Source organism: Rhinopithecus roxellana, chromosome 9, assembly GCF_007565055.1.
Source record: "Rhinopithecus roxellana isolate Shanxi Qingling chromosome 9, ASM756505v1, whole genome shotgun sequence".
Taxonomy (NCBI): domain Eukaryota; kingdom Metazoa; phylum Chordata; class Mammalia; order Primates; family Cercopithecidae; genus Rhinopithecus; species Rhinopithecus roxellana.
This window is the reverse complement of record NC_044557.1, coordinates 19,425,746-19,543,472: the sequence shown is the minus strand read 5'-3', so window position 1 is coordinate 19,543,472 and position 117,727 is coordinate 19,425,746. Positions and strand designations below refer to the sequence as shown.

Below are 117,727 nucleotides of genomic sequence, written 5' to 3'. Positions count from 1 at the left end.
TTTCTCGCTTTGCTTTATTACAATCAACTTATTTGTTTATTAATGTTTACTCACTCTTGATTTCTATCTCTTTTCACTTCATATCAGTAGTTTATAACTAAGTGTGTAGATTATTCCACTTGGGGAGATTTTCCAAATACTCATTACATAGCACCAATTCTAAAGATTCTTATTCAGTAGGACATTTCTCTGATACCATCAGTTATTCTTTGGGCACAAATATTTGTATTGCTAATGATTCAAATATACATATATAAAGCTCAATATTTTAACTGAATTCTTATGCCTAGTGAACTTGAGAGTAGGTTCATGATGAACTGAACATCAGATGACCAATTCTCCATGAGTATTTTATGCAACTTTACATATTTTTTTCCTTTTAGATTCATCATGCAGATGTGCAGGTTCGTTACAGGCATACATTGTGTAATGGTGAGGTTTGGGCTTCTAGTGAACCCACCACCTAAATAGTGAACATTGTACCCAACAAATAATTTTTCAACCCTCATTCACCTCCAGTCTCCTTGCTTTTGGAGTCCCCAGTGTTTATTATTTCTGTTTTTGTGTTCATGTGTATCCATGGTGTAGGTCTCACTTATAGGTAAGAACATGCAGTATTTCATTATCTATTTCTGAGTTATTTCACTTAGGATAATGGCCTCAGGCTCCATCCATGTTGCTGCAAAGGACATGATTTCATTTTTTGACTGTAAAGAATTCCATGGTGTGTGTGTATGCATTCAATCAACCATTGATGGACACTTAGGTGATTCCATGAGCAAATTCACTTTTTGAATTCCAGGGCCAAGGAAGAAGCCTACTTAAACAGATATAGCACAGATCATGCAGGACACCTCTGTGAACCACCAAGAAAACCTGTAAAACTTGCCTTCTTTACCAGAATTATAGTTAAGAACAAAGACAAGTTTCGGGGGATGCTCTTACCCATGATGCTTGAGATGATCCATCCTAACATTTTAGAATTTCTAACAATTTAAAATCCATCTGATGTTGGTTATCATATATCATCTTAAGCAGGTCCAACAATTTTCCTGGGCAGCAGAGTCTGTCCTCTATGTGATAACTAGATATCCACGCTTCTTCAGTCTTGTGGCTCCATATTCTCACCACATGGTCCCACAGTTGCCAACAAAATTGAAGGAAGTGTGAAAAACTCATACCTGCTCACTAAGTGCCTCTAACCAGCAGTGATACAACAAGTAATTTATTCTCAGAGTCCATTGACCCAATCTAGTCACACAGTCCTAGCTGCAAAGGTGGCTGGGAAACATCAAGATAACCTATAGACTATTTGGTGAGTGCTACTTCCCTCTCACACTGTGAAATAGAAACTATGAAGGTTGTACCACCTGTGACTAGTTACGGGCATGCCATAGTTCCCATATTGGAACATCTTCTAAATCACTCTGTGACAGGACTGTGATCATTTATCTGGCAAATGCATTCCAGCTCCCTTCCTCCCTTTTTGGAGTACTCTTGTTATCTAGGATGGGTGAGACAAGTTCCTGTATAATCAGTTTGCTGGTTTTCAGGTTGGATGTCAAATAAATCTCTGAGTTACATCAATGTTGGAACAGCGTTGTCACTGTGCTGACAAAGCCTAGAGCCATTTTTAAAGCCTGGAAATTCTGGAAGCAGGTATGCATATCAATTGAGCAGAAAAACATTCACAAACACGAAACAAACTGGGAATGAAAGAAAAATGCCTTAATATAATACAAGCCATAGATGAAAAACCCATAGTTAACATAATCGTCACTGGCGAAAGTTTGAAAGGTTTTTCTCTAAGATCAGAAGGAAGATAAAGATGCCTGCTTTTGCATAATCTGAGTGGTATGGGTGGCACATGGGAGTGCCACTTGCAGATCTCCCACTACCAGGAGCATAAACAATAAACAGTCTGAGCAGCTGCAGGCTGAAATGCATCAGTGCATTTTTATGAAGTCCTCACTTCCCATGGTGTGCTCCCAACCAGTGACTGAAAATGATGGAGATCCTAAGGAAGGCATTCTTAGGAGACCTGAGATTCCCCTGACAGCGGCTCTGGCTTGAGGACTTCCCAACAGCTTTGTGAAAACTTCCTGGTAGTGCATGGGCCTTCTTTAAGCTGCATAAAGCCTGGATGGCTTCCATCCAACTTTCTCTCCTTCTCTTTTTTACTTCAGTGTCTGGCAGCTTTCTCAGCCTTTTCATCTTTCTTTTCTTTATTTTTATTTTTTGCACAGGGCTGTTTCTCCTGTCTTGGTGTCTATTTCTCAGAAAAATCCAAACTAAAAGAAGTGATAATGAGACTATTATAAGTACACAAGGGGTAAGATATAAATTTGTCTTGGCTTAACTAACCTTGCAACTGACAGAGTATATGATCCTGGTTGGGAGGTGGGGGAGAGATAGTCCCTGCCACGAGATGACAGTAAAATTCTAAAAAATTTTTGGTAACTGAGAAAAATGTTCCAATAGAGACAAATTTGACAGATGCAATAAAGCAGACATTTAAAGTCAGTGGAGTTTGGCCAGGTGCAGTGGCTCACTCCTGTAATCGAAGCACTTTGGGAGGCTGAGGTGGTATCACCTGAGGCCAGGAGTTCGAGAACAGCCTGTCCAACATAGTGAAACCCTGTCACTACTAAAAATACAAAAATGAGCTGGGTGTGATTGCGCGTGCCTGTATTCCCAGCTACTTAGGAGGCTGAGGCATGAGAATTGCTTGAACCCAGGAAGTGAAGGTTGCAGTGAGCCGAGATTATACCACTGCACTCCAGCCTGGATGACAGAGGGAGACTCTGTTTCATAAATAAATAAATAAGTCAGTGGCGTTAGCTGATTGCTGCTAAGTTTTATTGATTATTGATGCCATGCAGAAGGATAATGAGATATTGAGGGCTGTTAACAAGCGATTACTGGCTATGATTGAGACCCAGAGAATCTCAGTGGTAACTTACAAAGAGGCCTTTATCAGTCATAGCAGATAGGAGAATGGCAGGTGGGAGTTCTGTTTGTTGCAGCAGCAAGCTCTAGAGAATCTAAACACTCAGCCAAAAGAGCTTTGTTGTGCTAAGGTTTCGACATTGTAGAGAAAATTTGGGATCCTGAGAATTAGAAAGAGGACTTCTGGAGAGTCTCTGAAGATATTGACTTCACAAAACCCACTTCTACTGGGTTCATTGGGTTTGCAGAGTAACCCAGTTTTGCATTTCCACATTTATTGTAGATGCTGCTGAGCATGTTAGAATCCTGTGTCCAGAGATCAAATAGCAAACAAATGAACAAACAAACAAAACAAAGAACAATCACTGTACTGTTAAGGAAAATTGATTTTAATCAGCAGGAGGAGGTAAGGGTGTTTTACCCAATGGAGGCAGCAGAGAATAGAGGTGGAACCCAAATGATCTGTTTGGGATTATTCCACTGTAACTATGAAAGGACATGTGCAACCCTGGCATGAGAAAAGTTTGACAATTCATGGTGCAAGCACTTCACGATAAAGATTTGATTACATACCCATTAAGGCATGGAGTCAGGCCATGTGAGACCTGAGCAGGAGGGTTGTTCAGAATGTGCTGTAGGTATTAGGGGCTAATTTGTAACAAATAGTTAGATACAATTTTCCCTTAAAGTTTAGATACATCTTTTTTTAAAAATCCTTTATATTACCTAAAATCAGAAATGTAGTAAAATGTAGATTTGTTGTATAAATTAATTTTTCAATATAAGATTCATTAGATCTAGAGTTCTAGATCCATGAAATCCTTGCATTTTAGTTTTCTAATTTGTTATTTTGAAGCTAACAAATAAGCTACACCCTTATAAATTTTGAGTTGAGCATAAGCAATTGAATCCAAGGACTTCAAGTTCTGTATTAAGTACATTTGATGTGAAATCTAACTTGGCTACAAAACAAGGGGTTGGTGGTGGAAAATGCAACTTCTGGTATATGTTTTTATGGGTGTAATAATTCTATGGGGTTTTAAATAACTTTATTGAGATATGTTTTATATATCCTAAAATTTGCCTACTTCAACTGTACAATTCAATATTTTTAATAACTTGTGCTGTGGCTATAATCATAAATCACTTTAGGCCGTTTTCATCCATCACCCCATAAAATCCCTCTTGTCAATTTACAGATAATCCCTGTTTCCAACCATAGCCCCAGGCAACAATTAATCTACGTTCTGTCTCTATAAACTTGCATTTTCACTACATTTCATACAAGTGGAATCAGAATCCCTTATTTCTGCCTGAGTTTTTAGAGTTGAACAAGGCTGGAGAAAATTAATCTCACACGGTTCATTAATGTCTCCACTTAATTCCGGCTCACTACACTTGCATTGGCCTTAATGCCTCTATAATTCCATTAGAAATTCTCTTTGTTAAATTTTTGGCAACTTTCATGTTTCTAAATGCAATGGTTATTTCTTTTTATCTATTATTTTAGGTTCAAGGGGACACATGTGCCGGTTTGGTTATGTTGTTAAAATAATGTGCCACTGATGTTTGGTGTATAAATGATCCCATCATACAGGGAATGAATATAGTACCTGATAGTTTTTCAATCTTCTCCCACTTCCTGACATCCCTCCTCTAATAGTCCCCACTTTGTGTTGTGCACATCCTTATGTCTTCGTGTACCCAAAGTTTAGTTCCTACTTATAAATGAGAACATGTGATATTTGGTTTTCTGTTCCTGCATTAATTCACTAAGGTAATGGCCTCCAGCTGCATCCATGCATTCATTTTTCTTTTATGGCTGCGTAGCATTCCGTGGTGTATATGTACACATTTTCTTTATTCAATCCACCATTGATGGGCATCTAGGTTGATTCCATTTCTTTGCTATTGTGATTACATGTCATTGCTATGTTGCAATTAACATACAAGTACATGTGTCTTTTTGGTAGAATGCTTTATTTCTCTTTGGGTATATATCTAGCAATGGGATTGCTGGGTCGAATGGTAGCTCTCAGTTCTTTGAGAGATTTTTAAATTGCTTTCCACAGTGGCTGAACTAATTTAAATTACCAAAACAGAGTATGAGTGTTCCCTATTCTCTGTAACCTTACCAACATTTGTTATCTTTTGACGTTTGAATAATAACCATTCTGACTGATGGGGAATAGTATTTCAATGTGGTTTTGAGTAGCATTTCTGTAATGATTAGTGATGTTAAGCATTTTTTATATATTAATCGGTCACATGTATGTCTTATTTTGAGAAGTGTCTGTTCATATCCTTTGCCCCTTTTAAATAGGGTTATTTTATGCTTGTGGATTGTTTAGGTTCCTTACAGATTTTGTATATTACACCATTGTCAGATCATAATTTGTGAATACTTTCTCCCATTATGTAGGTTGTTTACTCTTTAGTTTCTTTAGCTATGCAGAAGCTCTTTAGTTTAATTAGGTCCCACTTGTCAATTTTTGGTTTTTGTTGCAATTGCTTTTGAGGACTTAGTCATAAATTATTTACCAAAGCTGATGCCTACAATAGTATTTCCTAGGTTTTCTTCTCATATTTTTGTGGTTTTAGGTCCTAAATTTAATATTTTAACCCATCTTGAATTAATTTTTGTATATGGTAAATGGAAGGGGACTAGTTTCAATATTGTGCATATGTCTAATCAGTTATCTCAGCACTGTTTATTGAATAGGGAGTCCTTTCACCATTGTCTGTTATTGTTGACTTTGTCAAATATCAGACAGTTATAGGTTTGTGGCTTTATTTCTGGATCCTGTAATCTTTTCCATTGGTCTATGTGTCTGTTTTTGTACCAGTACCGTGATGTTTTGATTACTGTAGCCTAGCAGTGTAGTTTGAAGTTGGGTACTGTGATACTTCTGGCTTTGTTCCTTTTGCTTAGGATTGCTTTAGCTATTCAGGCTTTTTTTTTCTTTGGTTCCACATTAATTTTAGAATAGTTTCTTTCTAATTCTGTGAAACATAACACTGGTAGTTTGACGGGAATACCACTGAATGTGCAAATCGTTTTGGGCAGTATGACCATTTTAACAATATTGATTATTCCTATCCATGGTCATGGAAAGTTTTTCCATTTGTTTGTTCCATCTCTGATTTCTTTTTGTAATGTTTTGTAGTTCTTATTGTAGAGAACTTTGTCCATTCTAGTTAGCTGTAGTCCTAGAGATATTTTTTCTCTTTGTGAGTATTGTAAATGAGATTGCATTCTTGATTTGGCTCTCAGCTTGAATACTATTGGCATATCAAAATACTACTGATTTTTGTACACTAATTTTGTATCTTAAAATTTTACTTAAGTTGTTTATCTGTTCTAGGAGGCCTTGGTGGAGTCTTTAGGGTTTTGTAGATATAGAATCATGTTGCCAGCAAAGAGAGAGAGTTGAACTTTCTCTATTCCTATTTGTATGCCTTTAATTTCTTTCTCTTACCTGATTGCTCTGACTAGGATTTCTAGTACTGTGTTGAATAAGAGTGGTGGGAGTGGGTATCCCTGACTTGTTCCAGTAATTAAAAGGAATGCTTTCAGCTTTTGCCACTTCAGTGTGATGTTGGCTGTGGGTTTGTCATAGATGGCTCTTACTATTTTGAGGTATTTTCCTTTAATGCATAATTTGTTGAAAGTTTTTGACATAGAGGAATGGTTGAATTTTACTGAAATCCTTTTCTGTGTCTATTAAGATGGTAACATGATTTTTGTTTTTAATTATGTTTATGTGGTGAATCACTTTTATTGATTTGCATATGTTGAACCAACCTTGCATCCCTGGAATAAAGCCTACTCAATTGTGGTGAATTAACTTTTTGTTTTGTTGGTGGATTTCCCTGCCTAATATTTTATTGAGGAGTCTCACATCTACGTTCCTCAGAGATATTGGCCTGAAATTTTCTTTTTTGTTGTGTCTCTGCCAGGTTTTGGTATCAGAATAATGCTGGCTTCATAGAATAACTTAGAGAGGTGCTCCTCCTCCTCAGTTGTCTCTAATAATTTCAGTAGGATTTGTACTGCCTCATCTTCATATGTCTGGTAGAATTCAGCTGTGAATCTGTTTGGTCCAGGTCTTTTACTGGTAGGTAGGTTTTTTATTAGTGATTCAATTTCAAAGCTCGTTATTGGGGAGTAGGGGTTGGTGCCAAGATGGCTGACTAGAAGCAGTGGAAATCAGAGGCTCTCATTGAAAAGATCCAAAAGGGCATGTAAATCCTGCACTGGTGACTGAGGTATCCAAGTCCTGTTATTAGGACGGACTAGGTGACTGGTGTGACCCATGGAGGAAAAGGAAGAACAGTGTGGTGCAGCAGCCCACCAGAGAGCCACATGGGGCAGGGGAGCTCCCACCCCCAGCCAAGGGAGGCAGCGAGTGAGCATGATACCCAGTCTGGGAAACCATGCTCTTTCCAGGGAAATGTGCAACCCATGAATTGGAAAATCCCACTTGGGAGCCCATGCCACTGGAGCTTTGGGTCCCAACCATGGAGCCATGCAGATTCTCAACACCTTCTAGGCTAGGATCAGCCTAAGCCTGAGTTCCCATGGGCAGGGGTGGCCATCATCACTGCTGTGACTGCCTGCAGTCTAAGCCATCTGAGCTCCTTGGGGGAGGGGTGGGAGCCAAAACTATGGCTGCAGGGCCTCTCTGCAGGAACTCCAACTCCAGTCAGGGGCTCAGGGACAGAACTATGATTTCCCTGGGCCTGAGCTCCCTAGGGAGAAAGGTGGCTGTATGCTCCATGGACCAGCAGAGTTAGCCTTTTCTCCTGCTAGATTTGAGGAATCTGTGCAGCCCAGATGACTGGGTTTCCCCCCAATGCAGCATGCTCTTTCCACCAAGGGATAGCCAAAGTGCCTCATTAAATGGGCCCTGCTTCCCATGTCACTGAACTGGGTGAGACTCCCCCAACAGGGATTGTCAGGCAACCTATACAGGGGTGCTGCTACTGGCATTAGGTCAGTGCCCCTCGAGGTCAGGGATCCCAGAGAAAGGAGCAGGTAACCCTTTTTGCTGTTCTCCAGCCTCCTTGAGTGACATCTCCAGGTATGGGAGCAAACTAGATGAATAGGGCCTGAAGTGAAACCCCAGCAAATTGCAGCAGCCTTAGAGAAGAGAGACGTGACTGTTGAAAGAAACAACAAAAACAAAAACAACACAAAGCAATAACAGCAGCATCAACAAAAAACGTCTCTGCAAAAATTTCATCCAAGGGTCATCTGAAGGCAGTCTCAAAGATTGAAACTAGACAAATTCATGAAGATGAGAAAGAATCATTAAAAGAACATTGAAAACCAAAAGGTCAGAGTGGCTCATCTCCTCCAGATGATAGCAGCACCTCTCCAGCAAGTCTCCAGAACTGGACAGAGGATGAGATGGACTAATTGACAGAAGTAGGTTTCAGAAGGTGGGTAATAACAAACTTCACTGAGGTTATGGAGCATTCTCCAACCCAATTCAAAGAAACTAAGAACCTTGATAAAAGTTAGAAAAGCTGTTAACTAGAATAACTAGTTTAGAGAGAAACATAAATGGGCTAATGGAGCTGAAAAACACAGCATGAGCACTTCATGAAGCATACACAAGTATCAATAGCCAAATCAAGCAAGTGGAAGAAAGAATATCAGAGATGGAAGACTATCTTGCTGAAATAAGGCAGGTAGAAAAGCTTAGAGAAAAATGAAAAGGAATGAAGAAAACCTTCAAGAAAGGTGGGACTATGTAAAAAGACCAAACCTATGACTGATTGGAGTACCTGAAAGAGACAGGTATAATGGAACCAAGCTGGAAAGCACACTTTAAGATATTAACCAGAAGCACTTCCAGCCTAGCAAGAAAGGCCAACATTCAAATTCAGGAAAAACAGAGAACCCCATTAAGACACTCTACAAAAAAAATCAAGCCCATGACATATAATTATCAGGTTTTCCAATGTCAAAATGAAGGAAAAAATATTAAGGGCAGCCCGAGAGAAAGGCTGGGTCACATACCAAGGGAAGCCCATCAGACTAACAGTGGATCTCTCAGCAGAAACCTTACAAACCAGAAGAAAGAAAGTGGGGACTAATATTCAACGTTTTTAAAGGAAAGAATTTTCAACCCAGAATTTCATATCCAGCCAGACTAAGCTTCAAAAGTGAAAGAGAAATGAAATCCTTTTCAGACAAGCAAATACTGAGGGAATTCATCACCACAAGCTCTTCCTTGCAAGAACTTCTGAAGGAGGAACTAAATATGGAAAGGAAAATCTCATTATCAGCCATTGCAAAACACATGAAGACACAAAAACCAGTGATACTATGAAAAAATGACATCAACTAGTGTGCAAAATAACCAGCTAGCTTCATGATGACAGGATCAAATTCACACATAGCAATATTAACCTTAAATGTAAATGAGCTAAATGCCCCAATTAAAAGACAGACTCGAAAACTGGATAAAGAGTCAAGACCCATTGGTGTGCTGTATTCAAGAGACCCATCTCCTGTGCAAAGACACACACAGGGTCAAAATAAAGAGATGAAGGAATATTTACCAAGCAAATGGAAAGCAGAAAAAAGCAGGGGTTGCAATCTTACTCTATGACAAATCAACAAAGTTAGAGACAAAGAAGGGCGTTACATAATGGCAAATGTATGCACCCAATGCAGGAGCATCCAGATTCATAAAACAAGTTCTTAGAGACCTACAAAAAGACTTAGACTCCCATGCAAGAATACTGGGAGACTTTAACACCCCACTCTCAATATTAGACAGATCAATAAGACAGAAGGTAAACAAGGATATGCAGGAGTTGAACTCAGCTCTGAATCAAGTGGACCAAATAGATATTTACAGAACTCTCCACCCCAAAACAACAGAATATACATTCTTCTTGGTGTCACATGGCACTTATTCTAAAATCTACTACAGAATTGAAAGATTCTGCAAATGCAAATAACTGAACTTATAACAGTTTCTCAGATGACAGTGCAATCAAATTAGAACTCAAGAGTAAGACACTCACAACCACACAACTACATGTAAATTGAACAAGCTGTTACTTAATGACTCCAGGTAAAATAATGAAATGAAGGCAGAAATCAAGAAGTTATTTGAAACCAATGAGAACCAAGAGACAATATACCAGAAGATCTCAAACTGACACCACAATTAAAGAGTTAGAGAAGCAGGAGCAAACAAATCAAAAGGCTAGCAGAAGACAAGAAATAAATAAGATCAGAGCCGAACTGAAGGAGAGAGGGAGAGAGATGAAAAAAACCCTTCAAAAAATCAATTGATCCAGAAACTGTTTTTTTTTTTTTGAAAAAATTAATAAAATAGATAGACTGGTAGGTAGGTTAATAAAGAAGAAAAGAGAGAAGAATCTAATAGGCACAATAAAAAATGATAAAGTGAATATCACTGCTGACCCAATAGAAATACAAACTATCATCAGAGAATACTATACACTACTCTATTCAAATAAATTAGAAAATCTAGAGGAAATGAATACATTCCTGGACACATACACCCTTCCAAGACTAAACCAGGAAGAAGTCCAGTCCCTGAATAGACCAATAACAAGTTCTGAAATTGAAGCAGTAATAAATAGCCTACCAACCAACCAAAAAAAAAAAAAAAAAAAACCTGGGACCAGACAGATTCAAACCCAAATTGTACCAGAGGTACAAAGAGGAGCTGGTACCATTCCTTCAGAAATGATTCCAAATAATTGAAAAGGTGGGACTCCTCCCTAACTCATTTTATGAGGCCAGCATCATCTTGATACCAAAACTTGACAGAGATACAACAACAAAAAAAGAAAACTTCAGGCCAATGTCCTTGATGAATATTGATGCAAACATCCTTGATAAAATACTGGCAAACTGAATCCAGCAACATATCAAAAAGCTTATCCACCATGATCAAGTTGGCTTCCTCCCTGGGATGCAAGGTTGGTTCCACATATGAAAATCAATCAACATAATTTATTACATAAACAAAACCAATGACAAATTCCCATGACTATCTCAACAGGTGCAGGAAAGACCTTTAATAAAATTCAACATCTCTTCATGTTAAAAACTCTCAATAAACTAGGTATTGATGGAACAAACCTAAAAATAATGAGTCATATATGACAAACCCACAGTCAATATCATACTTAATGGGCAAAAGCTGGAAGACTTCCCTTTGAAATCCCGCATCCTATTCAACATAGTATTGGAAGTTCTGGCCAAGGCCATCAGGCAAGAGAAAGAAATAAAGGTATTCAATAGGAAGATAGGAAGTAAAATTGTCTCTGTTTGCAGACAACATGATCCTATATTTAGAAAACCCCATCATCTCAGTCCCAAAACTCCTTAAGCTGATAAGCAACTTCAGCAAAATCTCAGGATACAAAATCAGTGTGCAAAAATCACAAGCATTCCTATACACAAACAATTGAAAAGCAGAGAGTCAAATTATGAATGAACTCCCATTCACAACTGCTACAAAGAGAATAAAGTACCTAAGAATACAGCTAGCAGGGGATGTGAAGGACCTCTTCAAGGAGAACTACTAACCACTGCTCAAGGAAATAAGAGAGAACACAAACAAATGGAAAAATATTCCATCCTCATGGATAGGAAGGATCAATATTGTGAAAATGGCCATACAGCCCAAAGTAATTTATAGATTCAATGGTATTTCCATCAAACTACCATTGACATTCTTCACAGAATTAGAAAAAACTACTTTAAAATTCATATGGAACCAAAAGAGAGCCCACATAGCCAAGGCAATCCTAAGCAAAAAGAATAAAGCTGGAGGTATCATGCTACCTGACTTCAAACTTTACTACAAAGCTATGGTACCAAAACAGTATGGTACTGGTACCAAAACAAACATATAGACGAATGGAACACAATAGAGACCTCAGAAATAAAACCACACATCTACAACCATCTGATTTTCAACAAACCTGGCAAAAAGCAAAACAAAACAAAACAAAAAACCAGGAATGGGGAAAGGATTCCCTATTTATTACATGGTGCTGGGAAAACTGGCTAGCCATATGCAGAAAACTGAAACTGGACCCCTTCCTTACACCTTATACAAAAATATACTCAAGATGGATTAAAGACTTAAATGTAAAACCCAAAACCATAAGAACCCCTGAGGAAAACCTAGATAATACCTGTCAGGACATAGGCATAGCCAAAGATTTTATGCTGAAATTGCCAAGAGGAATTGCAACAAAAGCTAAAATTGATAAATAGTATCTAATTAAACTAAAGAACTACTGCATAACAGAAGAAACTATCATCAGAGCAAAAAGGCAATCCATAGAATGGGAGAAAATTTTTGCAGTCCACCCATCTGACAAAGGTCTAATATTCAGAATTTATAAGGAATTTAAACAAATTTACAAGAAAGAAATAATCCCATGAAAAACTGGTTAAAGGATATGAATAGACCCTTCTCAAGAGAAGACATTTATGTGGCCAACAAACATATGAAAAAAAGCTCAACATCACTGATCATTAGAGAAATGCAAATCAAAACCACAATGAGATACTATCTCATGACAGTCAAATGGTGATTATTAAAAAGTCAAGAAACAACAGATGCTGCTGTGGCTGTGGAGAAATAGGAATGCTTTTACATTGTTGGTGGGAATGTGAATTAGTTCAATCATTGTGGAAGACTGTGTGGGAATTCCTCAAGGATCTAGAACCAGAAACACCATCTGACCCAGCAATTCCACTACTGGGTATATACCCAAAGGAATATAATTCATTGTATTATAAAAATACATGCACACACATGTTTACTGCAGCATTATTCACAATAGCAAAGACATGGAACCAGCCCAAATGCCCTAGTGATAGACTGGATAAAGAAAATATGGTACATATATAACATGGAATACTATGCAGCCACAAAAAGAATGAGATTATGTTTTTTGCAGGGACATGGATGAAGCTGAAAGCCATCATCCACAGCAAACTAACACAGGAATAGAAAATCAGTCACCACCTGTTCTCATTCATAAGTGAGAGTTGAATAATGAGAACACATGGACGCAGGAAGGGGAACAACACACACAGGAGCCTTTGATGGGAGGTAAAGGAAGGGAGAGCATCAGGACAAATAGCTAATGTGTGCAAGGCTTAAAACCTAGATGATGGGTTGATAGGTGCAGCATACCACCATGTCACACATATACCTATGTAGCAAACCTGCACCTTCTACACTTGTATTCTGGAACTTAAAATAAAAACAAAACAAAAACAGTGAAAAAGAAAGAAAAAAGTTCATTATTGTTTTGTTGAGGGTTTCAATTTCTTCCTTTTTCAATCTTGGGAAGTTGTGCATTTCCAGTAATTTATCCATTTCTTATATATTTTCTGTTTTCCATAGAGGTGTTGATAATGGTCTCTCAGGATATTTTGTGTTTCCGTAGCGTTGATTGTAAAACTACCTTTGTCATTTCTGATTGCATTATTTTGACCTTCTCTTTTTTTTAATTCTCTTTGTTAGACTAGGTAGCAATGTCTCAATCATATTTATTCTTTAAAAAAACAACTCTGGGTTTCAATGATTTTGTTTTCCCTTCCCTTCCCTTCCCTTCCCTTCCCTTCCCTTCCCTTCCCTTCCCTTCCCTTCCCTTCCCTTCCCTTCCCTGCCCTGCCCTTTTCCTCAGAGTATTGCCCTGTAATTCAGGCTGGATGGAGTGTAGTGGCATGATCTTGGTTCACTGCAACCTCTGCCTCCCTCCTTCAAGCAATTCTCATGCCTCAGCTTCCTGAGTAGCTGGGATTACAGGCACACATCACCACACCGGGCTCATTTTTGTAGAGACAAAGTTTCTCCAGGTTTAGCAGGATGGTCTCAAATTTCTGGCCTCAAGTAATCTGCCTGTCTTGGCCTCCCAAAGTGCTGGGGCTACAGGCCTGAGCAACAGAATCTGGACTTTCATTGATTTTTTTTTTTTTTTTTTTTTTTGATGTAAGTTCTCATTTTCAATTTTGGTCAGTTTTGCTCTGATTTTTGATACTTCTTTTCTTTTCTGCTAGCTTTGGGGGCAGATTGCTCTTGTTTTTCTAGTTCCTTCAATGGTGATGTTAGGTTGTTAATTTGAGATCTTTCTAACTTCTTGATGCTAGGTGTTTAACACTATAAACTCTTTGCTTAACATTACTTAAGCTGTGTCCCAAAGATACCAAGTATATTGTGTCTCTGTCTTCATTTATTTCAAATATTTAAAAAAATTTCTGCACTAATTTTATTGTTTGCCCAAAAGTCATTCAGGAGTACATTGTTTAATTTCTATGTAATTGTTTGATTTTGAGAGATCTTCTTGGTATTGATTTATATTTTTATTGCTTAGTATGATTTCAATGTTTGTGAATGATTTGAGACTTACTTCATGATCAGGCATGTGATTGATCTTAGAGTAAGTTCTGTGTGCAGATGAGAAGAGTGTATATTCTGTTGCTGTTGGGTGGTGTATTCTGTTGATGTCTTTTAGTTCCAATGGATCCAGTGCTGAGTTTAATGAAGTTCAGAACTTCTTTGTTAGTTTTCTGCCTTAATATTCTGTGAAATGCTCTCAGGGGGATGTTGAAGTCCCTCACTATTCTTGTATGGCTTTCTAAACCTTTTTGTAGATCTAGAAAAACTCTTTTTTATGCATCTAGGTGCTCCAATGTCAGGTATGTATAAATTTAGGGCAGTTACATCTTCTTGCTGAAGAGAAGCAATGGTTATTTCTTAGTCTTTATTTTTTTCTGATTAATCAGCAACATTTGGCATAGCTGATCAGTCTCTCCTGTATAAAATACTTCCTCATTTGGCTGCAGGATACCACAGGCTCTTTCTTTAACTCTTGCTAATGTAGTTACTGCTTCTCAGTTTTTTTTTTCAATACCTCCTGATTTGTCTGTAGAAGTTAGTACTCCATGATGCTGTCCTTGAATTTTGTTTTTCTAGATACATTATTGCCTATCTCATCTAGTCTTATGGTTTATTATTATATCTTTAAAAATAGCTAAGAGATTATTTTAAATGTTCTTGTGTAAAGAAATAAATATTTGAGTTGATGGATATGTTAATTAACCTAGATTTGATCATTCCACAATGTATGCATGTATCGAAACATTACATTGTACCCTATATATAGATACAGTTGTATTTGTTAAAAGTAAAAATAGTAACATAACAGTCATATATGTGTTAATTACTCCCAGTATCTATCTCTGCTTTATATTTCTTCAGTGAACTCCAGATTCAATTATTTCACTACCTACTTGATAGTTCCACATGAAGATACTTATTAGAATTCTCATATTTAACATGACCCTAATGGACTTCTGATCACATTCCCAATACCATTTGCATTCTAGTTTTTCAGAACAAAACCTTGGAGTCATTTTGCCATTTTTTTTATTACTTTGTTTTCCCCTCAAATTCAGTGAATTATTAAATCTCATGTTTTTCTCTTTAAAGTACATCCAGAATTGTGCCTCAACCCCTGCTACTATTCTATTTAAAACCATCATCATGTTGTGTGGATGGCTGCAATAGTCTTCTGACTGGTCTTTTTACTTCTGCTTATTTGCCTTGCAGATTATTATATGAAAATATTGGTCTGATTCTGTCACGTATTTGTTCAAACTCTCTGATGATGTCTCATTTCTATGACACCATCTGTAACTACATTCATGCTCACTCCAGGCACATTGCCCCCCAGCTGTTCTTTGTATAAACAAAGGATACATTGGCCTCAGGGTCTCTGCATTTTTTCCTAACTCTATCTGGAATAACATTTATGTGAAAATACATGTTACTTCTACTTTATATCTTTACCTATTCAATAAAATTTTCCATGTCATCCAATTTACATTTTGTTACCACCAGTCTTTCCCACTAGGCTTAATTTATTGTTATCTAAAACACAAGAAAACTAAGAATGTTGTCTTTTCTTTACTGCTGTATCCCAGTGCCTAGAAGAGGGTCTGTCAGATAGTAGACACTAAGTATTTGTTGAATGAATACATACACAGCCATACATGCTAATATCTGATCCAAAGGAGTCACAGAGTCTGTTGCAGTGTTAAGAAAGTCTGAACTCTCTGATACACCATTTCTATGAATTTCAACCAATTACTTAATTGCTAAGACATAGTGAAATTACCATCATCAAAAAATGCTGTTATATGAATCCTATACATTCATATTTTTATTGTTTATAAACATATATATTAAATTCATAACTCAAACATTATTTCTATTTATCTTTGATAATTCTTATTCCAGAAGTATTTGTTTTATGCATATAATAAGAAATCAGCTGTTTGTATTCTGATTCTTCACATTTTAAACTAAGACTGAGTTGTCTTTGACATTTATTTTCACATGCTTCTCTCTTGAGCTAGACATGTTACTCAAGATTGATTTTTTTTCCATGTTGAGTATTTAGTTCAAATATTTTATTGCATTTATTTGACCACTGCTTCAATTTGACTTCATAGATAGAAGGTGCATGTGACAGTGATAAAACCCAGGCACAAGAGAATACTTGTTGGGTCATAGGTGGTCAAGAGTATAGAGAGTTTTCACAACTTTTGTCTTCCTGTAAATGTGTATTAATAATTCTGTATGATTGACATTATTGTTATTAACAAATCTTTGAGAGAGTTGAGAGAGAGAGAAAAAGAGAGAGAATAACTGCAATGGCAAGAGTTAAATCATGAGACTGGAATACTCTGTAAGCTAAATGAAGAAAATAATTCATGGAGTAGACACTTATCAGCTATGCCAAATGCTGCAAACAGGATCAAGAAAAGTGAAGATTAAAAAAAGCCATTGTCAGGGGCAGAGCAAGATGGCCGAATAGGAACAGCTCCAGTCTCCAGCTCCCAGCGCGAGCGACACAGAAGACAGGTGATTTCTGCATTTTCAATGGAGGTACTGGGTTCATCTCACTAGGGAGTGCTGGACAATATCAGTGCTGGTCAGCTGCTGCAGCCCGACCAGTGAGAGCTGAAGCAGGGCAAGGCATCGCCTCACCTGGGAAGTGCAAGGGGGAAGGGAATCCCTTTTCCTAGCCAGGGGAACAGAGACACACAACTCCTGGAAAATCGGGTAACTCCCACCCCAATACTGCGCTGTACCAAGGGTCTTAGCAAACGGGCACACCAGGAGATTATGTCCCACACCTGGCCGGGAGGGTCCCACGCCCACCCAGGGAGCCTCCCTCATTGCTAGCACAACAGTCTGCGATCTAACTGCAAGGCAGCAGCAAGACTAGGGGAGGGGTGCCTGCCATTGCTGAGGCTTAAGTAGGTAAACAAAGCTGCTGGGACGCTCGAACTGGGTGGAGCTCATAGCAGCTCAAAGAGGCCTGCCTGTCGCTGTAGACTCCACCTCTGGGGATAGGGCACAGCTAAACAACAACAACAACAACAACAACAACAACAACAACAACAACAACAGCAGCAGCAGCAGCAGAAACCTCTGCAGATGCAAAGGACTCTGTCTGACAGCTTTGAAGAGAGCAGTGGATCTCCCAACATGGAGGCTGAGATCTGAGAACGGACAGACTGCCTGCTCAACTGGGTCCCTGACCCCTGAGTAGCCTAACTCGGAGACATCCCCCACTAGGGGCAGTCTGACACCCACACCTCACACGGTGGAGTACACCCCTGAGAGAAGCTTCCAAAGCAAGAATCAGACAGGTACAATCGCTGTTCAGCAATATTCTATCTTCGGCAGCCTCGGCTGCTGATACCCAGGCAAACAGGGTCTGGAGTGGACCTCAAGCAATCTCCAACAGACCTACAGCTGAGGGTCCTGACTGTTAGAAGGAAAACTAACAAATAGGAAGGACACCCACACCAAAACCCCATCAGTATGTCACCATCATCAAAGACCAGAGGCAGATAAAACCACAAAAATGGGGAAAAAGCAGGGCAGAAAAGCTGGAAATTCAAAAAATAAGAGCACATCCCCCCCTGCAAAGGAACGCAGCTCATTGCCAGCAATGGATCAAAGCTGGACGGAGAATGATTTTGATGAGATGAGAGAAGAAGGCTTCAGTCCATCAAACTTCTCAGAGCTAAAGGAGGAATTATGTACCCAGCACAAAGAAACTAAAAATCTTGAAAAAAGAGTGGAAGAATTGAAAGCTAGAATAATTAATGCAGAGAAGGCCATAAACGAACTGACAGAAATGAAAACCATAACATGAGAAATACGTGACAAATGCACAAGCTTCAGTAAATGACTCGATCAACTGGAAGAAGGAGTATCAGCGATTGAAGATCAAATGAATGAAATGAAGTGAGAAGAGAAATCTAAAGAAAAAAGAAGAAAAAGAAATGAACAAAGCCTGCAAGAAGTATGGGATTATGTAAAAAGACCAAATCTACGTCTGATTGGGGTGCCTGAAACTGAGGGGGAAAATGGAACCAACTTGGAAAACACTCTTCAGGATATCATCCAGGAGAACTTCCCCAACCTACTAGGGCAGGCCAACATTCACATTCAGGAAATACAAACAACGCCACAAAGATAATCCTCCAGAAGAGCAACTCCAAGACACATAATTGCCAGATTCACCAAAGTTGAAATGAAAGAAAAAATCTTAAGGGCAGCCAGAGAGAAAGGTCGGGTTACCCACAAAGGGAAGCCCATCAGACTAACAGCAGATCTCTTGGCAGAAACTCTCCAAGCCAGAAGAGAGTGGGGTCAATATTCAACATTCTTAAAGAAAAGAATTTTAAACCCAGAATTTCATATCCAGCCAAACTAAGTTTCATAAGTGAAGGAGAAATAAAATCCTTTACAGATAAGGAAATGCTTAGAGATTTTGTCACCACCAGGCCTGCCTTACAAGAGACCCTGAAGGAAGCACTAAACATGGAAAGGAACGACTGGTACCAGCCATTGCAAAAACAGGCCAAAATGTAAAGACCATCGAGGCTAGGAAGAAACTGCATCAACTAACGAGCAAAATAGCCAGTCAATATCATAATGGCAGGATCAAGTTCACACATAACAATATTAACCTTAAATGTAAATGGACTAAATGGTCCAATTAAAAGACAAAGACTGGCAAACTGGATAAAGAGTCAGAACCCATCAGTTTGCTGTATTCAGGAGACCCATCTCACATGCAGAGACATACATAGGCTCAAAATAAATGGATGGAGGAAGATCTACAAGCAAATGGAGAACAAAAAAAAGCAGGGGTTGCAATCCTAGTCTCTGATAAAACAGACTTTAAACCATCAAAGATCAAAAGAGACAAAGAAGGCCATTACATAATGGTAAAGGGATCAATTCAACAGGAAGAGCTAACTATCCTAAATATATATGCACCCAATACAGGAGCACCCAGATTCATAAAGCAAGTCCTTAGAGACTTACAAAGAGACTTAGACTCCCATACAATAATAATGGGAGACTTCAACACCCCACTGTCAACATTAGACAGATCAACGAGAGAGAAAGTTAACAAGGATATCCAGGAATTGAACTCTTCTCTACAGCAAGCAGACGTAATAGACATCTACAGAACTCTCCACCCCAAATCAACAGAATATACATTCTTCTCAGCACCACATCACACTTATTCCAAAATTGATCACATAATTGGAAGTAAAGGACTCCTCAGTAAATGTACAAGAACAGAAATTATAACAAACTGTCTTTCAGACCACAGTGCAATCAAACTAGAACTCAGGACTAAGAAACTCAATCAAAACCGCTCAACTACATGGAAACTGAATAACCTGCTCCTGAATGACTACTGGGTACATAACGAAATGAAGGCAGAAATAAAGATGTTCTTTGAAACCAATGAGAGCAAAGACACAACATACCAGAATCTCTGGGACACATTTAAAGCAGTGTGTAGAGGGAAATTTATACCACTAAATTCTCACAAGAGAAAGCTGGAAAGATCTAAAATGGACACTGTAATATCACAATTAAAAGAACTAGAGAAGCAAGAGCAAACACATTCAAAAGCTAGCGGAAGGCAAGAAATAACTAAGATCAGAGCAGAACTGAAGGAGATAGAGACACAAAAAACCCTCCAAAAAAATCAATGAATCCAGGAGTTGGTTTTTTGAAAAGATCAACAAAATTGATAGACCGCTAGCAAGACTAATAAAGAAAAAAAGAGAGAAGAATCAAAGAGATGCAATAAAAAATGATAAAGGGGATATCACCACCGACCCCAAAGAAATACAAACTACTATCAGAGAATACTATAAACACCTCTACGCAAATAAGAAATGGATAATTTCCTGGACACTTACACTCTCCCAAGACTAAACCAGGAAGAAGCTGAATCCCTGAATAGACCAATAACAGGCTCTGAAATTCAGGCAATAATTAATAGCCTACCAACCAAAAAAAGTCCAGGACCAGATGGATTCACAGCTGAATTCTACCAGAGGTACAAGGAGGAGCTTGTACCATTTCTTCTGAAACTATTCCAATCAATAGAAAAAGAGGGAATCTTCCCTAACTCATTTTATGAGGCCAACATCATCTTGATACCAAAGCCTGGCAGAGACACAACAAAAAAAGAGAATTTTAGACCAATATCCCTGATGAACATTGATGCAAAAATCCTCAATAAAATACTGGCAAACCGAATCCAGCAGCACATCAAAAAGCTTATCCACCATGATCAAGTGGGCTTCATGCCTGAGATGCAAGGCTGGTTCAACATACGCAAATCAATAAACATAATGCAGCATATAAACAGAACCAAAGACAAAAACCACATGATTATCTCAATAGATGCAGAAAAGGCCTTTGACAAAATTCAACAGCCCTTCATGCAAAAAATGCTCAATAAATTCGATATTGATGGAACATATCTCAAAATAATAAGAGCTATTTATGACAAGCCCACAGCCAATATCATACTGAATGGGCAAAAACTGGAAAAATTCTCTTTGAAAACTGGCACAAGACAGGGATGACCTCTCTCACCACTCCTATTCAACATAGTGTTGGAAGTTCTGGCTAGGGCAATCAGGCAAGAGAAAGAAATCAAGGGTATTCAGTTAGGAAAAGAAGAATTCAAATTGTCCCTGTTTGCAGATGACATGATTGTATATTTCGAAAACCCCATCGTCTCAGCCCAAAATCTCCTTAAGCTGAGAAGAAACTTCAGCAAAGTCTCAGGATACAAAATTAATGTGCAAAAATCACAAGCATTCTTATACACCAGGAACAGACAAACAGAGAGCCAAATCAGGAATGAACTTCCATTCACAATAGCTTCAAAGAGAATAAAATACCTAGGAATCCAACATACAAGGGATGTAAAGGACCTCTTCAAGGAGAACTACAAAACACTGCTCAGTGAAATCAAAGAGGACACAAACAAATGGAAGAACATACCATGCTCATGGTTAGGAAGAATCAATATCGTGAAAATGGCCATACTGCCCAAGGTTATTTATAGATTCAATGCCATCCCCATCAAGCTACCAATGAGTTTCTTCACAGAATTGGAAAAAACGGCTTTAAAGTTCATATGGAACCAAAAAAGAGCCCGCATTGCCAAGACAATCCTAAGTCAAAAGGACAAAGCTGGAGGCGTCATGCTACCTGACTTCAAACTATACTACAAGGCTACAGTAACCAAAACAGCATGGTACTGGTACCAAAACAGAAATATAGACCAATGGAATAGAACAGAGTCCTCAGAAATAATACAACACATCTACAGCCATCTGATCTTTGACAAACCTGAGAGAAACAAGAAATGGGGAAAAAATTACCTATTTAATAAATGGTGTGGGGAAAATTGGCTAGCCACTAGTAGAAAGCTGAAACTGGATCCTTTCCTTACTCCTTATATGAAAATTAATTCAAGATGGATTAGAGACTTAAATGATAGACCTAATACCATAAAAACCCTAGAAGAAAATCTAGGTAGTACCATTCAGGACATAGGCATGGGCAAGGACTTCATGTCTAAAACATTAAAAGCAATGACAACAAAAGCCAAAATTGACAAATGGGATCTAATTAAACTAAAGAGCTTCTGCACAGCAAAAGAAACTACCATCAGAGTGAACAGGCAACCTACAGAATGGGAGAAAATTTTTGCAGTCTACTCATCTGACAAAGGGCTAATACCCAGAATCTACAAAGAACTCAAACAAATAAACAAGAAAAAAACAAACAACCCCATCAAAAAGTGGGCAAAGGATATGAACAGACATTTCTCAAAAGAAGACATTCATACAGCCAACAGACACATGAAAAAATGCTCATCATCACTCGCCATCAGAGAAATGCAAATCAAAACCACAATGAGATACCATCTCACACTAGTTAAATTGGGAATCATTAAAAAGTCAGGACACAACAGGTGCTGGAGAGGATGTGGAGAAATAGGAACACTTTTACACTGTTGGTGTGATTGTAAACTAGTTCAACCATTATGGAAAACAGTATGGCGATTCCTCAAGGGTCTAGAACTAGAAGTACCATATGACCCAGCCATCCCGTTACTGGGTATATACCCAAAGGATTATAAATCATGCTGCTATAAAGACACATGCACACGTATGTTTATTGCGGCACTATTCACAATAGCAAGGACTTGGAATCAACCCAAATGTCCATCAGTGACAGACTGGATTAAGAAAATGTGGCACATATACACCATGGAATACTATGCAGCCATAAAAAAGGATGAGTTTCAGTCCTTTGTAGGGACATAGATGCAGCTGGAAACCATCATTCTCAGCAAACTATCGCAAGAACAGAAAACCAAACACTGCATGTTCTCACTCATAGGTGGGAACTGAACAATGAGATCACCTGGCCTTGGGAAGGGGAACACCACACACCGGGGCCTATCATGGAGAGGGGGAGGAGGGAAGGGGAAGGGATTGCACTGGGAGTTATACCTGATGTAAATGACGAGTTGATGGGTGCAGCACACCAACATGGCATAAGTATACATATGTAACAAACCTGCACGTTATGTACATGTACCCTAGAACTTAAAGTATAATAATAATCATAATAATAGTAAAAGAAAAGCCATTGTCATTAAAAAATATAGGGACCATTGATGATCTCTTAAAAATAAACATTTTCATTGCAGTTGTAGAGTCATGAAAGGCCAACATGACGTTTGTAAGCCTTCATTAATTAGGGTGGTGGTCATGAATTAAGTGAGAATAATTTTCTCCAGCCTTGTTCAAGTACATGGTTGCAGGCAGACAAGGGGTAGTTGTTATAAATATGTATTTTAAAAGATGCAGGCAGAGAAGAGCCTGTTTGATTTCATTTGTATGAAATTTTGAAAAAAAAAAAGCAAACCGGGAAAGAGAAAGCAGAGATTTATTGTTGCCTGGAGCTGTGGGTGAGAACAGAGATTAACTGAAATGACATGAAAGCTCTCATTTGGAAAATAAAATGTTCTAAAACTGATACGTGGTTGATGGCTGCAAAACTGCATAAAGTTATTTAAAAAATTGAATTTTTACATGTCAGTGAATTTTATGATATATAAAATACACTAAATAAAGTCTTTTAAAAAATAAACACATACATGATTTATACATTATAAATAAGTATGCAACTAGATTAATTTCCCACCAATAACCACTTGTATAACTATATTCAATTTCACATTAGACATAATATACAACTTGTTGTTCTTTATTTTAATGGCTTATACTCAGTTGGAGATTTATAAATATGTAGCTTATTTCTTTAAAATGCAAAATTCTCACAGATCTAATATACAAGACCTGATGAATCCTAAGTGAAAAATAGATCAATAAATCTGTACATTTTACTGCATTTGTGAATTTATATATGGTACAAAAACTTTAAAAAGGAAAATCTAAGCTTGAAGAAAAAATAATATCTTATTGTTAAAGGGTACAAACATACAATAAGTAGATGGAATAAATTAAATGCTTGATAGCAGAGTAGGATGACTACATTTAATGAAATGTTATGCAATCAGGTGACGGGCACCCTAAATACCCTTGCTTGATAACCGTGTATTATACACATGTCCTGAAATTTCAAAAAAAAAAATCATGCACCCTATATATTTGTACAAATATAAATATAAATAAAATAAAAATGAAAATAAACACAAGAAGTAAAAATGCTTCAAAATTATAACTTGTAAAATCAATATTATTGGTCATTTACCTTCTCTGAAATTTCATCCTCATTTTGCCCTATCTTCTGTGGAACTGGGGTATGCAAGAATATTCCTTCAGAATCTGCAGTTGAAAAATGTTTTTTGATTTTATGTTGTTTGTATCAACAATCACCTCAGTCAAGCAATGCTTATTAATCCTGAGTCAATGGTGGGGTCAAAATGTAGGAAAAGTTATTTATGAGTGTCCACTCTCCAGTGTGATATACACTTTCACGATGTTATCAATGGCACATTGAAAATGATTGAGATACAAAATATCAAACAAAAAAAAATCAGTCTCTGCAGTTCCACAGGATAGTCCAGTTCCTCTTCTGAATCACACTGGAGCCCATTTCTCCTCAGATTGAAGGCAGTGCATCCCCATCTCTATTCTCCATCACAGAATGGGGAGACCCTGAAAGTCATGCTGCGTGTGGGTAGCTAAAACCCTGGGCCCTGATGCAGAGCTCAGATATCTCCTCTGCTAATGTCCTTGGCTCACCTGGCCTGATCTGAGAAGGTGTGATACATGAGAGGCACCAGCATGGGATCCGGGAAAGGGGCTGTAGAGGGTCTCAGAGATACGGGAAATTGTTCTCCAGGAATAGTCCAACCTTTTTCTGAGCAAAAGGAAAATAAATTTTAGGCTACTATGGACTTAGGTGGGCTTGAAGCCTTCCATGCTCAGCAAGGAAGGTAAAGAGTAAGAACATGGCTTGGCCAGAGTGCAGGAAGCACAGCCAAGGACAAAGGCCCCCTGAGGCTCATGGAAGCTCTTGGTCACTGGGCCAAAGGGCCACTTCAGAGTATAGTGTGCTGTCCCAGAGCCCTTGAGGTGACAACTGAGGTTGCTTTCTGCCTGAGTTGGCTCAGCATTATGGAATCCAAGAGCCTGGGAAGCTTCAGCAGGGCAAGGAGAGGAAACACCAGACACAAGCACACACAATGGAGCACAACTGCTTTGTTGTGGGGAAGCTTAAATTCTTTAAACCCTTTAGTAGTGATGTAAAGGCAAATAAGCCTCATTTGGACTCATAGTGAAGTTCTTGAAAACGTCTCTGCATCACAGTTTTTTTTTTTCTGGTAGGATTTATTTATTATGGAGAAACAGGAAAATAGAAATATTACCATTACTAGCAATTACTACTGACAACTTCTTACATACCACTGCCGACTTAAATGTTTAATATGTTTGCAAATGAAAACAAATCAAGAAAATGGTACTTTATCCTGATAATTCCATCAAAAAGCACTTTTACTCAACTATGCATCTTTTTAAAAATACTAGATTACAATCAGTGGAGAAAGGGAAAGAAAAGCTTTAAAATGCAACCTGACTGTGTTGTGTAAATGGTGATTCTAAGCGCTACTGAAGAACCTGTGGAGATCAGAAGGGCAGCAAGGCAAGGGGAGAGAGGAAAAGTGACACTGCTGTAAAAGGAAGCGTATATATCTGCCTTCCTGAACTTTGACAAATATCTTAAACTGCACATGTCCAGAACTAATTCTTTTTTTTTTATTTTTTGAGATGAAGTCTTGCACTGTTGCCTTGGCTGGGGTGCAGTGGCACGATCTTGGCTCACTGCAACCTCTGCTTCCTGGGTTCAAGCAATCCTCCTGCCTCAGCCTCCCAAGTAACTGGGATTATAGGTGCCCGCCACCACTCCTGGCTAATTTTTTTTGTATTTTTAGTACAGATGGGGTTTCACTATGTTGGCCAGGCTGGTCTCGAACTCCTGACCTTGTGATCCACCCACGTTGGCCTCCCAACCTGCTGGGATTACAGGCATAAGCCACAGTGCCCAGCCCTAACTCATCTTTTATCCCGTTCCTTACCTAAAACCCCAGTACACCATGTTACAGGGATGAACTGTGTTGACAGTTTCAAAACAAAACTCTGGTCAGGACTAAAACTCAGGCCTACTAGAGACTGGTACATCTGGGCAATAGAAATCATAAGAAAGAGGCAGGACAGTGAGCATAAAGGCCACAAATTGCCCTCATTGCCATGAGGCTGAGATAAATCTAGTAGAACAATCCCAATTTGCATTTTAAACAGCCTTATTAAGATATAATTCACATACCACAAAAATCACCCACTTAAAGCATAAGACTAAATGATTGTTAGTATGCTCACTGGTATGTGTGACCATCACCATAATCAATTTGAGATAAGTTTCATCTTATTATGAAGAAACCCTATACCCTTTAGCCATCACCTTGCCATATACAAGTTCTTTATCTCACACCTCTACTCCCTAAAAAAACCATTAAACTAAGAGCTGTCCGTGTTCTGGACATATCATACAAATAAATACACATGTAAATATCTGGTGTTGGTGACTGGCTTTATTTACTTAATATAATGGTTTCAAGGATCAACCATGTTGAATAAGAGTGGATATACCACATTTTGTTTATCCATTCTTCAGTTGATGGATGTTTGGAATAGGAAACTCTGGACGTCTGTGATGAGGCTCCTCTACCCCTGTCCCAGGAGCATCTTCGTTTGTGATGGAGACTGTAGGTCCTAATTGGATTCCAGGTGGGCTTGTGGATCCCTAATCCATGTGTAATGCTCTGCAATGTGTAGAAGTGCCCCCATCTCAGCAAGAGGTGGAGGGGAGGGGAGACCAAGACAAGAAAATCTTACCCAGAAAAGCCCAGCTTCAGGGAAGACAGAGTGGCAAGTTTGGGTTTTCCCAAAGGACAGAGAAATATTCTAGGGCAGTTTATACAGGGCCAAGGAAGCATAATACCTGGTGGTACAGGTGTCTATGACCCAGAGCTCAGTTTGAGCAATTCATTTAAGGTAGGATTTAGGCTAATGACTAATGTGACTGTGGAGCTGACCTTACTCAACAATACTTCCTCTCTCAATATTCCAAAACCTAGAATGAATAGGACAAGGGGATAATTAACTATTAGAGGGGGGTGGGCTGCAGGTGTCCTGTCTTGGGATGAGAGCAGTCAGCATGCCATGGGCATCTGAGAGTGGGCAGGAGCAGTGGACAATGGAAGTGATATGGATTGAAGAAAGGGAAACACAGGGTGGAAGAGGGTGGTTCCCCAGAAAAGGCCCACCTTCAAGCCTGGATACAATGGCCCTGAGAACAGGCATTCCCGTTTTCATGCCCAAAAAGTTACCTTTTGGCCCACCATGATCCCTATCTTGTACTCATAAACCTTGAACTCTAGCATCCAGAAGCAGACAAGCAGATGAGGAGACAAAACAAGCAGATGGACAGCAGAATGAGATGGCAGAGAAAAAGAGAAGAGAAGGAAAGTCTGAACACTGAGAAGAGTTTGGCAGGGGTCAGCTGGAGAAGAGTCTGGCCACTTGATGCTCAACTCCAGGGGAAGGTCGTCTTCCCACTCCATTCCCCTCTTCCAGCTCCTCATCCGTCCCACTGAGAGCTGCCTCCATCACTCAATAAAATCTCACATTCATCCTGACAGAGCAGAAGAATCATGGTCTTGGATAAGCACAGTCATTTTAAAGTTCACCTTGATCAAAAACTGCCTAAATCCAAAGGGCATCAGCCTAATGGGTAAGGTCAGCATGACCATAAACCACAAATAACATCTCCAGCCAGAAACATTCCAAACCCCTTCCTGAGCAGAAACATACCAGCACCAAGATAACCTCCCCTCTCGCTGGAGGAATGTCAGCCTCAAGATAACCTCCTCTCTGATCAGAGACATTCCAACCCTGCCATAAACTTCTCCCCCACACAGAAACATTCCAAGCTTGTGATAAGCTCTCTCACCCTAAAAAACCAATGAATACTCTTAGTCTGTAAGAGACAGAGCTCCTGACCAAAAAAAAAAAAAAATCATCCAGAAGGCCCTCTCAGGTCCATACCCCAAAATAAACCTGTCTTTGACTGTTGGGTCACTTTTTGTGTTTCTTTCCTCTTTCTTTAACTCTTACAAATTCTTCAAGCCCATGTGTGACCCAATTCTTCCAGGCAGGAGCTAGAATACAGAAAGCTGTCACATTGGCCCTCTGCCTTTGCAAAAAGGCAGAGGGTCCACTGAGCTGGTTAACATAAGCCATATGTGAATGGCAAAGTGGAAAGAGCTCTGTAATACTGGGGCTACAGGCACCCACCCCCTAGACACTACCATGGGTCTGGAACCCAAAGCACTCAATCTGGCTCCTGCACCTCCCTGTCTGTGTGCTCCCCATCACGTTAGGGGTTTGAGCAGTGTTGGCACTGAACGGGCAAGCCACACCCCTGTCACACCTCCTGTGAAGAGATCCAGGAACTCTCCTGTTTCACCTGGGGTCCTGTCCAGGATACAAAGAAAGGTGAGTTAAAAAGCAGATCTGCCTCTTCTCCGAGACTCTGCCACCTCTCTCTTTCCTGCTCTGTTTCCCTCCAGGGAGGTCTAGCCACCACATGGGACTGGAGTAAAGCCATGGGGCAACCAAAAACTTTTTTTTTTTTTTTTTTTTTTTTTTGCTGAAAGGCCCCAGGACTGAACTCTGTAGGCCAAGACCCCAGACTTCCACTGGTGTCTTTTCTTCTCTCACAGTTTAAAACGGCTCTTATCTCTTCCTTTATAATGTCAAAGGTTTTGCTACATGTTGTGGCAATAATATTAAATAGAATGAGCACTTGACTCAGCCATCAAAGATGCAAATCAGAACAAATACTTTTCATTTGTTCTTAAATGTGCCATCCCCAGCCTGACAGCCACAGGCAAGTGTGGCCCCCAGCATGTCCTCTCCGTACCCCCTCCTGTCCTGACTCAGACACCTAGAGGTGTCCACAGCACGCACAAGAGGAACAGGAAAAGACTGTGAGACTGGCTGCCACAGGGACCTAGCACAGCCAGCTACCTGCCCATTGTGCCAACAGAACTTTTCCTCCCCAGCCAAGGAATTTAGCCAGATCTGAACCAGAGGAAGAATACAAGGATTAATGGGACCCATTTGCACTGAGCAAGGGGTTCTTCCCCCAGGACCTTCCCCCCTTTTGCCTCGTAAGCTGTTTTTTCTTTTTTACATTTTCTAAGAGAGGGTTCCTACCCCCAGCACGCTGCTTATAATAGAGAAAATAATGGAAGAGTGACCCCTGCTGATAACTGAAAATTCAGCAGGGCTCATTTGAGACAATCTAAACAGATATAGCCCCTGAAATACTTTGTCTGAAACTCGATTCCAAGCATCAGGCTGAAGTCCTAGTAAGGAAAATCAGATTTGAGGGATCCAAAGCCAGGCAACAGGCACAATGTAGATGGGCAGGACCAATCCCTGCCAACTAAACACCCCCACCTCATGAAAGGAGGCTATGTTCCATGGCATAATGAGGACCAGGGAACTCAAAGTTTGCCAACAGCTGGGAAGATGGAGGCATAGGTGAGAGTGGGTAATTCCTATTCTCTAGGCCTTCCCTGCTTCATGGGTGCATGCTGCATTAGCACCCATGCATGGCACCTGCTAAGGTTGCCAGGACTTGGGGACGAAAAGATGGAAGAGAAAGGGAGGATGTTCACTTTCTCTCTCACACCCCGAGTTTTCACTGAAAGAAGAGTTGAGGGACGCCTCTATTCCCTGTCTTTCAGAATGGGCAATCAGCTGTCTTTACCATCCCCAGCTTATACTCCTCTGAAGTGTATTTTGAACCACTGGAACTGCTTTGACACTCAGAATGTGAAGGAAGAATGCCTCATAGCCCTCTGCATAAATTTTTGGATAAATTATGGACTGGAAGACCATTCATTTCAGTACCATCAGGCAGTTGGACCTTTTCTGTAGACGTGAGGACAGATGGTGTGAGGCCCCATATGGGCAGGCTTTCTATACCTTGAAAGGTCATCCAGACCTTTGCTAACAGTGTAGGATAGATCCAACCCTACTGTTTGTTGTCTCAGGAAAGGCTGCAAGGGGTGAGCCAAGGGAACTAAAGATACAAATCCTAGAGGCACCCCCAGCAGAGGAGCCAGTTCCCTCCAGCCCTGCTCCTCCAGGTCCATCTCAATCTCACTATCCAACTTCAGCCTCTCACTTACCCCCTCCTAGAAATCTTCACCTGAGACAAGCCCCGGTCTCACCCCTGCCCTTCCAACAATTGCTTCAGATGCCTGGTGAGTTTGACCCCAGTAAAGTCCAGATCCCCTTCTCACTACAGGTTTTAAAGCAAATTAAAGGGGCTCTTGGCAAGTTTTCAGATGGCCCTGTCCAATATATAGAGGCTTTCCAGAATTTCATCCAAGTATTTGAACTCTCCTGGAGAGACATGGTGTTACTTTTGAATCAGACCCTGACAGACACAGAGAAGCAGGCTGCTCTTCAAGCAGCAGAGAGATTTGGGGATGAGCTTTGTAGCACATATAGCATCAGGGAAGAAGGTGAACATTATCCAACTGGAAGAGAGACAGTACTAATGAATGACCCTGGATGGAATCCCAGTGGTGAGATGGGAGACTGGAAGACGAGACACTTTCAGGTGTGCATAATGGAGGACTTGTGTAGGACCAGGACCAAGCCTCTCAGTTATACTAAGTTATCCATGATTGACCAGGGAGTTGATGAAAATCCCACTGCCTTCTTGGAAAGACTTAGCGAGGCCTTGGTAAAGCACCTGTCTATCTCCTGATTCAGTTGAGGAACAACTAATCCTAAAGGATAAGTTTATTATTCAGGCAGCCCCTGATATCAGGAGGAAGCTGCAAAAAACAGGTCCTGGGACCAGATAGTACTTTATAGAACTTCCTGAAAGTGGCCACTTCAGTCTTTTGTAATAGAGTCAGGGGGTCCAGGAAAGAGAGAGGAAATACAGGAAAGAGACAAGGGCTTTAATGTCCACCAAGCAAGACCACAAACCTCAGAATTCCCAGGGTGTACCTGTTAACTGCTACAGATGTGGCAAGACAAGCAGATCAGCAAACGAGGGCTTTGAGCAGGGGCATCCGAACAGGTGAGCCACTCCCCTGCCACATGTCCTGTGAGGGAGATCACTGAACTCTCCTGTTTCAGAAGGCTTTAAAGCTTATGATGTAACAACTTCCAAAGTTACAAAGAGACAAAGCTGCTCACTTCCTGCTAAAGGATCATGGAGGGTAGAAGAATCAATAGACACAAGCTTGTGTGCTTTTAGTCATATGATTTATTTTGTTTTGTGAAATTGAAAGTTTTAAGTTAATGGTGAGTTTCTTGGTAATATCCTTTCTTCATCTGATGGCTTTGATTTTATCACTTGGTTACTGTTGCAGGGGAAATACGAAAAAATAAAAATGTTAAATCTTCACTGTTAATAAAAGCTGTTATTTATTATTCAACTATTAGTAGAACACTTAATTAGTATAATGAGACACTGATTATACTGGTGCAGTCTGTGTCTGTGATTCAGGAAATTTATAAATCTAAATTTCTTTTTCATAAATGGATTGTAATAGCTACATTAAAAGGGAATATTATAAATTGATATTTATATTTTTAATTTACACAGTCTCTAAACTTTACATGGATAAATGAAAATCATCAGCAAAGAAACAGAAGAAAAGTATAAAGGAAAACCACAAAAAGGAAACAGAAAAAAAAACAGCAACAGAAATATGTGAAAAAATAGGAAAGAACTACTATAAATTTTTCTCTATGTATCTGAGGAGGAAAAGAACTTTCAAAAACCCTCTGTGCATTTCCAGTGGTAAGAACCCACACACTTGTTTAAAGACAAACTAACTCTTCAATCCTCTCCACTTCCTCACCCCAAACAAAACCAGTTATTTCTCTACTATAAAATGTGTCACTGGTAAAAGGTGTCACTATCCATTCTGTCAGAAGAGTGGAGGTTTTTTAGTTCTCTCTTTTATTCTAACCCAAAAACGTCCATCCAGTCACTACTCTAACAGATCGGGCCTCTGTCATACCTCTGAAAACGTTTTTGTGCTTTTCCTCCTCTGCAATCCTGTCCTCATCACACCTTTCCTGTGCATTCAACAGTCTCTTAACAGCTTCACTACTTTCCATTTGTGACTGAATCTACTTTCCCTATTTTATCCCAGTGAAATTTGTAAACTGCAAGACATATAGTACCAAATCCGTTTCTTACCGTCTTGAAAAGTACCTTACCTATGTTCTTAGTCATATAGAAGAATATTTAAACTCCTCATTGTGACATACAAGATACTTATTTTGGCTCATGGTTACCTACATGGATTTTACATCTCAGCATTCATAAACTTGCAAATTCCCAGCACTTTGGGAGGCCGAGGCGGGCAGATCATGAGGTCAGGATATCGGGACCATCCTGGCCAACATGGTGAAACCCTGTCTGTACAAAAATACAAAAATTAGCTGGGCGTCATGGCACACACCTGTAGTCCCAGCTACTCAGGAGGCTGAGGCAGGAGAATCACCTGAACCCAGGTGGCAGAGGTTGCAGTGAGTCAAAATTGCGCCATTGCACTCCAGCCTGGGCAACAGAGTGCAACTCCATCTCAAAAAAACAAAACAAAAAAAAAGTCAAAATTTTGTAAATAAAGAGAGGTGGTTTTACTTTTTAGCCTTGCTATTTTCCTGCTGTATATCAATAGCCATATTATTTAAGCATTTTTTTCTTACATTCTGCATCCAAACTGTCAGTACATTCTGTTGCAATACCTTCAAAATGTATCCATAAGACCACCCTTACCACCCCTGGTCTGAAGCGCCACCTTTTCTCACCTGGATTACTGCAGTAGTTTCTCCACATCTACTCTTGCCATCATATAGCTGTTTGTTTTCAACAAAGCAGCTTTTTAAAGTGTAAGTCACATGCACCATCCAGTGATTCCTCCTTCTCACTCAAAGTAAGACAGATGGCCTCCAAGAGCGCCAAGACCCTCCATGGGTGTTACTTCTCTGACCTCATCACAACTGCAACCCTCTTGGTAACTCTTCTCCAGATAGAATGACATCCTTGATAGTTCTCCAACATTCCTGACTTATTTTAGCATCATATCATATATATGTTTTGAAAGCTGCTGTGAAGATATTTGCATGGATAATGCCAATATATGCCTGTGTGGGGTAGATTTGATGTGCAGCTGGAATGGAAAAGCTCTATCTTTATCCCTGGAAAGCCTGGATGTCTGGTTTTGACTTTTTCCTAGGAGAAGGGGAATAGTATTTATGATGATCCACTTACAATTTAACATAAGAAAGCTTGGGCCCTAGTGTCTCTCTAATTCCCAATGCTTAGTGGCAGATAAGGAAACAGAGACCCATTGACTTAACTGTCAACAAAGTCAGATATGAGGGAATGGCAGCTAAGTAATTAGATGAACTCTTGATCTCACTCATGGTTGAAGTTTTGAATTTTCCATTTATTCCCAGTGATAGGCCTAACACATCAAATATAATTATTTCTTTACACATATGAATTAGAACTTTGAACAATATATGTGAATGCCTATTTTATCCCATGTTAAACATTTTTTAAAAAGTATCTTTCTGCCTTTAAAGAAAGGTGCATTTAACATTTTGCCTGGCATCTCATGTGTCTCAATCGATGTGAATTCCATTCCCAATCCCCAGTCATGTATCAGGCTATATTTGTTCAAGATTGTGGCAATCTTAAGAGTTTAAATTCTGAAGTCCGATTGTCTTAAGTTAAACTCTACTACAATACCCACTAAAATTCTATTTTCCTGGGGAATCAGTTTATTTCCTTTTATCCATTTCCTCATCTCTAAAATACCAGTAACAATATCTATGGCATTTTAGTAAGGATCAATCATCGTAAATGTGGAGAGACAATCTGTGTAAATCGCCCAATGAGAACCTTAAATAAGGCCAGAGGAGGTATGATTGTTTATGAATATTTTACAAAAATATTTATAATCTCTGCAACATCATTCTTTATTACAAAAATGTTGTTCAATACATCTCTGGCTAATGTTTCTAAATAAGTATAATATTTAGAATATTTCTAAATATTTCTAAATAAGTATAAAACATGATTAACATCAAATATATTCTCTTATCTTTGTTTTACTATATGGTATTAATAAATAGGAGTCAAGATGATGAAATATGGGAATAATAGTTTTCTCGTACTGAGGTATTGTTAAAAGTAAAAAAATACTCCATGAGTTATCATTTTCTTAACAATTTGATTATTTCACATCACCTTTAACTCTGTGACTGGCTGTTGTTACTACTGCTGTCTTCTGAGATAGATCTGTATAAAAGAGATAACGTTAGGAAACACTGTAATCTTGAGCGAAATCAAGAAAAGTTTAAAAAGCTAGATTGGCACTAATTAATCAATTAATATGTATCAAGTGGCCAAGTGCAAGCAGAGCAGTCAATTTGGAAACAACGGACATAGACAAGAAGGGGTGACATCAATTATAAAGCCTTCAACTGCTAAAGAGAATGACCTAGTACCTGATCATCTGGCTCATTGCTATCCTTTTTTGCTTCAGCCCTACTTCATTTCTTACCCTGGCGGCCCTGAAACCACTTACTGTTGTAAAACTTAGGCTGTTGTGACCAGATTTTGTCAGTTTTAACCAATGATCCCACTTGTTCTTCCTTTTGAGTTCTCAAATCCCTACATATACATAAAGCAAATTAGGGTTTGATGTGGTGTTAGAGTAAAAAAAAAAAAAAAAAACAAGCTGTACAAGTTACCTTACCTATAATTTCCAAAACACATGAGCCATATTAATTATGCACAAAATATAAAGTATCCTATCTGAGTTCTCTCCCTCATTCTGTAGCATCTCCTATTTTTCTTAACTTCTACATATTCTATTCACAAAATTTTCTTCCCTGACTATTTCTGTGGACCTTTTTGGCACAACTGGTTGTCAATGCAAGAGAAATGGGGTTCCTTGGGAAGTCAACAGAACTTCCTAAACAATTGTAGAGAACTTGAATTTCTATGTGAAAGGCAATGAGGCTTTACTGAATAGCTTTAATTGTTCTTGGCCCTGTAAGAACATGCAGGATACTCAGATGACTGAAATAAAAACACAACACAACAAAACAAAAAGCAAACAAAAAACTGTTATATGCTGAGAACTTACTCAATATTTCTTGTCTCACTCTGTTGCCCCGGCTGGAGTGCAGTGGCATGATCTTGGCTCACTGCAACCTCCGGTTTCTGGGTTCAAGCAATTCTCCTGCCTCAGCCTCCCAAGTAGCTGGGACAGCTGGGACTACAGGCGTATGCCAGCACGCCCGGCTAATTTTTTGTATTTTAGTAGAGACGAGGTTTCACCGTGTTGCCCAGGCTGGTCTCACATTCCTGAGCTCAGGCAATCTGCCTGCCTCGGCCTCCCAAAGTGCTAGGATTACAGGCCTGAGCTTACTCAATATTTCTAAACATTAATCCAATCCATCCTAGAGGCCCTTCTTGGATTCTGAATTGCACTGAATTCTTCCCATAATCAATTTTAATATTAAATTAAAAATAATACATTTACTTACTTGCTGCTTACTGTTCCCACTTTGCTCCAAAATCTCTTCATTTTATTCCATTTAAGACTGACAATAGCAATTAAAATGAGCAAAGGTGAAAAAATGTAGAAACTGATCAAAAGACCATTGTTTTTAGGAGCAGCACGTCGTTTTGGAAACAAGGGTACACTTTTATCTGAAAACATGAGAGTACCTTTTTAACTATTTGAAAAATGATCAAATCATACCAGAATTTGAATTATAGAAATTTAGAACATCAACACAGTTAAAGAATGAATATATTTGAATTTAAAAGTGTTTTTAGCCTTCTCTGACTGGGCCCAAAGTGCATTACACATTTTGTATGTCAACTCAATACACTTATACATATAATTGACAATACACTGTCATTGACAATATATAATATTGTCATAAATGTACTTATTTTATTGACATAAAAATACATATTTATTGACATAAATTTACTTATAATTCCTTCATGTATACTTAATATTTACTTATATAATATAATCTATTTTAGTGTATCATATTTCTTTTTGTGAGCTGCATTAAGTACATACACATTGATGTGCAACCATCACCACTAACTACCCTGCTTCAGAACTTTCTCATTCTGCAAAACTGAAATTTTTTACCCATTCAATATTAATCCACCATTTTTCCCTCTCCCCAGCGGAACCACCATTATTCTGCTTTGACTCCATGAATCTAACTAACCTAGGTACTAATGGAAGCAGAACTCAGCCCCTGGCAACCACCATTCTACTTTGACTCTGAGTTTGACTACTCTAGGTAGCTGACAGAAGCAGAATCGTATAATATTTGTCATGTTGTGACAGGCTTATTTCACTGATCATAAGGTTTTCAGTTTATATCTACATTGTAGGGTGTGACAGGATTGTCTTCATTTCAAGGGTGAATAATCTTCCATTGTATCTCTACACCTTATTATGGTTCTCCATTTACTTGTCAATAAACATTTGGGTTTTCCATGTTTTGGCTATTGCGAATAATGCTGCTATAAGCATGGGTATAGAAACATCTGCTTGAGTACAAGGAGGAGCTGCTACCATTCCTTCTGAAACTACTTCAATCAATAGAAAAAGAGGGAATCCTCCCTAACTCATTTTATGAGGCCACCATCATCCTGATACCAAAGCCTGGCAGAGACGCAACAAAAAAAGGGAATTTTAGACCAATATCCCTGATGAACATAGATGCAAAAATCCTCAATAAAATACTGGCAAACAGAATCCAGCAGCACATCAAAAAGCTTATCCACCATGGGCTTCATCCCTGGGATGCAAGGCTGGTTGAACATTTGCAAATCAATAAACATAATCCAGCATATAAACAGAACCAAAGACAAAAACCACATGATTATCTCAATAGATGCAGAAAAGGCCTTTGACAATATTCTACAGTGCTTCATGCTAAAAACTCTAAATAAATTCGGTATTGATGGAACGTATCTCAAAATAATAAGAGCTATTTATGACAAACCCACAGCCAATATCATACTGAATGGGCAAAAACTGGAAGCATTCCCTTTGAAAACTGGCACAAGACAGGGATGCCCTCTCTCACCACTCCTATTCAACATAGTGTTGGAAGTTCTGGCCAGGGCAATCAGGCAAGAGAAAGAAATAAAGGGTATTCAGTTAGGAAAATAAAGCAAATTGTCCCTGTTTGCAGATGACATGATTGTATATTTAGAAAACTCCATTGTCTCAGCCCAAAATCTCCTTAAGCTGATAAGCAACTTCAGCAAAGTCTCAGGATACAAAATCATTGTGCAAAAATCACAAGCATTCTTATACACCAGTAACAGACAAACAGAGAGCCAAATCATGAATGAACTCCCATTCACAATAGCTTCAAAGAGAATAAAATACCTAGGAATCCAATTTACAAGGGATGTAAAGGATCTCTTCAAGGAGAACTACAAACCACTGCTCAGTGAAATGAAAGAGGACACAAACAAATGGAAGAACATACCATGCTCTTGGATAGGAAGAATCAATATCGTGAAAATGGCCATACTGCCCAAGGTTATTTATAGATTCAATGCCATCTCCATTAAGCTACCAATGACTTTCTTCACAGAATTGGAAAAAACTGCTTTAAAGTTCATATGGAACTATAAAAGACCCCACATTGCCAAGACAATCCTAAGCCAAAAGAACAAAGCTGGAGGCATCACAATATCTAACTTCAAACTATACTATAAGGCTACAGTAACCAAAACAGCATGGTACTGGTACCAAAACAGAGATAAAGATCAATGGAACAGAACAGAGTCCTCAGAAATAATACCACACATCTACAGCCATCTGATCTTTGATAAACCTGACAAAAACAAGAAATGGGGAAAGGATTCCCTATTTAATAAATGGTGCTGGCAAAATTGGCTAGCCATAAGTAGAAAGCTGAAACTGGATCCTTTCCTTACTCCTTATACAAAAATTAATTCAAGATGGATTAGAGACTTAAATGTTAAACCTAAAACCATAAAAACCCTAGAAGAAAACCTAGGTAATACCATTCAGGACATAGGCATGGGCAAGGACTTCATGTTTAAAACACCAAAAGCAATGGCAGCAAAAGCCAAAATTGACAAATGGGATCTAATTAAACTAAAGAGCTTCTGCACAGCAAAAGAAACTACCATCAGAGTGAACAGGCAACCTACAGAATGGGAGAAAATGTTTGCAATCTACTCATCTGACAAAGGGCTAATATCCAGAACCTACAAAGAACTCAAACAAATTTACAAGAATAAAAATAAACAACCCCATCAAAAAGTGGGCAAAGGATATGAACAGACATTTCTCAAAAGAAGACATTCATACAGCCAACAGACACATGAAAAAATGCTCATCATCACTCACCATCAGAGAAATGCAAATCAAAACCACAATGAGATACCATCTCACACCAGTTAGAATGGCAATCACTAAAAAGTCAGGACAGAACAGGTGCTGGAGAGGATGTGGAGAAATAGGAACACTTTTACACTGTTGGTGGGACTGTAAACTGGTTCAACCATTGTGGAAAACAGTATGGCAATTTCTCAAGGATCTAGAACTAGAAATATCATTTGACCCAGCCATCCCGTTACTGGGTATATACCCAAAGGATTATAAATCATGCTGCTATAAAGACACATGCACACGTATGTTTATTGCAGTACTATTCACAATAGCAAAGACTTGGAATCAACCCAAATGTCCATCAGTGACAGACTGGATTAAGAAAATGTGGCACGGCCAGTCGCGGTGGCTCATGCCTGTAATCCCAGCACTTTGGAAGGCCGAGACGGGCGGATCAGGAGGTCAGGAGATCCAGACCATTCTGGCTAACATGGTGAAATCCCGTCTCTACTAAAAATACAAAAAAAAAAAAAAAAAAAAAAAAAATTAGCTGGGCATAGTGGCGGGTGCCTGCAGTCCCAGCTACTCGGGGGGCTGAGGCAGGAGAATGGCGTGAATCCGGGCGGCGGAGCTTGCAGTGAGCCAGGATCGCGACACCGCACTCCATCCTGGGTGACTGAGCAAGACTCCGTCTCAAAAAAAATAAATAAATAAATAAAAAGAAAATGTGGCACATATACACCATGGAATACTATGCAGCCATAAAAAAGGATGAGTTCGTGTTCTTTGTAGGGACATAGATGCAGCTGGAAACCATCATTCTCAGCAAACTATCACAAGAACAGAAAACCAAACACCGCATATTCTCACTCATAGGTGGGAATTGAACAATGACAACACTTGGACACAGGAAGGGGAACATCACACACCCGGGCCTGTTGTGGGGTGGGGGTAGGGGGTAGGGATAGCATTAGGAGATATACCTAATGTAAATGACGAGTTAATGGGTGCAGCACACCAACATGGCACATGTATACATATGTAACAAACCTGCACGTTGTGCCCTAGAACTTAAAGTATATATATATATATATAAAAGAAATACCTGCTCGAGTCTCTGCTTTTACTATTTTTGGGCATATACGTAGATGTGTAATTCCTGGATAATATGCTAATTCTGTGTTTAATATTTTTAGCAAACAGCATGATGTTTTCCACAAAGACCACATTATTTTACATTTTCACCAGTAATGCAAAGAGTTCCAATTTTTTCATATCCTGGTCAACACTCGGTATGCTTTGAATTTTCTTTGTAATAGCCATCCTAATAGGTACAAATTGGTATTTCATTATGGTTTTTACTTGTATTTCCCCAAGGATTAGTAATGTCAATATGTGAAAAACACACATTTCCTTGTGCTTACTAGACTGCTCCCCAGCTTTACATTTCCTCAAAGATGTATTAAAAATATTCAACTACTTTGCCCATTTTTAAATGAAATTATTTGTTTTGTTGTTGTTACTGACTTGTAAGAGTTCTTTATATATTTCTAATATTAATCCCTCATTAGATAGATTATTTTAAATATTTTTGGCCATTCTGTGGATCATCTTTTCACTCTTGATAATATCCTTTGACGCACAACAGTTTGTAATCATGATGGATCCTAATTTATCTGTTTTTTCATTTACTGATGGTGCTTTTGGAGTCATATCAAAGAAATCATTGCCCAATTTCATGTTATTACAATTTCCTATTATGTCTTCTGTTTTAAGGGTTTGTAATATTAGTTCTTACATTTAGATTGTTGATCCATTTTGAGTTAATTTTTGTATATGGTATCAATAAGGGCCCTACCTCATTCTCTTGTATGCAAATACCCAGGTATCTCAACATGGTGCATTGAAAAGACTGAACTTTCTCTCAATAAAAGGTCTAGGCATTCTTGAAAATCATTAGACCATACATGTGAAGATTTATTTCTGGGATCCATTTTTTATTCCTCTGGAAAACTTCCGCTTTCTTATATTTTTGTCCAATGTGATATATCAACTATCAAGAAAGTACAACAAAGTCCTGGAGACTTCTGTCTTTCTGTCATAGCTTTTGTTGAACACATTTGAGAATTCAGCCTTTTTTAACTGCTTGTAATAATATAAGGAAGACTATTGATGAAGGAAAATATTACGCAATTATTAATCTGACAGATGCAAAGAAACATAAAGCAACAGTTTAGCCTGTAATGATTATCTTAGTCTGTTCAGGCTGTTGTAACAAAAATATCATAAACTGGGTGGCTTACAAACGACAGAAATGTATCTTTCATCGTTCTGGAGGCAGGAAGTTCCAAAATAGAGGCACTGGCAGATTTATTCTCTGGGCCTATTTTCTGGTTCATAACCATCTTCTCATTCTAACCTTACTAGTGGAAGGGATGAAGGATCTCTCTTGCTTTCTTTTATTAGAACACTAATCCCATTCAAGAGGGCTCTGCCTTCATGACCTAATTAGATACCAAAAACTCCACCTCCAAGTACCATCACATTATGAACTAGGTTACATAATAAAAATGTTGAGGAATGCAAATATTTAGTCTACAAAAATGTTGCAATTGACCATATAAATGAAATGTCAGACTACAAGTCTTTAGATGATGATATCCTAATTTTTTTCAAGTGAAGAATCAGTGAGTCAATGATATATTTCAGAAGACAAAATGGATACATAGAATTCTCATCCAGTACTCATGTAACAGGAAGGACTTCAGCAAGCAATATTTTTCATAAATACCTGGGATTTCTTGCACTGTAAATAAGATTTAGAATAAATAGTATTCCAGCTTCTATGGAAGACGTGCATGAACATTTATTGGATATTGTTCACAAGTGGACACATAGTGAAGTTGAATATTTATGCAGAGTTGATTGAATGGAGTCAATGTAGGACTTTAAAAACTGAGTAATTATTTTAGATGTTTATTAAAATAAACTGAAAATATTTTAATTATAGTACAAAGAGGATAACATCAGGAAAACTGTGACCATCAAAGTTGTCTTTTGAAGATATAAATGCACACACAAAAAAAGAACCACAAAGTATAGTCACCTCTAACCTACTAGAGATGTACTTCAAATGTTCCTCACAGTCATAGAAAGGATATGATCTAGATCCATGTTTGACAGCAGGAACTGTATTCAAAACACATAGAGCACTTTAGTTATATACCCTTCAAAGACTAGAGTAAAATATTGAGTTTTCTACATTTAAAATTTTTTATTGAAATTTTTCATAAAGCTGATTTCACTATTTTTATTTCTACTTTTATATATTTCTTGTAATATGTATTTTAAATTAAAAAAATGGTTTTGGGCCTACAGGTTATAGATAACTCATAAGGGTTAATTTCAGGCAAAATAGAATTCAAGACAAAGATAAACATTACAGAAATAATAAAAGCAACAATACACCAGAAATAAATCTAAACTACACATGCAATAATGAAGAAAAAATCAAAATAAAATGAAATACAAACTAACTGATAAAATGAAAAAAAACCACAAAATTATGATTAGAATTTTTAAAAACTCCTCTCTTAGTAATTGATAGAAGTAAAAAGAAATCACTTGGTCAGTTCCATGAAAAAGTGTAACCTACTTAACTCATCTAATATGAAACAGATAATATTATTGTCTACATATTTATCAAGAAAATATTTATTTAAGAAATATCTTAATTTTAAAAGTTTCCCACAGAATAAATCTTCAGACCCATATGAGTTCACTGGACATTATTACTAATTTTTTTTTAATGCTAATTTTAAGCAATCACTTCTAGAATACACAAGAGGAGTAAACACTTCCCAATTCATTTTATGATGTCAGTTTTAGTTGACAACAAAACAAGATAAATACCAGGAAGAGAGAGACAGAGAAAGAAAGAGAGAGAGAGAGAGAGAGACAGAGAGAGAGAGAGAGGCAGGCAATATCTCTCACCAACCTAGACACAAAAATCCTCAACAGAATATTAACAAATCAAATTTAGTAAAGTACAAAAATTAATAAATCATGATGAAGAATTTATTCTATATTTTCAAAATTGTTTCAAAATTAAAAATCAATGTAATTGATCATATCAGTGAACTACAAAGTTCATATGTTCCTATCAACTGATACTAAAAAGCATTTGAAAAATTAATACAAAACATCTCAATGAATACATATTAAAGGAAGTTCCTCAAACTAATAAATAATATCTACAAAAGCCCTACAGCTACCATCATACTTAATGGTGAAATAATAAATTCTTTTCTGCTAAAACATTATTAAGGTGAGTTGTTTACAACTGTTATTCAACATAGGCCTGGAAAGTCTAGAAAATGCAATAAAATAGTAAAAGTTATACATATTGGAAAGGAAGAAAGAAAGTTGTTATCTTCAAACCTATTTGAAGATGGCATAATCACCTGTGTAGAAATCCCAAAGAACTTGCAAAAACAAAAAGAATCTCAGAAAACTGAATTCAATTATATTGGAAAATACAGGATTGATGTGCAAAAATCAATGGTATATTTGCATATTAACAAGGAACAAGGGGAAATCAAAACATAAAAAACATCCAACATCACCTAAAATTGCTCTGAAGATAATGAAATAAAAATGAAATAATAAATGCATAGGACATGGTAAAAATTACAATAGCCTCACGAAAGAAATCAAAGCACATTTCTTTGATTTCTTTCAAACGGAGAGATATACTGTGTTCATAGACTGAAAGATCCAATAATAATGAAGATGTAAATTCTTCCTAAATTGATTTGTAAAAATCACAGCAAGATTTTTAAATAAAGATAGATGAACTTATGCTACTGTGTATGCATATAGACAAAGAAGAGCTCTGAGAACAGCTGCAGCAATTTTGAAAAAAAAAGAATAAAGTGATAGAAATTCCTTTTTTCCCTGATGTTAAAGAATGTGATAGTAGTATATGGAATAACACAAATCAATGGAACCGAACAGAGACCTAGTAAAATACCAATGAAAATATGTTCAATTAATTTTTGACAAAGGTGCAAAACAATTCAATAGATGAAAGATAACTTTTCTAAAAAATTATGCTAGAATTTTTGTAGTTTCAGGTCTTGGATTTAAGGCCTTAATCCATCTTGAGTTGATTTTTGTATAAGGTGAGAGATGAGGACCCAGTTTTATTCTTCTACATGTGGCTTGCCAATTTTCTCAGCACCATTTGTTGAACAGGGTGTCCTTTCCCCACTTTATGTTTTTGTTTGCTTTGTCGAAGACCAGTTGGCTGTAGGTATTTGGGTTTATTTCTGGGTTCTCTATTCTGTTTCACTGGTCTACGTTTATTTTTATACCAGTACCATGCTGTTTCAGTGACTATGGCCTTATAGTATAGTTTGAAATCAGGTAATGTGATGCCTCCAGATTTGTTCTTTTTACTTAGTCTTGCTTTGGCTATGCGGGCTCTCTTTCGGTTCCATATGAAATTTAGGATTATTTTCTGTGAAGAACGATGGTGGTATTTTGATGGAAATTGTGTTGAATTTGTAGATTGCTTTTGGCAGTATGGTCATTTTGACAATATTGATTCTACCCATTCATGAGCATGGGATGTGTTTCCATTTATTTGTATCCTCTAGGATTTCTTTCAGCAGTGTTTTGTAGTTTTCCTTATACAGATCTTTCAACTCCTTGGTTAGGTATATTCCTAATATTTTATTTTATTTTTTGCAGCTATTGTAAAGGAGTTGAATTCTTGATTTTATTCTCATCTTGGTCACTGTTGGCATATAGGAGAGCTACTGATTTGTGTACATTGAAAAGAACTCATTATATGAAAAAGATACTTGCACACACATGTTTATAACAGCACAATTTGGAATTGCAAAAATGTGGAACCAATCCAAATGCCCATCAATCAATAAGTGGATAAAGAAACTGTGAGATAAAGAACCTGTGTGATGATACATACATTTATGATGAAACACTACTCAGCCATTAAAAGGAATGAATTAATGGCATTTGCAGCAACCTGGATGGGATCGAAGACTATTATTCTAAGTGAAGTAACTCCAGGCTGGAAAACCAAACATCTTATGTTCTCACTCACAAATGGGAGCTAAACTATGAGGATGCAAAGGACTTTGGGGACTCAGGGGAAAAGGATGGGAAAGGGGTGAGGAATAAAAGACTACAAATTGGGTTCAGTGTATACTGCTCAGGTGATGGGTGCAACAAAATCTCACAAATCACCACTGAAAAACTTATTCATGTAACCAAATACCACCTGTTTCCCCAAAAAGCTATGGAAACAAAAAATTAAAAAAATATGCTTGAGTAATTGAACACCCATTTATCAAAAATTTAATCTTGACTTATATCTCTCATCCTATGTAAAATTACTTTAAAATATATTATGGGCTTCAATGGAAACCATAAGGCTATACTTTTTAAATCTTCAGGTCCTAATACTCATAGAGAGGTCATATACTTGACACCAGAAACACAATCCAGTAACTAAAAAAGTGGACCTTATTAGTAAAAGTCATATAAAGAGAAATTTTGTTCTGAGAAAAAACAAATTATAGACTTGGAGAAAATATATACAAATCACACATCCAACAAAATACATGTATCTGTAAAACATAAAATCTTTCATAAACATGGCGTTTTTTTTCTTTTTTCCTCTTCAATTTCTTTCATCAATGTTTTATAATTTTTATTGTAGAGATCTTTCACTTCTTTTAGTTTATTCCTAGGTAGTTCATCTTATTTGTAGCTATTGTAAATGGAATTTCTTTCTTCATTTGTTTTTCAGATTGTTGGCTGTTGGCATTTTGTATTCTGCACCTTTACTGAATTTAACAGTTCTACAATGTTAAAATGCCTTTACCACACAAAGCAATATACAGATTCAATGCAATTGTTCACAGAAATAGAAAAAAATAATCCTAAAATGCATATAGAATGACAAAAGACACAGAGATGTCAAAGTAATCCTGAGCAAAAAGAACAAAACTGGAGGAATCATGTTACCTGACCTTACACTATACAAAGTGTTGTTACTATAGTAACCAAAATAGCCTGATGCTGGAATAAAACGGATACACAGAAAAATAGAACAGAATAAAGAATGCACAAATTAATCCACTTAATTAAAGTTAATTTATTTTCAATAAAGGTGTCAAGAACATATATTGGGGAAAGAACAGTCTCTTCAATAAATAGTGCTGGGAAAACTAGATAGCCATAAGCAGAAGAATGACACTAGACCCCTATCTCTTGCCATATACAAAAATCAAATAAAAATGGATTAAAGACTTCAATCTAAGACCCTAAACTATAAAACAACTAGAACAAAATACTGGGAAACCTCTCCAGGACATTGATTTGGGCACGGATTTCTTGAGTAAGACCTCAGAAGCTCAGGCAATCACAGCAAAAATTGACAAATCCATTCACATCAAGCTAAGAAGCTTCCACATAGAAAAGGAAACAATCAACCAAGTGAAGGGACAACCTACAGAACAGAAAAAAATATTTGCAAACTACCCATCTGACAAGGGATTGATAACCAGAATATGTAAGGAGCTCAAACAACTCAATAAAAAAATTAATTTTAAAATGGGCAAAAGATCTGAGTAGACATTTCTCAAAAGAAGGCATACAAATGGCAAGCAGCTATATGAAAAGGGGTTCAACATCACTGATCATCAAAGAAATGCCACTAAAAACTACAGTGAAATATCATCTTATCCCTGTTAAAATGGTTTTTATCCAAAAGAAAGGCAATAATGTGAGAACGTGGAGAAAGGGGAGCACTTGGTACGCACTGTTGGTGGGAATGTAAATTAGTATAGCCACTATAGAGAACAGTATGGACATTCCTCAAAAAAACTAAAATAGAATTACCACGGGATTCAGCAATCCCACTGCTGAGTATATATCTAAAAGAAAGGAAATCAGTATATCGAAGAGATACCTGCTCTCCTATGTTTATTTAAAGCAGCACTAGCCACAATAGCCAAGATTTGGAATCAACCTAAGTGTCCATCAGTGGATGAATGGATAAAAAAATGTGGTACATATACACAACCGAGTGCTATTCAGCCATAAAAAGGATAAAATCCTGTCATTTGCAGCAACATGAATGGAAATGGAGGCTATTACGTTAAGTGAAATAAGCCAGGCACAGAAAGACAGATGGTGCCTGTCTGTTTTCATTCATATGTGGGAGCTAAAAACAACAAAACAATTGAACTCATAGAGAGTGGACTCATGGTTGCCAGAGCCTGGGAAGGATAGTGGGGATGGGGAGATAAAAAGGGAATGGTTAACAGTTACAAAAATACAGTCAGAACTAATAAGGTCTGGTGTTCAGTAGCACAATAGAGAGACTATAGTTAACAATGATTTATTGTATATTTTAAAATAACTGAAAGAGTATGATTGGAATGTTTCTAATACAAATAAATAATAAAGACTTGAGATGATGGATACCCCAATTACTATGATTTGATCATTACACATTGTACGTCTAACAAACAGCACATGTACCCCATGAACATATACAACTATTATGTACCCATACTAATGAAAAATAAAAATTAAAAAACATAAAATCTCTCAAAACTGAACATTTAAAAAACAGAAACAATCCAATTAGTAAATGGTAAAATGTATGAACAGACTTTTCACTAAATAGAATATACAACCAAATAAGCATATTAAAGATATTCAAAATCATTATCCACGGGGAGGTGCAAATGAGATATTAATAAACAGCTAATAGAATGATTAAAATTAAAGAAAAAACAGTGGTACAATCAAATGTTGGTGAGGGTGCAAAAACGTGGGTAATTCATACATTGTTGGTGGGATTGTCAAACAGTACAGCTATTCTGAAAAATTATTTAGCAATTGCTTTTAAAACTATAAGTAGTTCACAATATGTCTCAGCTATTTCAGTCTTGTGCATGTATCCAAGACAACTAAAATATTATTTTCACATAGAATCTTCCACATGAATGTTCACCTCAGGGTTATTCATAATAACTAAAGCTGGAAACCACTCAAATGTCCTTCAGTGGATCAAAGGTTAAAAAATTATGGCATATCCATACAAACGAAAACTAGTCATCAATAAAAAAGAATTAAGTATTGGTACATGCAAGAACTTGGATCCTATTCATGGAAATTATGCTAAAGAAAAAAGTTAATTGCACAAATATAAAAACCATATAATTTTATTTATATAACATTCATAAAACCACATAATTAGAGAGATGGAGAAGCATTTAATGGTTGGAAGGAGAGTTAGAGATGAGGGAAAAGAAAAAAATGTATCTACCAAGCGGTCATGTTAGACAACCATGTAGTGACGATACAGCTATGCACTGTCATTGTGATAGTTGTACATAAATCTAAACTGTGATAAAATTGCATAGAACACACACACACACGCACACACACAAACACACAGACACACAAACGAGTGTAAATATACTGGAGAAATCTGATTAAGGTCTCTGTATTTTAGCAATGTTCATTTCCCAGTTTTGACATTGTAGGACAGATTTGCAACATTTTAACATTGGTGAAAGATGAGCGTAGGTTAATTTATTCTTCTTTTAATTTACTTATGTATATATTTATTTCAACTACTTTTTTCTTCCTAAACTAACTGAAACTACTTTCTTCGGTATCATCTACCAATAAAGTACCCCAAATTCTAAGTTGTGGGAACAAGGAAACTCATTCTAACAACCTCTTGGCATATATTTTTTCTTGATCTTTAACTCCTATTGTCTTTAACTCCTATGCTCTTAAGTTGCCATATTAAGATATTCATACATCTAGTTATATGCCACTTCAGCATATTTGACATATGAATCCATTCCTCAAGTATTTATTCAAGTATACAATTCTAATAGTAAAAGAAAGGTTTAGTAAAAACAAATATATTTATTCATGACTTTCATCAAATTAATTTAAAAATATTCATTGCCACAGACTATTCATATGCTGTAGGCATGAACAATTTCATGATTTTTCTCTTTTGATATTACAGTTAACTTTAAAGATTGAATTTGATTGTGAATTGGGACATCACAGTAGGTGACGTCCTTGGAATACACAGACTATATAATAAAACTACAATGTTTTCTATAATTTAACTACACTTACATAGAAAACTCTGCGTATAAATAGAAATATTCTGGGAACCCTGCTTAAAGTGAAGGGGAGGGCTTTTAAAATGTTTGTTTCTAGGTGAGAATTAAAACTATACAGAAAATTTTGGTTGGCAGAAAGATTTAGAGCTGTCTGGCTCTAGATCCAATTTAGTAGCTGCTAGTCACAGTGGTCATTTAAATTTAAATTAGATTAGGTAAAATACAGTTGAAATTTCAGTTCCTTAGTTGCATTATCCACATGTTGGATGTTTGATAGTTATACAGGACAGCAAAGATGTAGACCATTTCTATGAGAGCAGAAAGCTGTATTGAAACACAGATCTAGAGACTAACCTACTGAAAGCCAAAATCCGTCATCGATGCTTCCTCCTGGTGATGCTATTGATGGATCACAATCTGGAGGAGCATAACCAGGATCACATTGACAATGGAAATGTTCATTGCAAATCTAAAACCAAAACAAACAAACAAAAAAAGCATTTATATACAACCAAAAATTAACTGCCTTATATGTGATTGTTAGTCAATGTAAATTTAAAAAATACTACCATTTAATATAAGGAGTTTTAAATTTAATATGAAAAATAATTTAAAAAATAAGAGACAGTATAAGTGTTCATGCAATATATTTTCAAACATCATAGAGGTATCTTCTTGTTTGTCTCTTACATTTCTAATAAAGTCAATACCATTCTTGATACAATTTAAATGCTTTTTATTAGAAGGGCATACAGATTATGATGCTAGAAACCATAGAATGGTGGAAGTAAAAATTTATTATAAATTGTGTTGGACTTAAAAAATAGTTGTGGCCGGGCGCGGTGGCTCAAGCCTGTAATCCCAGCACTTTGGGAGGCCGAGACGGGCGGATCACGAGGTCAGGAGATCGAGACCATCCTGGCTAACACGGTGAAACCCCGTCTCTACTAAAAAAAAAAAAATACAGAAAACTAGCCGGGCAAGGCGGTGGGCGCCTGTAGTCCCAGCTACTCGGGAGGCTGAGGCAGGAGAATGGCGTAAACCCGGGAGGCGGAGCTTGCAGTGAGCTGAGATCCGGCCACTGCACTCCAGCCCAGGCGACAGAGCGAGACTCCGTCTCAAAAAAAAAAAAAAAAAAAAAAAAAAAAAAAAAAAAAAAAAAAAAATAGTTGTGATGAGAGCCAAATTTTATTTAAGAAAATAAGGGGGAAAGCCAAAATTTTAAGATGCTTGCTCAATCAGATACAGACACAAAAAATTTATATAGAAAGCTAGAAAAAATGTAAAAATGTGATCTGGCAGACGAATGGAAAAAGGGCCAGCAGAGAATTCAGAAATAAATGCATGCAAAATTCATTATGAAAGTCAATTAAAACTATGTAAGAAAGGAAAGAAACTGTAAATAATAGATGTGTAAGTAATTTTGGGGAAAAATTGACGTAAACCACACAGGCAGGCCACTTTTTTCCTGAATTACTATAAAAAAAAGAATCAGTCAATATGGCAGAAGACACTGACCACAAGGAGACAAATGCATGCTTAGAATAACTTATAAAGTTTACAGCATTTCTATAAGCCAGTAGATAAGTTTACAATAGATGAGGAGACAGAGATGCGAGTGGCAGATATGACCATACATACTTAGGAACTGTGTTATTAATTATCAAATAAATGCAAATTAACAATGGACTTAGCATGTTAAAAGATTAATACAACTAATCTGGACAGAATATGAGGAAATGCACATTTTCATACATGATAGGTGGGAGAAAAAACTGGTATAATGTTTCTTGATGACAGTATATTAATTAGAAAAATTCAAATTGTGCATATGTTCAGCCCAAACAAATTTTATTTGCTAATAATTTAAGAAAGCATATCAATGTGCAAAGGTAAATTTACAATCATATCTGTTGTACCACTATTTGTAATAATTAAGCTAAAATTTAACATTAATTGAAAGGCCATCAGTGAACGGCGTTTCAAATATAGTATGGATGAGCCATATAGTGAAATAAGTCGAAGCTCTTGAGGAATGAAACATATCTTAATGGATTGAAAACTCTGATCTCATAAATCAACGTGCATAACAGTGTGTGGATGTTCATAAATATTATATAAGTATACATACACTCAATTATAAACAATATGTATATATATGCATAAAAGTATAAGTATAGTCCTTAATAAATCCATTTCCAAAATTTAATAATCTTAATCTAATATCATAATAATGTGTTCTGTTTCACGGTCCATGTTTTACAAAGTGTAAACTTATTTGCTCATGAGGCCTATAACAATGTGATTATATGCATAAATAATATGTATGTATAAATAGTAGATCTACTTTCCTTATTTAATGACAATTTTCAAAAAGAAATTTTCACATCTAATACTTGTGAACTTTGTTATTATCATAGAACACGTTATTGACATAGATTAAAATAATTATACTGAGAAAAATAGTAACTGTTACATACCCCATTCTGTCCACAATTTGTAGTACATTTTGTTATATTTAGTTCACTAAGATATCTGCATCCATGCGAATGACATACCTAAAATGTTACGAAGCAAACAACAACAAAAATACTAAATGTAAAGTAAAGAGATAAGGAATTATATTCGTACAAATATTATATGCACAAGAGACCTACAGAACAGATGAATCTGAATTTCATAACATTTTAATAAAAACCATAGGAACAATTCTAAATGGTATGTTATTACTTAATAAGAAATATTACAAATGAGATATTTTCAGAAAGCAGAAATATACATTTTTATTGCAAACTGGTACAAGAAAAAAGTAGCCAGCTTGTACTAGCAATTTTTAATTTATAGGACCTCTTTTAACATTTTTTATGCACCTTTCTTTTATTTACTCATGTAGACCCTTAGAAGGAGATATTTGTTTTTTATTTTTTTTATTTTTTATTTTTTATTATACTTTAAGTTCTAGGGTACATGTGCATAACGTGCAGGTTTGTTACATATGTATACTTGTGCCATGTTGGTGTGCTGCACCCATCAACTCGTCAGCACCCATCAATTCGTCATTTATATCAGGTGTCACTCCCAATGCAATCCCTCCCCCACCCCCCCATGATAGGCCCCGGTGTTTGATGTTCCCAGAAGGAGATATTTTTATGCTCATTTTGTATTTGAGTAGTACGGTGGCTGTGTCAAATGGTGGGTCTACATTTAGTACTTTGAGAAATCTCCATACTGTTTCTCAAAGAGGTTGTACTAATTTACATTCCCAACATCAGTGTATAAACTTTCCTTTTTCTCCACATTCTTGACATCTATTGTTTTTGACTTTTTAATAATAGACATTCTGACTTGTGTAAGATGGTATCTCATTAAGGTTTTACTGTGATAGTTGGTGATGTTGGGCATTTTTTCCCATGTTTTTTGGCCACTTGTATGTCTTAGTTTGAGAAGTGTCTATTCGTGTCCTTTGCCCACTTGTTAATGGGGTTACTTGGTTATTTTGTTGCTATTGTGTTGTTTGAGTTCCTTGCAGATTCTGGATATTAGTCCTTTGTTGGATTTATAATTTGCAAATATTTTTTCCCATTCTGTAGGCTATCTGTTTACTCTGTTGTTTCCTTTGCTGTGCAGAAGCTTTTTAGTTTAATCAAGTCCCATTTGTCTGCTTTTGTTTTCATTGTGTTTGCTTTTGAGGACTTGGTCATGTATTCTTTGCCTGGGCCAATGTCCAAGAGTTTTTTGTAGGTTTTCTTCTAGGGTGTTTATGGTTTCAGATCTTACATTTAGGTCTTTAATCCACCTTGAGTTAGTTCATGTATATGCTGAGAGGTATGGGTCCAATGTCAGTCTTCTGCATATGCTATCCAGTTTTCCCAGCACCTTTTTGAAGATGGTCCTTTCCCCAATGTATGTTCTTGCTGGCTTTATTGAAGATCAACTTGAAGTCAATATGTGGATTTCTGGGATCTCTTTTCTGTTCCATTGATCTATGTGTCTATTTTTATGATTATATCTTGCTGTTTTGGTTACCATTGGATTGTAGTGTAACTTAAAGCTAAGTAATGTGATGCTTCCAGCATTGTTCTTTTTGGTTAGGATTACTTTGACTAATCAAGCTGTTTTTGTGTCATATAAGTTTCACATTTTTTTATTTATGTGAAAAATGACATTTTTTTTTAAATAAGAAAAATGTAACTTTATATACACAGTCAGAACTTCATCATTTCAAAATGAAACAAGTATTCTTGAGTTTGCAATTAGGCCTTAAGCATTTATCCATGCATTTAACAGGAACCATTCCAGGAACATTTGCACAAACTGAACAGCCACATGTCATCTACATACATCAAGGATGGAAAACACCTTGCTTGCCTGTTACCACTGTCCCCATGGCATTTCCATGGCAAACTTTCTTTTTTTTTTAATTTATTTTTTTGTTATACTTTAAATTCTAGGGTACATGTGCATAACGTGCAGGTTTGTTACATATGTATACTTGTGCCATGTTGGTGTGCTGCACCCATCAACTCGTCAGCACCCATCAATTCGTCATTTATATCAAGTATAACTCCCAATGCAATCACTCCCCCCTCCCACCTCCCCATGATAGGCCCCGATGTGTGATGTTCCCCTTCCCGAGTCCAAGTGATCTCATTGTTCAGTTCCCACCTATGAGTGAGAACATGCGGTGTTTGGTTTTCTGTTCTTGTGATAGTTTGCTAAGAATGATGGTTTCCAGCTGCATCCATGTCCCTACAAAGGACGCAAACTCATCCTTTTTTATGGCTGCATAGTATTCCATGGTGTATATGTGCCACATTTTCTTAATCCAGTCTGTCACAGATGGACATTTGGGTTGATTCCAAGTCTTTGCTATTGTGAATAGTGCTGCAATAAACATATGTGTGCATGTGTCTTTGTAGTAGAATAATTTATAATCCTTTGGGTATATACCCAGTAGTGGGGTGGCTGGGTCATATGGTACATCTAGTTCTAGATCCTTGAGGAGTCACCATACTGTTTTCCATAATGGTTGAACTAGTTTACAATCCCACCAACAGTGTAAAAGTGTTCCTATTCCTCCACATCCTCTCAGCACCTGTTGTGTCCTGACTTTTTAATGATTGCCATTCTAACTGGTGTGAGATGGTATCTCATTGTGGTTTTGACTTGCATTTCTCTGATGGCCAGTGATGATGAGCATTTTTTCATGTGTCTGTTGGCTGTATGAATGTCTTCTTTTGAGAAATGTCTGTTCATATCCTTTGCCCACTTTTTGATGGGTTGTTTGTTTTTTTCTTGTAAATTTGTTTGAGTTCTTTGTAGATTCTGCATATTAGCCCTTTGTCAGATGAGTAGATTGCAAACATTTTCTCCCATTCTGTAGGTTGCCTGTTCACTCTGATGGTAGTTTCTTTTGCTGTGCAGAAGCTCTTTAGTTTAATTAGATCCCATTGGTCAATTTTGGCTTTTGCTGCCGTTGCTTTTGGTGTTTTAGACATGAAGTCCTTGCCCATGCCTATGTCCTGAATGGTACAACCTAGATTTTCTTCTAGGGTTTTTATGGTATTAGGTCTAACATTTAAGTCTCTAATCCATCTTGAATTAATCTTCGTATAAGGGGTAAGGAAAGGATCCAGTTTCAGCTTTCTACTTATGGCTAGCCAATTTTCCCAGCACCATTTATTAAATAGGGAATCCTTTCCCCATTTCTTGTTTCTCTCAGGTTTGTCAAAGATCAGATGGCTGTAGATGTGTGGTATTATTTCTGAGGACTCTGTTCTGTTCCATTGATCTATATCTCTGTTTTGGTACCAGTACCATGCTGTTTTGGTTACTGTAGCCTTGTAGTATAGTTTGAAGTCAGGTAGCGTGATGCCTCCAGCTTTGTCCTTTTGACTTAGGATTGTCTTGGCAATGCGGGCTCTTTTTTGGTTCCATATGAACTTTAAAGCCGTTTTTTCCAATTCTGTGAAGAAACTCATTGGTAGCTTGATGGGGATGGCATTGGATCTATAAATTACTTTGGGCAGTATGGCCATTTTCACGATATTGATTCTTCCTATCCATGAGCATGGTATATTCTTCCATTTGTTTGTGTCCTCTTTTATTTCACTGAGCAGTGGTTTGTAGTTCTCCTTGAAGAGGTCCTTGACATCCCTTGTAAGTTGGATTCCTAGGTGTTTTATTCTCTTTGAAGCAATTGTGAATGGAAGCTCATTCATGATTTGGCTCTCTGTTTGTCTGTTACTGGTGTATAAGAATGCTTGTGATTTTTGCACATTAATTTTGTATCCTGAGACTTTGCTGAAGTTGCTTATCAGCTTAAGGAGATTTTGGGCTGAGACAATAGGGCTTTCTAACTATACAATCATGTCATCTGCAAACAGGGACAATTTGACTTCTTCTTTTCCTAACTGGATACCCTTGATTTCTTTCTCTTGCCTGATTGCCCTAGCCAGAACTTCCAACACTATGTTGAATAGGAGTGGTGAGAGAGGGCATCCCTGTCTTGTGCCATTTTTCAAAGGAAATGCTTCCAGTTGTTGCCCATTCAGTATGATATTAGCTGTGGGTTTGTCATAAATAGCTCTTATTATTTTGAGGCACGTTCCATCAATACCGAATTTATTGAGTGTTTTTAGCATGAAGGGCTGTTGAATTTTGTCAAAAGCCTTTTCTGCATCTATTGAGATAATCATGTGGTTCTTGTCTTTGGTTCTGTTTATATGCTGGATTACGTTTATTGATTTGCAAATGTTGAACCAGCCTTGCATCCCAGGGATGAAGCCCATTTGATCATGGTGGATAAGCTTTTTGATGTGCTGCTGGATCCGGTTTGCCAGTATTTTATTGAGGATTTTTGCATCGATATTCATCAGGGATATTGGTCTAAAATTTTCGTTTTTTGTTGTGTCTCTGCCAGGCTTTGGTATCAAGATGATGTTGGCCTCAAAAAATGAGTTAGGGAGGATTCCCTCTTTTTCTATTGAGTGGAATAGTTTCAGAAGAAACGGTACCAGCTCCTCCTTGTACCTCTGGTAGAATTCAGCTGTGAATCCATCTGGTCCTGGACTTTTTTTGGTTGGTAGGCTATGAATTATTGCCTCAATTTCAGGCAATTGGTCTATTGGTCTATTGACCAATTGCTATTGGTCTATTCAGGGATTCAACTTCTTCCTGGTTTAGTCTTGGAAGAGTGTAAGTGTCCAGGAAATTATCCATTTCTTCTAGATTTTCTAATTGATTTGCATAGAGGTGTTTATAGTATTCTCTGATGGTAGTTTGTATTTCTGTGGGGTCCCTGGTGATATCCCCTTTATCATTTTTTATTGCATCTCTTTGATTCTTCTCTCTTTTCTTCTTTATTAGTCTTGCTAGCGGTCTGTCAATTTTGTTGATCTTTTCAAAAAACCAACTCCTGGATTCATTGATTTTTTGGAGGTTTTTTCTGTCTCTATCTCCTTCAGTTCTGCTCAGAGCTGAGTTATTTCTTGCCTTCTGCTAGCTTTTGAATGTGTTTGCTCTTGCTTCTCCAGTTCTTTTAATTGTGATGTTAGAGTGTCAATTTTAGATCTTTCCAGCTTTCTCTTGTGGGCATTTAGTGCTATAAATTTCCCTCTACATACTGCTTTAAATGTGTCCCAGAGATTCTGGTATGTTGTATCTTTGTTCTCATTGGTTTCAAAGAACATCTTTATTTCTGCCTTCTTTTTGTTATGTACCCAGTAGTCATTCAGGAGCAGGTTGTTCAGTTTCCATGTAGTTGAGCGGTTTTGATTGAGTTTCTTAGTCCTGAGTTCTAGTTTGATTGCACTGTGGTCTGAGAGACAGTTTGTTATAATTTCTGTTCTTTTACATTTGCTAAGGAATGCTTTACTTCCAATTATATGGTCAATTTTGGAATAAGTGTGATGTGGTGCTGAGAAGAATGTATATTCTGTTGATTCGGGGTGGAGAGTTCTATAGATGTCTATTAGGTCCGCTTGGTGCAGAGATGAGTTCAATTCCTGGATATCCTTGTTAACTTTCTGTCTCGTTGATCTGTCTAATGTTGACAGTGGAGTGTTGAAGTCTCCCATTATTATTGTATGGGAGTCTAAGTCTCTTTGTAAGTCTCTAAGCACTTGCTTTATGAATCTGGGTGCTCCTGTATTGGGTGCATATATATTTAGGAGAGTTAGCTCTTCCTGTTGAATTGATCCCTTTACCATTATGTAATGGCCTTCTTTGTCTCTTTTGATCTTTGATGGTTTAAAGTCTGTTTTATCAGAGACTAGGATTGCAACCCCTGCTTTTTTTTGTTCTCCATTTGCTTGGTAGATCTTCCTCCATCCCTTTATTTTGAGCCTATGTATGTCTCTGCATGTGAGATGGGTCTCCTGAATACAGCAGACTGATGGGTCTTGTCTCTTTATCCGGTTTGCCAGTCTGTGTCTTTTAATTGGAGCATTTAGTCCATTTACATTTAAGGTTAATATTGTTATGTGTGAACTTGATCCTGCCATTATGATATTAACTGGTTATTTTGCTCGTTAGTTGATGCAATTTCTTCCTAGCCTCGATGGTCTTTACATTTTGGCATGTTTTTGCAATGGCTGGTACCGGTTGTTCCTTGCCATGTTTAGGGCTTCCTTCAGGGTCTCTTGTAAGGCAGGCCTGGTGGTGACAAAATCTCTAAGCATTTGCTTATCTGTAAAGGATTTTATTTCTCCTTCACTGATGAAACTTAGTTTGGCTGGATATGAAATTCTGGGTTTAAAATTCTTTTCTTTAAGAATGTTGAATATTGGCCCGCACTCTCTTCTGGCTTGTAGAGTTTCTGCCGAGAGATCTGCTGTTAGTCTGATGGGCTTCCCTTTGTGGGTAACCTGACCTTTCTCTCTGGCTGCCCTTAAGATTTTTTCCTTCATTTCAACTTTGGTGAATCTGGCAATTATGTGCCTTGGAGTTGCTCTCTCGAGGAGTATCTTTTTGGTGTTCTCTGTATTTCCTGAATTTGAATGTTGGCCTGCCCTACTAGGTTGGGGAAGCTCTCCTGGATGGTATCCTGAAGAGTGCTTTCCAAGTTGGTTCCATTTCCCCCCTCACTTTCAGGCAGCCCAATCAGACATAGATTTGGTCTTTTTACATAATCCCATACTTCTTGCAGGCTTTGTTCATTTCTTTTTCTTCTTTTTTCTTTTGGTTTCTCTTCTCACTTCATTTCATTCATTTGATCTTCAATCGCTGATACTCTTTCTTCCAGTTGATTGAGTCGGTTACTGAAGTTTGTGGATTTGTCACGTATTTCTCGTGTCATGGTTTTCATCTCTGTCATTTCATTTATGACCTTCTCTGCATTAATTAGTCTAGCTGTCAATTCTTCCACTCTTTTTTCAAGATTTTTAGTTTCTTTGTGCTGGGTACGTAATTCCTCCTTTAGCTCTGAGAAGTTTGATGGACTGAAGCCTTCTTCTCTCATCTCATCAAAGTCATTCTCTGACCAGCTTTGATCCATTGCTGGCGATGAGCTGCGCTCCTTTGCAGGGGGAGATGCGCTCTTATTTTTTGAATTTCCAGCTTTTCTGCCCTGCTTCTTCCCCATCTTTGTGGTTTTATCTGCCTCTGGTCTTTGATGATGGTGACGTACTGATGGGGTTTTGGTATAGGTCTTCTTCCTGTTTGATAGTTTTCCTTCCAATAATCAGGACCCTCAGCTGTAGGTCTGTTGGAGATTGCTTGAGGTCCACTCCAGACCCTGTTTGCCTGGGTATCAGCAGCAGAGGTTGCCGAAGATAGAATATCGCTGAACAGCAAGTGTACCTGTCTGATTCTTACTTTGGAAGCTTCCTCTCAGGGGTATACTCCACCCTGTGAGGTGTGGGGTGTCAGACTGCCCCTAGTGGGGGATGTCTCCCAATTAGGCTACTCAGGGGTCAGGGACCCACTTGAGCAGGCAGTCTGTCCATTCTCAGATCTCAACCTCCGTGTTGGGAGATCCACTGCTCTCTTCAAAGTGGTCAGACAGAGTCGTTCGCGTCTGCACAGGCCTCTGCTGCTTTCCCTGTTGTTGTTTAGCTGTGCCCTGTCCCCAGAGGTGGAGTCTACAGAGACAGGCAGGTTTCCTTGAGCTGCTGTGAGCTCCACCCAGTTCGAGATTCCCAGTGGCTTTGTTTACCTACTTAAGCCTCAGCAATGGCGGGCGCCCCTCCCCCAGCCTCACTGCTGCCTCGCGGTTAGATCTCAGACTGCTGTGCTAGCAATGAGGGAGGCTCCGTGGCTGTGGGACCCTCCCGGCCAGGTGTGGGTATAATCTCCTGGTGTGCCCGTTTGCTTAAAGCGCAGTATTGGGATGGGAATTATCCCATTTTCTAGGTGTTGTGTGTCTCAGTCCCCCTGGCTAGGAAAAGGGATTCCCTTCCCCCTTGCGCTTCCCAGGTGAGGCAATGCCTCGCCCTGCTTCAGCTCTCGCTGGTCAGGCTGCAGCAGCTGATCAGCACCCATTGTCCGGCACTCCCCAGTGATATGACCCCAGTACCTCAGTTGAAAATGCAGAAATCACCGGTCTTCTGTGTCGCCCGCGCTGGGAGTTGGAGACCGGAGCTGTTCCTATTCGACCATCTTGCTCCGCCCTCCCGACATTTTTATTTTGATAAGGATTGCATTGAATCCTTATCCTGTAGATTGTTTTGACAAGTATGGTCATTTTGATGATATTGATTCTCCCAATCCATGAGCACAGGATGTTTTCCCACTTGTCTGCATCATCTGTAATTTATTTATTTAATTCAGTGTTTTGTAGTTCTTGTAGAGTTCCTTCTCCTCCTTGGTTAAATACATTCCTAGGTATTTAATTTTATTTTTTGGTAGGTACTGTAAATGAGACTGTTTTCTTGATTTTGTCCTTGGCTAGATCATTATTGGTATATAGAAACACTACTGACATGTGTCTATTAATTTTGTATCATGAAACTTTATTAAACTCATTTATCAAATCTAAAAGTTTTTTTTTGGTGGCATCATTAGGGTTTTCTAGACAAAAGCTCAATCATCAGGAATAATTTGACTTCCTCTTTTCCAGTCTGGATGACTTTATTATTTTCTCTTGCCTTATTGGTTTGGTGAGGACTTCCAGTTAAATAAGAGTGATAAAAGTGGGCATCTTTACCTTGCTTTAGTTCTTACAGGAGATGTTTTCAATTTTTCCTTGTTAAGTATAATGTTGGTTGTATGTTGGCTCTATGTTTGTTGTAGATTGCCTTTATGATGTTGAAGAATGTTCCTTGTATGCTGAGTTTATTGCAAATTTTTATCTGAAGAGATGCTGTAATTCATACAGTGATTTCTCTGCATCAATTGAGATTATCATATGTTTTTTTCTTTCATTCTGTTGATGTGATGGATCAAATTTTTGATTTGCATGTGTTGAACCATCTTTGGATCCCTGGGATGCATCCCACATAATCACCATGTATTATGTTTTTGATGTGCTGTTGGATTTGATTTGCTAGTATTTTTTGAGGACGTTTGCATCTATGTTTTCCAGAGATATTGGTCTTTACTTTTTTTTACGCCTTTGTTTGGTTTTGGTATCAGATGATATTGGCCTTGTAGTATGAGTTCGAGAGACTTTCCTCCTCCTTGATTTTTAAAAATTGTTTCAAAAAGATTCTAATTATTAGTTATTCTATTAGTCTAATTATTATTCTATTCTGGAGGTAGAATTGGGCAGTGAATCCATATGGTCCTAGCCTTTTTTTTGTTCTTGGGATAATTTTTAATTACTGATTCAATTCTCACTAGTCATTATTGGTCTCCTTGGGAGCTGTATTTCTTCCTGGTTCAATCTTGGTAGGTTTTATGTTTTCAGGAATTTATCTATTTCCTCTAGCTTTTCTAGCTTGTGAGCATAAAGTTGTTCATAATAGTTTCTAATAATCTTTTGTATTTCTGTGGTGAGTTATAATGCCTGCTTTTTTATTTCTCATTTTGTTTGTTTAGATCTTCTATCTTTTCTTCTTCTTTAGTCTAGCTGATAGTGATAGGGACAGGGGGCAGAAAAATCGTAGGCAGAAGAGGGTGGGTCCCTGGCAAAGCCCCACCCTCAAGCCGAAAACCCTGAGACCGTAGCCCAAAGTGAGAACTCATAACCCTGTTTTCCCGCTCAAATGCTGCCTTTTCCCAAACATCCAAGGCCCACCCCACTCCCTCACCCTGTGCCTATAAAGACCCCCAGACTCAGCCAGCAGAGAGAAGCAGCTGGACACTGGGGACTACAGCCGGACATTGGAGAGAAGTGGTTTGACTTCAGAGGGGCAGCTTGACGGTGTAACTTTGGAGAAGAGTCCAGCTGGAGATGGCCTGACTTGAGGGGATGATTACCTGCCCGTCCCCTTTCCAGCTCCCCTTTCCACTGACAGCCATTTTCCCTGGCAATAAAATCTCTCGCATTTACCATCCTTCAATTCGCTTGAGCGACCTCATTTTTTTCTGGATGCCAGGCAAGAGCTCAGGAGCCACGAGTGTGGATGCAAAAGGCTGCCACACTGGCCCTTTGCCCTCGCTGGCAGAGGACATCTGCCGGCCCACTGAGCTGTTAACACTTAAGCCATCTGCAGACTGCAGAGCTAAAAGAGCACTGAAACATGTCCTCTGGAGCTTCAAGGGTCACAGGCACCCCGCCTTAGATGCTGCTGTGGGGCCCTCAGGGAGTTTGTTTCTGCCACACCCAAAAGCACTTGCTCCGGCTCCTTTACCCGCTCACCTGCACCCTCCCTCCTGCGAGGGGTGGAATGCAGCAGGTCCCAGCGAGTGGAGTTCACTCCTGCCAGCACCACAGTGGCTGGCTGGTTTCTGCGCTCCTATACTCCAGTTCCCGCCTCCTTTGCTCCTGTGCTCCCTCCCGCGAGGAGTTGAGAGCAGCAGGCTGAGTAAACAGGGCACCCCTGTCATGAATCCCGCGAAAGGGTTGGGGAAATATCCTGCTTCAGTAGTGTATCAATTTTATCTTTTTGAAGAACAAACTTTTTGTCCTGTTGATCCATTGGGTTTGTTTTGTTTGCTATCTGTTTAGTAATGACGGACCTCTCTTCTCACTCTGTTAGTTCTCATGAGAGCTGGGTTTTTTTTTTTTTTTTTTTTTTTTTTTCAAAGGTGTCTAGAACTTCCCTCCTCTCTCTCTTGCTTCTTCTCTCACCATGTGATCTCTGCACATACCAGTTCCCCTTCTCTTTCCACCAAGAGGAAGCAGCCTGAAGCCCTCACCAGAAGCAGATGCTGGCACTGTGCTTCTTGTTCAGTCTGCAGAACTGTGAGCCAAATAAACCTACTTCTTTTATAAGTTACCTAGTGTTAGTATTCCTTCATAGCCACACAACAACTGACTAAGACACATTAAATCTCACAAGTTAAGGGGCTTCGTCCCTCAAGACTGGCCCCATATCAGGTGCAAGTATTAGGTAAGCCATACGTCTGACAGACCAGATATAAATTGGGGGTTCTCATGATACCCTCCACAGTGTAACAATGTTAGAATGGCTCACAGAACTCAGGAAAATACTTTACTTATATTTAATGGTTTATTATATAAGATACAACTCAAGAACAGCTACATGGATGATATATTTAGGGCAAGGTATTGGAGGAGAGGAGAAGAATTTCCATGCTTTCTCCAGCTGCACCACACTCCCAGCAAACTGATATGTAATAAACCCAGAAGATCATTGAATCTCTTTTTTCAAGGGTTTTAATAGAGCTCAATTTCCAGCCCTGCCTCTCTTCTTCCAAAAGTCCAGTGAGTCAGGCTGAAAGTCCCAACCCTCTAATTGCTTGGTCATCCTGATAACCAGCCCTGTTCTAAGGCCAGCTGGGGGTCCCACCCTAAATCACCTGATGGAAATAAGCACAATTTCAGGTGTGACTGAAATGTGTTTATTCATTCTCAAGAACAAAACACACTCCCATCGCTTAGGAAATTCCAAGGGTTTTAATAGAAGCTGTGTGTCAAGAATCAGAGACAGAGACCAAACATGTTCTGTGTTATGCTATATATATTATATATATATAAAAGATAAAATTAGTATGCCTTTTATATATAAAAGATGCAATTAGTTAATATATTTAAGTATTTATGCTTCTGTATTTATAGTAAATATTTTCTCAGTTTGTTTTATATGGTCTTTGAAGGGATGACATATTGCTTTATGATATAGTCAGCATCAGTATGTTCCTTTGATTAATTCATTACTTTTATGTGTGACTATCTTTTCCCATTCTGAGATAAGTATACTTTTCATTTAAATTTATCTTTTATTTTAAAAATATATTTTATGTGTAAATTATTTTTATAAAAATGTGTGATAATTGTATACTTTCCAAATTAGTCAACTTATTTTTCAGTGTTAGTAGTTTGAAAAGACTTTATTAGGTATCTCAAAATTCTTAAGAAGAACAAAAATTAAAAAAGCTTAAACGCTTGTCATGTTTTATGTGAAGGCCACATTTTAGACAAAATATGCTTGTGGAAGAAGTAATAGGAGAGCAAGTTAATAAGAAAATAATTGCTTTACTTCAATTGTAACCAAATTCATTTTTTGTCAATCACTACAAGACAAAATACTTGGCTTTTTTGGGTTTTATTTTCTTTAAAGTTCTTGTTATTCAGGTTGTCCTGACATTTTTTTGCATTATTTTATTCTTTTTTGTTCTTGGTTTACACAAATCATCACAGATCAGATCCTGGCCTATCAGGGAGTCTTAGATTCTCAAGCAAGAGGAAACAAGTTTAAATATCGGTAGTAAAAATTTAATAAAAATAACGGATAGTAAAGCAAGGATTTCTTTAACCAGCTGAAATTCTGATCAGTGTATCTTAAGATCTTGATATGGTAACCGAAATTTGTAGCATTAATTATAAAGGAAAATTTAAGCATCCTCTCAATCTCTCTTTCTTTCTCTCTCTCATACACACACTTCAGACACTCACAGACAAATCCACCATATATAGTATCAATAAAAATTTTATTTACCTTTTGCTGACCACACGCAGTTATATCTTCTGTATAGGTCCTCAATTGTTTTGAAGCATTTCTTGCATGTGCTGACAAACATACATGACCTCCAAGGTAAGTATATTGTATATCTAAGTCTGTCATTGGTACTAGTTCTGAATGTATCCAGTGACAAACAATCTTTCCACAAAGGATATCACTAGCAACATAAGACAGAAAAACGTTACCAATTTGTCACTCAGGTACACAATTATTAGGTTAATAACAATTCAAAAGTAAGGATAATTCAAAATATTACTCAGATCATAACAGCAAAGCTTTTCACAGCACACAATGCCTTATTAAATGCAACAAATAAATCTATCTGCATATACTAGATACTGTCTCTCATTTATTTCAAGTCACTCTTTGCAGTACATACACAAAACACAACATATGCACTTGGAAGATGTATACTTTTCTAAATACGTACAAAAAATGACAGCGTTGACCACAGTCTCCAAATTTGTCATTTTGAAAATTCACTTCTTCTGTACACAGAAGATTAGCGGACTTAGAAACTGAAAACATACGAAGTTATAGTTACTTATATTAAAAATATTAAAAGGTAAAAGTGTGATAAGTCAATAGAGAGCTATCTAGACCACAACAATGTCCAGTCAGTATAATCTGCTATAAATTTTTGATGTCCTTTACTGGCTTTACAAGGAGAAGCACTTACTGAAAACTACACACACAAGAAGAGAAAAATTCATGTTATAGTGTAGAAATAATTAAGAAATCAGTCACCTGCTCTCTCATCTACTATTCTAATAGTCTACTCCCTTTGCAACAACCACCTTCAGCTGGACTAATGTCCTACTATTGCGTCCTGTAGCTATTAGGTCTATTTTAACTCTTGACATCATTCAAAGTTGCTTTTATTTGCAATTTTATTTCCAAATTTGAACGTAAAACAACACTTTCAGTGATGGCTCTTGGGTGGGTTACTGACTTTAGAATAGCTACAATTTAAATATGAACCACAAAAAAAAGGTATAACAATTACATTTTCCAAATAACTGTGAACACTGTCTATCCCTTTCTCTGCATATTCCTTTAAAGCAATAGCTAGTCTTATTACTGCAGGATTCTAAATCAGCAGCTTTCACATCAGGTACACAAAACTCAGATGTTCCATTGCAATATTCTGGAAAATCACACATATCTATGCTTTTTCTGCAGACATGGCCTCTTGCATGGATCTGTGAGAGAAAGAAAAACAAATACATTTATTTTTCAGGCTCAATCCGGTTTACCTCCACTACCAAGAATTGAAATGGACTAAATCAAACAAGGAGCTCCAATGACCTATCTATACTACATATTGAGAATGCTTGCTTGAGAATTGTCAGCTTAAAAGCAAGGATATCCAAGAGATGCATCGAATCAAATTCCTGTTTGAAACAAACACTCACTAGAGCATGAAGCCAGACCTATCTTCAATTTTAACCTAAGTTTGTGTTTATTTTTCTTTGCTCGGACATTCATCATCCAGTTACAACTGACCAATACATAATCAGTATTAATGTTTTATTTAAAAATTACCTGTAGGAATATCTAAGCACTCATTAGAAACAGGTAATAAAGGCCAGGTGTGGTGGTTCACACCTGTAATCCCAGCACTTTGGGAGGCCGAGGCGGGCAGATCACCTGAGGTTAGGTGTTCAAGATCAGCCTGGCCAACATGGTGAAATCCCCGTCTATACTAAAAATACAAAAATGTGCTGGGTGTGGTGGCATGCTCTGTAATCCCAGCTACTTGAAGGCTGAGGTGAGAGAATCACTTGAACCTGGGAGGTGGAGGTTGCAGTGAGCTGAGACTGCACCACTGCACTCCAGCCTGGGCAACAAGGGCAAAACTCCATCTCGGAGGGGGCGGAGGGGAAGAAAGAAAAAGAAATAGGTAATACAACTTACCGTACAAGTTTTATTGTTACAGCATGGTCCAGTGCCACATTCTGCAAATCCAATTAGAGTACAATCTGCAGGATTACAGCATTTTTTGTAAGTGCATGCCTAAAAGCAAATACAATAAATTTAAATGTTTTACATCAAACTTTAGTCAAATAAATAGTTTTATTTTCAAAATAAAGTATCTCTCCAACTTGATTCTAATCACACCATGACTTTTGGATTCTGTATTTTTACACCACTTCACTTAAACTTAATATACTTTCCTTATAAGAAAAAAAAAAAGATGACAATGAAAGTACTCACAATTTCATTCTAAAGAAATTGATCTATTAAAAATTTAGTGCAATTTTTTAAAAAATTATTTTTGTTTATGAAAGCATGCATGCAAGTTTTCATATTTTTTTACTTACTATGCCATAAGTACACTTCTGTATTATCAAATCCTCTCAAGGGGAGTCGCTGGAAGAGTTTGGAGGAGCAGGATAGAAAAAGCCTACATTTGGCCAGGTGCAGTGGCTCACCTGTGATCACCCAGTCAGGGTGGAGGTTGCAATGAGCTGAGATCGGGCCGCTGCACTTCAGCTTGGGTGACAGAGCAAGATTGTATATCAATAAATAAATACAAATAAAAAGCACAGATTCTTGTTAGGGATTAAAGGACAAGAAGATGAGGGAAAGTTTTAAACTTCTTAGGGATTAGGTAAATGCTCATGACCAGAATGTTGATAGAAATATGGATAGCAAAGACCATTCTCATCAGGTTAAGATGAAACTGAAGAACAAGGTTTTGGAAGCAAGGGCCATCCTTGCTATAAACTGGTCAAGAACTTGGCTGAACTATGACCATGCCTGAGGGGTTTGCAGAAGGCCAAACATAAGAGTGAACTAGGATATATGGCAGAAAAAATGTAATGTAGCAAAGTTCTCAGAATGTTGTGTGGTTGCTTCTTATTGTAAACTGCTAGAGGAAAGGGCGATGGAGCAGAAAAACTTGAAAAATTCATAGTTTGGCAGTATAGTAAGGAAAGAAAGCACATTTACAGGAGAGAAAACCAAGGATGCAGCACAGGGACACCTTTGCTTAAGAGATTAACAAAGATAGAAGAAAGCTGATACGGTTAGGATCGGTGTTCCTACCCAATTCTCCCTGCAATGTCCATTGTAATCCCCAGTGTTGGAGGTGGGGTCTAGTGGGAGGTGGCTGAATCATAGGGGTAGTTTCTCATGGTTTAACACCACCCCACTGTGGAACTGTTCTCATGACAGAGTTCTCACAAGATTTGGTTGTTTAAAAGTGTGTAGCACCTCTTCCTTCTCTCTCTCTTCCTCCTCCTCAGGCCATGTGAAATACACCTACTTCCCCTTCATCTTCTGACATGATTGTAAGTTTCCTGAGGCCTCCCCCAGCTGTGCTTCCTGTAGAGCCAGCAGAACGATAAATCAATCAAACCCTTTTTCTTTCTTTATAAGTTACCCAGTACCAAGTATTTCTTTATAGCATTGAGAAAATGAACTAATACAAAAGCCGAGTGCTATTCCTCAAGCAATGAAAGAAATGCCCCAAAGGCATTTCAGATACCTTTGAGGCCCAGATGCCTAGGAGGGCTGAATGGCTTCAGAGGACAAGTCCAGGGCACTCTCCATGAGCTCACTGACCAATTCCACCTCAGGATACTGCTCCTGGCCCTGCTGCACAATGCCCTACAGCTACCATGGCCTCAGCTGCAACGGCCATAGGTACAGCTCCTATCGCAGCTCCAGATGGTACAAGTCATTAACCTTGGTGGAATCTACATGGTGCTAATTTTGCAGGCTTGCAGAAAGTAAGAACTGTGGAAGCATGGCAGCTCCCACTCAGATTTCAAAGGATGTCCTTGAAAGCCTGGAGGCCCGGCAGAGACTTGTTGCAAGAGCAAAGCCACCACAGAGTCTCCCCAGAGCAGTGCCTAGTGGAACTGTGAGAGTGGAACTAACACAGAGACCCCAGAACTATACAGCAACCAGCATACAATGCCAGCCTGGTGGTGTTGGGATGATTGAGCCCAGCCAAACCATAGGGATAGGGCGACCCAATGCCCTGGAGCCCACAGTACCTGTTTATAGAAGATGCAGGACATGTCGTCAAAGGAAATTATTCAGGAGTCTGAATGCCTATCATTGGCTCTCTTGGGTTTCAGACTTGCTTGAGGCCTGTTACCCATTTCTTCTTGTCTATTTATCCTTTTCAAAATGGGGTTGCGTGTGCTGTGCTTGTAAGTAAATAACTTGTGTTGATTTTACAGGTTCTTAGAGTATCCCTAACAGACATATTGGCAGTCCTCCCCAGGGGACTCCTTGTGGCTAAAATGAGACACACCAGAAACCAGAATATCATGGCTAGCAAAATGAAGGGGTAGTCATGTATTCTGCTATAGTTAATTCTATGCCAGCTGATAACCCTCTCCCGTACCTTGTGGTCCTGCCACAACTCCAACTGGACAGAAGATTGGTCTTATAAACATTCTTTATTGATAAACACTCATGAACTTCAAGCCAGTTTCAGGCAACTTATAGAGACTGCACACAAACTGTCTTTGTGCCCTACAGTCCCCTTTTGACATAAAGAGCCAAATTCCACCTCATTTTAGTGCTAATTAAAAGTGAAATGAAAGTAGAACATATGTTACACAAATGTTTACTCACTGTACATGTGCCTGACTTCCTTTATGAATATTCATAGATTTCTCCCAATTTTGCACAGTATGACTCTGTAAGACATATATACCACCTCCCACTTCCCTTCTGCAGAGAATGAACTTCTAGCTTTCACTGGAAGCTGTGTTCCCCAATCTACAGATTGCTTCTCCCTCTGAAAATAGTCTTTTCCTTTTCTTCCTTCATGGATATCAAAGTCTTTTGTTAACAACTCTGGCAACATGGGATGGGATCCACAGTGGCCCCTGATTTCTTTCTTGGCACTGCCTTGAAAAATTTCTAAGTTCAATTTCTTCCTGGTTACACTGGGCAAGAACTGGGTAAGCGCTATTGAATCTAAGAGTTCATGCTTTTAGATTGAAATCTAGGGAACCGTTTTCTTTAAGAAAGGTCTGCCCATTCAGCTGTGGCCTGCAGTCCACCTGCAGTCCAGCAGGGATGCCTGCACCAAGGTTGCACCGGGAAGGCCACCTTCTTTAGGAGAGTGCTGTGTGTAACTTACCCAGTATGGAAATGGTTTTGGACCAACTACTGTCAGAGACTCTGGGGTTTACACATGTTTAAAAACTATAGGAAAAATTCTTGTTAATATTTGGTATCCTGGATAAAAATAAGTCGATATAACTTAAAGCTTTCTTGGCCACAATGGGGAACTTCTAACATGTCTCAATCAGTTTATCTACATGCGCAATAAAGAACAGAAGATTCCACACCTCTCAAAAGCAATGTGAGGTCTTTTTCGTTTGCTAAAATGAAAGCTCTAAGTGAAATCAAGGATCCCTAGTTGCCCCTTTAAATGAGACTAAATCAAAACTTAATCAAGATCTCAAAAAAATTGAAAATCCTTCTAAATCGGACCCTAAATCCAAAACTAAAAAGGACACTGTGCCTTCTTGCCTTTCTCTTTGAACTCCACCAATGTCACCCCCATATGCATTAGCCCCTTGCTGCCAATCACTTCTCTCTGAGCTGCCTTTCTTTCCTTCACCTTCTATTCATGAGCAACCCTCTCTAGTTGCTAATTCTGCAACCCCTCTGATCACACCTTTTTCTTTTATTTCCAAACATATTTATATTAATGTAGATCAAACATCTGAATGATTAACAAAATTTTCCACTTTTCTTCAGACTTTAGGGGTGATACAAAATGTACATTTAAAAAAATAATATTGACTGAAGACTCATTAATATTATTATTATTATTATTATTTTTTCGTCAGAAGATTGTGTGTCAACTTTATTGAGGTCTAATTTACATACAATAAAAGGCCCTCATTTCTTTCTTTCTTTCTTTTTTTTTTAGGATGAGTTTGCGTCCTTTGTAGGGACATGGATGCAGCTGGAAACCATCATTCTTAGCAAACTATCACAAGAACAGAAAACCAAACACTGCATGTTCTCACTCATAGGTGGGAACTGAACAATGAGATCACTTGGACTCGGGAAGGGGAACATCACACATCGGGGCCTATCATGGGGAGGGGAGAGGGGGGAGAGATTGCTTTGGGAGTTATACCTGATGTAAATGATGAGTTGATGGGTGCTGACGAGTTGATGGGTGCAGCACACCAACATGGCACAAGTATACATATGTAACAAACCTGCACGTTATGCACATGTACCCTAGAACTTAAAGTATAATAATAATAATAATAATAAAAAGATGAAAAAAAAAAAAAAAAAAGAACTAGGGGTACTCCAGGGAGACATGGGAGATTTTTCCTCTCCTTTCAGTCAATCGGTTGGGAGAGGTTTATCTTAAAAATTAACAACAGAAGAGTCCAAGTTGTAATAGACACTGCATCTATGCTTAACCTTGACTCCTTTTAAAATCCAACCACCCAGAGTGACCAAGCTATTCATATGGCTGAGTCACTAACGAATCTAAGACTATCTTCAAGTCTGAACTAGTTTCTTACCAACTAGGGCCTCTTACTGGCATTGCAGCTTTTTACTTCTTCCTTTTGCCCCAATACACCTAATAGGAAGGGACTTTCTTGAAAAATATCAAGCTTGTTTTTCTTTCACCTATAATGGAGACATTGTTTTAAAGGTCTCCTTGCCTGAGACTTCAGCCTCTGACCTCAGCTATGTATTCCCCTCAGTAGTGTCCAGTCATCCAGTTGATCCTGGACATCCAGCTCTAAAGAAACTGTTTGAAATCCTTTGGGAATAAATCAATACCAATGTCAGCCTGATCCAGTCAGCACCACCCATTTCTACACAAATAGATCCTAACAAACCTCTACTGAACATAAAATAATATCCCTTCCACCATGAGGCTTTAGCTGGTATAGAACCCATTGTCAATAATTTCATTTTCAAGGAACTTATAGTCCCTTATACCAGTCCCTGTAACATACCCCTTCTACCTGTTTCTAAGCTAATAGAAAGGGATGGAGACTTGCCCAGGATCTTAGAGCCATTCATAACATTTTATTTCCTTGCATCCTGTTGTGCTTGTTCCACATACCCTCTTAACCAATATACCTTCTAACACCCAATATTTTTCTGCTGTTGATCTCTGTAGTACTTTTTTTCACCATCCCTGTCAACCTCGAAAGTCCGTTTCTTTTTGCCTTCACATGGAAGAGCCATCAGTTCACCTGAACAGTGCACCCTCCAGGATGCACTGAAAGCCCTACCTACTTTTCCCAGATCTTACAGGCTGACTTAAAAGACATAACCTTCTCGACATGAACAGACACTTCTCAAAAGAAGACAGTTATGCGGCCACCAAACATGAAAAAAAAAGCTCATCATCACTGGTCATTAGAGAAGTGCAAATCAAAACCACATTAAGATACCATCTCACACCAGTTAGAATGGTGATCATTAGAAAGTCAGGAAACAACAGATGCTGGGGAGGATGTGGAGAAATAAGAATGCTTTTACACTGTTGGTGGGAGTGTAAATTAGCTTAACCATTGTGGAAGACAGTGTGGCGATTCCTCAAGGATCTAGAACTAGAAATACCATTTGACCCAGCAATCCCATTACTGGGTATATACCCAAAGGATTATAAATCATTCTACTATAAAGACACATGCACATGTATATTTATTACAGCATTGTTCACGATAGCAAAGACTTGGAACCAACCCAAATGCTCACCAATAGATAGACTGGATAGACTGGATAAAGAAAATGTGGCACATATATCCCATGGAATACTAAGCAGCCATAAAAAAAGGATGAGTTCATGTCCTTTGCAGGGAAATGGATGAAGCTGGAAACCATCATTCTCAGCAAACTAACACAGGAACAGAAAACCAAACACTGCATGTTCTCACTCATAAGTGGGAGTTTAACAATAAGAATACATGGACACAGGGAGGGGAATATTACACACCAGGGCCTGTTGGGGAGATGGGGGCTAGGGGAGGGATAGCATTAGGAGAAATACCTAATGTAGATGATGGGTTGATGAGTGCAGCAAACCACCATGGCATATATATACCTATGTAACAAACCTGCATGTTCTGCAAATGTATCCCAGAACTTAAAGTATAATTAAAAAAAAAAAAAAAAAAGCATAACTTTCTCACATAGCCCAACTCTACTGCAATACATTGGTGATTTGCTTTTGTGTTCTCCCTTATGAAATACCTGTCTCACTGACACACTCTCCATTTACTTCACCAGCTATATCTTAAAGGCCATAAAGATTCTAAAGATAAACTACAGTTTTGATGACAATTAAATCTCTTGGATATTTGCTGACCCCTTGGGACTCAACGTTAACCCTTTCCTTCTTCAAGGCATATTTTTCTTCCCCATTCCCACTGTGAAAAGACAAAACCTAGGGGCTTTCTAGAAAACATGGACATTGTAGAGCTTAGAACACTAATTTTGCTTTACTGGCACAACCTTTATATACCCTGATTAAGGCCTCTTCTCCTGACCCCCTTACCTGGACTACCGATGGTGAACAGGACTTTAAGTCTCTGAAAGATAAGCTGTCCTCTGCCAAACACCCTCCGCCCCCCAATTTGGGACACTCTATTTATGACCTCCCTTTTTCCCCTTTTTGTTCATGAGCAAGAGGGAGTTTGAACTCAACCACATGGGGGTAATAATTTACCCAACTGGTTACTAGAATGCCAAACTAGATTGTGTTTATCTGGGGCTACCACCATGTTTCAAGAGAGTTGTCACAACCACTGTCCTTATAAAAACCACCGAGAAAATAGTAATGGGATTTCCTCTCACTGTTTATGCTCCTCACTTAGTTAAAGCCCTTCTCACTTCTCGCCAAATCCAGTATCTTTCAGCCAGGTTACTGACTGCCTATGAAATACTTCTCTTTCCCAACCTATTTTCTGTTGTAATCTCCTTAACTCTGTTCCTCTTTTACCTTCACCAGAAGATTCTCTATGACTGCATTACCTTTATACTCTTCTTTCACCCCATATGAATTTAAAGGAAACGCCCTTACCCAATTCTGATTTTGTCTGGTAGATTGATGGGCCTTTTTTTCAGAGACCCTACTGGCTTCTATTAAGCTAGGTTTGCAGTTGTTTCCCTGCAAACTATTGAATCAGGCCTTCTGCCCAACAGGCAGAATTCAGTGCTCTTACCCGAGTTTGCCTGTTGGCCAAAGATAAAACTGCAAACATTTACACAGATAGCAGGTATGCTTTTTGGGTTGCTCATGACTTTGGAATTCTCTGGAAATAGAGGATTTCTAACCTCTTCTGGACTGCTCATCAGAAACAGAGACCACATTTTGTCACTTCTTGATGCCATTCAAGTTCCTAGGGCTCTGGCCATGATTAAAATTCAAGGCAATTCCTTTAGACATACCAAAAATAGCAAAGACAAACATCTAGCTGAGAGTGCAGTTAAGTCTGCAGCCTTAAACAACACCCCCTCTTCTGTTATGACTGTCTTAATCCAGGCTCCATCCTTACATCCTGTTCTAAAAATCTCTTGAAACAACATCTCAAAAAAGTGCTCAGAACTTGAAAAGGAAAATTAGACAAAACGAGGCTGTATCTATAATCATAGATCCCAACTATGGGCTAAACCTAACAAACATTCAGTCCTTCTAGAAAATTTACCAAGGGTCACTCTTACTTTTGTATATAACCCCACCATTAGAGTTCTGACCAAAGGATCCAATGGTGTCAACAGTGCTGTTGGGGATTCTCCCTGGTGATTGCTTCTCAAGTTAATATATTAGGCAAAATTCACTCTTATACAATGCAGGGAGGTCCTTAAGGGCTACCCCAGGCAAATTCCCATTGCGAAAAGGGCCTTTCTAAAAACTGACTACTGACTTTATCCAATATTCCCTTTCTCAGTGATACAAATATGTACCTGTCATGATAGATATGTAGTTTTACAGCGGGAAAGCTTTCCCCTGCAGACAAGCCACAGCGCTGCCAGTAGCCAAAGTACTTCATGAGAAAATTACCTATGGAGTTCCACCAAGTTCCATAGTGATCAGGGAACTCATTTTACTGGCCAAGCATTAAAATGAGTTGCTAATGTTTGGCCTATTCTACGACATTTCAGTGGTGCTTACCACACCCAATCTTTTGGGCTTGTAAAATGAACCAAGAGAATATTAAACTCAATTGGCTAAAATTACAAGCAACTTCAATCTGTCCTGGCCCAAAGCTCTTCCTCTGGTTTTGGTAATTGTGAAGTCTATCCCCACCAGAGTTGCTTTTCCCCTTTTGAGGTGGTCACAGGTCAATCCATATATTTAACCGAAGAAATATTTTCCCTTACTCAGATACAAGAAGATCGCCTGACCTACTGCCAAGTCCTGGAGGACTTGTTAAGGCTCTAAAGACTAACAGCTGGTTGTGAGACCCTTTACAGTCATCAACCAGGAGATGAACCCCAATATCATAATGTCCAGCCCAAAGACTTTATATATTAGAAGAGATATTGCTGAATGACTCCCTCCAATCCCACTAGAAAGGTCCATTTCAAGTACACTTAATTAACCCACTGTGCTGCTAAGGTATAGGTCATTAACTCCTGAGTACATATATCTCACCTAAAAACAATACCAGACTCTGCTGAGAACTGGACTTCAGTATCAGTATCTGACACTAAGCTCAGGTTGACTAAAGCTTCAATGCCAAGACAAGAAAAGGATGACAACTGAGGTAGACTGCCCTCTCACAAAACTCCAGGCCTATATGGTCTGGATGAATCAATGTTTATATTTACCTTATAATACTCATTGTTCTTATCACTTTAGGAGTTTTCATGATTGTTACTATCCAATGTAAAATAGAACACTTATCTTTGCTTTACTTATTCTAAACTAACATGCCCAGTCTTTATGATTACTTTATAACTGTTTCCATTATTATAACATTAGCAGTCTTGTCTATCCTGGATATCTTAAGCCATGCTGGGATAGTTCTGTGTATTCCAATACTTAGACACCCATAAGCCTTTGCAAAACTGTAAGACTTTTGTCTGGTTAAACTCTTTGTTCCAGAGCTTTATGAATGGTTATGTTGATCTGTCCAGTTCAAAATATATTTTACTCTCTTCTTTATAACTGTCCCTTGGTCTCACTGCATAGACTGACATGATAACACTTTGGCTAAGCTGCCCTAAAGTGTTGTTACAAAAAGAAACCTATCAGATGGTTAGATTCACCAATAACTTCCCACATTCATTCATGGTAAACATGTGACATTGACAATACTTGTCACTGACTTCTCATGTATCCTTAACATCACCACTTATCTGGACCAACTGCTTTCCCTGTTGACTCTGAGTCCAATCGCCTCAAGACTCAAATATTACCACCTCTTGGTTTAATTTGTCCCACGTTATTAATGTTAGAAACCCATTCTATACCAGTAGACCTCCTCGATCTTTAAACTACTGGATAGATAAATATAGTCTAGATTGAATAAAGAAAGGTATGTCCCTACTATTCAAATGATTCATGATTCAATTCAATACTGTCAACATTTACCATGAATAAATTAATTAGTGAACACACCCTTGAGGGCATCGCTTGTGCCTTCACCAGGCTTTGTGTTTATATGGGACATAGGGTCTGATCTGCCTGGATAGGGATGGGCACACCATTGCCTCAACAGGTTACACATAAAAGGTTCAGACTTGCTTATGAAAAGACCCCTGCTCTCTCTTTATTATAAAACTAAAAGGTCTATGCTAACAGGATGTAAAGATAATATAGGCAAAAACATCCTAGAACTATTACTTCTAAGTGCTTGGGTTTATGTTACTAGAGATATAATTCAGAAACCTATCCACTACCACTGGTTAGATAGTTAATGACACTGTAGAAAGCCTTAGAGCGCAACAAAAAGTTTCTGAACTCCCTTGCTCAAGTAATACTAAATAAACGATTGCCTTAAATTTTCTCCTAGCCAAACTGAGAAGAGTCTGCATAGTGGCCCATGTAACTGGTTACACTTACATCAACACCTCAGATAAAGTAGAAGTTCCTATAAAAAGAATTTCCAAACAAGCGAAATCGTTGTGAGATATACAAACTACTGATCCTCTCCATCTATTTAGTAGGCTTCCTGTCAGCCTGGAACATTCTTTTCACGCTGACATTCAAGTGCTTGTTATAATCACAGTCTTCATCATACTTTTCTTCCTAATAGTTAGATTACTTAAGCAACTGCTGTAAGTCTACTGTTAAAATCAGAATTATGGCAGCATAAGATATTCAACTGATAGATAAAATAAACCTATAAACCTAGCTACAGTCTCATCCCTACAGTGCTGTTCTGGTGCAGGAATGTGTATATGTATGAAGACAGTTGTGCTAGTTAAAAACAAGTGTTACAATCTCCCATAAATAGAGAGTTTTAACTGTAACCCTGATGCCTATGACTTCCCTGTGTAACTGGAGTCTGTGAAGTATTTCACTGACAGGTACCAGCCACAAGCTTGTTTACTTAGTCTCTGTAAACATTTTAATAATCTTCCTGCCAGACTGCAGCTTTCTCCCATCTCCAACAAAATATTTTTAACCTGTCTACCCTTTTCCCCTGCCTGGCCTAAGTTATACAGTTAGCTCTAAGTCTCTCTGCCACATGAGTCTCTTCAAGGGACTTGATATACTCAGGACAGGTAGCCATGCCACCCTGGCACCAATATGGGACATGGTGTAAATTGGTCATCAAGGCTGCCTATAGCAGGTTTCATCTAACAGGGAAAACAATGAATATAAATATTCCAACAGGCAGCCAAAATGGACTCCCTGTGGCTAAAATGAGATTTAGCAAAAAATAGAATCTCATCCCTAGCAGGATGGAGGATCAGTCACATATCCCAGTGTTATTAATTGCCATAAGATTTCTCTCTGGTAATTAAGCAGAAATAAACCCCTGAAAAGCATTCCTGAAACAACTGCAGCTGGGAAATTTCCCAGCTGACCCTGACAGGCTGCTAATGCTAGTCAACACCCCCAACACCCCCTATTCTTGCGCCTTGCAGTCCTGCCGTAACTCCAGTTGAACAGAGGACTGGTCCTTCATTGATAAACAGTCATAAATCTCAAGTCAGTTTTAAGCAGTTTACAGAGACTATGCACAGACTATCTTTGTGTCCTATTGGTTCTTTTTGATGTAAAAAGCCAAATTCTGCCTCATTTTAATACTAAAACCCTACACCAAAGTGAACATTGAGTGCATGTTACATATATTTTCACCCACTGTGCAGGCACTTGACTTTCCTCACGAATATTCATAGATTTTCCCCAACCCTGCTTAATATGCAAGTAAGTCTGACTCTGTAAGATATGTATCAGCTCCCGCTTCCTTCTGCGGAACATGCAATTTTGATTTTCCCTGAAAGGGCATTTCCCAAACTGTGGATTGCTTCTCTCTCTAAAGTAAAGTATCCTTTCTTTCCTCTGTGGACCTCACAGTCTTTTGTTCATAGATCATAGATGAGACTTCAGCCCACACATCAGTGGATAGGAGATGTTTTAAGATGGCATAAGGTATACAAGCAACAAACTGCCAAACCACCTAGGGATGAATCCAGCTATTTGGTTTGGTTTTGTGTGATGAGCAAGGAGAAAGGGTAAAGTGGTTGCTACAGACACTGGTTATCTGATCATGTGGCCATGAAACAAGAGCAGCTATGGCAGGTGGATAACGAACACCTTAGACCCTGGGGAGTCAAGAGTAGAAGGAGAAAAAATTAAAGTCTCAGCTCTCATTTGTGGGACAGTTGGGCTGACCCTGTCGGCTCACAATGCTTTGGTGATCATCTTGTTCTGGGCTATCACCACTGTTCTTAACCTAAGTACTGGATACCCCTACTAAGGAAACTTTTCTTAAGAAATCCTTAACCTGAGACCTTTCTCTTTTTTTTTTATTTAAGGATCTAATTTTTTATTTCTATAGATTTAGGGCGTACAAGTGCAGTTTTGGTCACTTCTGGGCTTTTAGTTTACCCATCACCCAAATAGAGTACATTGTACCCAAAAGGTGTTTTCTTGTCCCTTACGCTCCTCCCACCTTCCCACCTTTCCAAGTCTCCAGTGCCTACTGTTCCACTCTCCATGTCCCTCTGTACACAATTTGTTGATGTTACAGGTAGGCAGCCGCTATGCAAGATAAAGTTCTGCACACTAATATAGCTTCCTTTAGCCACATCTTGTTAAATATGAATGTTTCCATTACTGTCAAGGAAAAGAAAGACTCTCTTGTGTATTTTGCTCAAGCCCATAGCTACCCCTCTGAATTATATGGCTTGCTGGACCTGTCAACTCAGTAATCGTCCTGGCAAAAACCATTAGTTATTACTCTGAACACTTCAGAAATAGATTTCCTCCCACAGGAAATAATAATTTCCTCCCACTACAAAATGCTGCTGAGAAAAAAAATCAGACATAAATAAATGGAGGTGTACACCTCAAACATATCTAAAGATTCGATGCAATATCTTTCAGGAGATCAGTCTACTTTGTTTTTGGTACCAATTGAAAAAAAGTCAGAAATGTACAATAAAATTCAAAGGGCCCAAAATACTCAAGACAACTATGAACCAGAAAAACAGTGTGAGGAATATACAATACAATATCTCAAAAGTTAATAAGAAATGTGTATTTGTCCTGTGTCCAAGTGTTCTCATTGTTCAATTCCCACCTGTGAGTGAGAACATGCGGTGTTTGGTTTTCTGTCCTTGCGATAGTTTGCTCAGAATGATGGTGAACATCACACACCGGGGCTTGTTGTGGGGTGGGGGTGGGGGAGGGATAGCATTAGGGGATACACCTAATGTAAATGCCGTGTTAATGGGTGCAGCACAGCAACATGGCACATGTATACATATGTAACAAATCTGTACATTGTGAACATGTACCCTAGAACTTAAAGTATAATAATAAAAAAAAGAAATGTGTATTTATCAAGATAGTGTACTATTGGTACAAGAGGAGGAAAAGCAGAAACATGCACATATGTTTACTTGATTGATGATCAAGGGTATGATTCAGTGTAATAATGAAAGGACAGTCTTCAAATAAATTGTGAATATTTAATTTAATAACTTTATGTGTATATGTGTGTATACACACACACATAAACTACAAACTGATTGCATATCTAAATGAAAATGATAAAAGGTATTCCAAATATCTTGAGAAAAACAGATCAACACACATTAAGTCCTACATGTTATCTGTAAGTATTTGCTGCATGGCAAATACTTAGAAGCTTAAAACAATGGATCATTTATTATTTTATGTTTTCTTTGGGTCAGGAATGCAGGTGTGGCTTACATGGCCAATTATGGCTTAAGATCTCCCACACAGTATTGTTAAGATGAAGCTCTCCTGGTTCTGAGTGCTGTTTAATTCATGAATCACACTGTGCTTCAATAAACTGCTATATTTCTCTAAAGTTTTTCTTTTCACAAATGGAAGATATCTTTAAAAAAAGAACCAAATGGAAATTTTAAAGATGTTAAATATTGCAATGAAAAATTAACTGGATCTCTTAATAAAAGGAAATAATAGTGGTCTTGAAATATAATAGTCAAATATATCCATATCAAAGCACGGAGTGAAAACTAAAGAAAAAAAAAAAAAGAGCTTCCATGAAGAAAGAGTAAAACTTTCACTAGTCAAACAAAAACATATTACGAAGCTGAAATAATGCAGTTTTCAATGGAAACACATTAATGTTTTAAGTAGTTAAATTGTTTACATAAAAATTATATTGAAGAAAGTGTAAGAATATGAAAGACATTTAACATATATTAATCAGCATGAGAATATATAAATAAATAGAAAGGAAAAGGGTGGGGCATGGTGGCTCACGTTTTTAATCCCAGCTCTTTGAGAGGGCGAGGCAGGTGGATAACCTGAGGTCAGAAGTTTGAGACTAGCCTGGCCAACATGATGAAATCCTGTCTCTACTAAAAATACAAAAATTAGCTGGCGTGGTGGCAGGTATCTGTAATCCCAGCTACTCCAGAGGCTGAGGCAGGAGAATCGCTTGAACCCAGCAGACAGAGGTTATAGTGAGCTGAGATCACACCACTGCACTCAAGCCTGGGCGACAAGAGCGAAACTCCGACTCCAAAAAAAAAAAAAAAAAAAAGGAGAAAATACAAATAAAATAAACCTTTCACAGGAAAGAACAGACATTTCACAGCAAAGAAAACTTATACAGGGTTAGTAAAACTTTGAAGATATAATCAATGTTACTAGCAATTAAGGAAAGTCTAATTGAAACCACAAAGAGATAATATTTTACACAAATACACTGGCAAAAATGACAAAGTCTGGCAATACTATGTACTAAATAGGGTATAAAATAAACAACTTGTTATACAGTAAACAGCCATTGGATGTGTTAATTAGCACATTTATTTTTGAAATAAATTTCCCATTGCCAAGGCATGATCCACACACTTGATGATCCAGAAATTCTACATCTAAGTGTGTAGCCAGAAGATGCTTATGTACATCAAGAGTTAAATACAAGACATAATAAAACTCTTCAGAATGTGAGGGGGAAAAAAACCTATGAGCACTCCAACTGCTCATAAATAGAAAAAATCAGTGATTGTATATTTCCATACATACTGGATTATTACACAAAAAGTGAATAAATGAACTGTGTCACACAAAATTACTTGGATATTGTTAGTAATATAGGGGATAAAGAAAACAGTCCCAGAAGATTATGCTACATTTTTTAAATGGTCTAAAATTCAAAGCTAATAAAAGCTGTGGTCAAATTATAAAATTATATTGTTAAATTAAAAATATGGATAGAATTTACTTTTTGGACAGAGAAAAGGGTGAAAAATTAGGGATAGTTGGGCCATGGATGTATCATTATTGTATCATGTGTATTATCATAAATGACAATGAACCAAGGACTATAATTAGTCTAATTCTTTGGAAGCAAGTTAACATAAATGAAGTTGCTACAGATGCAAGGACTAAAATTAGGAGGTAAGAAAATAAATGAAAACACACACGTAACAACTTAGTCACCAATGTAGTCACTTTGATGGAATTTAAGGGATGATTAGATTATGATATTATTGATGCTACTGATGTGTGTGGTACTAAAAAGCGATATTGCTACCATTGCTTCTAAAATGATAAAAATCTGTTTTTTAAATTGATGTCACACTTACCCGGGGCTTAGACTCTAAACATTTCAAATTTAGGATGAGTCAGTTATTGCATGCCCCATAGCTCTCTATCTTATATTTGACAAAATAGTAAATATTTTTTTAAAATTTCCTCCTTGTATATATCATATCTATATCTATAGACTCCATAAAAAATAAACACAAAACATAATGAAAAAAACAAATCTTTGGATAACCTGTAAGCTTTGCCACTAACCTTTCTATAGCCACAATCACACTGCTCTGTAGGTTCCAAAATTCCATTGCCACAAGTTGCAGATTTTTGGTAAGTCATTTCTGAAACTGTTTTATCCTGAAAACATTTAAGTTCAGGCTGCAGAACTATCTGTTTAAATCCATCCATGCTGCAACTGCTAAAAAACTTCATACCATGGGATCGTCTAAAATTAAATTGTACTTCTTAGATAAATGTACTAAAAGAATCAAAGTAATACTCCTCAACAAAGTACTACGAATTCTGAACTACTTCAATTAGAGAAGAGCCAAAAGGAGAAGAGGGTGCTTTTGTTTTTAATACAGGTGATAAGCAAAAAATAAATTATTTTCTATTGTTATTTGATATGATAGACACTGAGAGAGTAAAGAAAGTTAAAATGGTAACGGACTTAATAATATTTGGTACACAATAAGCTCCATTTGAGTATATCCTATTATTGTCAACATTAAGAAACAAAATTTGGTTGATTGCATTAATGAAAAATCATAATTACTTGTTCTTTGTTAAAATTAATCAAAAAAGTTATTCCAATACTGAAGTACATAAGTTGTACAAATTCTAGATTCCTTTCACTTTGTTTTAATTTTTGTATTTCTACACATTTAAGTATACTGCTTAATGTGTAATTTTGTGTAATTTTGTAATAATCTCAAACTTTAAAGAAATAATGCAAATGTAGCCCCCAAAATAAATTTTGTTTTCTGAAACAGTTAAGAGGCCAATAACGTGTTCTGCGAACACTAGATACATCTACATAGTTCTTACATAGAAATGGGTTATTCTACCTCAGCACTCTAGACCCTTCAAAATCATAAAATAAAGATGTGTTATTAATATCTAATCCTTGAACTCCATTCAGATTTTCCCAAACATCACAGTCCTAGCATTTTATAGCAAAAGAATCCAGTTCAGAATCAAGCATTGCGAAATTCTCATGTCTTCTTAGTTCTCACATCTCCTTAGTTTAGTTGCTTCTCAAACTTCTTACTACCTAGGTACTATTTCATCTGATGACGCTGAACAGGTTTTCAACCAATGCAACTAGACTGTTGTAAGGTAATCATTAGCATCCACTTTTTCTCAAAATAATATCATTGAATGTAGAACTATTAAGCACATTTTCTACAACATTCTATACTTTCTTTAACGTAAGCACACTTGTATCTAAACAAATTTCTTAAATTATATTGCACGAGGTTCTACATCAAGGAATACTAGAAATATTTCTTAAGAGAAAACATAGAGTGGATCAAAACAACGCCTTACATCGCATCAGGATTCATTATGCATGTAGGTCGTGGACAGTAACAATTGTAGATATCATCATATGTCAATCCCAGATTAATTCCAAGCAACTGTGCCATAACAACTGAAAAGGCCTCTACAGTGATTTTCTTTGGATACTAAATAGAAACAAACAAACAAAAACTCAGATTTATTGCCTAAGATTTTTTTGTTCACTCCTTTGATCTTGTCAAATGTTTCTGGCCATACTGCATAAATGCAAGTGCAAATTTTAAAAACTGCTATTTATTTACTTAGAAATAAATTATTTCTAACTATTTACTTAGAAATAAAAATATGTACAGTTTTTTATTCCTTTTGAGTGACAATATTTTTAATCAAAATGGCATTGACCTAAAATAAGAATAATTCAATCATATATTTTTATGACATACTATTGAATTTAATTTCAGCAAATTTCAGAAAACATTCTGAGAAGTAGGAAGATTATTTTAGTAACTATAATATTTCTCAAGAGAACACTTGGAAAAGATATACAGATTTTGGAGAATTGAACTGGCAATCAGTTTTGACCTCAGAAATAAATCGCTAAGAGTCAACTAATTTTTTAAAGTAGAATAATATAATATCTTACAAGTAGCATTTCTACAAACTTCCAGAAACCTTGTCATTACCTCTATATTTTTTCCTATTTCTGAACATCATATAGTGAAAATAATACCACATATAGTCTTCTAGCAAGGGTTTCTCTCATCACAAATTTAAGGATTTTCCACATCTTATTGTGGCTTATTATTTAAATCACTGGGTAATATTCCGTTGTATGGATGTTCTAAAGTTTGCTCATCCATTCGCCTGTTAAAGGATATCTAAGTTACTTCCAATCTGTGACAATTATGAATAAAGCTAAAAACACATATGTGAAATTTTTTTGGTGGATAAAAGTTTTTAACTCATTTAGGTAAATACTAAGGAGGATGATTGCTGGATCATATGGCAAGGGTAAGTTGAGTATTGTAAGAAACTGTAAAACTGTTATCCACAGTGGATATCATTCGCGTTTCCGTCAACAATAAATGACAGTTCCTGTTGGTCTCACAGAATTTGATGCTTTCCATATTTGATATTGACTGTGACTGGTAAGCTACTTTCTTGTCTTTTTCCTGATCTAAGTAGTAACGTGTTATTTACTCAAAATATGTTGTTTCCTGGTTTTTTTTGATGCTCTCGTTAAGTTAAATAAGTTCCCCTGTATTTTTAGTTTGCTGAGTGTTTATTATAAATAGTCTCAGATTTGTTTTTTCTGAATCTACTACTAGAATCATATAATTTTTCTTTTTTAGTCTATTAATATAATGGAGGACATTATTTTATATTCATATGATAAACCAACCATGCATATCTGGGATAAATTACATATGTATGTACATTATTGCTATATATATATATGTTACATGTATTATACACACACTTTTGTCGCCCAGGGCTGAAGTGCAATGGCGTGATCTCGGCTCACCGTAACCTCTGCCTTCTGGAGTAGCTGGGATTACGGGCATGCACCACTATGCCACTATGCCCAGCTAACTTTTAAAAATTTTAGTAGAGATGAAGTTTCACCATGTTGGCCAGGCTGGTTTTGAACTCCTGACCTCAGGTGATCCACCCACCTCGGCCTCCCAAAGGGCTTGGATTACAGATGTGAGCCACTGCACCCAGCTCTGGTTTTAATTTCACATAGCTGAAAGAGCTGCTGAAGTAGAAAAACCACTGACACAATCCCTCGTCAATCCTGTGGCAGCAGTGGCATACTGCAAAGAGCATTTCTTTGTGCTGGCGAGAGGAGAGCGCAGCAATTGTGAGGCATTGAACTCAGTGCTGCACTGTTATAGCAGAAAACAAAACTGGGCCAAACTCAGCTGATGTCCACCTATGGAGGGAGTATTCAAACCAGCCCTAGCTAGAGAGGAATCGCTGATCTCAGTGGTTGGAACTTGAGTCCCTACAAGACTCACCACCATGGGCTAAAGTGCTCTAGGGCCCTAAATAAACTTGAAAGGCAGTCTAGGCCACATGGACTGCAATTCTAGGTGAATCCTAGTGCTGAAATGGGCCCAGATCCAGTAGACTGGGGGCACATGGCCTATTGAGATATGAGTTGGTGTGACTAAGGGAGTGCTGGCATCACCTCATCCCCAACCCCAGGCTGCAGAGCTCACAGTTCCAAAAGAGACCCCTTCCCTCTGCTTGAGGAGGGGAACGGAAAGAGTAGGGAAGGTTTTGTCTTGCATTTTGCATGCCAGCTCAGCCACAGCAGGATAGGGCACTAGTCAGAGTCCTGAGAACCCCTTTTTAGGCCTTAGTTCCTGGATATCATTTCCAGAAGGAACCACTGCCTTGAAGGGATGGACCCAGTCCTGAAAAACATCATCACCTGCTAACTGAAGAGTCCTTGAGACCTGAATAACCAGCAGTGATACCCAGGGAGTGTGCCATGGGCGTTGGGTGAGCCTGTGAGACTTGCTGGCTTTGGGTGAGACTCTACATTCTCAGCTGTGGTGGCAACAGTCTCAAGACTCCTTTGCTTGAGAAAAGTGGAGGGAAAAGTAAAGGGAACTTTGTCTTACATGTTAGGTAGCACCTCAGCCATAGGGCAGTAGACCACCAAGTAGGCTCTCTGGGTCCCTGATTCATTTCTGGACCTGCCCAAGGCCAGAGGGGAGCCCAATGCCCTGAAGGATGAGTCCCAGGTCAGGCAGCATTCACCACCAGCTGACTGAAGAGCCCTTGGGCATTAAGGGAACATTAGCAGTAGTCTGGCAGTGCTATCCATGGGCTTGTGTTGGTGATGGCAATGGGGTGAGGCTCCTCACCCAGTTTGTCCATACATGACAAACAATATGCTCCTGAATAACCAGTGGGTCAATGAAGAAATTAAGATGGATATTGAAAAATTTCTTTAAACAAATAATAATGGAAAAATGACATACCAAAACCTGTGGGATACAGTAAAAGCAGTATGAAGAGGGAAATTTATAAGTATGCACACCAAAAAAGAAGTAAATCTTCAAGTAAACAACCTAATATGTGTCTTAAAGAACCAGAAAAGCAAGAGCAAACCAAATCCATAATTAGTAGAAGAAAAGAAATACTAAAGATCAGAGCAGAAACAAATGAAATTGAAATGAAGAAAATAATACAAAAGATCAAAGAAACAAAAAGTTGGTCTTTTGAAAAGTTAAACTAAATTGACAGGACCTTTAGCCAGACTAAGAAAAAAAAAAAAGAGAGAAGATCCAAATAAATAAAATCAGAGATGAAAAAGGAGACATTACCACTGATACCACAGAAATTCAAAGGATCATTGGTGGCTACTATGAGCAACTACATGCCAATAAAATGAAAATCTAGAAGAAATGGACAAATTCCTAGAAACATACAACCTACCAAGATTGGACCATGAAGAAATCCAAATCCTGAACAGACCAATAACAAGTAACAGATCGAAGTGATAATAAAATGCCTTCCTGGAGAGAAAAGGCCAGGACTTGATCGCTGCACTGCTGAATTCTACCAAACATTTATGAAGAACTAATACCAATCTTACTCAAACAATTCTGAAAAACAGAGTAGAAAGGAATACTACCAAACTCATTCTATGAGGCTAGTACTACCTTGATACCAAAACCAAAGACACATCGAAAAAAGAAACCTACAGGCCAATATCTCTGATGAATATTAACATAAAATTTCTCAACAAAATAGTAGCAAACCAGATTCAACAGTGCATTAAAAAGATCATTCTTCATGTCCAAGTGTGGTTTATCCCTGGGATGCAAGGATGGTTCAACACATGCAAATCAATCAATGTGCTACATCTTATCAATGGAAATCAAGGACAAAAACCATGTGATTATTTCAATTGATGTTGAAAAAGCCTTTGATCAACTTCAAAATCTCTTGGTGATAAAAATACCCAAAAGCGGGGGTGCGCCCAAGATGGCCGAATAGAAACAGCTCCAGCCTCCAGCTCCCAGCGTTAGTGACACAGAAGACGGGTGATTTCTGCATTTTCAACTGAGGTACTGGGATCATCTCACTGGGGAGTGCCAGACAATTGGTGCTGGTCAGCTGGTGCAGCCTGACAAGTGAGAGCTCCCTCATTGCTAGCACAGCAGTCTGAGATCTAACTGCAAGGTGGCAGCGAAGCTGGGGGAGGGGCGCCAGCCATTGCTGAGGTTAAATGGGTAAACAAAGCCACCAGGAAGCTTGAATTGGGTGGAGCCCACTGCAGCTCAAGGAGGCCAGCCTGCCTCTGTAGACTCGTCCTCTGGGGACAGGGCATAGCTAAACAAAAAGCAGCAGAAACCTCGGCAGAGGTAAATGCCCCTGTCTGACACATTGAAGAGAGCAATGCATCTCCCAGCATGGAGGCTGAGATCTGAGAACAGACAGACTGCCTGCTCAAGTGGGTCCCTGAGCCCTGAGTAGCCTAACTCGGAGACATCCCCCACTAGGTGCAGACTGACACCTCACACCTCACACGGTGGGGTACACCCCTGAGACGAAGCTTCCAGAGCAAAAATCAGACAGCAACACTTGCTGTTCAGTAATATTCTATCTCCTGCAGCCTCTGCTGCTGATACCCAGGCAAACAGGGTCTGGAGTGGACAGCAGGCAAACTCCAACAGACGAACAGCTGAGTTCAGGTCCTGACTGTTAGAAGGAAAACTAACAAACAGAAAGGACACCCACACCAAAACCCCATCAGTACGTCACCATCGTCAAAGACCGAAGGCAGATAAAATCACAAAGATGGGGAAAAAGCAGTGCAGAAAAGCTGGAAATTCAAAAAATCAGAGCGCATCTCCCACTCCAAAGGAATGCAGCTCATCGCCAGCAATGGAACAAAGCTGGACAGAGAATGACTTTCACGGGCTGAGAGAAGAAGGCTTCAGTTGATCAAACTTCTCAGAGCTAAAGGAGGAACTACATAACCAGCACAAAGAAACTAAAAACCTTGAAAAAAGAATGGATGAACAGATAACTAGAATAATCAATGCAGAGAAGACCTTAAAAGAACTGATAGAGATGAAAACCATAACACGAGAAATACGTGACAAATGCACAAGCTTCAGTAACTGACTCGATCAACTGGAAGAAAGAGTATCAGCAATTGAAGATCAAATGAATGAAATGAAGAGAGAAGTGTGGAGAAAAAAGAGTAAAAAGAAATGGACAAAGCCTCCAAGAAGTATGGGATTATGTGAAAAGACCAAATCTACATCTGATTGGTGTGCCTGAAAGTGAGGGGGATAATGGAACCAAGTTGGAAAACACTCTGCAGGATATCATCCAGGAGAACTTCCCCAACCTAGTAAGGCAGGCCAACATCCAAATTCATGAAATACAGAGATTGCCACAAAGATACTCCTCGAGAAGAGCAACTCCAAGACACATAACTGTCAGATTCACCAAAGTTGAAATGAAGGAAAAAATCTTAAGGGCAGCCAGAGAGAAAGGTCAGGTTACTCACAAAGGGAAGCCCATCAGACTAACAGCAGACCTCTCGGCAGAAACTCTCCAAGCCAGAAGAGAGTGAGGGACAATATTCAACATTCTTAAAAAAAAGAATTTTCAACCCAGAATTTCATATCCAGCCAAACTAAGTTTCATAAGTGAAGGAGAAATAACATCCTTTACAGACCAGCAAACGCTTAGAGATTTTGTCACTACCAGGCCTGCCCTACAAGAGATCATGAAAGAAGCACTAAGCATGGAAAGGAACAACAGGTACCAGCTACTGCAAAAACATGCCAAAATGTAAAGTCCATCGATGCTAGGAAGAAACTGCATCAACTAGCAAGCAAAAAAACCAGCTAATATCATAATGACAGGATCAAGTTCACACATAACAATATGAACCTTAAATGTAAATGGACTAAATGCTCCAATTAAAAGACACAGACTGGCAAACTGGATCAAGAGTCAAGACCCATCAGTCTGCTGTATTCAGGAGACCCATCTCACGTGCGGAGACATACATAGGCTCAAAATAAAGGGATGGAGGAAGATCTACCAAGCAAATGGAGAACAAAAAAAAGCAGGGGTTGCAATCCTAGTCTCTGATAAAACAGACTTTAAACCATCAAAGATCAAAAGAGACAAAGAAGGCCATTATATAATGGTAAAGGGATCAATTCAACAGGAAGAGCTAACTATCCTAAATATATATGCACCCAGTACAGGAGCACCCAGATTCATAAAGCAAGTCCTTGGAGACTTAAAAAGAGACTTAGACTCCCATACAATAATAATGGGAGACTTCAACACTCCACTGTCAACATTAGACAGATCAAAGAGACAGAAAGTTAACAAGGATATCTAGGAATTGAACTGAATTGAACTCTGCACCAAGCAGACCTAATAGACATCTACAGAACTCTCCACCTCAAATCAACAGAATATACATTCTTCTCAACACCACATCACACTTATTCCAAAATTGACCACATAGTTGGAAGTAAAGCACTCCTCAGCAAATGTACAAGAACAGAAATTATAACAAACTGTCTCTCAGACCACAGTGGCAATCAAACTAGAACTCAGGACTAAGAAACTCAATCAAAATTGCTCAACTACATGGAAACTGAACAACCTGCTCCTGAATGACTACTGGGTACATAACGAAAAGAAGGCAGAAATAAAGATGTTCTTTGAAATCAATGAGAACAAAGATACAACATACCAGAATGTCTGGGACACATTTAAAGCAGTATGTAGAGGGAAATGTATAGCACTAAATGCCCACAAGAGAAAGCAGGAAAGATCTAAAATTGACACCCTAGCATTGCAATTAAAAGAACTAGAGAAGCAAGAGCAAACACATTCAAAAGCTAGCAGAAGGCAAAAAATAACTAAGATCAGAGCAGAACTGAAGGAGATAGAGACACAAAATACCCTCCAAAAAAATCAATGAATCCAGGAGCTGCTTTTTGGAAAGATCAACAAAATTGATAGACCGTTAGCAAGACTAATAAAGAAGAAAAGAGAAGAGAATCAAATAGACGCAATAAAAAATGATAAAGGGGATATCACCACCGACGCCACAGAAATAAAAACTACCATCAGAGAATACTATAAACACCTCTATGCAAATAAACTAGAAAACCTAGAAGAAATGGATAATTTCCTGGACACTTACACTCTTCCAAGACTAAACCAGGAAGAAGTTGAATCCCTGAATAGACCAATAGTAGGCTCTGAAATTGAGGCAATAATTAATAGCCTACCAACCAAAAAAAATCCAGGACCAGATGGATTCACAGCCGAATTCTACCAGAGGTACAAGGAGGAGTTGGTACCATTCGTTCTGAAACTATTCCAATCAATAGAAAAAGAGGGAATCCTCCTTAACTCATTTTATGAGGCCAACATCATCCTGATACCAAAGCCTGACAGAGATACAACAAAAAAAGAGATTTTAGACCAATAACCCTGAAGAACGTCGATGCAAAAATCCTCAATAAAATCCTGGCAAACAGAATCCAGCAGCACATCAAAAAGCTTATCCACCATGATGAAGTGGGCTTCATCCCTGGGATGCAAGGCTTGTTCAACATACGCAAATCAATAAACATAATCCAGCATATAAACAGAACCAAATACAAAGACCACATGACTATCTGAATAGATGCCCTTCATGCTAAAAATTCTCAATAAATTTGGTATTAATAGAATGTATCTCAAAATAATAAGAGCTATATATGACAAACCCACAGCTAATATCATACTGAATGGGCAAAAACTGGAAGCATTCCCTTTGAAAACTGGCCCAAGACAGGGATGCCCTCTCTCACCACTCCTATTCAACATAGTGTTGGAAGTTCTGGCTAGGGCAATCAGGCAAGAGAAAGAAATCAAGGGTATTCAGTTAGGAAAAGAAGAAGTCAAATTGTCCCTGTTTGCAGATGACAGGATTGTATATTTTGAAAACCCCATCATCTCTGTCCAAAATCTCCTTAAGCTGATAAGCAACTTCAGCAAAGTCTCAGGATACAAAATCAATGTGCAAAAATCACAAGCATTCTTATATACTAGTAACAAACAAACAAAGAGCCAAATCATGAATGAACTTCCATTCACAATAGCTTCAAAGAGAATAAAACACCTAGGAATCCAATTTACAAGAAATGTGAAGGACCTCTTCAAGGAGAACTACAAACCACTGCTCAGTGAAATCAAAGAGGACACAAACAAATGGAAGAACATACCATGCTCATGGATAGGAAGAATCAATATTGTGAAAATGGCCATACTGCCCAAGGTAATTTATAGATTCAATGCCATCCCCATTAAGCTACCAATGACTTTCTTCACAGAATTGGAGAAAACTGCTTTAAAGTTCATATGGAACCAAAAAAGACCCTGCATTGCCAAGACTATCCTAAGCCAAGAGAACAAAGCTGGAGGCATCATGCTACCTGACTTCACACTATACTACAAGGCTACAGTAACCACAACAGCATGGTACTGGTACCAAAACAGAGAGATAGACCAATGGAACAGAACAGAGCCCTCAGAAATAATAACACACATCTACAGCCATCTGATCTTTGATAATCCTGACAAAAACAAGAAATGGGGAAAGGATTCCCTATTTAATAAATGGTGCTGGGAAAACTGGCTAGCCATAAGTAGAAAGCTGAAACTGGATCCTTTCCTTACTCCTTATACAAAAATTCATTCAAGATGGATTAGATACTTAAATGTTAGACCTAAAATCATAAACACCCTAGAAGAAAACCTAGGTGATACCATTCAGGACATAGGCATGGGCAAGGACTTCATGTCTAAAACACCAAAAGCAATGGCAACAAAAGCCAAAATCGACAAATGGGATCTAATTTAACTAAAGAGCTTCTGCACAGCAAAACAAACTACCATCCAGAGTGAACAGGCAACCTACAGAATGGGAGAAAATGTTTGCAATCTACTCATCTGACAAAGGGCTAATATCCAGAACCTACAAAGAATTCAAAGAAATTTACAAGATTAAAAATAAACAAACTCATCAAAAACTGGGCAAAAGATATGAACAGACACTTCTCAAAAGAAGACATTCATACAGCCAACAGACACATGAAAAAATGCTCATCATCACTTGCCATCAGAGAAATGCAAATCAAAACCACAATGAGATACCATCTCACACCATTTAGAATGGCAATCTTTAAAAAGTCAGGACACAACAGGTGCTGGAGAGGATGTGGAGAAATAGGAACACTTTTACACTGTTGGTGGGACTGTAAACTAGTTCAACCATTGTGGAAAACAGTGTGTTGATTCCTCAAGGATCTAGAACTAGAAGTACCATATGACCCAGCCATCCCCTTACTGGGTATATACCCAAAGGATTATAAGTCATGCTGCTATAAAGACACATGCACACGTATGTTTATTGTGGCACTATTCACAACAGCAGAGACTTGGAGTCAACCCAAATGTCCATCAGTGACAGACTGGATTAAGGAAATGTGGCACATATACACCATGGAATACTATGCAGCCATAAAAAAGGATGAGTTCGTGTCCCTTGTAGGGACATGGATGCAGCTGGAAATCATCATTCTCAGCAAACTATCACAAGAACAGAAAAACAAATATCGCATGTTCTCACTCATAAATGGGAATTGAGCAATGAGAACACTTGGACACAGGAAGGGAAGCATCACACACCGGGTCCTATTGTGGGGAGGGGGTTGGGGGAGAGGGATAGCATTAGGAGATATACCTAATGTAAATGACGAGTTAATGGGTGCAGTACAGCAACATGGCACATGTATACATATGTAAAAAACCTGCACGTTGTGCACATGGACCCTAGAACTTCAAGTATAATAATAATAAGAAAATACTCAAAAGCTAGTATAGAAGAAGCTGGCCTCAAAATGATAAAAGCCATATATGACAGACCCACAGTTAGTATCACACTCACTGAGGAAAAACTGAAAGCCTTTCCTCTGTGATCTGGAATATGAAAAGGACACTTTCTCCACAGTTATTCAACATAGTACTGAAAGTCCTAGCTAGAGCAATCAGACAAGAAATAAAGGGCATCCAAATTGAAAAATCAAAAGTCAAGTTATCCATGTTTGAAGATGATATAATCTTATACTTGAGAAAACCTAAAGATTCCATGAAAAAACTATTAGAATTGATAAACAAATTCAGTAAATTTGTAGGATACAAAATCGACAAACAAAAATCAGTAGCATTTCTATGTACCAACAGAAAATAATCTGGAAGAGAACATTTTAAATGTGATAACATTTTCAATAGCCACCAATAAAATTAAATACCTAGAAATTAACCAAAGAAGTGAAAGATCTCAGTAATGGAAACTATAAAGTATTAAAACGCTGATGTAAGAAATTGAAGAGGAAACAAAAAAAATGAAAAGGTATTCCATGTTTATGGATTGGAAGAATCCATATTGCTAAAATGCCCACACTACCGAAAACAATCTCCAGATTCAGTGCAAACCCTCTCAAAATACTGATGACATGATTCACAGAAATAGAAAAAAATCCGACAATATATATGGAACCACAGAAGTCCCAGAATAGGCAAAGCCAAAATAACAAAGTTGGGGGAATTACATTACCTGACTACAAATTATGCTACATAGCTACAGTAACCAAAATAGCATGGTACTGGCATAAAAGCAGATATTTAGACCAATGGAACAGAATAGAGAACCTAGAAACAAATCCACACAGCTACAGTGAACTCATTTTTGACAAAGGTGCCAAGAACATACACCGGGGAGAAAACAGTCTCTTCAATAAATGGTGCTGGGAAAATTGGATATCCATGGGCAGAAAAATTAAACTAGACTCTTATCTCTCACCATACACAAAATTCAAATAAAAATGAATTAAAGTCTTAAATCTAAAACCTCAAACTATTTAACTACTAAAAAATTTAGAGAAATTAGAGAAATTCATGAAAGGATGAATCCGTTCATGGATTAAAGTATAAACGGGCTATCCTAAGAATGAGACTGGTGGCTTTATAAGAAGAGGAAGAGAGACCTGACCTGGCATGCTCAGGTCCCTTGCCACGTGATGCCCTGTGTCACCTTGCAGCATTTTCATCAGCCACATGCACTCACCAGATGTGGCCTCTTTACCTTAGACTTTGCAACTTCCACAACTATAAGGAATAAATTTCTCTAAAATTACACAGTTTAAGGTATTCTGTAATAAGTGATAGAAAATTGATTGTTAAGACAGTATTTATCCAAAAGTAATAGAATCAGAATATCAAGGAGATACATGAGCTTCCATGTTTATTGCAGCATTACATACAGTAGCCAAGATATGGAAATAACCTAGACATCCATTGTCAGATGACAGGATAAAGAAAATGTGGTATATACTTACAATTAAATACATTTCAGTCATCAAAACAATGGAAATTCTGTCACGTGCTACAACATAGATTAACATTGAAGAGATTATGTTAAATGAAATAAACCAGTCACAGAAAGAACATACTGTATGACTGCACTTATATGAGGAATATGAAGTTATCGAATTGATGGAAACAGAAAGTTAAATGGTGGTTTCCAGGTGGTTAATGGGTATAGAGTTTCAGTTTTTTTTTTAAAAATGTTCCAGAGATTTGTTTCACAACAGTGGGAATATACTTAACACTACTAAACTGTACACTTGAAAATGGCTAGAGTTATACATTTTATGTTACCTGTTTTCACTCCCAGCAAGAAACCTCTTGAAAAATTACATTTGATTTCCCAAATCTAAAAATACAGTTTCCAAAGATTTATCAAAACAGTGTGAGAGATTACCAGAGCAATTCCTGTTGCAAACTTTGGATCACATGCCATTCCATGATATGTTGCTCCCACATAAGTAGAATGGTTCCTATAACTGAATAATGAAATTTTTCTTGTGGATATGTGTATTTCAAAATAGCAATAACTTACTCACATTTTATGAGTTGGATTTCTATATAAAGGTATGCTTTCTCCAAAACACAGAAATTACGTATAATGTCTTATGCTTTCAGTCATTAAGATTTGGGTATCCCCTATAGTTCATACAAAGTTAAGTACTAAAAGTTGTTTAACATTATCTAATACACAGCCCAAAACCTAGCAGTGCCTGATTCTTTCAAAAAATTAATCATCACTGGAAGGATATAATTAATTCCATGATATAAAAGTCAAAAGTGTTTATTGCTGTAATTTGTATGTAGTAAACTAACTCCAAAAGTGTGAAGAAAGGTAGGACTGAAAGCAATAGAGATAAAATATTCATCAGATGTATGAAGAGAAAGAGAGGTAGGGTGTAGAAACTATCCTTATATATTTATAGTGTGATATTTCTCTGCAATCCTAGAGACTCTTTATTCCAATACATTGATAAATATATTCCACATATTGCCTAAGGTCTTTAAATTGGGTTTTTGATTTTTGCATATGAAATAATCAAGTTAGTAAAATAAAAATATGTAAAGACTTTTGAAAGATATAGACCAAGTAGGTAAATAGCTATATCTTAGGTCAGTATAGAAATACCAGAAGGAAACCACAGGGAGAATAAAGTAGTCTGTTTTAGTTTTTTATTAATATTTCATATTGTAAGAAGCATTTTATGCAATTATTGCATTCAATGAATTAACTTATATTTATGTAATGTTAAAGTGATAGTTTCAATTATTTACCAGTGAGAAGGTCTTTACAGAGAGGTATCATGTTTTTATCACAAGACTTTCTATTTTTCAGCTTATTACTTTTCTATAATTAAACAGGTTACTATGAGCTACTATGATTTAATTAGTGTCTTACATGGTTATTAGAATCTTAATATTTTACAGTTCACCAATACAGTTTGAGATAGCTTTTTAATAATTTTTTGTTATATAAAATTTATATATAATTATGATAGCTAAGATAATTTGATCAAACCTTTCTAAATATGAATAAAGTACTTACATTAATAAGTATGTCATATCATAAGACCTTTGAAACAAAAGTTTTTGTTTCCAAGGCAAAAATCGCTGTAGTATTTCATCAGCATGACCACTTGTTGAAATCTTATTTTGATCTGACCAGATCTCCAAGGAAGACAGCATAACTGTTACATTAAGCTGGGAAAACATCTGAGAACAGAAATTAAGTGTTTTACAATTTTAGGTAACCATAAATATGACATTACTTCTCAATATCTAATGCTAATATATTTAATTTACTATTTTTTGAAGATAAAATCATTGGTGGATAAAACTAGTGGTTGGGCTACATTTACATTTTTACTTTTTGTTAAAATGTAAATGCTATACATATGTACACAAACACAAACAATTTTACTTCATTAATTGCTATATTGCTTACTTAAATATAAAATATAAATACTTACAGTGTTGATAAGACCAAAGATTTGGAAAACTTTCTCAACTGCAACTGCCACCGCAGAGCCCATATAATCATACTGAAAGACAAATTTTGTTTCTTAATCATTAGTTAAAAACAACTAACTACCACATTTTAAGTGGATTTAAATATAAATGTAAAAGTAACTCAGTGGTCAATTGAAGAGGCCCTAAATAGAATTAAAATATATCACAGCTTACCAGGTTTTAAACATCGGCTTAGCATTTTATAAATTAATCAATGATATTAAAATGAGGTAATTGTGATTATCTTCCTCTTTACAGATAAAGAAATTCAAAGTCAAAGTATTAAGGTATGAAGAGTGAATAACCTACTGGTTAGCCCGATGTGGAGGCTGGCGCCTGTAATCCAAGTAGCTAGCTTTTAAAAAATTTAATTAATTAATTAATTTAAAATTTCAATTTGCATATAGTTGTTTTTTATTGTCTTTGTCATTTATTTACTGTTTAGTCTGTTGATATTTTGTGATTATATATCAATCAATTGTATATCAAAATTTCAATTTTGAGACTATATATCAATCAATTACATATCAGTATATCAGTTTTGTGTTTATATATCAATAATCACAAGATATCAACAGACCAAACACTAGATGACAAAGACAATGAAAAAACAACTATATGCAAATTAAAAATTTAAAGGACCCATAAAATATAAGTACATAGAAATATTAATAATCAAAGGATGAAAACACATCATCTAACATCAGGAAAATACTACAAAAGAAAAAATATGTTATGTGATAATTATATTAACTAACATAATACATTGATAAGAATAAAACTTAAGGGCAAAAAATGGACATGCTTATTGCAACGTATTAATAAAATAATTCATCAGGGAGATGGAGACTTTTTAAATTTGCTTATAACTAAAAACATGGCTGCAAAATATATAAAACAAGATTTAACACAATTAAAAATAGAAGCTGACTATCATACTGAGATATTTTACATAGGTCTCTTAATAACAAATAAATTAAGAGGAAAAATTAATAGGAAAGATACCCAAGACTTTAAAAACCCAAAGGAATGTTGGATAAAATATACATACATAGAAGCTTATATACAACAATAAGAATATGTATTTTTTTTTCAAATACAAGTAAAAGTTTTATGCACATTGATTCATATTAACCAATATCAGGCCATAGAACACATCTTTGAATAAGAAACAGAGTGTCACTTAAATCACATTATCTGAATACAATGCAACTAAGTTATAGTGGACTTGATAAAAATATTTTAACAATGCTATTTTTAATGAAATGGATACCTCTGTTGTGGTTATATGAGATGATAAGCTTATTCTAGGCAAATACACACTAAAGAATGTAAGAGTAAAGCTTCATGATGAGCTTTACAAGTTACTTTCAAATTTAAACGAAGAGTGCACAAGTGATAATGGGATACAATATTAATAAATGTGAGAAAAGAGAATAAGGGTCCTCTTTGTATTATTTTATTCTTGTAACTTTTCTGAGAGTTTCAAATTATTTCCAAAAGAAATGTTTAAAAAGTGAAGATGAAATAAAGACAATTTCAGATGAAAAGAAACTGAGGAGAATCCAGCAGGCTAAAGAGAAATATCATAGATTAAGACCTACTAGAAGGTATGAAAAGCTCTGCAAGTGAAAAACATATGTGTGTGTGTGTGTGTGTGTATATATTTTCATATATATTCATATATATGAAATACTTTTGAAATATATATGAAATACATATGTATGAACATTTATGAATACATATTCATATATAATACTTTTTATTTCTTTAATTTCTTTTTAAAATCATTGAATATTTAAGTTTTAAAAATCTATTTTTCAGTTTATAACACATGGAGAGGTAAAAATATTTAAAAACAGAATCATAATGACTTACCAGGGTTAAATGAAATTTTACTGCTCTGAGGCTCTTACATTATTAATGAAGTGGTATAACATTAATTCTAGATTATGATCAGTAAAGAATACTAATCAGAATCCCTAGGGAAACTACTAAGGTTGGAGACTGGAAAGAGAAGCATAGCAAATAAATAAATAAATAAATAAAATAAAGGTTAAATATAACCCATTGATCCAAGTGTAGGAAAGAAGAAACAAATAAGCAAACAATTGATGGGATGTAAGAACACTAATAGTAAAGTATTATTTAACCTACATCCATAGTTATCAATTCTTTTGAGAAAAAAATCAACATTCTATGGTTCTTCCCATTTTTAAGATACAGAACTTCTATCCGAGATGGTAAGTGACTATAAAACATAAAGTAATCTTCTGAGGATAATATTTAATAACAAAGATTTCCAACTGAGTAATAAAATAACTCACTTAAAAATAGAAATAGATTGAAGAATTTCAATCAACAACTGGAGTGGATCTAAAAGTATCTGCAGCTAGATATGCTACAATAGATTAGAGTGTAGTGGAACCCTTCCACATGAAGTTATACATTATTGGGACAATTGATATCGATTTAGAAATCAATATATAAATATTGATCCCCCATGTCACTATAAAGACAAGTGAAAACATTTCTTTATCTCCTGCTAGACTGAGACACACATTCAAACAGATTAAAATATATCTGCATTGAAAACGTTGAGAGTTTTTTATTCATATGCTCTCTGAATTTCAACAAAAGCAAAGATATAATAAACATACTGATATTGCATACCATGGCTTTATCCATAATGATTTGTATTTTCAGAGTTCTTTTCGATAGCATGGCACCTGAATTTATCTGTGAAATAGAGGACATGAATTAAATAGCACATTTTCAAAATTTTTACATTGCAGTTGTCATGCGCAATACATATACACACACACTCACAAGTGAGATATAGAATATCCATCCATTTAGCTACCTATCTATCTATATGCAGATGGATGATAGATACACAGACACAGATACACGAATATAGATATAAGTAATAACACAAGAGGATGGGAACACACTTAGCAGGTGGGATTCCAACTACAAATTTTACAAGAAAATCAGAAGCATTTTACTTTATGTTGTTGATAATTAGAATTGTCAAAAAGTCACTGAAATGAGGAAAAATCCCATATTTCCTTCCCCTTTTAACATTACTATGTACTCTGTAGCACACCACTCCCTCACCAATCTTCAAAGTGAACTAACATCCGTAAACATTTCCCCAAATGTTGCCTTTATTTTCTTCATGTGTTTGTACTTCTACTTCTTCATGTTAACTTTATTGGGGTTTACATTCAATAAAATATGTCCATTTTAAGTATAAACTTATATTAGTGAGTAATGTATATACCATCACAATTTATAAATTGGTATTTAGAACAATTGGAAGAATTACATCAAAATATTAAGAGCACTATCTTTAAACAATGAGGTTTCACACAATTTCTACAATTTCTAGTGTATTATCTTGCCTCCTTTTCACTTTTACATTTTCTATGAAAATAACACCTTTAAATAAAAAAAATGCATGTGCCAAAAAACTTATAAAGCAATTTGATCAAATTGGTAATAATTTTCTTAGTAAGATACAAAATCAATATAAAAATAACTGTATGTCAATAAAAATCCCCGCAATTAAGGAAACAGGTTATGATGCTTTAGAATTATGTGTGTTTATAACGATTACATTTTCTAAATATCTGAATAAACAAATACACGCTTTAAACAAATATCCTACAACTGAACTTTTTAATATCATAAATATCAGTTTAAATTTGTTCTCCAAATGTGTCAAATTTCAGAATTTCGCTGTGAATAGCCTTATCAACAGCAAGACCAATGAAGAACTCATAAATGAGAATACTCACATCTGACTTGACAAGAATCCTGTAGGACTGATCTATATACTGAGCCACAGGGTAATTTTCTCGAAAGGAGGAATGACCAATAGCATCATTTTTTATTCGATAAACTACATGCTCATATGTAGGTGAAGATTCCAATGGTTCAATACCATAACTGATATTATCTAACTGCAATAATCCTCTGGATATTCAAATACAAAAAAGAAATAAAAATGTTATTGGTGCATTTGAATACACTTTATGCTAGTAAGAGTTTTTTTCTGAATACATTTTATGCTTGCCAGCCTGGGATAGAGAAAAAGAGAACAGAAAAAAAGATCAAAAGAATACGTAAAAAAGAAAAGTATTTAAGAAAATAAAGTTTATATTTCTCTGTATTTATTCTGCCCTTCAGGAAGTTTCTGGAAATTAAAGGCTCACATAAAATCTCAATGTACATATCTGGAATATGCCATTACCTGAGTCCAGAACAGGTGCGTAGTGTCACAGCTGATTTTGGAATGTCTGCAGCATATCCTTGGTAAAAGCAATGACCCTAAAAAGGAATACAGAAAGATATATTCATAAATGATTTGGAAACAAAGTCCTAGCTCTCATCTTTACTTCCTATATATTGTCAAGAATTCATATTTAACCATTATCATAATATTATTTATCAGGTATTGAATCTCCATATTAATCTACAATCTCTTTCTCTCAGTTCTTTTCTGCTATGTTATTAGCTCCTAAACATTTTCATAATTTCTATTCCCAATTGCTGACACTGGTAGGCCAAATTTACCCCAGTAGCAGTTATCAGAGCCCAAGTGGACCAATCAATCCTACCCAAACACACATTTACAGCAATGTGCCTATTACACTCACACCATCAAGACTATCAAACTCAAGCAGGGAAATCCATACCCTGCTCCATGTCCAGCAACAGCAGCAGTCACCTGCACTTGCGGTGGTGCCAGCAGGATCTGAATCTATAAGCCCCTCACAAAGAGGTAGAAGGCAAGCCAGGTCCCAACCTCTCTCCAGCAGTAGAGAGTAATCCAGACTCAATAGCTTCCGGCTGTGCACCCAGCAGGAGAAAACGATCCTCAGGAGTTACTTCCCATTTTTCCCTACTGTAAGTAGAAAAAGATCATTCAGATAGGAGCTATCTTCAACCAGGGTCACCAGCAGAGATAGAATCAAGCACACTGAAATCTAGTAGCGGAGAAAAGGCAGGATAAATGTTCTCCATCCTATGGATCTTTCCTTACCCACCTCAAAGAGAAACACTACCTGGCCCACGGAAGTACGATTTATACCTCTAGCTTAACTGCTTAAGAGGCAGCAGAAGGTCCAATGCAGCCAGAACAATGAAACACAACAGAATAATATTGTAAAGAAAAACTGTTATTGGAACAGTGGACTCCAGTAAAACAAAGCTCAAACTGAATGACTGTCTTCTAAAATAGAATATTAAAAGAAGGTCAAGAGCCTTGACTAAATGTCAAGGATACAATCAAAATAATTCATTATAACAAGGACCAGGAATATCCCAACAGGAATGAGAAAAGAAAATCAACTGATGACATCGTTGAGATGAGTCATAGGATATTAAAAAATATTTGAAAGAAGTAATAAAAATTGCACTAATGAATAATGACAAATTCTCTTGAAATAAATGAAATAACAGAAAATCTTAGGAAATAAATAGAAGCCAAAAAGGGAACAAATGAAAATATTAGAACTGAAATATATAATAAACAAACAAGTGAATCACTGAATAAGCTCTATAATCTGGAGTACAGATGGCAGTGGATAGGATCACCAGGGTTAAGGAGAATTCAATTCCATATACCCAACCTACAAAATAGAGGACAAGTGGCTGAAAAGTGTATGATGTCTCAATAACTTGTAAAACAATAGCAGAAGATCTATAATTTATACTTTAAAAAGAAAAAAATGGGGTTTAAATAATATTTAAAATATTATTACTAAAATAATTTTAAAATATTATTTTAAATATTAAATAATATTAAAAATATTATTACAGCCAGATTGTGAAATAGGAATCCCAGGACACTTCTTCTCCCCACAAGCATACCAATTCAGCAACATTATATGGGGAAATTACCTTTGTGAGTAATCAGAAACTAATATAGAGACAGACACGCTGGGAGGATGCAAAACTAGGCTCCCTAAAGCTGGTAGAGAGATTAGGTCACTCTCTTCCCAGGGAACCCAAAGATATCCACACCTAGATCTATTTTAATCAAACATTCAAAGATCAAAAACAAAGAGAATTTTGTAAGCTACAAAAGAATGGCAACTTGTCGCATACAAAGGAAACTCCATAGGACTGTGAACAGCCTTTTTTTTTTTTTTTTTTTTTTTTGTCAGAAGAAACCATGCTGGCCAGAAGAGAGTGGGATGAGACATTTTTTAAAAGCGCTGAAAGAAAAATTAAGCCAAAAAGAATGCTATACAAGCATTATAGATTTCTTACAAAATCTATAAGAAACTCACTTGAGACTTAAGTACACATATAGGATGAAGGTAAAGAGATGGAAAAATGAATTCTATGCAAATGGTAAGCAAAAGGGGACAGAGATTTGTATGCTTATATCAAAGAAAATAGATTTTAACACATAAACCATCATAAGAGAAAAAATGACATTTTTCAGGGTCAATATCTGAAGAAGATAGATTACTTATAAATATGTACACACTCAATATTAGAACATGTAAATAAATCTGAAGGAAGAAAGAGACACCAATACTATAATAACAAGAGACTTTAATACCTTATTATAAATAATGAATAGAACATCCAAAGAGAAGATTAATAAGAAAACAGAAGATTTGAATATTACTATAAATCAAATAGTTCTAAAAAACATTTAAGGAATTTCATTGAACAGCAGAAGAATACACTTTCTTCTAAAGTACACTTGGATCTTTTCCAGACAGATCACATATTAGGCTAAAAAACAAATCTAAAAATTTTAAAAAGATTGAAATCATAAGAAGTGTCTTTTCTGAACCCAACAGAAAGAAGCTAAAAATAAATAGTATAAGGCAAACTAAAATATTAACATATATGTTGAAATTGACACACTATTGAATAACTATTGACTGAAAGAATAACATCAGAACAGAAATTAGAAAATACCTTGAAATAAGTGAAAACATAAAAATAAAAGTAAACAAAAAATATTAAAACAAATGGATGCAGGAAAAGCAATACTATGAGAAGAGTTCATAGCAATATATGCCTACATTAAAAAAGGCATATCTCAAATATGTTTATCTGAAGGATCTAGAAAAACACGATGAAACTAAGCCCCAAATTAGCAGAGAAAATTAAAAAAACAAAGATTAGAACAGAAATAAAATAAAAATAGAAAAACCAATATAGAAACAAAGAAGTTCATGTTTTGAAAAGAAACAAAATTGACAATTAAACTTAGCTATGCTAAGAAAATAGAAAGGATGCAAATAAATAAAATCAAAAATAAAACAGAGACTTTCTAACTAATCCCACAGAAACAGAAAAAGATCATGTAAGAGACTAGTATGAACAACTTTCTGTCAGCAAACTGGATAATCCAGAAGAAACTGATAAATTTCTAGAAACATAGAAACTGCCAAGATTGAATCATAACGAAGTACAAAATTTAAAAGGACTCACAACTAGAATGAAGATTAGATTAATCAAAACCTACTGACAAGCAAAAGAGCAGGATCAGAGAACTTTACTGTTGAACTCTACCAAACATTTAAAGAATAATCAATGCCACAACAACCATTCTTAAACTCTTGCAAAAAACTGAAAAAGGAAACACTTCCAAACTTACCCTACGAAGCCAGACATCAAAGCCACATAAATCATTATAGGAAAAGAAAACTACAAGCCAATATTCCTGATGCACATAGATGGAAAAAGTCTCAAAAACATCTGAATGCAACAGAATATTAAAAGTGTCCTACACTATGACCAGGTGGGGTTTATCTCTGGAATGTGATAGTAGTTCAACATAAGATAATCAGTTAATGTGATACACTATATTATATAATAAATAATACAATTTACAGGATGAAATTAATAGATGCAGAAAAAGCAAATTTCAGCTTCCTTTATAGGATCTTATCCATACATTATTATGACCCTAACACAAAAATCAAAGTCAGTACAAAACAAAACTTGCAGATCATTATCTCTCATGAATATTGATGAGAGAAACCTCAAGATAATAAGTCATGTGTAAAAAAAATTATAATTAATCATGCCAGGACTTGGTTGTAATTTTTTAGGTATGCAAAACTATTTCAAGATTTAAAAATAAATCAATTCGATCCAGCATGCCAAAAGACCAAAAAATAAAAGAAAAACTTGTAATCCTATCAACTGATGTAGAAAAAGCATTTTCTGTAACTAAATAGCCATTAATGAACAAAAAGAACAAAATAAACTTTTAGCAGGCTAGAAATAGAGGAGAATTTTCTCAGCTTCATACAGAGACTATAAGAAAACCTAAAGCTAAAATTATTTTTTCACAATGAAAGACTGAATATGTTTTCCAGGAAACTGAGAATAATCGAAGAATGCCCTCACTATGGTTATTCAGCATGGTCCTGGACATTTTATTAAATTACAGTGAGGCAAGGCAAAGAAATGAAAAGCAGACTGACATACTGGTTGAAAATGAAGAAAGAAAATTGTCTATATTTGTTAAAGACGTGTCTATGTAGGAAATCTCAAGGCATCTATTAAAAAGCCCTTTTAGAACTAATTGGTGAATTTAGCAAGATTGTAGAATAGTAGATGAAACCCAGAAAATGAATTGCATCACTAGAACAGTATACACGTGGAAACTAAAATTAAAACACAATATCATTTACAGTTGCTCCAATAAAATGAAATACTTAGGTATAAACCTAAAAAATGTATAGGATCTGAAAGCTGAAATAACAAAAACACTAGTGAAAGACATATGTAAAAGACCAAATAAATTGAGAGACTTACTGTGTTTTTGAATTGGAAAACTTAACATAGTAAAGATGTCAGTTCTCCCCAAATTGATCTATGGATTTAACACAATTTCTATCATAGTCCTAGCAAGTTTTTTTTTTTTGCACATGGAGTAGCTTTATCTAAATCTTACATAAAAAAGCAAAATATCTAGAATAGAAGTTTAAAAAGTTTAAGAAAGAATAATAAAGTGGGAAAAACCACTCTAGTTAACAACCCAGACATATATCCACACTAGATCCACAGATTTTTTTGACAAAGTAGTTAAAAGAGCAATTCAAAGCAGAAATATAGCCTTTTAAAAACATAGTGTTGTAACTATTATACATCTAGTCAAGACTGAACTTTGATCCAAATTCCACACCTTATACATTACCTCAACATAGATAAAGAATTAAATGTAAAGTATAAACTTAAAAAACCCCCAGAAAGTCTTCAGAAACTACTGTTATGTAGAGTCCATAGGTATGACATGCAAACAGCCAATCATAACAAGAAATTGTTGATAAATTAGCCCTCATCAAAAATAAAACTCTTTGATCAGCAAAGACCATTTGAAAAGTAAGACAAATCACCGACAGGGACAAAATATTTGCAAAGCACATGTTTGACAAAGGACATATTCAAAATATAGAAAACCTAAAAATCAACAGTAATCAGCAACCTTAAACTCCAAACTCTCAGATTTCTGCTTGGTTCCATGTCTGGATGCTATGGTGCAGACTATCTACAGTAGGGGGCAAACTTAAACATGAAATTCACCTCCTGTGCTTACATTCTCTCAGGTACAAAATTCCTAATCGGCCTATTGTCACATGGCTCAAAACAAGTGTCTCACGTAATTTTTTTTTTTTTTTTTCTGACTTCGAATTGTAATTTGGTAGGGAGGGAAAATCCTTTACCAGTTACCATACTGTAGATTTCGTCATCTCTCAGTTCCAATTCAGCAATAGAGTGTGACCAGTCATTGCCTTTCACTTCCTCCCAGTCGCGTGAATAAATGTCTTACAGAGTAATAAATACCTTACAGGGTGTAATAAATATCTTACAGGGTAAAGTGAACTTTCTCATATAATTTCAAAACTTTCTTGACTCTTTAATGTCTTTTAGCCTGTAATCCCAGCACTTTAGGAGGCCAAGGTAGGCAGATTACTTGAACCTAGGAGCTTGAGACCAGCCTGGGCAAAATGGTGAAATCCCGACTCTACTAAAAATACAAAAATTATCTGGGTGTGGTGTTGTGTACCTATAGTCCCAGCTACTCGGGAGGCTAAGGTGGGAGGATCACCTGAGCCTGGGAGGCACAGGATGCAGTGAGCCAAGATTGCACTGGGGTGACAGAGTGAGCCCTCGTCTCAAAAAACAAACAAACAAACAAACAAAAAAAAACCAAAAAGAAAAAAGTTTTTCTGCTACAACTCCAATTCCGCGGTTTCACATTTGGACCTATTAAGGTTCGGTACACTGTCTACTTTTTCGTATCCTCACTCTCATTAGTTCCCTGGGGTCTTTCTGTAAGGTAATGTCTACCATTTTCTCCACTGCCCAGGCCCTCTCATATATCGATTGAAACTTCTCAGTGTGTCTTCGCTGCTTCCTAAAACTTTTTTTCTAAAACTCCTACTAATACTTCCAGACATACTTTAAATGTCCTTTTTGGAGAAATGATTCCTAAGTTCCAGATTTTTAAAAACATAGTTCTATTCAATATGCTTTCATAATAATTGCCACATTATATTTAATTTTGTAATCTGTTTTCTCAATAATTATGTGGGCCATAAAGCATTCATTTCCTCCCCAACAATGGCACCTTAACCACATAAAAAAATGTACATTTACTTGGCAGAAACCAAAACTTACCTTTGAAAATGAAGAATCTACATACAATGTTCCTGATTCATTGTATAAATACACCAGGAAATGTGGGTGTAAAAATGACCTAATTCAATAAAAATAATGACACTTCATTGTAATTATATCATTAATTAAAAAATAACTTCCAGAATAATAAAATTAAACAAAATTTACTTTCAATACAAACATCTAAAAATGAAATGGACTTATCTCTATATTAACTTGCTGCTTTTTGATACCATATTGTGAATATAAGAAAGAACAATAACCAGTATAATCAGAAAAATGTGTGGATGCTTTAATGAATTTAAAATAATCAGCTAGGGCCAGGTATAGTGGCTCACACATGTTATACCAGCACTTTGGAAGGCCAAACCTGGAGGATTGCTTGAGCTAAGGAGTTCAAGACCAGCCGGGGCAACATATGGAGACCACTCATCTCTACTAAAAATAAAAGTAAAAATAAAAGTGAATTGGTGGGTCATGGTGGTGTGTGCCTGTAGTCTTAGCTACTTGGGAGGTCAAGGCGAGAGGATGGCTTGAGCTAAAGAAATCTAGGCTGCAGTGAGTTACGATTGCACCACTGCACTCCAGCGTGGGCAACTGAGTGAGACCCTGTCTCAAAAATAAAATAAAATGAAATAAAATAAAATAGGCCAGGTGCGGTGGCTCATGCCTGTAATCCCAGCACTTTTGGAGGCCGAGGCAGGCGGATCACGAGGTCTGGAAATCGAGAACATCCTGGTGAAATCCCGACTCTATTAAAAATACAAAAATTATCTGGGTGTGGTGGCGTGTGTACTTGGGAGACTGAGGCAGGAGAATCGCTTAAACCCAGGAGGCAGAGGTTGAGCCAAGATCATGCCACTGTGCTCCAGCCTGGTGACAGAACGAGACTCTGTCTCAAAATAAAAATAAATAAATAAATAAATAAATAAATAAATAAATAAATAAATAAATAAAATAACTGAAAAACACAGATGTATGTACAGTAATAGGTAGGTCTGCCAGATTTCAAAAGAGGTTTTCTTTTAGATTCAACTGTAATTTTATGGCTCATATACTTTGTTAACAAGTAACAATAGATTTTATATATTTACATTAGTTTTCATGATGTTACTTTACATGATGTTAGTTTACATGATGTTTTCATGATGTTGGTAAAAACAACCCCAAAATTCTTAGTGTCATAAAACAGCAATGAGAGTCCTTCGCAAGTTTATAAAAATTCAGCTCCTTCCTTCCTTCCTTCTGGAACCTAGGAAAAGGCAGAGTGCTCCCCTGCAACAGTCTCAAAATGACAACCTGAAATTGATGACTGAAATGAATCACAGAGAAGATATAAAATGTTAAATGAATCTAATATTCAGTCTCTTATTTAAGCTCAATTTAGGGTAGTGATTGTCAAAATCTGAGACACTAAAAATAATGAATGAAAAAAATGGTAACTTACTGTTTTTCAAGCAGGAAAGTATATGGTTTCCCCTCAATTTTGATGGAATAAGTGGCCTGTAGCAAAATATTCAGAGAGAAAGTAATTGGTAGAGATTCTAACTTCTCAAAAGTTAAACGTCACAGTTCCTTGAAACATATATTCATTCATACAAATGTAGATTATATCCTGCATGTATCAAAATTGGAACGTACAACAGAATTAATTGTAATTTAAATAAACACAAGGAGTCTAAATTTCAAAACTCAGATCATTAATCATTAGCATACATTATTATGAGATTTGAATTTAAAATGGGGATAATGTTTAGAAATGCTGAGAAAACAGTTGAAGAAACTTGAATTTTGTTAACTTTGTTCTATTTTGCAGCTCTCAGCACAAATAAATTGAAAATGAAATAATGCAGCACAGGTTCCCAGTTAAAAATAAAAGACTTACTGCTCAGCTGCCAGAGGTACTACCCACAGGCAATCCTCATCTCCCTGCCCACTTTGGCTCTCGCCTTAGCTCATTTATTTGAGCTATTTATTGAACATTTATTGAACATTGACAGAACGAGACTCTGTCTCAAAATAAAAATAAATAAATAAATAAATAAATAAATAAATAAAATAACTGAAAAACATTTATTGAACATTTGAGGTTTATTCTTAGCAAATTTTAAGTCAACTAAACATTATTATTAACTATAGTGACCATGATGTGCATTAGATCTTCTGAATTTATTAATCTTATAACTGAAAGTTATAACATTATATAAGATTATATAAGAAATTAATAAATTTTTAACATATTTGACCAATGTCTTCTCTTTTCACCCACGCCTCCACCCCCTGGTGACTACCGTCTAATTTCTGTCACTATGTGTTTGACTTTATTTTTAAGATACTATGTATAAGTGAGATAATGCAGCATTTGTCTTTGAGTGTCTGGCTTATTTCACTTAGCATAATGTCCTCCAGGTACAATCAGGTTGTTACAAATGATGGATGGCAGGATTTCCTTCTTTTTAAAAACTGAATACTTTCCATTGTTTGTCTCTTTATCAATCAATTGATCGATCATCTATCAATCTACATTTTCTTTATCCATATACCCAGAGATGAATGCCATACTATTTTGATTATGATAGATATATAATTTACTTTTAGTATATTGTATATATTTAAAGTATACAACATAAGTTTTTGATAGTCTTATCTTGATATAGAAATAGATAAGTGATTTTGGCAGTCAAGCAAATTAAAATATATATCATTCCAATATAGTTACTTTCTTTTATATTTTCCTTGTTGTTGTTTTGGTGGTAAGAGTACCTAAAATCTACTTTACTGGCAAATTACTGGTATAAAACATCTTATTGTTAACTACAGTTCTTTTGTACATTAGATTTCTTAGATGTTTCATCCTATGTAACTACGACTCTGTACCTTTTTACCTACATTTTCACATTTGCCCCTGCACCCTCCTCCTCACACGGAGTCCCTGGTAACCATTGTTTGCTCCACAATTCTATGTATGAAAATTTTTGAAATTCCACATATAGGTAAGATCAGGCAGAATTTTTCATTCTGTGTCTAGCTTATGCCACATAGCATAATGTCCTTTCCCTTATTTCATGTCATCACAATGGTAGAATCTACTTCTTTTTAAAGACAGAATAATATTCTATTTCATATATAAATACATACATACCACAATTTCTCTATCCATTCATCTGTATATGGACATTTTGGTTACTTTCATATCTTGACTGTTGGGAATAATGCTGCAATGAACATGAGAGTGCAAATATCTTTATGAGGTAGTGATTTCATTGTAATATAATTGGAAATGAAGAAATGTGATGGTGCATCAGGGTTTTTGCTCAGAATTGTTTTAACTATTTTGAGTCTTTTGCGGTTCCATGAGAATTTTAGATTTGTTTTTTTCTGTTTTGGTGAAAAATGCCATCAGAATGTTGGTGGGCATTGCATCATTGCATTGAATCTGGAGGCTGCTTTGGGTAATATGCACATTTTAACAATATTAATCCTTCTAATCCACGAGTAAGGGATATCTTTCCATTTGTTTCTGTCTTCTTCAATTTTTCTTATCAATTTATAGCTTGTAGTTTTCAATGTACAGATCTCTCACCACCATAGTTAAATGTATTGCTAAATATTTTATTCTTTTTGATGCTATTATAAGTAATTTTTTTAAAAAAATTGTTCCTCAGCTAGTTTACTATCAGTGTGTGGAAACACAGCTGATCGGTTTTATGTTGGTTTTTGCATACTGCAACTTGACTGAATTCATGTCTTCGTTCTAACCTTTTCTTCATATAGAATGTTTAGGATTTTCTATGTATAAGATCATGTCTTCTGATAATAGACAATTTCACTTGGAGGCATTTTATTTTCTCTTCTTGAATAATCCTTCTGGTGCAACTTCCACCTATGGTGAAGTCCAAAGATAATGTTAGTCTTATCTCGCAAAGAGGCAAGTTTCTCTCATCTAATTGTCGAGGAAGGGCTATCCAAGAAAAGGTCAGAAGGACTTCCTGACCGAGGGGCTTTATGTCAGGGCCTGCATGGGCACTTCCTCTCCCTTGGCAAAGACTGTGGTCTCTCATAGGACACTTGAGGTGACTTAGGTCTTCCCTGCTTAAGACCAGTGGCTGCCATCTAAGTCCCATATGTGTTTGGAGAAGGCAATACTCCATTTGGCTGTAGTTGGCAGCTCAAGTTTGGCTTGGGATTTTCCAAGTGTCCCCATCCTTTGGCCTCTTCATTGGAAGCACCACATCTCCTGTCACTTGCACACTCTGCCATTGATGGCATACAACAATTTAGTTTTCCTGTGCTTGTTTCCTTAGAGCAAGGCAGCGGCAGGTCTCAGATTTCTTTGAATAAATGTGAGGTGTTATGTAAGAAATGTAGCCACATACACACCGATTTTATTTTATTTATTTATTTTTTTGAGACAAACTCTCACTCTGTTGCCCAGGCTGGAGTGCAAGGGTGCTACCTTGCCTCACTGCAACCTCCGCCTCTGGGGTTCAAGTGATTTTCCTGCCTCAGCCTCCCTAGTAGCTGACACCACAGGTGCTTGCCACCATGCCCAGCTAATTTTTTTTTTTTTAAGTAGAGATGGGGTTTCATCATGTTGGCCAGGCTGGTCTCAAACTCCTGACCTCAAGTGATTTGCCCGTCTTGGTCTCCCAAATTGCTGGGATTACAGGCATGGCCACTGTGCCCAACCTGATCTCTTTATCTTTTCCAGGCTGTCCTCCCCCCACCTTCCCTTTCTTCCTTCAGAATATGCTCACAAAGGCCCCCTAAGCAGTGGGTACTGGAGATAGCAGAGAGAATAAGGCTCAGCCCTGCTGGGTGCAGTGTGGGTGGCAGACAAGGGTATTGAAGATTACAATAGCCCAGTCTCCTGGTGGAAATGCACAGGGGACTGTGGGAATGGGCAAACAGGTGGCCTAGCCCAGCCGTGAGAGGGACTTGCAAGGGGGGCTTCCTGGGTCCCTGGGTGAGGATGTGAATTCTGGCTTCCACTGGGCCTACACTGAGTGCCCCTGGCCAGCAGGGGTCAAAAGACCTACAGGAAGAAGCTGAGACACAAAATACAATTTTAAAGACTTAACTTGAATTGAAGTGAGGATTGCTGTCGGGGATGCACTTCCAAGTGGTCTTTGGGAGTGGTCTGCCTGGCCTTTGTTACAAGCAGGTAATTTTTTTTTTTTTTTTTTTTTTTAAGATGGAGTTCAATGTTTAACAGTAGTGGTGAGACTGGGCACCAGTGTAGTTTTCATGATATTAGAAGAAAAGCTTTTAGCTTTTCCATATTGAGTATGATGTCAGATATAGGCCTGTCATTTATGGCCTTTATTATTTTGAAGTAAATTCTTTCTATACCCAATTAGTTGAGAATTTTTATCATAAAAGAATGCTGGATTTTGTCCAAAGCCTTTACTTTATCTATTGGAATGATGATACGTTTGTTATCCTTTATTCTCTTAATGTGGCATACACATGTACTCATTTGCATATGTTTAACAATCCTTGAATCCCAGGAATAAATCCCAGTTGATCATGATATACAGTCCTTTTATTGTGCTGCTGAATTTGGTAGTATTTTATTGAGGATACTTTCATCTTTGTCCAGGGATATTGGCTCATGTTTTCATCTTGGAGTATCTCAGTCCAACTTTGGTATTAGAGTAATATTGTAATACTGGCTTCACGAAATAAGTTTGGAAGTGCTTCTTCCTCTTCCATTTTTTGGAAAACTCCGAGAATAATTGTTATTTACTCTTTTTTAAAAAAAATGTTTGGTAGAAATCACCAGTTAAGTCATCTGGTCTTGGACTTTTCTTTATAGGAGATTTTTGATTATTGATTCAGTCTTACTTGTTATAGATCTCCTCAGGTTTTCTATTTTTCATTATTCAGTCTTCATAGATTGTTTCTAGGATGCTGTCCATTTCTTCCAGGTTATGCAGTTGGTCGGCATAAAATTGTTCATAGCATGATGCTTTTACTTGGTGATGTCAATTGTAATGTCTCCTCCTTTATTTCTGGTATTGCATATTTGAGTCCTCTGCTTTTCCTAATATTGTTAAAGGTTTATTAATTTTATCTTTTTAAAAATATAACTCTTAGTTTTGTTCCTCTATCTATGGTTATTTTACTCTCTTTTTTTCACCCTTTGTTTTCTTCTTTGACCGATTGGTTGTTTAAGAAGGTGTTGGTTAATTTCCACTTATTTAGGAGTTTTCAATTTTTCCCTGTTTCTATTTGATGGAACATTCTATAGAGGTCTTTTAGGTCCATTTGGTCTAAAGTGTAGTTTAAGTCTAAATGTTCCTCATTAATTTTCTGCTGTATAAATCTATCCATGGTTGAAATTGGGGTATAGAAGTCCTCTGTCAATATTATTTTTCATTTCAATTCTGTTTAAATTTGCTTTATACATTTAGGGGGCTCTGTGTTGGGTGCATATACACTTTAAATTGTTGTATCTTCTTGATTAACTGGCCCCTTTGTGATTACAGTATGACTTTTTTGCCTTTTGCTACAGTTTTTGACTTAAAGTCTATTTTTGTCTCATAAAAGCATAGAGATTTCTTTCCTCTTTGGATTTTGATTTCCATGCAATATCTTTTCCTTTCCCTTCACTTTCAGCCCCTGCGTGTTCTTAAAGTTGAAGTGTGTCTCTCTCAGGCAGCATATCTTTGGATACTTTTAACCCATTCAGCCACTCTAGGTCTTTTGATTGGAGAGTTTATAGTCCATTTAAATTTAGAGTAATTATTGACATGAAGACTTACTATTGCCATTTTGATAATTGTTTTCTGGCTGTTTTATATGTTGTTTTGTGCATTTTTCCTCTCTTGCTGTGTTCCTCTGTGATTTGATATTATCCTGCAGTGGTATCTACTGATTATTTTCTCTTTAATTTTTGTGTATTTACTACAGATTTTTGTTTCATGGTTTACCACGAGGCTTACATAAACATATAGTTATATCAGGTTATTTTAAGATTCTAGAAATTTAACTTTAATCACATACAAAAACTATGCATTATTACTTCTACACATATGCATAATTTTATGTTATCTATGTCAAATTTTCCATCTTTTTATGTTTTGTATCCATTAACTATGGTAGTGATAGTTATTTTAACACTTTTGACTTTTAACCTTTACGTTAGAGTTATAAGTGATTCATACACCACTATTACCGTATTATAGTATTCTGAAATTGACTTATATTTACCTTTGCCTGTGGGTATTACACTTTCATATGTGCTCCTGTTAAAATTTAGCCTCCTTTCGTTTTAGCTCAAATAACTCCTTTTAGCATTTATTAGGCAACCCTGGTGGTAATAAACTTCCTCAGCCTTTGTTTGTACAGGGTATTTTTTATCCTTCATTTCTGAATGACAGGGTTGTCAGGTAAAATACTGGCTACTTATATATTTTTAGTTATATTCCTATGCAATTTTCAAGTGTATGTCAAATGTATGTATGTATTTACTCTTACTCATTATGCATTGTGTAATATCCATTATCACTTATTTCTTCTTCACCCTGTGAAATATATAGAAGTATGTCTACAAATTGCTAAATGCATTTTTGAATTCCTTGTTAAGTTTTATCCTAATTGATTGTTACCATATAATTAGTTTTATGCTACCAGTATTTGATTTTTAATTTTCTTTCTTCACTATCATCAATTTTGTTGACTGTTTTATACATTCTTCAGAAGAATGTACATTACCTACAGTGGCATAGAGCTAAATTACAGCTGGATTGGAAAAGCTCTATCTTTAGATCTGGGGATCCCTACACGTCTGGATATTTCAGATTCTTGTCCAAAACAAAGGGAGTGATACTTACAATGGGCTTTCAGGGCTCAAAACGTCCCTGGCCAAGGGAGCCTCCTCAGTGTTTGCCTAATTATTTTGACAAGTCCTGCTTGACTATTTAAAGAGTCACTGAAAGATTTCAGCTGAGTTCTCTGAAAGCCAACATTTCTCCTGTAGTTCTTTTGTTGGTAGACTCAGTAAGCTTCAGGAACACAGAGATTGTGTTTCTAAACAGGGAGCTCACAGTGAATGTTTCTTGGATTCATGTGCGATAAACTGTAGAGTCTAGTGAGTCCTAAAACATATCAGAACTGGAGAAAACAATACATTCACTTCACTGGGTTCATGTTCTATATATGTCCATTGGATAAAAATATTTTTGTTGTTCAAATTTTCTTTATCTTTATGAATTTTTTTATGATTTGTCAACCAACATTCGAGGAAAACATTTTAAGATCTCACTATGGAAATGGATTTCACAATTTCTTCCTCTAGAGCTATGAATTTTCACTTTATAGGTGCTGAATGCATTTTATTAAATTTATACAACTTCAGAATTGTTAAATGTTCCTAGTAAGCTGAATATTTCATCACTAAAACATAATGCTTATCTCTCACAGTGGTGTGTGCGTGTGTGTTTGTGTGTGTTAGTGGAGATGAGAAAACTGAACAAAGCCTGGTGACAGTTCAAAAAGATATATATCACTATTGTTTGTTAATGAGAGTCAAATGTAAAGTAGCTTTTCTGGAAGATATTCTGCAATGTTTATAAAAAAATTTAATGGCTTGCCCATTGATCTACATAAACAACTATCAAAGAAATTTTATGAAACTACAAATTGAAAATTTGATAAGATATATGTTACATCCATATGACATATCAGGAAGTCATAAAAATGACAGAGCCATATTAATTATCATAAAAGTAAATCCAATATTTATAAATAAATGAAAAAGTCAATTACAGTCATATATAATCATTGAAAATATATGTGTGCATGTGCATATGTTTCTAAATATTCATTTAGTACAAATTTATTATTTTTAGAGACTGGTGTGGATATTCACTTTATTCAGCATTCTCTGTATTACCTCAATTTAATTTTACAACATACCTACTTTCCTATTCTAATCAGATGAAAGATGACATTACTTTCATTTTTACAAAGGATTTATATGCACATGTATAGGCATGAAGATAGTCTTTATATATTATCATATTAAAAACATATTGCTTGGTAAATATTAGTATGACCTCAACTGTATAATAATACAGATTTAAATGTACATATTTTCTAAAAGAACCCAGTAGACTGAATACGGTTCCTTTATGTTATAGGAATCTGGGGATTCTTTTTCTAAATCTCTGTTTTAAAACAGTTATCTAACATTCATATATTACTTGAGAAATGAAAAAATATCAAACTCTTGCTGTCATTCAGACCAAATGACTCCTTAGCACGGTAAATTAGAACACAAACAAAATTTCACAAAGGGATATGTATGAATCGACTGGGGCCATGTAGTCCAGAGAAAAGAAAACACCATAATTTTAAAAGGTGATCTCTTAATTACATGCGTTTCTGAAACATCGCCATCATTGGTGTTTGTCTGGATCTTCCGTGGTACTGTAATTTGCAGAACTGGTGTTTCAGAATCTGCATGAGGAAAAGCATATGTGAACATTCCCAGTGTATTCATGTCACAGGGTCCTTTCTCATCACTCTTTAAACTTCCATCGCATACACGCGCGCGCACACACACACACACACACACACACACACACTGTCCAGTTCCAGGAAACGGCTCCTGCAGGCGTGGGAGGTTTACCCTAGCTCTGCCCAAGGACACTTCAGGGCTTGGTGACCTCAGCCCTGCGTGGGAGAAGTGGGGGCTACAGGTCCCAGACCCCATCCGGCATCCCCGCTTCCCGCTGCAGCCTGTGATCCGACACTTGTGAGCGGTTCTGAGGCCCCCTCCCCAGCCTGGCCTGCGCTTCTCTGCCCTGCGAAAGGCGAAAGGGGAAAGGCGGCGTCCTCTCCTGCAGGGCTCTTTACTTACGCGGGCCCGCGGAGGTCAGCCGGCCCAGGCCTGAGAGGATCAGCAAGACAGACAGCATTGCGTAGCCGGCGGCCCAGCCACAGGGACGGCCGTTGCCCTTGGAACGGCTCCAGCTCGAGGCCAGGGTGGTGGAGGCCGAGCGGAGCGGAAGGGCCGTGGGGTCTGCGAGGTGCGGCGGGGACCCAGCTCCGTGGATCCCGAGGCAGGTGGATCCTACAGCCCAGCGCGCCCGCCCACAGTGGGCTGCATCGGAGGAGGCACGTGGGAGCCGGCATTTCTGGGCACGTGGGCTCTTTTTTTTCTAAAAAGTTGACATTTACAATGCATTCAGGGTAACATAGGGTTATAAAGCACATTTCTACTCTAGACCTTTTGCTGATGAAGTCTTGGCAAGATGACTGTTCCACATCATAGCCTTCTGGGAAGACGGTTGATTACTGTAGTGAAGGAAAACAGAAAATAAAAAAAAAAAAAGAAAAAGAAAAAAGGAATCACAGTATGTTTAGCAGCAGCCAATTGCCAGTTTTAGTAATATCTAGTTCTAGTTTTCTGATCTTAAGACTCAGGTGAAAACACAAACACATACTGAAAACTAAAAAATCAGTTTCTTAGAAAACTGTCTAAGGAGTTTAAATAAAATGCAAAATATGAATATATGGATGTATTTTATTATTTTAGTACGATTTATAAGTATCAGGCAAAAAATATCGCACCTATAAAATTACTTAATAAAAACAATCAAAATCCATTTATTTAATGACTTTTCCACACTTTTGTTTCTTAGAAAAGCTTTATGGCTTAGGGAGACTAAATGAAAAGCCAGACATATTTTCCCCCATCACTATGGAGTTCACACAAGGAAAGATAATATAGTTAAGTGGAAATAATTTTATTTTATCTCTTACTACATAGGTAGGTGGTTTGCCTAATTTCAATTTTTTTTTTACAATTTATTATTTATTGTAACATTTGTATTATAGTAAAATACACACTATAAAAATTACTATCTTAATGCTTTTTAAGCCTACTTTTCAGTGGAATTAAATACATCCGTATTGCTGGGCAGCCATCACTATCATTCATATCCAAAACTTTGGATTTCGCCAATTTTTACATAAACTGACTTGTGTTTGTGATTTCATGTATAGATTTGTGTACCCAATACAAAAATTGACATACATATTGACATACAGAGCTATTGCATGACCACAAGGATCCTATATACAGTGGCTATAGAGTATACTGACCTGCCTTACTCCTCCTAATTCTTAATCCCTGACAAACACTAATCCAGTCTCCACAATCCATCTCC

At 37.0% G+C, this 117,727-nt stretch overlaps 1 protein-coding gene across 2 annotated transcripts; it reads right to left on the bottom strand.

The window, feature by feature from the left end:
• Positions 1-31,265: 31,265 nt before the first annotated feature.
• LOC104676326 (A disintegrin and metallopeptidase domain 3-like) lies at positions 31,266-116,652 on the bottom strand. Of its 2 annotated transcripts, none has more exons than XR_749891.2 (21): positions 116,416-116,652; positions 107,995-108,050; positions 106,548-106,626; positions 100,138-100,214; positions 99,683-99,860; positions 98,553-98,618; positions 95,840-95,911; positions 95,416-95,582; positions 94,267-94,348; positions 82,419-82,555; positions 81,132-81,315; positions 79,584-79,678; positions 65,600-65,698; positions 64,689-64,884; positions 64,113-64,200; positions 63,659-63,839; positions 51,134-51,211; positions 49,008-49,122; positions 35,597-35,762; positions 34,290-34,340; positions 31,266-31,380 (listed from the first exon to the last, which is right to left on the bottom strand). XR_749891.2 is itself a non-coding variant. In XM_010381109.2 (21 exons), the coding sequence occupies exons 1-20, from the start codon at positions 116,471-116,473 to the stop codon at positions 34,292-34,294; spliced, it is 2,211 nt and encodes a 736-aa protein (XP_010379411.2). In that variant the 5' UTR covers positions 116,474-116,550; the 3' UTR covers positions 31,296-31,380; positions 34,290-34,291. The 2 variants fall into 2 exon arrangements, 1 of the variants encoding a protein (XP_010379411.2); XM_010381109.2 differs by lacking the exon at positions 79,584-79,678 and adding an exon at positions 115,930-116,012 and having other exon boundaries at positions 31,296-31,380; positions 116,416-116,550.
• Positions 116,653-117,727: the final 1,075 nt, after the last annotated feature.

What these genes read in the sequence shown, in the direction of transcription:
- LOC104676326 (XM_010381109.2), bottom strand. Translation starts at nt 116,473, where the DNA reads ATGCTGTCTGTCTTGCTGATCCTCTCAGGCCTGGGCCGGCTGACCTCC. An exon ending in GCGATGTTTCAGAAACGCAT is followed by an intron (nt 108,051 to 115,929) that starts GTAATTAAGAGA and finishes ATTTTGCTACAG; the next exon opens with GCCACTTATTCCATCAAAAT. An exon ending in ACTTTCCTGCTTGAAAAACA is followed by an intron (nt 106,627 to 107,994) that starts GTAAGTTACCAT and finishes TTATTGAATTAG; the next exon opens with GTCATTTTTACACCCACATT.